Source organism: Toxotes jaculatrix, chromosome 12 (assembly GCF_017976425.1).
Source record: "Toxotes jaculatrix isolate fToxJac2 chromosome 12, fToxJac2.pri, whole genome shotgun sequence".
Lineage (NCBI taxonomy): Eukaryota > Metazoa > Chordata > Actinopteri > Toxotidae > Toxotes > Toxotes jaculatrix.
The window spans coordinates 3,524,155-3,668,333 of NC_054405.1; the positions used below are offsets into that span (position 1 = coordinate 3,524,155).

The 144,179-nt window shown below is 40.2% G+C and overlaps 1 protein-coding gene across 1 annotated transcript; it reads left to right on the forward strand.

Moving 5' to 3' along the window:
- The first annotated feature begins 22,852 nt into the window (after positions 1–22,852).
- On the forward strand, positions 22,853–116,685 carry ntm (neurotrimin). The gene is made up of 7 exons (XM_041051619.1): positions 22,853–23,025; positions 84,072–84,304; positions 97,463–97,588; positions 110,386–110,514; positions 111,686–111,806; positions 112,083–112,234; positions 116,510–116,685. The coding sequence occupies exons 1-7, from the start codon at positions 22,853–22,855 to the stop codon at positions 116,596–116,598; spliced, it is 1,023 nt and encodes a 340-aa protein (XP_040907553.1). The 3' UTR covers positions 116,599–116,685.
- Positions 116,686–144,179: the final 27,494 nt, after the last annotated feature.

Below are 144,179 nucleotides of genomic sequence, written 5' to 3' on the forward strand. Positions count from 1 at the left end.
GCGTCGAATGCTTTCATAATCAGCTAGAAGCCATTTCGCTATTCAGTGAAAACGCCCAGCCTTGACCCGAGCTTTACAATAAGCACAACTCCACAACTCAGCGCATCAGCATTTACCTTGTGTTCTGCAAAACCAAGGTTAGCATCTCATTGGGAAGCTCTGCGATTTATCAGCATATAGTGGGATCCAGCGGGAGGTCAGCTGGGACTCAGATGCTGTGTTTGAACTTTAAAACACAGAGATGTGCATTAAGGTTTACCTGCGCTTGCTGCTTTGTGAGGGATCTAAAGATGTTCTCTTGAGATGCCACTTTGGTACAAAACCATGAAAAGGCATTTTTAATCAAGATTGATTCGGTTCACTCTCGTATCCAGCGCTTTGCTTTCCCTTTATGAGGCTAAAACTATGCATCCTGGCAAGTCCTTGTTATTTACCGTTTAAGTAAGATGCCTGTCTGTGTTTGTCTAGTCAATTCTCATTTGCTGAGTTAATTAATATGAAGGAGGAGGGTGAGAATGAGGCGAGCACGGGGATTATTTGGGATCCATTTTGCATTGTTAAACAGAGAGAAAATATATGAAGACCACAAATATTGGATAAATACATAGCATATGCTATATATTTTTAAATGATTTATTCAGCTGCATTCAGCAACAGCCTGCTGCAGCACCGTGGATGTGTCTTATATTGTCTTGCGACACAAATGATATGTTATGATACGGGTTCTGTGTGGAACCTGAAACACAGAGTCCTCTCTGCAGGTCAAAGTAAGTTTGAGACAATTCCTTCCCTAATTTGTAATTCATGTTTAAGGTGGCCTAATTCATCCCAATGATAGCAACCTCATTTTCCAGCTCCATCTCCACATGTATATTTGACAGAAATATCCCAGGGGAACGTTGCACCTTCAAACCTTCGTACCAAGGTCTTTTATAGGGGGCTGCAGTGATATTTGACTAACCCTCATTAGCTTGGCCTTATTTCTAAGACTAATGCCCCTTTACCGCTTTTAGCTCTTTCCCTTCCACACCTGAATAGGACTGTTTCTTGAGGGAAATTGTCACAATCTGCTCTTAATAACTGAGTATGTGAATGGTGACAAAGTGTCTTTTCTCTCTTCTGTCTCAAACGTTAGACCCATTTAAATGAGTGTCAGGACAGACCACAAGTCTCCGGCTACAGCTCTTTGTCTGCTATTCAGCTGGCCTAAACCGACTTTACTTATATTTGAGTGAGCACTTGTTTGTCTTCGTTGCTTTGTGTGGGCAGCTTTGGAAAGAAGCCAGCTTTGCCCCTTTGACACTGATCTTAGAAACCCCGCCCTAACCCTTACATAGTCAAACTTCTGGTCAGGAAATGATGTTGTTGACTAGTTTGCAGTCAGCATAAACAGCTACAGCAAAGAGTTTGCTTGAATTCATTCTTCTTAAAAGCTTTGCGATAGTTTTTGGAAGAACACTTCTCTCTTCATGAATACGCTACACATTCGTCTCTATCGGTTTTGCTGGGTAGTCGTGAAATGTAAGCACAAATGCTGCCACAACACAACTGCTCATTTCTAGCAAACCAGCCACAGAACATTAATACCCTGGGTTGCTGAAGCAACCTCTCCTTTGTCTTTGCTGTATAGTTATCATCAAATCGAAGAGAAAAAGGAACATTATGTCCTATTTAGCCCAACGCGCAGTGAGCTTAACAGATGGTTTTCAAAGACAAACTGTGACATAATGAATAGCATCCAAGCTCTAAACCCCAAAGTGGCGCATCTCTGAAAGAGACAGCTCTGTTTTCATTTGCTCAGTGATGTGATTGAAATATTGATGATTGATGAATACAGAACAGGATGCTGAGACCCGTCTAGTACAGTAGATGTGGTGTTGTTCATTAAGCCGTATAAAGGAGGGTTTTTTGAGCTCATCAGACTCTGCAAAACAGCAGTCCTGATTCCAGAGAGAACCGCTTCTTGTGAGCAAAGCTTTTCTACGCTGAAGCTGATGAAAACTTGTCTGTGGTCCACCATAACCGATGAGAGACTGAGCAATCTGGGTGGGTGTTCTAAGTATTGAGTCCAGGAGGGCACAGTTTTTGCATCTTGACTCATTTGTTGATCAGTTTGCCAAAAAGAAAAAAAAAAAAATTCACAAAAGCCAAAGAATACAGTTGCTGTAATGTGAAATTCTACATGGGAAAAGACAGACTGGGATGCAGAGACCATCTAGTGCTGTAGAGCTTAGTGGTCACAGAGCCTTATAATGAAGTTACTGAGACAAATACTAATAGCAGTATTCTATGTTGTTGTTGTTTTTTTTTTTATTACTTTATAAAATGAACTTTTATCCCGGGTTCATGATCGACGCACCTCCTTACTGAATGAGCTGATTCAAAATGGAAGCTTTAATTAGTCTGACTGCTTTTCTATCAGGGCAGTGACTGTAAAATCAATTGTCTAGTTAACTCCCACCATGATATCCAGCTGTTAGGAGGATAAGAATATATAAGGTTTTCACCACTTTCTGATACGGTTTATAAGCTGTAACTTATGACTTCATTGATGGTTAAAAATAATTTACTAATGCTGTGTATGGATGATTTAATGGGCATCCATTCCTAAGAATAACATGCTTATAAACCCTTTATAAATGATGCCTCATCAGAAAGGTTTATTGGTTCTCAGCAAGAGTCAGTATTTTCTGTGAGAGGGTAATGCTTAGCTCCATCCACCTAAACTGATGTCTGAGAGTTTACTTCATTACTCATGTCAATGCCAAGCTTCTAATTATGCAACATCTGCTTCCTTTAGTCAAAGCACTCACTTTAAAAGAAGGTTAGATTGCTCTGTAATGCAGCCTTTGCTAAGCAATAATCTAGTTTTTTTTTTAATGTGTAAATGTCTTCAGATATGAGAGGTGACAGGCAAACAGCTGACAGCTCTGTGGTTCATGTCCACTCAGGACTAAGCTCATGTTCAGCTAGAGAACCCTGGATCAATGAAGTAATGACAGGAAATTGGTAGCAGCTCTGTGGATGTACCAGTAACTATGTGTTCAACTGCAGGAACCTGCAGCACTTTGTAGTTTGAAAATGATGAGAGGTGTATTTTGCCTTTTGTTTCATGTCTGCTGAAAAGTAAACACCTTTAAGTCTTAACCTTTTACGTGCTTTAACCAATGTGGACAAAAAAACTAGTTATGATGTAATAATGTCACTGATAACTGTATATTAGTTAAAACAGCCACTGACGTGACATTTTCAAAAGCACTAAAATGCTGTTCATATGGCGTCTGTAAGCAAACCTGATGATTGCTCTGATTGCATCTCTCTCAACACTTTGCTTTCTTTTAGGATAAAGGATCAGAGATTAAATATGAAACAGGATATGAAACATATCTTAAAATAAGCACATTTGGCTTCCTTTAAATAAGACAGGGTGTCCAGCTACCAGAGAAAAGATCAAACAAATCTAATTTAAAGGAATTCTTCTTTAACGCACCTTTAACATATATTTAATTTGCCCACAGTACAATGTTAAAGCTAATGATTATCATGAGACTGTATAGTTTAGTTCAATATAGTATTCACCATCAGAATCACTGAATAGATAAAAATCGAACTTGTGCAAAACAAATTAAGTTTCAAGCTTGAAATGAGACGCATTTGTACAAGTTGGTATCAAAGGAAAAATTGGTAACATACTCTCATGCAAAGTAAAAGACCAAAAAAAAAATGCTTTTGTTGAAAATTCAGAGCTTGAAATATGTGTTAAAGCATACTGGAGGATCATGAGCATGTCTTCTCCTGTGCCTGGAAAAAAATAACCACAAGCTAGATAAAAATTTCTAATTAAGACAAGTGACATTTACTTAAATTTTGTTGTTTATAGTCCGCTCTACATGATCCAGCCCACAGTGAAAACAAGTCAGACAAGCTTTTATAGCTTTTGTTTACATAGTATATATATAGTATATATAAGATACTGACTTGAAAATACATTTTTTTTCTCTTTAGTTTCCCGTTGTCAGTACTCAAAGTTGCCAATTGCAGCTTTTAATTAGTTGATTTTTATTCCATGATTTCATGATGATTAAAAAAATATATATTTTTAGTTTAGTTATAGTTTCTTTCTCATCTGAAATTCGTTTAGGCAAGACGTCATCTCAGAAGGCATGTGGCCCTTTGTTGAGATCTCCTGAATCAAGGGTATTTGATTGGAATATAATTGTAATGAGCATATGCATATGAATTATGCATTCTGTGAATTATAATGAATCCCATAGTCAATGACAGTGACAACAATCTGTCATTGTTTTGTTGATTACTGCTGCTGCTGCTTCCTCTGGATCAACCTCCGAGAATCTTTGATGAAAAGGCTCACACTCGTTTAAGCATTCAGTTTGCTTACAAACTGAGGCAACACATATTTTAATCATTGTCATGAATTATACACTGCAGGATGATTCCTGGATGTTTTGTGATTGAATTATTATGACCTTTTTTTTTTTTTTTTTTTAACGATCATATTTTTATGATTTTGGAACCCATCAAGGTAGCAAAGTTTTGAGATCAGTGGTTTTCATCCAATCAGGTAGTTGTGACGTGTAGAGCAGATTATCCAGAATGTATCTCCCTGCTAAATTTTAGGTGCAGGGTCTCCTCCTCTGTACAGATACGTTAGATACTCTTAATCCACAGACTCTGCCTTTTTAAACGAACACAGTACATGTGTGCATCAATATAATGTAGATCAAGGTGATGGACTGACTGCAACATGAGCTGAGAGACGGTTAAATATTTAATATAGTGTCTTTATAGTTTGTCTCAGAATTCCCAAAGTGGAGTGAAGACACTTTTATTGTAAAATCGACTGCGCAGCTATATTTGACCTCCACATGTTATTGCTTAGGGACCAAGAGACGCCAGTGGTCTTAGATGTTCATATTCAGATTGTATCTATTGGACCAACAGAGAAATCAATGTTCTTACAAGTCTTGTGATGTGCACTTATGAATACAGTGTGGAATAATTCTATTGTGAGCGGCTAATAGATCAAAGGCCAAGGACAGCTCAGCACAGCGATTCAACAAACTGATGAAAAGAAGAAGAGATCCCTGAATCACAGCCGCAGCAAAACACTGTCACCCATGCATGCTTCCAGGACGAAGGGTGAGGAGTAAGGGGGTTGGTGAGGTGTGTGTGTGTGTGGGGTGGGGGTGGGGATGCAGGTAAATCAAAAGAGGCTGGTGTGTGGATTTCCTAAACCAAACAAGTTGTTCCAAGCTGTGTGTAATTCACCCCACAGATGATGGGTTTTACAGCCTTTTTGCCTGTATTCTATCCAGTGGGGATCTGTAAATCTGTCAAGGAGAGAGTCAATTCCATTCCCCCTGCTGTAATCTCATTTGCCTCTGGTGCCAATGGTGCATCAAATGTCGTCACTGGCTCCCGTGGTTGGGTGCAGTGCCTGCCTGCCTGCCTGCCACGCTCCCGAGTCAAGCCTGGGAGTAAATCCCACCTGTCCCACATGAGGTGCTCCATCAACCACAAAAATCCATTATCCCAGAATGTTTTAAGGGGCTAATGGAATCCTTATCTTTATTTTGCACTGGAAGAATTTAATTACATGCTGTAGTAGAAGTTACCCCCAATCTATCAGCCCTACATGCATATCTGTCCTTTTTAAGGTCCCAGACTGTTTGTAAGGATGTTCCTGGGCTGATGTCTGTGTTTTACAGTACTGCCAATCACAGCTAATCATATTACTATTCCATCATGGCTTAGCCCTTTTACTATATATAGCCAATAGTAATGGGCTGTATATATATCTGTATGTAGGCGCTGGAAATGTGGCAGTATGTCTGGCAGGAATGTCCTCATCCTCTTACACACTGTCAGTGAATAACATTTGGCATTTCCCTGCAAATCTCTGGTGTGTTATTAGAAGTAAAAAAAAGGAGCCACTGCTGCACATACATCACTATAATATATATACAGTGGAAATTTGATCAAACCGGTTGATTTTGCTTTGTTTTTCCTTCAATGGCAATTTTATAACAAGCTTTCCAACATTTTCAAACACAATAGTAAACACATTAATGCACTCTGCCTATCATATACACAAAGGAAGACTGTTGAAGTCATTTTCTAATGTGCAAGTAGTTCCCACAAGCATCTGCACCTGTGTACACACAGATCACTGGAAGCTGAGTGGAGGGCAGCTTGACTAGCACACTTGTCTGTAGCTAGCTATAGCTAGTCACCCGTCAAATATCCAAGGATTATTCACAATGCACATGTGCAAACGTCCAAATAAAACAAAAAAAAACAAAAAAAAAACCGCTGCCCCCCCCCCCCCCCCCCCCCCCCCCCCCCCCAATGGGACACGGCCATGAAAATGACAGAAGTGATAGATGGAAGCGGCTGGAGGTCAACCGAGCTTCCATAGACAAAAGGCTAGTGCAGCCACAAGAGGGCAGTAAATTACAAAATGAATGCAAATCACTTCCACTGTGGTATCATTGTAATTCATGTCTGTTTTTAGCTTTGACTGGTCAAGCACCACTTGCTTTGCTTGTCCTGACAGCACGGCCCTGGATTGAATGTGTGTATGTATGTGTGAGTGTGTGTGCATGTCACAAGCTCTCCGTAAATAGTAAAAAGAAAGCCAGAGAGGCGATGCAAATGAAAGAGAATAATTACTGCCGTCACATTTTGTTTAGCGAGCGATGATGCTGAGGTATGTTTTGTTTCCAAATTGTCTGGGAGAATATCTTTGATGATGAAGCTCCTTTAAGTGGAGGCTGCAAATGTTACAGTTGGAGCTTGTTAAAGCCGAGCATTTCTATGCTCCGCTGTCTGTCAGAGCTAAAGAGGAGGCGTTGCTGTGGCCTTTTGCTGCAGAACATTTCCTACCACATAATTTAATGCCGCCAAGTCGCCTTCAAATCCACAGAAAGTTACTGCAAGGTAATAATCATGGTTAATTTCACCAAATTAAAAGTCTAAATAAAATAAATAAAAGCCTGTAAGTGTCAAGGGTTGTGTGGGTTATTAGGAAAATTGAGCACAGTTTGCTTCTTGCTGCTTCTTTTTCCAAGTTGAAATGAGTCAGACTATACATAGACATGTACGTGTGTATGAACATCATAGTTACACAATAACCACATCACAAAATGACTACATGAAAATCAGCTGTGCTACATGTTTATTCTCTGCCCTGACTTTCATGGCCTTAATGTCATGCTGTGCAAAATAATGGCTTCATTCACTGTCTCTGAACACTGACTTTGGATCATGTGCTGCAGAACATGAATGTAAGTCTTTGGTAAAACAGGGATTACATTATTTCTATTTTCTTATAACCATCATGCCTTCAAACAACTTACAGTACTTTCTCTCTCTCAATACACGTTTTCATCATTCTGCCTTAGACTTCTCTCATGATTCTACAGCTGCTGTAGAGAAATCTTACAATTACCACCACTGATTCTTTACAACATGCTGGTATTTTTGCAGATCATAACATTAAACCCAGGCAAGCATCATGGGAGGCTCCACAGGAGAGGACAGATATAATTTGCTACTAAAAAGAAAAAGCATGTTTTTTTTGTTTGTTTGTTTTTTCTACTCACAATGTCCAGGGTCAGTTTGACCCAGCACGTTCTTTTAATGGGTTCAAAAAGTACACATGGGTTAATTGTCATTTTTCAATGTTTGGAGCACCACAAACAAAGCCATTAATTTTGGGTAATGTTGGTGAGGACTGCTATGTTTGAAAACTCTGTTGTTTCTAAAAAAAGAAATTTAAAATAGTTGCAGTAAGTCAGATTTAAGACAGATGCAATTACGGCTTCAGCAGCTCCATTATTTACCGTCTCCATCTGAGAACTGACATTACCTCCACTGAGCCAGAAAATGTGTTCTTTTGAATCCTTCCAAGGATAAAACACATTAACAAAGACAGCACTGATGAGCTTACACAAGCTACATGCAATGGAATTTCAGTTCGGTCACAACTTAACTCTTCGTGTGCACGAATACAATAACCAGGACAGACACAGAGATGTATGTGGAAACCAGAGCAGTAGTGTGGGTGAAGGTATCAATAGAATTTTAAACAGTGTAGTCCTGGTTTGTACTTCAGGCTAAATATGATGGAGCTTGGGAAATGTCTCCTTGTACAGCCATGTATCCTGCTGAAGAGCCAATCCAATTTTCTCATAATATTCTTGTGTAAATGTATTTGTCCTTACATATTTAACACACTAATATTCAATTCTCAAATTTGACAAATTTGCCCCAAACAGGACTGCATGGTTTTCAGGGTGTGGCATGTTTACAGTTGCCTTGTTCAAGAAATAAATTTAAGTGGTGAAGTTAAACAGTTGGATAAGCCCGTGCTGATTTCACATCTTTTTTTTTTTTTTTTTCTTTATTGAGATGTCATTTGAAGCAGACAGTGTTATTTCACACAGATGGTGTGTGAACACCCAAGGACACCGTGCAGCACAGGTACATTTAGACCCTATTAAAGATAACTAAAGGGAAAACATTTAGAGTGAGCTGAACACATTGAGATAGCTGCCACAGCCAACCATTAACCACTATAGTGTATCAGAAAGGGAGAAGTCAATCAGCGGCGGCAGTGAATCAGGTAATTACTGCAGTATATTCTATTGTTCCTCTTTCCTGCTGTCTTTGCGTCCTGGTATTTCTGAGTGTGTGAGATACACAGGAGCATTGTCTGGATTTCTGTGGGTGGTTGTGGTTCTCACCCTTGACCTCTTCACTAGTTGTTTATAAAATAGTTTATCCAGAAACAGAAGATTTTCTGATGGAGTTTTGTACATTCACCAGCTGAAAGCCTAAAATCTGTCTGCCTAATATGCAAAGCCTCATCTTTGGTAAATGTCTAAAAAAAAAAAAAAAAAAAAGCCACAAAGTAAAATCACAAAGTGTGCGAGTATGAACTATTATTGTAAATAAACATAAAGTACATTAGTTTTCTCTGTGTCACTTCACTAACACAGAGCATATATCTCACATGTTTTTAACCACAGTGCCATCAGCAGGAGCTGGTCGCTTCTTTAATCAACTTTGGCTAGTTTGAAAGAAAATGTCACCAGTCCAGGCGCTGCCCTTTCTCTTGTTTCGGCTCCAATGACAACATCTGATAGCAATAAAACTGCACTTTCAGTTTTGGAATCTAAATGTCATCGAAGCTGTGGAGTCACATATTAAAGTGTAGGTTTTCATTTGAAGGTTATTGTTTTAAATTGAAACACTAATCTTCTTCGTATTGAACGTTCTGGTGATGGACCAACAGATGGAAAAAAAAAAAAAAAGTTAGTTTGCAATATGGTTTAAAACATGTGCATCCAGTGTTCAGTCTTATATATGAATACAGCGCTAAAGTGGGCATTGTTCCTGTCCATGCATGCGTACACGTTTCAGGACGGACAGATTAAAGTAGCAACTGATTGAATGAAATGATGAAATTGCTGTTGCACGCACAGAAAACGAAACCTACCTCAGGCAACTGATTGTGTAATGGATGTCATTGTTGGTCTGTGCACCACTTTAGTCCAGACTGAAATATCTCAACAACTAATGGATACATTTTCAGGAAATTCTGTTTTTTGTGCGGACATGCATCGTCTCTAGAGAATGCTCTTTTGTGGTCTCCTGGCTTTTAATCAGGCGTCACCATCAGGTCAAGATTTTCATTTGCCCAGTGGTTAATGACGATACTTGCAAAGCTAATCACAGTCCCATCTGTCTCAGCTGAGCTTCCTTCATTTAGAAAATGAACTTCTCCAGGGCAGGGAAGGTAAAGGCACATTTCTCTGCACACACACACAGTAAAATAATGCACTGCATACTGTATGTGCATCCCTGCCTAGGAGGTGTCTGTGTGCCCTTCACTACTTGACTGAGCAAGAGAATTATTTCTGGGGGTGTTTGGGGGGAATTATATGTTGACAGGTGGCTGACACAGCAAAACTGAGGGGGGGGGGGGTTGGTGGAGAGGGGGCAGTGACATAATATGTCCATTGCAGCCTACCTTACCCTGTGCTTTAGACCTGAGTGGTCCCACTGAAAAGTTAGATTAATTTATACAGAACCGAACGCCCTCTTTCACTCACTATACTTTATGTACTACTTTGTGCACTCAGTCAGTTTAACCTAAAACTTAACCATCAAAACTGAGCCAAACCTTAACTCGGTGTAAGGCAGCACTTTGTTATTTATTACAATAAAAAAGGAAGAAGAATTGAAAACACACTGGCTGTGAGAGTAATGCACCGATAGGAACTGATTAAAGGTTCTTGTTGATTTAAAGCCCCCTAACCTCAAGAGTCCTGTTTTAATTAGCCACTTAATCCTGTGGGGCACCTACGTCCAGAGCTGCTCAAGAGCCTAATGTGCTGAAGGAGCATCTGCCCTGACTCCACTCTGCAGAGCCCATGGTCTCTGCTGGGAGGCTGAGGGGATCTGACACATTTGTGCTCCTATTTCTGCACAATCCCTCACTCTCCCACTGCTCTGACAGGCCTCATCAACTAAAAGGCAGGTCTGAGGTTGGCATTTAATCTCGGTGACCCCTCTGCCATGGCATAAGATGCAAGCAACACAGCAGCTGTATCATCTTTAGATAAGAGAGAAGAATTGATGGGTAGCCTAGAAGTGTCCAGGTTTTGTGTGTGTGTATGTGTGTGTGTGGTCTAGCCCTGCTGCCACTCTCCTGCTATCATCCCATTCTCTGTCTCTTACTTGGCATTTCTTTTGTTTCTAACACCCAGTGTACACACGCAGAGAGTTGTGGGGTTTGTCGCTGCTGTCTGGGCCCATATATTTATGTTTTGTCCACTTGTCACTCGTCTACCAAAAATATCTTTGCAACTGTTTAAGCTGGATCAGCATAGAGAATTCACAGTGCTGAGGCAAGCCAAGGTGGGGTGGGGGGGGTGGGGGTGGGCGGCTGAATCCACGACCTTGACCTCGCGATGTGTAAGCGTTGTAGCACTCAGGCTGCCACTTATTTATTTATTTATTTATTTTATTGTGCTTGCGCCCACCTTTACCTGTAAAGTCAAAAAGGCTATGACAGATTGAGACAGATCAGGCAGGTCGTGTCACTGCCTTTAGTTAAAGTGAAAAATGGCATAAATGTGAAACTGCAACAACAAAATGATCTGAACATGGTCGAAAGCTCAGCACCCTCCATACAGCTGCAATTTGAGATTATGAGACTCCCCCCGTTGACGTTACATCATCTAACAGCAAACTGGGCAGCTGTTTACTGTGAGGTGTTACACAGTCAGTATCGGATCAAGAGGCAGTTTAGGTCCATTTATCTTGCTTTGTTTTGATGCTGTACTGCATTTGGAGTTCATAATTTTTACTGCAGCTGGGCATCAAGTGCCAGGGACACCCACCCCCCCGTCCTGAGTGTGTTGCCGCAGAAGATAAACAATCAAATATATCATGTGGGAGGAAGGCATTAATAGCACACAGTGTGTTATGTGAACTGTAGTCAAGGTCAAAGACCAGCCAAAAGCCACGCGCTGCACGAGCATCACGGCGGTGTTTTATCAATCTCGGCTCAGATTCAACAGTTCAGGTGTTGTTTAGCCAATATGGACAACAAACGCTCTTCATGCTAACAGAGTACTGAGACCTAGGCTAATGTTGCAGTGTTTCTGAGGCACATCTCCTACAGTAATTCTCACACACTTTTCAATGACATTTTCCTCTTGAATATGCATGAAAATCCTCTGCCTAAAAGTTTTTTTTGGGAGGAGGGGCCACGAGGCTTTGCATATTTCTTTGGTTAATGTATTATTAGTCACAGTAAGCTCCTCTCTCCGTTCCCGTAGGAAAGCTCGTAGAGGCTTGATTTTGTCAACAAAAAGAATATAACCACATAATAATTAGACGTGTGCACCTTCCCGCCTTAAGCTGACATGTTATAAAGCTTTACTGAAAAAAAAAAAAAAAACTCCATAGAGCAGCAGAAAATGTGTTTATTAAAGTGCCTTTACTCAAGGGAAGCAAAGTGTGTGTGTGTGTGTGTGTGTGTGTGTGTGTGTGTGTGTGTGTGTGTGTGTGTGTGTGTGTGTGTGTGTGTGTTGGGGGGGCTCTTTTAAAACAGCTGTTATATCAGCGTGTGTCTCCCCCTTGAAAAAACTGCTGAGATGAATAAACAAACAAGCCCACACCACTGCCATTAATAATTACTGAGCTGCTCCCCAGCTCTCCAGATTATTAAGACGTGGAAGATAAAGCGCTGTCTTCATATTGTGCATTTACGCCTAATATTGTTTTGACCCGTATGAATTAGGGAGTCCATCGCCTGGAGCCTGACTTTTTTTTTTTAAACATTGCTCTGGGTGACCATATCTAGTTGTTTCCATGGATATGTTGCTGTATGATATATGGCCTCAAATCCATTTCCCTTCCCCACACAGCTCTCGTATGGAAGCTAAGGACAAAATGAGATGTTTGTGAAAATGCTGCTGCTGCCTCCGTGGCGAGGCGGAGGTGAATGGAATGTGTTTTTTCATCTTCCTAAGGCGGGCGGGGGGTGGGGTGGGGTGGGGTGGGGTTGCAGGGACTGATAGCTGAGGACATGACACTGCAAAAGTGCACTTAACATGCCTTGCAGTCAGGAAGCTATTGCTAAGAGGTGATGAAGACGACTTCACAAGCATCAATCTCTTTATTAGAAAGTAATGGTCACTTCCACCCGGGGATGTCGAACACCTAAGGGCCACTTTGGTATTGATTGCTTGAGCCCACCGTGATTAAGATCTTGGCAAATGCTTGCTCTCGGTGAGTGTTGGGGCTGAGGGGTGGAGCAGAGCGCGAGCCTCCAGGCGCGATTGTCCTCTGATTCGGTGCCAATTGGAAACCTGTCCCAGACCACAACCAGCCGTCTTCACAGCCACTCACCCGCAGTGCCTCTCTCACAGCTGTTATCACTACTGTTTGTTGACTCTTAATTATTGTTTTTCTCTAAGAGCCCAAACCCCCAAGTCAAGTGCTTCCTGTCCACACATCTGCAAGTGCTCCAGCACAATTACTCAGACGTGCAATCACTTGCGTACAATGGGGGAATCTTGCAAAAACACATTCATGTCGTTTTTTTTAATTTTTTTTTTTTTTTCTCAGGCTCTCTGGAGATCCAATTATACTGTGAGCTTAATTCCACACTGAGAAATATGCGTGATTAATGTGTGAACAATTTATCAGGCATTTTAAATCATGGCGATTAGGTGTTATCCTTGCTTTTTGATCACATGCAGTAGGTTGAGGTGTCCAGCTGACTTCCTCGCTGAGATCCTCCCTCCAGTTTGCAAAGTGATATTTCATTAATGCCAGTGACTAAGACCTCATTACCTGAGCTTCCCTTGTGGACAAAGAGAGATGGCGGATGACCATCTGGAAGTCATCAGGAGGGATCACAGTGCAGAGCAGCAGAGATAACCGTTTAACTTGCTGTCCAGAACACCAGCGTGATCCATTTCATGCACATCTGGCCTGCGGTTCCCAACTGCAGTGTGAATTATACTGTGAAGAGCATTGCCTCCCGCAGCTGATCCGGGGCTGCTGTGTGTTGTCGTGTGATGCTGTATTGAATTTGTACCTGACATTTCCTCAGCATCATCCGTGTGTGGATTTCTTTCTAGACAATCTAAAAACTTCTCTCCCATTTCGCTTTCATTTGTTGCCAAGACAACCAACGACGGTATCATCTACGGGGCGTTCGGCTCGTTTAGCTCTCTGTGATAATATGGTATTTGAAAAGATTGCGAAGCACCTGTCATATAAATACAGTCGCTAGGTCTGTGAATCATTGTTATGATGCCAGACTGGCGCTGAAAATGAAGAGGACATTTGTTATATAATATCCTAATTGATAGGTTTGCAGGAAAAAAGGGTTAGGATATTAAAAAAGAAAGCATCCTGCGGTCTGAAGCATCACACAGTAATTAAAGCCAGCATTTATAGACAATATGTTTTCTCACAAGGAACCACATCTGAATGTAGACAGGAGATGGATGAAAAGACAGCCAGGACCTAATTATTAGTTTGCCTTCCATAAAGGCAGACTATACATGACTGTTCATCTCCTTGAAACTTTGTGTTTTATATACGACTAAGTTGCTACAGCAAATACAGTTTTGCGAGACACATAACGCTGTGCAGAAATATGTACTTTCTTATATAATGAGGAAACATTAATGAATCTCTTATATCTGCAACGCTGCAAAATTTTCACATCTACAAAATGTCCAGTGGCAAATTATTCAATCTGAAAAAGTCAACAGTGACTGGAAGCATGTGAGAACATGTTTACTGCTTTAACACTAAACCGCCTCCTCGGATTTTGAACCTTCGTCTCTGGTGTCAAAGTCTTGTGTTTTTACATGCTGTCATATCCCCAGACTGCACCCTGTGACAGACATGTAGCACTTTGTGTCCACTTATGTTTCCCAACAGAATGTCAGTGTTATGTCAGTGTTATTTCTTGAGTAATTATCTTAACTGGTACGTTAGCGTACTAGTTTGACAGTGACAGAGGTTGCTCAGTTGTCGTGGAGATGGCTCTGCTGTCTGTGAATACTCACCAAAGTATCATAACAGTGTCACAGCACTGTCGTGAATTTCACAACTTTCAATGAGGGCATTCACGTCTGACATAAAAACATGTTCATGTGATAACAACTGAGATATCTCCATGGCAACTGAAAAAAAAAAAAAAAAAACGTCCATGTGCTTATGAAGACTATGAGATGCTTTTGAAAGCACCATCAGCTGAGACTAATTGTTGAAACTACAGTGTCCATTTTGCGTCAGAGTGGGTTTTTGGTTTTTGGATAGCCACCACAACACTGAGCTACACAGGCAAAGCTGCGTGCTCAGCATTTTTTTATGCGTGTTTTCTTTTTTTTTTTTTTTTCATGTAGCTGATGCTTTGGCTTGCTGTTTGCAGTGCGTTTCAGCTGCAAATCAGGTCATTGTGTTGTCTGCTGTACTGTCTGTTCAATCAGCACATCAGCACAGCTCCAACATTAATGCCTTGTGTCATGTAAAGCACAATCTTATTTGAAATAAATCTCTTCACATCCACTCATGCACATAAACCTTGGAATCTGTCTCTCCCTTACTGGCATAGATTGGCAGCCATTTTGCTGATTTGATAGCGTTCTATAAATGTGATCACCTGTGCATACCTGCAGCGGATGATCTGTACAGATAAACACCGTTGAATGTGGAGACGCGACCTGCACTTGTGGTCAACCTGACCAGTTTTCAGGATTTGCAGTAATGGGTTTGACTGCTGAACCCATCGCCTGCTGAAACTGCGCTGTAATATCTTCGTTCATATTCCACAGTTTGATTGACATGTGTGGAGGATTGCTTAATGGTGGTCATTACACTGATATCGGTGATTAGCTAGCCAGTCCTATGGAGAGCCGATGAGCAGTGACACATTAAACGTCGACGACATTTGTCTGTCAGTCTTTCTCACGGACGCTCCTCATGTCAGTCTTCTTTCATTCTGTCATTCATTCCACTTAACAACAACAGATAGAAGGGTCCTCTGTGACCTTCAGGCACACTGGAAATCTAGTGTTTTCCAAAGATGTCGAATCTGTCAGTCCACCTCGTGGTAAAGATGTGAGGCTGTGCTGAGTAAACCGCCACACACTAAGTCATGACAGGAAGCTGTCCTGTCTGCTCCGGTGGAGTCGTTGGAGGTGAAGCACTTTGCTCAATGACATCTTGAAAGTGTTTGAAGGAGAGTGTCATTTACTGCCTTCACCCAGCTTTGTCCCTGTGGTCCTCTGATTCAAACCATCCAATTAGACCTGTGTAATTACCATTAGTTTAGCTAAACATCGCCATCATCAAGTAGATGGGGGTGTTGTTTTCAGTCTTGTTGTCTTTGTTTACTTCATTACTTTTCAGCCCAGCTACCATAGACACACTTCCCACAGTATCTCTGTTTATTAATCATTGTCTTTAAATTGGGCTGAGGCCTGTCTGTGTGGAGTTTGGATGTTCTCCCTGTGCCTGAGTGGGTTTTCCTCCGAGTGCTCTGGCTTCCTCCCACAGTCCAAAGACACGCAGGTTAACTGGACATTCTAAATTGCCCATAGGTGTGAATGTGCTTGTGGTTGTTTGTCTCTAAGTGTCAGCCATGTGATGAGACTGGGAATCGGGTGTAACCCACCTCTCACGCGATGTCAGCTGAGATCCAGACCCTGTGATCCTCATAAAAGATAAGCGGTGCAGCTCAAGGATGGATGGATGTCTTTAAAATCTGAATAACTGATGACAGTAACACTCTGTGCTTACAGAAAGTTGCCAGCAGACACAGAGCAACATTAATTGCATTCATTTGGAGTTGTGCGTCTGGCCACCTGACAAATGTAGGTTTGTTTTTTAGCTCTGTTTTTGGTCTCCATCTCAATCCTGAAAAGAAATATATGCATCTTCAGCTGCTAAATGCTCAACTATGTTCACCAGCTGGTCTCTAACTGTGTCTGTCTGCTGTTTGCTGTTGGGCAGAGGACAGTTGGTTTAACAGATTTCTTTCTTCTTTTTTTTTTTAATATCTCCCTGCTGCAGCTGGAATTTGGCTTGATGAGGACGAGTTTGATAGAGAAGGCCTCAAAACCAAGCAATAAGCTAAAAGAGGATAAAACTCTCTGTAGAGCTGAGGGCAACATTACACACAGCAATTCAGTTCATTGTTAATATAAAAATATTGATTGGTGATTGATTTTCATTCATGAATTTAGGTTTAATTTATTGAATTAACATGCACTGATCCAAACGTGCTAGTGAATGACTAAATAGGCATTTCAGATGGGGAACATTGGATGTCACCACAGGAGGGTTTATCGCTCATTCATTTACTTGATAAGTTCATTCAGAGGGCCGCAGAGCAGCGGCGTTTATAGTCTGTGTGGAGGTGGAGCCTGGAGTGGGAGCTGCAGCGCTCTTGGCAACTTAAGTGATGCGACTGTACGGCTTCCTGGGAATGGGCTGCCTGGAGGTTCATTGTTCTGGATGGTGACATCTCATTCTCTCCTTTTCAAGATCTGGACCATAAAATAGCTCAGATGCTGTCAAGCCTGAAGCGCACCCACTTCCTCTGGCCTCATAACACACACTGCTCAGAGGCCCGGAGGGGGAGGAATATCATTCAGTATGGTATCCATATTATCCACACAAAATCACTGCAAAGCAAAACATGACACGTTTTCACATTTGGAGTCTGCAGTTAAGAGCGCGCATGAAAGCCTTGTGCTAAATGATGCTCTTGCAGATCGGAGAGAGAAGCTGTCAAAAAAGCTTTGAATTCCATACAGTAATGAAGGCAGGTCGTCACATTCAGATCTGCACTGCAGGTTGATGCTTATATGACAGACAGAGAGCTTCATGGCACAGACGCAAGTGACTAACTAAATTAAAACTTATTATAATTACCAACCCAAAGATTAGAAAACCTGGATGTACAGCAGATTATTTAAGACTTTAATGACAGTCAAACTGATCAAAGTGTGTGAATCATTCGAATGGAATGGCATAAGAAAAAGTCAGATTCACCACTGATATGTTTACCGTTGCGGCTCTTGTGGTTCACATTCGTATGAATTCATTACCTGCACTCCACAGTGTGACAAGTTGAAGTAAAAGTGCTGAGAGGTAATATATTGAGTATTGAAAGGCAGTGGTGAATGCTGGGATTAAATGAGTGAAAGCAGAAGCAGTTGTGAGCATGGGACTGAATCATCTGAGGACCTTTTTTTCCAGGGGGGTAGTCATGTGTCATGTTATGAACGGAACCAGGCAGAGGAGAGTGCTGTGAGGCTGCTGAAAGCCAGAGAGCCTACAGTAATTAGACTAAACCGAGCAGGCATGCTTTTTTTTTTTTTTTTTTTTTTTTTTTGGCGTTAGCAGTCTCTCTTCCCTTCCAACATTTTATTCCTTCAGGCATTATGAATACGGATCCACAATAGAAACATCACCTCTTTGACAATGCAGTGCATGTTTTACCAATCCAATTATAAAAGAGGCAACTTTTGGTGTTAAAGGTATGAAATGATGTGCTCCCTATGCAGTTTGCTTTAAATACGACTCTTAAATTCTGCTCATAGAGAGATTAAGACAAGGTAGCTGAGGTACGGTAAATACATGTTTCTTCCTGCTAACAGCACTGGGTACTGTGATGCTGAATGTAGTGACTCACTGGCCATATTGTTTATACCTGACGAGTGGATTGGTGCCATAATTCTCTCTTTGCGTCCGCAGGACAGCTGTGTCCAGTGTGTGTGCATGTGCTTTAACACAGTGGCAACAAACAAAGACTGAAGACAAAATTTCAGTCTTCTGAACGTCATTATGACTCAGCAGTGCAATCAGTCTGTCTGGTTAACGACACTCAATTCCCCTGTCAATGAAAAAAAAAAAAGATGGAGTAATGAAAAAAAAAAAGGAACAGCTCTAAATACTACAAGTACAAAGATCTTTTGTTGTTGAAACTGCATGGACGTTGTAAGATTCTGATGGCTATAAAACCACTCATCTAAATCTTGTCATTACTGTACAACACACTTAACATTATGTTAATGTAACATGTTACAGCCTATTTTCTCAAACAGCTCCTCACCATGAGCAGTGAGGTCTCCCACAAACCCACCGTCCCCCTGCCGACTTTACAGCAGTTTGACTTATTTCATGACAAGATGTCCGTGCTTGTGTTTTTGTTCTTTTCTCTCTAAAATTGCCGGACTCCTCAGGCACCAACCAATCAGAGATTTCTGCCATTTGAATGAGAATTTGATGAGGTTCAAGGTCCAAGGTCTTCATCTGTAACAAATGCACAGCAATTACAGGGATGGTAGTCATTGCTGGCAATTCACTGCTTTGGCTTCAAATTCTCCCAGCAATGCAAAAAAAAAAAAAAAAAGTAGTATCTAAGGACATGATTTGATTCAGAAGTTTGTGGGGGCTTTAACATTTACTGTAAGAATAATTTTTGTAATAATAATATATGCTTTGAACAGTATTTTTTTCTGTGTTTAAAAAAAAAAAAAGCAGAGCCAGAGGAGACAGGAAAAAAAACTTTCTTTGACTACCTTAACTTTCAGTCAGAGTATAACGGCATCGAGATCAGTCAACTGGCTAAACTGCTCAGAAAGTCTGTGTATTTTGTTACACTACACCCAAATGTTTTACAATTTGTATGACAGTTAATTGTCAGACATCATTTGTGTTTCCAGGCTTGATCAAATATTAGTCATGGCTCCAGTGTAATCCTTCAGGCTGGTGCAGTTGCTTGTGGATTAAAGTGGCATTGTGGCACAGTATGGGTATGATGATAACTAACCTATATATGGAATGTGACTCATTTGCTTAGAAATAGTCCGTTCAGTTCACCTGAACATGCTTATGAACCCATACAGAGTAGTAGGTTTCTCTTTCATACGTTCAGCACCTTGTACTTCACAATACACTGGGGGCTGGTTACTTTGTTGAAGTAATGTATAATAAAGCACATCCCCTCAATTCTTTTATGCAATTTCCAAGCGCTGCCATGGCAACCATTTTGTCTCTTTATCCTAACATCATCTTGATGAGCAGCATACACCTGTTCAGAGTTGTTTACAGTGGTATATGTATATGTATGTGCTTTTACTTTTCGAGAGAACTTGGTGAGTTGGTGCTGCCTGGTGCATGTTGCTGTGAGTAGGCAACACACATTTGTATCCTTACATTGTACGTTACTGTAGAATGAACACAGGTCACAGGGGGTCACGAGTAGGAACCTATATAAAAATGTTTTTCTGGGTCTTACCTCCTTCCCCGTCGACAATTTTTAAATTGGGACACTATCATTATCCTGTTCTTTCGAGAAAAAAGTTCTCAGTTTCTTTAGCCCTTTTTAACCAACTATTTTTATTGCTTACCTCACGATCTTTAGATGACACAGTTCTCTGAGGTTGTTAAACTGAAATCCGAGTAATCAAGCATTGATTAGGACAGAGCCAGAGAGGCCCTGATGTATGGGCTCAAATTCACAAATAATTCCAAAGTTTGTCGGTGTAAATAAACCTCTGTAAACCTGTGAAATAAATCTGCCTGCAGTATCAGTACGCTGAAGTTCATAAAGGCACTTTTTATTTCACTGTCTTTGTGTAACCTCACCGCTGATTTCATTTGTTCAGAGATTTTATTTTATTCACACAGTCTCTCTCCCTTTTTTTAACACATGTACAGACTTGAATTTCTCATGCAGATTTGTTACAGGTTCACAAGGGTTGATTTAAAACTACAAACTCTGGAATTATTCGTGGGCATCACTTCACAAACTCCAAATCTTTTTGACCCTAGTTGGAGCCTGTACTGATGCACCCATGCACACAGCAACACAGCAAATGCCCAACACATATGAAAGGAGATGTATCACAACATGAATGCGTAAGTGTTAAAAGCACAGGATTACAAACGCTGAATACTTAGCTAACGTTTGTGCATATTCATCTCAGGCTAGCAGCTGCTTCTGTTACAAACAGCATGGCTTCAGACTGGAAATGAACTGAGCAGGAAGTGGAAATGAATAGTAATATATGCACTGTGTGTGTGTGTGTGTGTGTGTGTGTGTGTGTGTGTGTGTGTGTGTGTGTGTGTGTGTGTGTGTGTGTGTGTGTGAGACAAAGGCAGAGAACTGCAGCCACTCAGTGTTTGAGTTTGTCTCTGTATGCACCTTTTCTTTTCCCGCCATCATTTGTTGCTCAATAATGAAATAGAGATGTGATTTAACAACATGGATATTTATATGGCAGAGTCATCTGCAGCAATGCATTTTGGGTTATTTCTGACAGAGCTCTTTGACTTGAACGGCTGCTTTGATTTAACTACCACTCATCTTAAAGCAGCTAATAAACACTTACTTTTATGTTTTATCTAAGGAATACATGAATGCAGTGATGACATAAAGTGGTCTATCTATGCCATACATTACTCACACTATTTTAAACACACACACGATTTTAATACTTTAGTCATTTTCAGTGCCACTACATTTAGAAACCCAAAGCGATGCCTTCAAGGGAGCTTGTTTGGTGACATGATCCCCCGTCTTTGTCTGCAAAGGATCAATGACAGGCGTTTTTCACAGCAGACTTTGACCCAGAGTACGCAAAGCACAGTGCTACTAACAACATTAACAGTGTTTCTGTTTTATTCAAGTGTTCCAGGTGGCCATGACAGTGCACGCTAAATGGGATTCAGACCTCACTGATTTTATTATTTAGCCTTGTGCTTTTCCTGCTGTCGCATGTCAGAATACCTTCTGTGTATCTCTTCCAAAGCGTATTCCTTTCTCTCATGTACGCTGGTGAAGGCCATTAAAACCACAGACCTTGTAGTGAGACAATGTAACGTTTGCTAAAAAGCAACCACTTTGACCAGTGGAGGAAATTGTAGTGATGATAGTAAATGCTGAATTGTAGTGTAAGTAGAGTCAGAAAAAAATAACTCGGCCTGTCTCTGATTTACCACAGAAAACCACAGTATTCAGCCCCAGTTTATTGTATACAACACTTGGTATTTGCACACGTGGACGTGTTCCACACAGCAGCAGTTTGCATGCTTGTATATCCAGCTAATGCAGTCTGGGTGATGAATGGACTTGAGCACAGCCTTGCACCTACGTGGATGTGGAAAGTATGATTTGGGCTTCACTTGCCACCATACTGGTCATACCAGACCAAGTAAGGCTGTAGTGGCATATGATGGCACTAACTTGACAAAGGTGGCTGTGTATTCAACTTTTGATTTGGATGAGAAGGAATGTGTCATTTCACCTGTTGGTCAGACAAAGCAGTTTGAATTCGTCAACTTGGAACTTGGCAACTTTTGGAAAGTATCTTTTATTTTTTTTTCTCTTATGTACTGAGAAAATAAACGATCAACAAATAGATAAGTAATTAGAATAATTCGTAGCGGCCAAATTCTCAGTGTTTCTACTTTATTTTACTGTTGTTGTTTTTTTAATGATATATATATATATTATAAAATACCGGGGGAGGGTTGTGTTTGCAGCATCCTTGATTGTGCTGTATAGAAATATAACCGCTGTACCATGAAATAAAAGTGACCAATAGGAGCAGTAAAGCTCAGATCATTTCTAATAATCCATATAAACGGCACCAACTCCCTTTAGAGTCGCAGAGACGGCGCCTGCAAAATGAATATGAGACATTATTGTTTTCTGTACAGTCGGTGCGGGTCCACTCTGCTCCCACCGCTACCCCAGCTGTGCGCGCCTGACGTAGTCACAGGGACAGTGCTCCTAACGCAGAGCACCGACAGAGAAAACCACTGACAACCGATGCAAATCGCAAACTTGCCACCTCTCTCTTTCCTTTTGAACATGACTCTCGTGTTTTTTTAGTTGATCGCCTGGTATTTAGGCTCATTTATGCAGTTGATTAACAGTTTTGATACATATGTTTATATCTGTGCTTGGTTATGACTTAAAAAAAAAAAAAAACTTGGTAAAGGAATAGGGACAGCATCAGCCTCCGGAGCGACAGTGAGAATGATTATCATTATGTTTTTCCCTTTCCTTTATTAAACAGTAGAGAGTGGATGTGTTACAGTGCAGGCAGATAGGGTCGAGTGTCTCTCCTCCCCGGCGCACCGCGGCTACCTGGCGAGAAGATCTGGATTAAGACTAATGAACTGGGGGGTAAAATAATCTCCACGGGAGCGAAAACCGACTCATTGTCTCGCTGTGGGATTTGTTTGGTGCACCTCTGAAGGCTTGAAGACGATGTCTGTCCGGGGATACTTTGTCGCTTTCTACAAATGCACAGTTCTTCTCTCTCTGAGGATTTTGCTTCTTGTGCCTGCAGGGTTGCCAGTCCGCAGCCAAGGGGATTCTCAATCCGACAACAAAGTGATGGACAATATCACCGTCCGACAAGGAGAGACGGTCTTTCTCAGGTGAGTCAACATATTTCTTTCTCTGTTTCTCTCCCTCTCTCTCTCTCTCTTTTTTTTGTTTTTTAATATTTTCTTCCTCCCGCTGCTGGTGCTTTTTGGATTCTATTCCCAAAGTTGAGCGATGCCCCGCAGGTTTAAGAAACTGAGGTATTTAGTGTGGAGAGAACCAGAAACATGAGTGAAGTGTTTTTCTGTTTTATCATGTTCCCGCCGTTGGAAAAAAAAAAAAAAAGGACGGGGGGGGGGTGTGAGGATTTTAGAGGATTAGTCTCTGGAAAACACTCAATTCAGAAGCGATACTCTGCTAATCTTTAACAGCTGTTAACGAGAGACTTAGCGCTTTTAATTGTTGTGTGGTGATGCAGAACTAAAGGTGCAGGGACAAGGTGGGTTTCTGGAAGGAGAACATGGGGACAGTCATCAGAGTCTGTGCTGAGGACTGAGGGAGGGTGGTGCAGGTGGAAGAAGAGAAGAAAATAAATAAATAAAAACACATACAGTAAATAGTGCAGTGGTAGAAATGGATTGACTTGCAATTCCTCAAAATGGGAGATTGTCTGCGGTGACCTTTCCCCTCCTCTGCGCCCTCAGAGGCTTACTGGGCATAGAGGGATTTATGTTGCCTTCAAGGGCCGTCGGGAATGTCCAGTGTAACAGGGGACAATAATCACAATGGCTAAAGGGATGGATTTGCTTTGATACCAGAGTTGGCAACATGCAATGCGTGGGAGGTGGAAGGGGCATGGGAGCAGGGTCAACAGTTGGTGTTGTTGTGTATTCTCTTCCTATGGATGCACCTGTACAGGGACGAGTTGAAGAAGAAGTGGCAGGGAGCCCTGTTTGAGGCTGTCTAGACACCATGATTGACATTTTGTTCACACCGCTCTTGTTGACAGTATTTTTTTTTTTTAGGTTTTTCAGTTGATGGACTTGAGGTCACTAAAAAAAAAAAAAGATCTGGTCAGCTGTAAAAATGCCCGTATGATGAATAGTCTGAGGTTGTTATGCTCAGCAGCCACTAGCCTTCAAAGACATGTGGTTACAAAATTATAAAAAATAAATAATAATAATAATAAAAATCCTATATTCTAACGATTTTCTTAAAGAAAAATAATGCCTCAAGTTCTTCAGTTGACTTCATCCCCACTGGGACAAAATAAATATATTTTAATCTAATAGTAAAAACCTGCAAAGGAAGCAATGAGCTGAAGCAGTAGTAGTTCAGCCTTCACTGCTGAGCCCCTTCAGCACCACAGACAGTATACTACCATGTCTGTAATTACAGGCTGCAAGTACTAACAATGATGAGACCGAGTCAGTGAAAATCCTGTGTTTCTCCTGTATGTTACACTGTAAAAGCTCATTAATATATTGCTGTACCTAAGCCTGGACGACAGTTAGTACTGTAAATTAAAAAAAAATCACATTTCAGTTTTGCTCTTATCGCTCTTGAAATTGGCACACGATGCCATTATTCCTCCACAGTTCAGCCCTGCACACGTCAATGGCGCTGGCAAGTCTGGACTTGCTGTGACGTACATCAGTCCTGCAGGCTGAGCAGTAATAGCTGTTTCAGTCTTAAATTGATTTACACATTCTGCTGCTGCGCTGTACTTTTATGTTGTTGCTGAGTGCCCTGCTCGTACTGTCACATGGGTTGATAAAGGCATTTGAATCTAAACCACGTGCTTTTTTTGAGGCTGGATGCTTAACTCACGCCACTGTCCAGCTGTCTATAATGGCTGCTCCTGAATGAATTCAATTTCTAAAGCTTATGATTTGCCCATGAGGTCAAGCTCCTTTATTTTCAAAGATGGACAGGATCTAGACCAGGGGTGTCAAACTGTTCCACAAAGGGCCGGTGTGGCTGCAGGTTTTTGTTCCAACCAATGAAGAGCACACAGTTTGACCAATCAACTGTCTGAAGACTGAGATCAGTTGATTAAATGAGTCAAGTCTGGTGTGCTGCTGCTTGGTTGGAACAAAAACCTGCAGCCACACCGGCCCTTTGTGGAACAGGTTTGACACCTCTGATCTAGACAATGGATGACGACTGCAGCTGCTGAACAAGCAGGCGATTGTAATGCCTGAGCTGTGTCCTTATTTTAGGCCTGCGCCTAATTTTGATGTCAATAATAGAACAAATCATTTGTGCATAGCTTTTGGCTGCAGGGTGCATCACTGATAGGCTGAGAATTTCAAAGTTTCATAAAAAAAAAAGACATTATGGTCAAAGATTTGTTTTCCTTTTTTTTCCTGTATTGTTCCACGTACCCCTGAGACAGGTTGAAGCCAGTTTTTTAAGTGGGACAGGGGACTATTCAGTCGATGTGATCAGGCTGCCTGCCAGCCCGACAGCACTGGCTTCTCTTCCAGCTCCCACCCAGACAGCTTCTAATAAGCTTTACTTCAACACTGACTGCTAACTCCTTCTCACTCTGTAAATATGCAGTCAGCTGACATCCTGAGTGACACAATGACCTGCTGTATTTATATAGTGCTTTAAAACACAACACTGCATTTACTGAAGTTTTCTGGAAGGTGGAGGGATTTAAAAAAAACTGCAAAGAAATGAGACAACGTGGAAATTAAAGAATGTCGCAGATGTGCACGTCCCATATAACAATAAACAGGTGCTGCACCAGCGGAACAACATGAAAATTCAACAGCACATTTGAGGCGCATAAGAAATAAGGTACTGTTAGAAGCCCAAAGTAGCAGCAGTAGCATAAATGAAGCAGGTAGGCCACCCTCCATCAGCCACCTGAGCCAGTTTGTATTACCTTTATAGTTCCTAGGAAATTTGGATGTATTGCTTTCCTTTGGCACAAATGATGTTAGAGTCGTCGGACTCGCCACCCCCGCGGTGCTCTGCGCTAACACACACACACACCGTTGCCCGTTTTGACAACTGCCAGAACTGAGGGTGATGTCACATTTTAAATTAAAGGAAGTTAGAGCTGCCATTTCCCTTTGTATGGTGTTGTTTTCGGCACTGTGGCCTGATTTGTGGAGATTAGGTATAAATAACACTAATTATCAGTTTATCTCAACTGTGATCTGAGCTCTCACTTCCCAGTTGAGCTGCTGCTGGAACCTCCTGGGGAGGGAGAAGAGCAAAACTACAGAAAAAGGCACGCACTCTACATAAAAACCAATACTTCTACTATGTATAAGTCTTCTACGAAGTATTTTAAGTATTTTAAATATTGCAAAGAAAAAAAGACTGCAACTCTATCACCTGTTGTTGATTAGTTAGGAGCAGATCTTGTCTGCAGAAGATGATTTTTAGCATTCACTGATGCACTTTGATTGCACCCAGGACCAGATGAGGGACGTGTTTCTGTCTGATTGACTGAGCTGAGCTTGCTCCACAAAGACCTCATCACCACTGCAAAAGCAAACTAGAAACTATTTTCAATTAGTGTCTCCAAATCGGTCTACTGTAAATGTGCTTTGTGAAATGTAGTACAACAAGTTACACCGCCTTACGATGTGGAAAACATTTAGCTTCAGTAAACTGCAAATAGATAAAATAGCCTTTAATTACTGAATAATAAAAACAGGTACACATAGCACTTTTTTTATTTAAGGTAATATATACAGTATATCCCATAAAAATGATATACCATGGCTTGGTTTATATAGCCCTGTGGAATAAAACCATTCAAAGCATAACAATAAAGGGAAATGTGAAAAGGCATATGGATGAGGCTTAAACTGCTGTCTGTGTTGTCACTTTGTTGAATGGCTACATTTTTCTTCCTTCTCCTTTCTTGGCTCTCTGTCGATTGGCCGCTCTCGGCTCAAGGGATTTTCTGTTTTTCCTTATGTGCAATAAGCTGTCCTCTCCATGAAATGCAAGTATGGCAGTTAAATGCACAGATACTGAGAGCGTGAAGAAAGTTTTCCTTACAAGCAAGACAGCTCAGTATTTACAGTCCTAGCATGACACTAAATTCTGAGCAGCGGAAGGTTGAGCTTACTGAATGTTGGCGTGTAGGTAGCACTGTGCTTTGCATAAAACAGACTATAACTGGACTAAATAAGAAGCACATTAATTTCCCAAGGCTCTGCCCACTCAAATGGACTTAAAAAGAGACAAGCTGCCTCCTGAGACTGTGATTAATGAATGTCACCACAGTGGCCGAGGTGGGCCGACAACCTCCTGAGACGCTTATCTACCTGCGCAGACCATTCTGGGCTCAGAATCATACCGTGTTAACATTTATTCCTTTCTCTCCGAGCTACCTGACGAACACAACTGTGACTCAGGTTAAAATATTTCAGGGATGAGTCTCTGTTCCAAACAGGGGGGCTTTTAATTGCTTTGATATTTAGTTTGCATTTAGAAATGCTGTACTCAACACATGTATGAATTTGTTTTCGTACGTGGAGCTTGCAGCTTGTTTAGTGTACTGATGTAATGAATGGGCAAAGCTTTGCTGTCATCCTTGAAGATTTTTCTATCCAGTCCATGTTAGGAGTTAAAGCAGCTCTGTTGTTAAGAGGACATTCATTTTATCCCTCATATGCCATGGGCCAAGATTGGAAAGCTGATAATTTGATTTCACAGAGGGAAGCTAACGATTCCCTCTGTAATTCCATTTTCTTTCACCTTGCATCGTCTAGCTGGGCTGCCATCCATCAGTCCCGCATTTTCACTTATTGTCTTCAGTGTTATTGTCCCAGAAAAGAGTTTTCACCGTCAAAATAAAATGGCAGCAGAATAGGATTGCTATACAATTTCATCCGTTAACAAGATTTTATAGAGTCCTTTCTGATAGAGTTGTAATACAGCTGAAAGCATTTTTCTCATTTAATTAAGCTCTAGGAGATGGATTTTTTTCCTTTTTCTCTTAGTGTTTATCACTTAGCCTAAGTGGCAAAGAGAGACTGAAGTCAGTCTGTGTAGTCAGTGAAATGTGCATGCTGTAAACATGCACAGTCCATAAATCATAGATTCCTTCTGTCTGTTATTTCAGTCGTTCAGTATGAGGGGATAATAGCAGAGTGCAGTATGGCTCCTCTGCTTGTTTGTGTGTAGCATGTGGATTTTGTGATGACTTAGGCACGGTGCAGTTTTGAAATCTTCCTGAGATATTTGGATTACGTTCAATAGGACTACTTCTCCTTGCTTATGTTATCAGCAAAATGGCACAAATCTATTTTGACGCTCAGAATGTACAGGTACAGGTGGGTGACAGGTAAGCTTTATTTACTCTGGTTTCATTGAGATCTCTTTTACAACAGAGAACAAGTTGTATCTGTTCACAAACAGAATTAAAACGTCAGTGAAGAGAACACTGCTTCAACAGATTTTTTTTGGCCCCTTGGGGGCAGCAGAAACAAATTGTCAATGCAACATTTACTCCCTTTAAGTTGATATGGCAAACCTGTAATCAAACAGTTGCTTATTTACATCCATCAGTTACAGAGCAACTTTATCACTGGAGTTGTGTTTGTTTGTGTCTTCCCTCTCTTTTAGCTCTGTTTTTGGTCTCTACCAGCTCCTGTGAGGGAAATATCTGGGCCTTTAGCTACTAAATGCTCCACTGTTCATCAGCTAGTTACTTTGGTTCTCATTAGATAATGTACAATAGGTTTTAGAGCTCTTTTTTTGCCTTAAACACCTGCTGCTGCTGATAAATGACACTGAGTGGTAAGAGCGAACCAAAACAGTAAAGTTGTGGGGTGAACAGCTAAACAATGAGCTGACACTCAATTTATAGCCCTGTTATTTCAAGGAGACCTGCAGATTCAGGTGATAAATCTCTGTAGATTAATCAGCATGAGTAACTCATTTCACATTCCATTAGATTTCCACTGAGGGTTTACAGTAGATCAAAGTAGGAACATTAAAGCCTTGTGCTTTTGTGAAATTCATACATTTAGTCTTTTAAGAGTTTAGAGTTTAGATTAAGCTTTAAATGAATGAAAGAGGTATGAAGCAGACTGGAACCCGAGTAGGGCCTGGTATGTGGTGTTTTTGGAAGGTAGAGGGAGTGGTGGAGTTAATGGCATAAAATATGGCATTGTCAGCATAAATGTGGACGTTGTAATGCTCAGTTGGAAAATAAATAAGACTTATGTTTAGCATAAATAGCAGAGGGCCTGATATTGATTCTTGTGGGATACCTTTATCAAACATCTGTGGACTTGATTTGAAAACATTACACTAATATTGATTTTCACGCTGCCTTTATATGAAGTCATATGTAGTAAATGATAAGAAGATAAAAGTATTAACTCTAGTGGATGATTAGTTGGCAAGTAGGCCATGTATAGCCATTTATATTGGACATTTATATAACTCTTTCCTGTCAAACCCAATGAAATGACATTTTTATCTCATCTTGCTTCTTAATTTGATCAATTTCTGGTTGAAACAAGATTTTGATGATAACAGTATTCATTTGAAACCTATGGGTTATTGGTCAGTGAGAGAAATGAGTTTTGTGTGACGAGGGTTAATGCAAACCTGTGACCTGAAGCTGGTTTATAATGCAGCCATTAAAGATACAGTTTCCTAACTTAAGCAAGCTGAAGAAATTTGAAGTAAGTTGAAAAGGTCATTATCATTTCTGTGTCAACTGACGTACCGTATTTGACTTGAGGCAGCCAAAGATTAAAGACAGCAGTAAACTGTAGCTGGAAACTGTAGATGAAAGCCAGGTTTCCTCAACAAATTTAAATGGAGAAGACTGAGAAGTAGGTGTCTCGAGTTGGATTTCATGACATTAACCAGTGCAGACGCTCTGGGAAACGGCTTGGCCTACATTTAATCCAGTGGATTATAGTGAGGACTTGCTGAACTGTAGAACAACTGTGGTTCATCGTCAGTAATTTCTGGAAGGTATCTTTTTTTTTTTTCTCAGTCTCCCCTCTCACACTTGTCTTCTTTTGAAGTGATTTAATTCCGCCTTGAATGCTGTCCAGGAAATTACAAAGCCACTGTAATGAAGTGTGGCTGATTGGACAAGTGCCCTTGTGTGAACATTCATTTTCCGGCTATCCAAGAATTTTGAAATGAGTACTGGGCAGGTTGGATAGAGCAGATTGATTTTTATAGCCTTAACCTCCAGCAATTCCAAACTTTCAATTCTGTAGAGTTGATCATCTTATGAAAGGGCTGTTGGGCTGATGTTTCAGTCGATTCAAACAGCTTAAGCTGGCAGTTCTACTGCAAATAAACTGTTCTGCGTAAAAAAGTGCTGTCATCTTCAAGCTATTCCAAACATTCTGAGACAAATCATGTCCCTACATACCGTACACGAGCTCTGTTGCCAGCCTGAAGGGACCCCAATGAGCCCCCAAAAGGTTTTTATGTCATGACACTTTTATTTCATGTTACATTTCAAACCTATACTTAATGCTTAATGTCGCTTACTATTTCGTTATATTATTTTACATGACAGCGGTGTCACCGGTGTGTACCTCATCTCCATTCAGCCAATCACATTTGCCCCGCAGACTCACAGCAGGCTTACTAAAAATTTTAGCTATCTCCTGTCAGGTACAGCAACAACAGGTCAATTAACCAGCTAGAAGCTTAAGCTGTATATAAACTCACTGCAGAGACAACAACAGAGTAACTACTGTCTCTTTTTTATCATACTTAATGAGGCTGTACATGCTACCTACTGAGCCAGCTACTAGTGCTATGCAGTGTATGCTGCAGCACCTAGCTGGTTAATTTACCAGCCTTTATTAAATAATGATGTTTTGGGTGAGAATGCAACTATGATATAAAAACTATATCTATAATCTGCATATTGGGATGGAACTAATCCCAGCCGACTTTTGGCGAGAGGTGGGGTACAACCTGGACAGGCCAGCAGTCTTTCACAGGGCTGACATATAGAAACAAACAACCATTTACCCTCACATTCACACCTATGGGCAAATTAGAGTCTCCAGCTAACCTAATCTACTTGTCTTTGCACTGTGGGAGGAAGCCGGAAGCTAACTCCACACAGGGAATTCGAACCCAGAACCTTCTTGCTGTGAGGTGACAGTGCTACAAACAACAACAAAATCCTGTTATTATAAAAATAAGACAGACAAGCTTAACGTTTCATAATAATGTAATAGTCTAAATGTAACAAATGTGTGGCCATTTGTTTTATGTTATGTTTTCATATCAGCATTCATTTCAAAATATATTTACTTATTTCATGTTGAACACTTTGGGGCTCTGTGTGCTTGTGCCACCGATATGGTTTAAACCACTGCTCACTTTGGTGTGTGATTGCAGTAAACAGTGTGAGAGTCTGAGTGACCCATGGGCAGCACGAGTGGAGCTTTGCTGCAGCGTCTCTTCGACTTAAGCAGGGCTCCAGTACTGCCTGGTTATTAGAAGGGGAGATGGGTGGGAGAGAGGTGGAGTGCTCAGGATTATGTGCTTAAAAGATTCTCAGCTCCACCTCCCCTTTAGCGCCAAGATATCAATACTGCAGGGCATCATGCTCACGCGCACACACACAGGCACACACGCGCACTGTTTACCAACACAAGGATTAGTTATGGATATACCTCACAATTGCTTTGGCAGACCAGACACAGGCTCGGTGCGATAGACAGAGCTCCCACACAGGTCATGAAAACTGCGAAGGTATGAAGCATAATTGGAAAAAGAATCCATCTTTTTTTTAAAGCGATGACAAACAAACAGTTCTTTTGTGTAAAGGTAGAACAGAGTTTGAGCAACAATCTGAAAACAGACTGGAACATGGTCCACATTAATTACTCCAGACACATGCGGATAAGTAATCCTATCAGCTTTAAACATGTGGGACAGTTAGGTCTTAAAGTATGGAATTCAACAAAGGAACTGAATTAACAGTTAATAGTACAGGTATTTGAAAGCAACACCTTTGGCTTTAGGGAGCTGTAACAGCTGTTTCCTCTATTTTGTGGATATTCTGTGGCTTTATTGAGTAATCAGGAAAATGAGTCTCAGATAAATTAATGATGAAAAAATAATTAGTAGTTAGTAAATAGTTGCAGGTTATGTTTTTATATACATGTGCAGTTTATATACTGGACACGGGTGATTGATAGGTTTTTGAGTGAAGTAAGACACATTGGCCTCTGTGCAGTCACCTGCTACCTTTGACACCAAGGAGGTCCTTGGTTATGACATCGTTGCTTCTGTGGACCACTGTCTGCTTCCTGGAGGTCCAAGATGAATGCACCGTGACTGCTGGACTAAGTGTGTCTGGTATTTAATGCCTGGTCATGTTCTTGATCTTGTTTACATATTCACACTCTATTATTTTAAATCTATATTTTATTTTGGCAAAGTTTTGTTTCAGAACAAACTGACACAGCTGAAAAGTTTGGAGGATTTTGAAAAAAAAAACCGCCAAAAACATTGAAATTCCTCAGTCAGTACTGAAACTTCAGCATTATGTTGTCACCAGTTCTTTTCACAATATTACTTGCTTATTCTTACTGATACCTAATGCTTGTTGATATACTTTAGTCTGGACCCAAGCGGACATACTAACACTGTCATCCCTAGTGCATGGTTCAAGGTTACATATGCCAGAGTATGATGCACACTGAAAAATAGAAAAAAAGCTCTCTCTTTCTCTCTATCTCTTTTTGATATCTTTTTATAGCGCTCTCCCTCTCCCCCTCTCCCCTACTTGTGTTTGTGAGGGTTTCCATAAAAGGTGTGATTGGATGATAAACTCCATCAGTAGTAAACATACACTGTAGCTGCAGCATCTTCCTGCCATGAATGATTAGTGAGAACAAACGAGTGGTTGAATGAAAGCACCTGATCGATGTGAATACTTTACCTCTGCTTTCACTCAAGAGCCAGCCGGCATTCAGGAGGAAAACAAAACAGCTTTATTTATTTTATTTTTTTTTTCAGCTGTAATTGTGCCCAACAAACTTCTCCTCTGGCTAAAATAAGTTTTCACTGACTTTACACTTCAAAGTGGAGAGACAGGGAGAGTGGAGTTAGAACAGGCAGGGCTCCGGGCTGAAGCTCCAGCATACCCTTCATGGCTGATCAGAAACTATCTGCCTGCCTGAGTGTGTGTGTTTGTCTGCTTGTGTGTGTGTGTGCTGGTAGTTATATATCCATATCTACATAGAAATATATATATATATCCTTGAAAGGTTACACAAGTGAGGAAATTCAGCTGAGTTGCAGCATTTTGCTTGTCTACAACCGCTTAGTTTAGGTTTGGGATTAAGATTTGGTTGAGTGAAGGTAAATAAGGTTATGCTTAGAATTAGGGAAAGGATGAACAGACAGAGCTCAAACATTCTGGCATCAGGACTGGTGTTTAAAGGTACAGGAATTAAGAATCAGCTAGAATATATATAGTGTGAGTGTCCTTTCTGTGAGCACTTCCTGTCTCAGTTTACCACAGTTGTCAGGGGGGTTAGTGGATTGGATGTGATGACGTCACTGCACTGAGGGTTTTGGGTGATTGGAAGAGTGGATAGGAGTGCCTGTGTTGGGGAGGGGCCAAGGTCAACATCAGGTACTGGGTGTAATATACCATAAAACAGTTAGATTTATTTGACAGGCAATTTAACTATGGCTGCATAAACATGTTATACACTCAGTGTAGTAAATCACGCTCATCAAGTGTGGGAGGAAGGGAAAACTAGGTTATAGGGTTTTAACCTCAGTCTGTTTTTGCTCACTAGTTTGGTTTGCTGGTGGTGGGATCACAAGATCGGGACATCAGAAAGTCTGTCTTTCCTATGAACTTCATTGGTAGAGAGAAGTATGTATACAGCATGTATATTGGTGTGAGTTGCTTAGTGCTCAGTGAAAAATAAACTCAAATATCAGCTGTCCATCATTTCTTTCTTAAACCGATTTTTCCTAAATGCCAAAACTTGTTCCACATGCACACATACCAGTTATGTACAATGCCCCTTGGGGCCTAATTATATTTAGGGCAGTTGATAAGTCAGCAATTTGTTTCCAAGCTGCGAGTCAGTCTGCAACAAGAATGCATTCTGTTCCTCCTGGGCATCACTGCTCCATTAGCCAAATAGAGATGCACTGCACTGGAGTCTTCCTGAGGATAAAGTGAAATCAGGTGGTATTCAAAGCAGATTATCTTCCCTTGAGCAGCGGTTCACCTCACTTACCTAAAGCACTCAGAAGTCTGATTCTATAGTGGGAACCCGAGATCCACTGTACTGGAGATTAGGGAATTCTTCACCGTTAATGCACCAGGGAGCTTTAAAGAGGAGGTGAGGCAGGGATGTTCCTGCTCACGACTACTTTTGTTCATAGACTCTTCATTCATGTCTGCGAGCGCCTGCATCACGGTGTAACACAATATGCCATTGCAGTTGCAGCAGCAGCTTTCTGTTCATTCAGAGGGAAGTACACTACTGGTGTTTTTATTCATCCCTGTAATACAATATACAGTCCTAGAGTTCAACATTTAGTTCAACTTGCTTCCTTGAAAAGTATCTTCATTTTCTGGTTGGAAAATAGCCAAAGTGAAAATATGGCAGCCATGAACAGGTTACAGCAGCAGGATAAAGAATGCTATGAGTTCTCTGACTGGAGTTTTTGGGAAGCACATGATTTAAAATGGATTATCTTCATTGTTGCTTATTCTGATTATTATCTCAATGAATTGTTAGGTTGGTAAAACATCAAAAATTGCAAAAATGATGCTGAGTTTACAGTAAAATGCAACAGAAGCCAGATGAACATATAGTCAGTAAGCCTGTCAGTTTTTATTTGATATTCGAACATAGGTTCGAACGAGGGGTGAAAAGTTCGTATTCGAACTGTAATTTCCCATTCGACTGTAGGCTGTCATCTCCCTCAACCCGTCAGACCATTTGAAGTAGTTTTCATTGTATTCCAGCAGAGGGCGCTACTATATTATTGACCTATCACTGGGCCCCTCTTGACCTGCAGCCTCTCAGCGGTAAAGGTTAGGAACATTAAGCTAACTTGATATTTGCTAAATGGATTGTAACGAGGAAAGCCGCCCTGGGCGGACAATCACGACGCCAACACACATGAGAAGCGGCGTGTGGAGGTATTTTGGTTTTTACACAATGGATGGTAAAGTCACGGACAAAAATACGGCTGTTTGTTGGCTGTGCAAAAAGAAGCTATCGTACCATTCGGCAACAACAAATTTACGGGCTCACCTGCTAGCTCACCATCCCACCGAGGCAGCGGAGGCAGACACGCCAAAGACAAGCAAAGCAGCGATAAATGTACAGCCTCGATTGACAACATACTATTCTGCATTCTCGACCACAACGGGCCCATTGCCAGAGGCTCATAAACAGGCCATCACCGATAAGATAACAAGGTTTATTTGCAAGGATATGCGCCCCATAAATGTTGTTAAACTCGTGTTTCTTGCAAAATAATATGAGAAAGTGATTTGGTTAGTAAAGTTTGACTATTGTTCTGTTTAACCTTGCTACAAAGCTGTCGAAGTGCCTCCCATTATCTGAGATATAGGCACTGGTTATACTGTGACACTTTGAGACTCACGGTGACAGGCAAGGAATAAGTTCATAAAAATGTTTTTAAAAAATACTGATTATATGCATTTAGTTGCCGTGTGAATGTTTTACAGGCTTTGCAAGGAATAAAACACATGAACAAAAGCAATTACTGTGTTGTAGTGTATTGAGGTGAGGTTTGAGTGTGTATGTGGCGGGGTGTTAGGTGGGGAGGGGGGGGGGGGGGGGGGGGGGATTCGATTATGTTCGAACAATGACGGATTTTTTTTAGATTCGTTCGAACATAATTTCTTTTTAAAGTGACAGCACTAATAGTCAGTCTGAACAGGCTGCAGCAGCTGGAGAAGGTGTAGATGAAAATAAGCCTGAAAGCTCTCTAGGCTGTCTTTTATGTCCTTTTGAGACTGTTCCTAACAGTTTTCTATGTACTGTCCAGTCACCAAGGCTTCAAAATCTGATCAAGAGGTAAAACTAAGGCCTGTAGAACACCTCTATAGCTAATACTATAGTCTAATTGGAGGGAATAAGTGTTTTGGTTTACAAATTCCTGCTTCCTGCATGATCCAGAACTTTACCCCCGACTGTGGCAGGCAGTTCCTCATACTTGATATAAGTCATATATTAATAACTGACATATTGTCCACAAATCAGAGACCGTCTCAGTGTCTCTGTCAATGTTGTCTCCCATAATGCATTCTGATTCACCACTTTTGCATGCTGGGCTGATTGCAAGGTGTGTCCTCTCAGACCCGGTCCACAGTTTGACAAGCTGTCGATGTCAATGGAGTGGAAGCTTGTCTCTGATGGCTGTACCTGTCTGTCAGTGTGTGTGTGTGTGTGTGAAAGAGAGAGAAATGGAGAGAGCCTGAGAAAATGTGGTTTTTGTCAGCGCTTCCCTTGAATGCCATTTGTGAGGGCTATTTGAATCTGTTTTAGGGGCGTTTGTACCCTGTACTCGTCATAAAAGCTGTTTTTTTTTAATTATATCTAGTAAATATAATATAAATTCTGTTTTTTTTTTCACTCATGGCAACTTATAGTTTATTGTAACTTACTAACCAGTTAATTGTGACATGACAGCCTCCGGCTACCTCCAACGGTTGACAGGGGCTGCAGTGTCCGTGTTTGTTTGCCAATGTTCGGATAGGTTTTTGTGACAGTATGGCTTGTTGTAGAGTGTACTAACTGACCGTCGAAGGAGTCTGTGTTGCAGTTTTTTAAGTAAATTTCTCACTATTTTACCTGGATATTTGCACTAATTAGCATGTACCGGCATATTTTGCCGCTGGCTTATGACTTATTTGCCGATTTATGGTCGCTGCTGATACAGATAGAGGACCGGAGCAGCTAATGTTAGGAACGCTGCTGAGGTGTGTTCTGTGTTCTCAGAGTCCATTTATTGCGGGAGGCTACAATTTTATTTCGTCTTATTTTTCTGTTTAAAAACTAACTTTATAATATATTTTATCAATATGAAATAATAATGATTTTTTCCACAGTTAAATAACAGGCTAGAAATAAATTTCCCCCCACAACTCCACCAAATCCTGCAGCTCCATCTAAATCCTCTCTATCTGAAACAGTCATGTTTAGAACACAGCAGCAACGTTATGGTCTCTGTTGTATGCTCTGTGTAGCGGTCGTACGGGGTCAAGCTAGTCGGGTCGGACTCGGGGACTGTCGTGTGGTGGATGTAGCTGCGTGTAGCTGCCGCTTAGCTTGTTAGCCTAGCTGATTAGCCTTAGGCTAGCTCTGTTGCTCCGAGCTAAGTGGCCGGGTTCTCGGCTGAACCCGGCTGACCCGTAGAGTAACCGCCTCTTCGCCAAATATGGAAAGTACACTCCCACTAAAATCCAAGATGGCGCAGCTCAAATGCCCATGGTTTGGTCACAAAACACAACTCAAAAATTCATACGCAGATTATGACAAAATTTCATACAAATGTCTAATAGCATGCAATGATGAAGTGATGACATTTTATACCAAAGAGGTCAAAGGTCAGCTTCTCTTTGACATTGTAACATTCTGCACAAACACTTTTCGGCCGTCGTTCAACACTGTAACTCAGGACCGTATCTCATGGATTCTGAAGAGTCTGACAGGAAATCATACACTGGAATCACACGTGACTGTACAGTGGTGAATTTAATTTAGCCAGAAGACACAATTAATGCCATCTTTAAAATTACTTAGAAGTCTTCACTACAAATGTTATGTGAATCTGGACAGACATGGATTTAAACTGTAACTTGACTGGCTGGCAGAGGAAAACAGCTGAAAGGCAGCAATACTAATTGAGTTGAGATTCTTTCAAGAAAGTGGCAGTAAAAAGGGAGAATTCACAAGTTAAAAAAAATCAATCTAGGCATTTCCACATCACAGAGGCTCTTGAGACTGCAAATAAACACACTGAGTGCCTGATGCAGATGATGATGAAGGCCCAGAAGCCCCAGCAGAGTGCTTCTAATCATTGATGCCCTCACTGGTGAAGCATTCTGTCCTCCTCCTTATGACCTTGCGATAAAAGGCCATCTTTGCTTTCTCTTCATCGTCAGAGAATCTCGTGTCTGCAAACTCTGCACTCTTTCTCATTTGCTGCATTAACTGTTCATTACATGCTTTTTCCCCATGCACACACTCTACTGGGGAAATTCTCCAAAAACAAACAAACTGCTGAGCTTGCTGCATTTCTCTTTTGAGTCTAACATCATAGGGATTTAATAGGAAAATTCACAAAGAAACCATAAAACATATGGTGTCTTGAAAGAGCTTCAGTAGGTAAAGTGGCTGAAGCTGATCTGGTCCACTTGTTATTGTAGGGAGGGACAGGACCAGCACATGAGAGCAGACTAAAGAATACAGCTCACAGGTCCTCGGGAGACAGTTACCACTAATCTGAGACCAGATCTTGTGTTGTGGTCAGAAACACAGTGTGTTGTGTGTGTTGGGAGGATGCAGTAGAAATGGCCTATTAGAGTAAAAAGCTTATATATACAGGGGGGACAGCAGAGGCAGAGGAGCCACCCAGTGGAGGTTGACTGTGGGGGTTTTGTTGGCAGATCAGTTTTGTCTCTGTTAAGTGAACAGAGAAAAACATGGCCGATTCTGTAGCCAGTTTCAGTGAGTGGCCGTGAGATGGAAGAAAGGTGTGGAACTGCAGCCTAAACAGTTGTATAAGTTGTTTGTCCCTGCCCTCAGGTATGACCTATCGGAGTGTACCAGCGGCAAGTGTATGTATGTTAGTTAGTTAATTTAACTAAGCTAGGCTAATTAGCTTGGATATATTAGTTTGCTTTGTCATAGGCAGCACGGTGGTAGTGCTGCCTCACAGCAAGAGGGCTCCAGGTTCGAACCCCGGTCTGGGCTCTTCTGTGTGGAGTTTGCATGTTCTCCCTGTACCTGAGTGGGATTTCTCTGGGTACTCCGGCTTCCTCCCACAATCCCAAAAACATGCGCATTAAGTTAATTGGCTACTCTAAATTGTGCCTGGGTGTGAGTGTGTGCCTGAGCGGTTGTCTGTCTTTGTGTGTTGGCCCTGCGATTAACTGGCGACCAGTCCAGGGTGTAGCCCGCCTCTCGCCTGTAGTCAGCCGGAATAGGCCCCAGCTCCCCGTGACCTTGACGGATAAAGCGGTATAGAAAATGCATGGATGGATGCTTTGTCATGACCATAAAGCCTGGTCCCTGTCTGACATGTGCTTGGTTTGATTGTATGGGTGCTATGTAAGCACAAGTGGCATGCTTCTCATATTCCATACTAGTTCCATACTATATACAGATTGTATATTCTTAATCTATACACTATACTGTTGAAGCAGTTGGCATACTACGTGTCAGTATGTGCCGTGGTATCCTGCTGAGGAATGCCATCTATTGGTTTCTCTGTTACTGCTCTGTAATGGCTCCCCCAGTCCTCTGCATGTTTCATTATCTAAATATTTTCCAAACAACAAGCCTTATATTAGCTGATATAATTCGGAATCCACCAGAGGGCTATCTCTAACCTCTCGTTCCCCTTGTTCTACCTGTATTTAAATATGTATAAGGCATCTGTCTCCCTCTGCTTCACCAAGGTGCAGTTTGCAGTTCTTCACTTTGGACCTATTTATCAATTGGAAAGTGTAATTCAGGCAGGCGAGCTCCAAGTGTACATCTGGAAACCCAGTGGGAATTATTTATTGTCTGCAGGACTGTGGTTTGCGGGCAACAATGTCAAGCATGTCTGTGTTTTCATATGAATGATACCCCAACTCATCCTCAAGGTCAGGTGCTAGCTTCATGCCAAACAGGCACAGGAAGACAGAGCTGGTTGGTCAGAGCTTCATCCTACAGCAGGATGATGACCCCAAACCAGACGGTGGTTTCACATGATGCTCAGTCTGCAGCAGTGGTGGGACAAACTGTCCAAACATGAGTGTGTTCCACTGCTGGATGAGTCAAAAAATGAAGATGACATTTAGGATTTAAGATTCCATGATTCGGTCTTCAGTAGTTTATTTGTTCTGTGCTTTAATTTCAGAAACTCCAAGACACTGAATTATATAAATTTAAATAACAGCTGGAAAAATGTGCTGTTCTGAAACTTTTGACTGGTAGTGTTTCTTTACATATTTGAATTTTTAACTTTAATTTAGCATCTTTCAAGATTAGCCATTAAAGCTAAAAAGACTTTGTAACTCAACACAAATGAATGAAAATCAAATTTGTTTACTAACCAGCATGTTCCATAATTTGATGATAGAAATATGTAAATATTATAACGCAATAGCACAGCTCATCTACCACACTCTAGTGTAGTAAAATGTGGAAGAACACATGAGCCTCTGATAATTTAGACTCAAATATTTCCCGTGACGTGTGTGTCAGTAGCCCAGAAACTGCTTTGACACAGCAAATGTTTCTCCTCTCAGTTCTGCCCTGAGTTGAATTCAGTAACAGATCCATCAGTGTTCACTGACAGCGCGTCTCCATGGATGTGTATGGCAGCTGTGCTGTTGAGCTAATTTGAAGCGCTGTATCCAGATGTCATTTTCTTATGAATTTAGTAAAACTGGGAAACATCAGTGAAAAAGATGTCATTTGACCACTTGGCTGCTCATCAGGACATTTTGAGCCTCCAAAGTCCCCGGCATATCTGCATCTAGCTGAGCCTTCACAGCCGCAACAGTGTGCTCTGTCTCTGTAAATCTTTTTTTTCACAGACTTTAGTTTTGCTGTAGGAAGTTTTTATCTTGCAAACAACCTTCATCCTCCCTAATACATTTTTCGAGTGGAACAATGTCACCCTAATTCCACGTCTTCTGACGTCCTTGCTCCGTCTGTGCCACTCAGCTCCGGCACCACCGGTTCCTACTGAAGATGTACATCTTTAGAAACCATTCACAAATACATAAAAAATCGTTTTCGGGAAAAAAAAGGGCTCAGTAATTTCATCAAACACTTTTTACCAATTGTTCCTCAGACAACAGTGCATCTTTTGGGGACTGTTTCCAGCAGTGGATTATTACACATTTGGAGCTCCGGTGGGTATTTCAGGCAGTAGGATGATGTATGTGGGAATGACTCAAACTAAACTACAGTGGCTGGGTGCATGGAAATGAACCTGCCAGTGTTTATAGTTACATTTTGGGTCGTTTTAAGATTTTCGTTACATATTTCACACACACTTTTTGTGTGAAATGTGTGTGACTAATAAATTTGTGTTGAGTCTGCATCACCAGGCTCAGCTGCATCTTTTTCAAACAGCCATCATCCAGCTGAACTCTGCCCCTGCATACACATACATGGACACATGCTTATCACACACACACACACGAAAAGTTACACATTTATAATCACCACACACACTCCACTCCACATCACGTTCCCATGAGCATCATATTGCTCCTACATATCTGTAATATATTCTGTTCCTTGTGCTGTGTATACAGATTTACTACTAAGAGTATTTATATGCTGCTGTCTTATATATTCTGTACTACGCACTACTTGCACTGAATTACTGCGCATTGGCTCAGGTTATTTTTTCAAGGTTTAACTCAAGGTTTAACTTAAATTTTAATCTTTTATTTATTTATTTTTGAACTTGTAAAATGCAGGATTTTTTTTTAGGAAATAATGTGCAAAAGAGTTGAGTAAGAATAATAAACAACCTGCGTGACGTGCAAGGGTATCATTGTTATGCATTCCCAAAAAAGACAGGTTATCCCATATGGCTATGGACTGTCAGTACCACCGGCTTCATGGACAGTTTAATAATCAGTTTCAGCACAGATAGAACAGTATTGTCTGCATACTAATTCAGCTCCTCCTGCTGTTTGTGTTTCACGACAAGACATCAGTCTGTTGTCTGCGAACAGCTGAGTAGCTGGCGTTAGCTGCCGGCAGGTAGGGACAGAGCCAGCGCACCGCTCAGTCGACTCCCGGGGCTTCACCTTTCCTAACCAGAGATAATAAGTGGTCAACAAACACAAACCCAAAGAACAGATCAGTGTGCAGAGTTATTTTTCAGTCTGTCCATCTCATAGATGTGACTGTTAAATTCAGTGTGAGACGGCCAGAGGCAACGAGCCACCTAGAGATGAGAGATGCTTGCACAGGGCAACAGGAAACTGGAAACAGGACTGGCTTAACTCTCCAACACTAATGAAGCAGCTGTCATCTAAAGTGCTTTTGGACTAAAAGTAACATTGTACTCACTAGTCACTGTCACTTGGTGTGATTAAGTCAAAGATCTGAAGCCTCAGATTAGCCTCAGATATGGAATTATTGCATACAAAAATGTGAACCTAGCCTTCAACCTAAGGACATAATACTGTCTGATGGCTGGTAGCTGTATGAACATTTACAGGAGAACACTGAAAACGTGCATGTTTTCCTTCCAGCTATTAAATAGCTGATTTGACTGATCAACTAAAGACAGGGAGCAACTAGTGTTCAGTGAGACTGGCCTGGAGCAAAACATGTATTCTGAGTGAATGCAAATCGTTATGTTGGAAATGATTATACATCTAAGTCTGTGTGCTGTACATACATAAGTCAAAGTAAATATTGTGCATCCACAGTGCTACTGAACATCACAGACTGTTGAGTAAAGATCACATAAATGATTATTATTAGGTGCTAAATGACGGACGCATTTATTTTTGCCTTTTGTTTGTTACAGTGGCTTCTTAGTGTGGCAGGGGCATTGGTTTGCATTCTAAACACAAGAATAAATGTATCTCATCTGATGGTAATGTCTTTTAGATGGCTACTGACAATAATGTGTGTTTGATGGCTGCAGTTACATACCAATTCACATTTGACTGTGTTTAACAGACCTTTTTTCACTAGGTCAAAATGGATTTAGAGCTAGGATCGAGGATAGAATTCTCTTCTGCTTTAGAAGTGAGCAGGGAAATAAGCAAGTACGGTACTGGCCCCGAGCTCATAATGGACCTAATGTGTCTAGAGGGGTTTCATATGGTTATTGGTCAATAGCGGTAAATCAGTGATAATTTCGCCAGGAGCTGAGGGGTCTGGGTTACTGAAGTCACCACACAGAGGGGCATACGGGTGGCGCAGGGGTAAAAGTTACCCAAGAAAACAATGTTTTCTGTCACACTGGAGAATATCTATCTGCATTGTAAACGTTGCTGCCCGACTTTGCTGTTTCAGCAGGGGGCAGCAGACCACAGTTTAGGACTTAGTGTTTAAAACATTCTATGATTATTTATTTTTTTCACCAATTCAATCTTGAGTCACTTTCTCTATTATCTGTCATGACACCTTTTTGTTGCTGATGGAAATCTCATCACTGGCTTGAGGATTGAGTATTGAGCTCGCAGTGAAATGGATGGCATGGCCACTCCACGCTGCAGTACATTGTGCCGAGGCTAAAACAATGATGATGAGAGAGAGAAGCTCACCATCGTGTCTGAAAACAACCACTGAAATGATCAAGACTTTTTGCACAGTTGGATTTAGTTATTTTCTTTTCAAAAACTGCCCTAAATCTTATTCTAAACCTTCCTCCCTCTGGTTTCCATGTTTGTGTTTGACAAACGTGTATTGTCAGATTGTCAGGGAGCCGCACGCTCAAGGTCATAGGTGAATTGGCATTTGAGGCATAGATGTGAAGAAAGACAAATCATTTGTTTGACATATTCATGGACAATTATCTTTGAATAAGAGTCTACAAATTAAGACTGCCGGCTCAGACTGTTAGTTCTTCTTCTTCTTTTTATTTTCTTTCTTTGGTAAGTAATTTCAGGTGACATGTTGAAATAGTGAGTGTTTTATTGCTGTTGATGTCTCATGAGAGCTTTTGTTAGTTGGAGCAGATGTTGACTAAATGAGGAATTAACTTAATTAACTTTCCATCACCGTTATGTATTTCTCTTCTCTTTGAAGTTTTTTTAGGACCTCAGCATGTAAGCTGACATCAGGTTCAGGGATTTTCCAGACACCCCATTGTCTCCTTTGTAGAATTTCTCTATAAGGATCCTATGGATTATTCTTCTTTCCTGAGCTTTTCGTTTTTTGGAGGTGGCCAACCTGTTACAAAAATAGGTAATATTTTAATCATTTTAGAAAATTGTTATTCAGAAATGTCAAAATCGGAATAAATAACATAGGGTGAGAAATTAATGTGGAATCTTTAGATGCTTGTTACTATAATTCAGGCTGAGGTTCATTGAAGTCTTTATTTATTATAGAAGTTTCTGTGGAAAAGTGAGAGAAGTCCTTATCCTTTGTAAAAAGAATCCCAACCAGGACATTTTGCATCAGAAATATGGAAATCATGAACAGAATGCTAAGGTTGTTTGTTATTAACTTGAGTCTACAAGAAAGCTTAATTTGACATTGTTGGAGCTTGTGTTTCTGCTGTTAGGAACTAGAGATTGGCAGCCTCAATGTGCAGCTGACAGATCTGCAGAAAGGATGTGATGCAATCATGTCAACATGAACCAGAATCTCAAAGGAAGGTTTCCAACATCAGAATACTGGGTACTTCCTCCAATCCTGGGAGGAAGTACCCAGTATTAGTATGGTGTTCCTAATAAAGTGCTTGGAGAGTGTTGGTCACTCATCCCTACCTCTAGATACAACCCAGGGGAGCATATGTACAGCAGACATCTCAGACCTCGCTGCCATGGTAATAATAACAAATGCACATAGGTGCCTCTCTTCCTTAAAGTGGTTAAATGATTTCATAGTGTCACCTTCATAGAAAAGCTGCAACTTGGGATGGTATATTTATTTGAATAACAGGTATCTGTCCAATCAGTCCAATGTCACTTGTTTAAGCATCTTAGCCAAATTTTTCAACTGGTTGGTGATATAGATTCCCAGATATTTAAAGCTAAAATGAATGGAGATGTTATGCTAGTTTCTAGATCTGAGCTACTTTGCAAATTCATTGATCATTTTTAGCACAGCTAGAATTGACTGTTAAGGGTTTCAGAGAAATGACAGTACATCATCTGCATACAAGGAAATATGATGTTCTTTTCCCACTGTTAATGCCATTGACATGTGGGTATGTGTAAACAAATCATGTCTGATCAAGCCCAGTGATGGTGGGTTGGATAGGACCTAATCTCTATTTTATTTTGCAACTGCAAACTAGTTGGTCTACATGATGAAGATTCCTCTGTGTTTTTACCTTCTCATTATTTTGGTAATGGCATCTATGTGGGTTTATTCAGGCGGTTTTTGATTTAGGGAAGCAATGTTTATAGATTTTGCTTAAGAGTGGAGTGAAAATGTCTCTAAATACTTTGTATAACTGGGGGGGGAAAGCATCAGGTCCAGCAGTTTTCCCAGAGAGGATGTCATCAATAGCTTTCTTTATGTCTGGAAATTTATTTGGCTTTTTAAAGCTTGTCGTTGTTGCTTGCTTATTTGTGGCGTTCCAAAAAGGCATTTATTTGAGGGTCGCTTTTATGTATTTCTGATGTATCTAATAATATATAATACCTGGTAGATTTTTAAATGTAAAACAACATTTTTGATGTGAATCTTTGAGACATGCAACTGAATAATGATTAGTGTGGCTACTTAAAAAGTTTTGAAAATAAATTAGCGGGTTTATTCCCTTATCCATATAACCTCTCTGCTTTTTGGAATATCAAAGTATTAAGAGCAGCCCTAACAACAGTCAGTTTCTCAGTTTTCTTGGATATTGTTTGTGCATCTGTTCACGTTTCATTAATTCTGCCTCTGGGTTTTTCTGTTCAGTTATTATTTCCTTCTTTGCACTACAAAATGAAATAATTAGCCGTCTTAAATTCCACAGTGTAGAGGAATTCACAGAGCCATAGTCATTAATTTCCAAAAACACTGATAGCTTTTTTTTTCCTGATTTAGCTGCAGAATTCTGGGTCCGATAGAACAGCTTTGTTGTATCGCCATCTACGGGTGTGCTCTGGACACAGTCTGATATGTGAAAGCGCCAATCCTAGGAGAGAAGGTGCTCTTTATTAAATCATATTTCATGTGATTTACATAACTGTGTGACTCACTAAGCACTTTTAATGGGGCAACTTGAAATTTCTGTCCGTATCCCAAACTGCAAAATAAAATTATACCACAAAAGTTACACTACAAAACAAATGCTCCTAAAACTACAAAACTTTTGAGAAAGAGAAAATATGAAATGTAACACCTTTAATGTGACAGTCAATTATTTTTTAACATGCACACAAAAACAGCACAACAAAAAACACATTTTTACTGCACAGAAATGGAGTTAAACCTCTGGTAGTAGACTAAGTCTGATACAAAAAAGTCCTCAGTCCTGAGGTGTCCTCATAAGTTCAGTAAGCTTATTGAATAGGTCAGCATGACTGCATTTGTTGACCTGAGAAATATAAAAGTCAAACCACATGTTGCTCTTCTTTATGTTCCCCTGTCTGGACTATTGCAGAGCTCTGTTAAAAGGACAGTACAAATCAGTGAGCAGGCTTTAATTCGTACAAAATGCAGCTGTCAGATTTTTAACAAAAACAAATGACAGACACATTATATCTATTATAGCATCTTTACAGCAGCTTCCTGTGTCTGTTAGCACTCATTTTAAAATCCTGAATGATTTACCACCTTCGTAGTTAGCAGATTTACTCTCTCTCTTTACTCTTATAATGAACTCTGGATCAACCTGCCCACAAATATATTATACAGTATATATAAAATAATATTATATGTTTAAGAAACATAAGACTCACCTTTTTAATCTGTCCTTTAAGTGTGTATCTCAGTCTTACCGAAGTTTATTTTTATTTCATTATATTAATTTAGATGTTTGTGATTATTATTTTATTTATTGTTATTGTTTTGAGGATACCTTTGAAATATAATGAATGAATGAATAGTTTTGATTTATCCATTAACTTGCACCTGCAGACAGTTTAGCATGGTAGGTTGTTCCATCATCTCGGAGAACTTGCCACAGTTCTTCTGTGGTTTTAATCTGTCTCAGTGTCCTCTGTCTCTTCATGTGATGGCAGACTGACTCCATGGTGCTGAGATGAGGGCTTTGTGGGGACCAGACCATCTGCAAAGTGCTGTATAAACAATTTGATGTAAAGCACTTGAGATATATGAGTGCCACACAAATAAAGTTTTATTTTCATAAATTTATTATTACACTAAACCAGGCCAACAAGCTGACAGGAAACTGTCAGTGTCAAATAACACAAACAGCCCTTTCAGACAAGACATCACAGAGACTACTAATACCCTTCAGATGGTGTTATAATGCAGTGATGCCAATATAGCGCCTTCAAGTATTTCAGCTGCCAACATATTACTTTATCTGTATTTGACAGAACACTTAAAGTGAAACTTAATAAAATGAGCTATTCAGAGTAGTTGTCCTTCTTAGTGGGACAGGCTGCTACAGCAAACAAGCCACTGCTGCAGACTCTGGATCCTTCCAGCACACTTTCAGCCTGTGCTTTTACACACTTCTTGTTTGTTCTTCACCAGTAGACTGAATGCATTTGAAGTGTACTGTACCCTAAAAGGATTGACACTTATTTTGAAGTGCAGCATTCTGAAGTGCAGTTTGACAACAGCTGCTTTTCTGCTCCCTTCACTGACTCAGCCTCAAAGCCAATTTTAGAACCACATTCTGTGTGTGACATTTCAGATACTAATAGACAATGTGATGAAAGTATATTTCTCCGCAACACAAACAATTAAAATAAATTGCTATTGATATTGTTATCGAACCTTTGGTGTCTGGTTAAGTCTCTTGAATCACAATATTTTTAGAACGTTATCATTAATGGGACATTAGTTTTCCTCCACCTATCTGAAATCCAGCCTTTTCTGCCGATGCGGCTGTGTAAAACCCCAACGGTGCATAACACTGATGAAGCAGCCAGAGAGATAATCAAATAATTATAAATGAGAAACGTTATGCTTCGTTATGCTTCCCTTTGATAAATGCACTGCCTCATTTTTCCATGACAAATGTAGATTACATTCTATCAGAGGGGCTACAGGTTGTTTCATGTATATTTAGCTGTGCTTAACTCTGTGGTGGAAACGGTACATGAGTTTACAATTTAATTTCCTGCATCGACATGAGCCACTGTTTTGCTTTTGTGTAGAGACACTTATTATGTGGGGGACAAAAAAAAAAGAAGAGTATTTCTTAATAGGGTACCCACATTTGCCATTTACCACTGATGCTGAAAAGAACACTGAGAACAGATGAGTATCTCAGAGCTTTACTTGCCAACTGACGATCTGAACTTGGCTGAAAAGAAGAAATGAGAAGCTTCGTGTTATAGCAGCTCTACAAACGCAATACCAGTGTAATCCTAATCCTAGTGTAATGCTATTTGGGTAATGTCACTTTCTCTTTAAAATAATATGGCATGCTTTAGACATGTAGAGACTCTGACAGAATAAATAATAAGGATTAATGACATTAATAATAACTTTATTTGTGTAAACTTTTTCAATATCAAAAACTAGTAAAGGCAAATAATCATAGTTTAGTTTTTATTTCTGTGTCATGCCAAACATTTGGCCCATCCCCCGTGAGACTGCAAGATCCAGCTATTTTACAAACCATTTATCTTCCACTAATACAACAGCAACAGTATACAAATAAACAAAAGGACTTTCTTCCCTTCTCCCAGTCTTTTTTTCAAATAAGTGGCTAATTTAACTGTCAGTCTTTGTGCATCATCCATATTTATGGAATAAATATCTTACTAAACAAAGTATCATACAGTTCCCAGGAAATAAGAACAATAGATAACAAAATATAACTTCTATATAATTCAGATATATAAAGCACATTGGACAAACCTGCTTTTCCTTTTCTACACTGACAATCTGTCCAGTTTCTGCAGTAAGTGGTCAAATGCTATATGTCAGCTGGGCACGTAAGTGTCCTTGTTCCTTAGATAAATCATGTAGACGGGATTATTAGCTATGCTGCTAACGGACAGATGAATATGCCGGTAGAACCTTGTACCTAGCAAAAATAAAAACAAACAGTGATCAGTGTAATGAAGCTAGCATTGGGAAAGTGTTTTATTCATCAGATTGTCTTGACTTTTACAAATCAAATAAGCACTTCTTTCACAGGGACACAGCCTGGTGTTGCTAGATGTGAGACCTGTAAGTCAGATGAGTCAGATTATCGTAAGTCTGATGGCATCTTGAGGTCAAGAGGTGACGACGGCCTGGTGAAATATGAAGGATGACGTACAAGGAGTATTACCATTTGAATTTCTCTGGAGTTCATGACAATAGAACACAGTGGAGCCCGGGGTGGGTCACATATTTCTCAGGCAGTGACAGTGTGCTGCTGACAGCCTCTGCAGAAAGGCCAATAAATGTACAGGGCTGAGCTGCTCCTTCTGGTGCACCAATGTTGTAACCCTAACCACAGCGAAATGATAAAAAACAGAGTGGCAAGAGGGTCATGTGGGACTCATCTGCATGTCTGGGTCTCCATTATCAGACTTTATTGAAAGTGATACCTCCTGCTCTTTCAATTAAATAGGGAAAAGATTAGGACTTTTTCATTAACCTCCTGTCTCTCTTACATAAAAGAAGCTTTGGAGTGGTCACACAAAATTATAGAAAATTATGCCTGATAGCTGCACTGCACAGTGTTTACTGGGAGCCGATCCATCCTGATTTATAAACCACTGCTCTCGTGAATATTGTGGCCTGTAGTGTTTTATATTTGCTGCTTAATGAAAACACACTGATGTGCTGCTTTATACTTGAGGGGCCATGCATGAAACATACACCCACCCATTACAAATAATTTTGTTTGCAGCTTCATGAGCAACTTGTCACTTTGTGTTTGCTTTTTTTTTTTTTTTTTTTTTGCCCCTTAGTAATTTTCCTGTAACACGTCTTTGGCAGAGCGCTGGAGGCATGAATTTTCAGCTTACTGTAATTGATAAATTACAGTTTGTTTATCAGGCTCAGTCTCAGTTATACTGCTGCTATATTTAAAATAAATGTCACAGCACTAGATAATTGATCACTCATGTTAATATACAGTACATTGAATTATTGATTGAAACACCACTTAAGGTCGCCGAAGCTAATAAGCCTTTTTGGTGGTGTTGATATTTTATCATATGAGCAAAATTTCAAGGTTTGTCTGGGCTCTTTCAACAACACATTTTCACCCTGGCATATTTATATCCACTGAATAACAATAGCCTTACAACAGTATCCATTATCATCTTATTTCATGGTTGTAATGATAGGCCATTATCCTGCCATTATCACCACTTCACTGGATGACAGCGTTTTAATAAGGGTCCACACACAGACCCTGATAGCCTGTGGACAGTGACTATACATGGAAACCGCAACAGGAGTGGAAACAGCTTTACAATGATATCGAATGGTTTTATCACCGTTATCAGAATTTGCAGAGTTCTGTGGTCAAACTCATTTTTCAGAGCAGCCTCCAACTGAATATCAAGTTGGCCACAGTCGAGATTTGTTAAAAGAAATGAAAAAAAAAAAAAAAAAAAACTTTGTAAAACTTAAACTAAATTGGAGCACGGCACAAAAAAAAGAAAATCCAAACAGCCTCTGAAAATGAGGCTATCAAATTACTGTTGAGTATTATCACTGTTTACACAGGACCCTCAAGTCAGACAGAATTATCTGTAACGGAACGACGGAACAAGCGTTTTTAGAACGTCAAGCTACAGAAAATGATAAATATAATAGGAACCAAATGAGCCGTGTTTTTGTATAAATGATAAGAAAAAAACATTCTTGCTTGTGACTTTGCAAAGAAGAAGTAATATTGAACGTCAAGTGGGATGTTTAACATCCATAATCCATTCAAAATATATGTTTTCCATGTTAATATCCATCTCACAGTCTAGATATTCTATGGAACGCTGTTGTATATGATACAAAATATAATGCAAATGCTTTTCCATGCTACGAATGCTACGAACTAGCAGCGTTGTTACAATATGTGCGTTGGTGCACTAACCTTTGACTTGTTACATTTACTCAACAACTGAATCAGAAAATCAGACAGAGTTCATCCAGATGTTCACTTTTGATGTAAACAGGAAGCAGCTGTATCACAATGTGTCCCCCTTGTATCGATAACGCAGATGTTAGACCTAATCTAATACTAGAACTAGAACTAGACATTTCTTTTTTGTACAACTAAACTACACCAGCAAATATGTTTTGAAATATAATTGAGGCTGGATTATGCTCAGATGCAACATTGTTTTCAAATGACTGAAGCTCTACAACGGCAGTGGAGTCAACAGGAGGTCGTTGGGGTGGACGACTGTCACACCAGAGACCAGGGTTCACATCCACAGTCTCGACTGTGGTTTAGGCAACAAAAGCACTTAGATTAAGTTTAATGAAAGATGGTGGTTTTGGCGAAATATGAAGAAACACAATGAATCTAAAGTCGTTGTATTAACCCGGACCAGGATCTTTCCCTGACCTGAACTAACACCCCTGAGAGTCTAAACAGAACCATAAAACAGTTTAGTAATGCTGGAGTCTCTACAAGTGGATATTGTACTACAAAATCAGATATTTTGGAGGAAAACAAATACTTTGTATTTGCAACTTGCCAAATAAAATAAATGAACATTTCCTCATCACTTCTATAGAATCATAATCTAGTTACAATTATATTTCCTACAAAACCTATTTGTTGTTGCAGCTCAGCTGAATAGACATGTAATGTTTAGGAGACAGGGTTGGTTATTGATGCTGTGAGAAGTGCAGACAGAGACAGTCTCCCTTGTCTCATGTCTTCATTGGCTACTCGGGCAGTGACTCATTATTCCCAGTGTTTCTTGTATTCAGGGGAAATTCTTCTGTTTCCTTTTGACTCCCAATTATTTGCATTAGATGGAGGCGCCCATCAAGAAGGAGACTCATTTTTATGGTTATTTTAATTTGAACAAATACGAAAGCGATTAAAAAAAAAAACAGTTTATTTGCTAATTTCAAATACCCCATAATAGTTAACCGGTGGGGCGCTGCATGTGCGCCTGTATTGAACTGCAGAGTACGTTGGTTCACTCTACAAAAAGAGCTGTAGCCACAGTTAAACAAAAATGTAATGAAACTGTTATTTAGAGCGGGGAGTGATGGAATCAGCATCTAGTTAACCTCTGGATCAGTTCTCACACCCACAGAATGTGCCTTTGTACCTCCTGCTTTGATATTGCTGTTGTTTGATGTAACCCCCTGACTCATTTCTCTTCGCATTGTTGGGCCTTATCGTTCCTCCTGTAAAAAATGGGCCAGCATGTGCTGCCGTTGTAATTTCAAGCTTATTAAAAAGAGGGATGAAACTGAGGCAGAAGTATTAAAGGGTAGAATTAGCATGTGGAGACAATCCTCTGTGAAATTACTGCAGATGAGGGCAGCTGAAGTTACCTTCAAACGTGCACCGTGTCAATCAGATGCACTGTGTTTACCTGTTTCCCCGGAGCCTTAATTAACCCATCACTCACTTCTGAACCTCCTGTAATCATTGCAAAAATCAGACAAGCCATCATTCCTCATGTGTAATTGTGAAAAATCTTTTAATTCGGGATAGATGATTATTTTCAAAGGAGTCGCAAGGGCAACACAAGCACTAAATCTACCATATAATATTTCTAAATAACATGATTTGTATATATTTGAAATGGAGGGAAATCTATTTCTTTTTCAAGCTCACAGGCAGAAAACATCACACTTCCAGCTGTTCTTGCTAATGCACTTGGCAAACTGCTTCCAGAAGAGCCTGTGCTTTAGTGTATGGGCTCTACTTTCAGGATGGTGAATGGGGACGGGGGGCCGGGGACTTTGTGCCAGCCTGGGGCTTGCATCTTGTACACACCACACACACACACACACTTTTTATTATTCTTGTGCATGTTCGATGCTTTAATGACTGTTTAAATTTCACTTTGCTCAAATGACTCATTAGGTGATACACACGTGAGATATGAACATATTCCAGTGTTTGCCAGCCTGATGATATGTTGCCAATTACTCTGATATGAGTCCTTAAGCAAGAAAAATGATGGCTTTTTTTATTTCTAACTAGAACACAGTGGCAGACTGATTGTCTCCCAACATAGAACCTACCTTCAGTATGAGCTGTGGAGCATGAAGTGAACTAGTTTAAGTCTGGACTGGCTGCTGGTCACTCCCCTACACTCTGCTACCGGTCCTGGGTCTGGTCTCTGTCTTTTTGCATATTAGACTGTGGTTCACACAGGACCACGGCTGGTATTTGTAACCAGAACTAGAACCAGAAGTAGCACTTATTTCACATGATGTGTCAAAAAAAAGTCTTAGCATGGACGTCTGATGGTCTGTGAGCGTCAGATACTGTACTGTGTCATACACACATACAGTACTACAGATACTGTATGTTTACATCATCCCAGGTTTGATTCCAGTCAGAAACCTTTTGGTTCATGTCATCCCCCTCTCCGTCTTCCTCTCTCTCTCAATCTATTTCCTGTCTGAATATTCTCAAATAAAGGTAAGATGCCAAAAATATATTTATATATAGAAAAAAAAGATGTGCCTTGGAGGCTGTGAATGAGGTAGCAAAGTCTAGAAGTGGTTTTTTTCACCGCTGACTTCAGTGACTCATGTGTGTAGTAAAACAAAGACTCCAGTGATGTGTACTCACAGTGTCCGCCCTCAGGCAGTAAATCAGCCAGCAGCAGGCCTCCGAAGGTGATATGTTCGGGGCTGCATCGCATCAGTCACCACAGCTTCATGTACAGCTCGTCATGTGTAAGACCATGTGTCCTTCATCAGATCCAATGTGATTTCCCTATTTCATTTAAACCAAAGAAAAAAGATGAGGGGACATTTGTGTCAAATTTAAAGAAGTTAAAGGATTAAAGGATTTATTAACCATGTAAAGTCAGGACCATCTGTGGAGGTCATGTCATATGTCTGCATTTACCACAACTACTTTTTACACACTGCGCTGAAGTATGTGTGTAGATGATTAACAAGACTAGAAACATCTTCTACACAAAGTTGACGTATGTCTTTCAACAAAGGTGGAGTCTGCATATGATTATATTTGCTACAGTGCTGTGATTGTTGGCTTGTTGGAGACGCACCGATCCAGTCTTTACCCGACCTTATTACAGTACTTACATGAATATAGGAGAACCCCGATTATAAGACAAACCCCATCCAGCAAACGACGGGCACACAAACACAGCATCCAACACACAATGGACTGTTTCAGATTGTGTGAACAAAACTGCAGTGACAGAAGAGAGAACCATAGGTTTGTAGCTAAACGAACAAGGAAGGGAACGTTACCTGGTGTGGCATTTCAAATTATGCATCAATCCAAATAATCTCACTCTGCTAACAAATTTGTGTTTTTACATCTTGGAGGTTTTAAAACCCTTCACACATTGTACGGATAAATATGATGACATAGAGCAAACAACAGGATCGTACTTCCATCTTCAGAGAGATAAAAAGCCCATCTTGACATTTACAATAAAAATGGTTCAGGTTATGCTCGGTTGAATTGTCTCTGTATAGTAGATGTTGATGTTGATATTGATTTTGGTCTGGTTTGATGTCGGCACATGATGCCTACAGTCCTGCAATTATTGATGTGAAGTTACTAAGTTGTGGGAAAAAAAATCCCATAGAGTTGAATAAATCAGAAAGTGTATACTGATCTTCATCCTTTGTGAGGCAAGCTTAACCTTAAAGTTTAAGTTAAAGTTAAAGTTAGTGCCTTGATCTGTATGATATTTATTGATAACACAGTAGACACACACACCAAGGTCACTGGCAGGTTCAGTATGTTGCTATTAAATCTCAACCGTTGCTTGAGTGGGAAATCTGTATTAATTTAAGGCCTGTGCTGAACTCAGAGTCAGAAAGTTCAAAGCTTTATAATCACCTTAGAAATCCCTCATCTGAAAAAAAAACAAAAGAAAATGGTGTGAGGCATCACAATGCAACACTGTCTTATTTCACACTGTAGATGTGCATCAAGAAAACAGTGTTGGATCAAGTTAATTACATTTCTGTTGTATGGGTACTCTCTGATGTGTGTCTGGTATGTGGCACACATCACATCTCATTGCAGTGTTTTATGTACGGCGTTTAATGGTGGTCGCACACACAGGACGCGTCACACCGGCAGAAAATTAACATCATAAGAAATTCATTATGTGACATTATCTCGTCCTTCTCCCTTATTGAAAAATTCAGAATCTGTGAACATGCAAATAAATACATACATACTGAAAAGGTCATCCTTACTGTATGTCCGCTGGAAGCTTCATGTTTACAAATCACACTCAGAATTAAAAAAAAGAAAAAATTGCAATCAACTGGAACACAGCTCAAAAATATTTACATTGGTTTATATATTACCAGTATGTATATCAGTAATTAAACATTAGACTGGAAATCTGCCGTCGACTTTTGCTGCTGTCACTTCAGTGGATATGCAGCCCACAGTTAACATGCAAGATTGCTTGTGTGGGATTTGGAGAAATCAAAACGCTATTCAGGACCTCTCACGAAGCTTTAATTTGACAGTATGAGCTTTTGATTGCTGCCAAGAATTTGTCTGCTGTAGGAGTCTGACATGATTTTTTTTATTTATTTATTTTTTTTCTTGCTGTTGAGCTGAGTTAAATCATGTCCTCTCAATCAAACTGTCAATATTTTGATGTCATATTTTCCGAACCTCATTTGAAGTCGGTCAGTGACTCGGGGAGGGGTTATAGCATCGGTGAGAAGGGGAACTGATGAATCTGTTCATGTGAGATCAGGAGGGGATGGAAACCCCAGCTTTAGGCATCTTGCCAATCAAACCGTGAGCTTTATGAAATGTTAGCTGTGCTGGACCGAACTGGACATGCTGGGACACAGAGCGCTGCACTGTGGAGTCCAGCCAGCTCGTGCTGTAAAAGACTACGTAAATCACAAGCTGTGAATTGCACCATAATATCTACAGCCCAAACTAACCTCGGATACTGACTGAATACAGATAACCTTCCACGTAATTCCACTTTTTAAATGCTTCGAGAGAGGAAAACAAAAAAAGTCTTAATTGCAGACAAGTGAAACCACTCAACAGTGCTATCTTTGTTGTGTGTCTGCATGGGCATGTTTCACTGAGGTGTGTGAGTTTGGTACACCGGCAATCACAATTTAATTATGTCTTAATTTAATCCCACAATCAGGCAATGGCAAGGGGGATGCAACAAAATGGATGTCAGAGCTGTGTTTCCCCACAGGCAGATAAAGCATACACACGACAAAAGGGTAGCAATTCAATTATGACCATAGTAGGGTGGTGGTGGGAGGTGGGGGGGGGGGGGGGGGGGGGATGATAAAAGCTATTCAGGAACTCATAAACATGACAGTTTGGGAGCATCAGTTCCATCTTCCTTAATGTTAAGCATTGCCAGGGAAACGGAAAAGCCTGCACGGTTCATGCATCACTTTTGACAACAGTTTTGTTTCGCATCACACTTTGTTTGAAAGCAGTTAGACAGCTACATGCACTGAGGAGCAGGAGCCGGTGTCGTAGCTAGTAAAAATGTGCCGTTATAGCACACAGTCAGACGATGGTTCAAGGGGATAAATGCGTGGGTCAAGGAGAGGAAGAGTTAACACACTCTGTGCCGTTACGGCGCTCAGCGCCACGGCTCCTGGATGAGAGAACGTGGGAGGAACAGTGTTGCATATCAATGAGGGGGCATCCGTAACGCAGTATTTTAAGCGCAGGTTGTAAAATGTCTTTCTTTGGCGTTCTCTTCCCACAAGTTCTCCTCTCCCTGTCTTTATCTTCCTTTACAGCTGCTGTCAGCTCTCTTGCTGTAGTTACACAACCACCTCATAAAAAAATAAAGCAGGCTTTTCTCATACAACCAGACTAGCATTGAAATATCAGTGTCGACTGAGTTCACTTTGGCATCTGAGCTGAGCGCTCTGTTTTCCCTCACACTGAGCGCGCTGCACTTTACCTGACGTCTCACTGAGGCAGCAGATCAGAGGATTCCTGCATTTTTAATCATTTTCCTGTAATTTTGAAAGAGGTCTAAGTGAACTGTTTGTGAGATTGTGTACAGTTGAACGTAGTGTTGCAGTTTGTGCAGAGCTTTGTACAGTGTGTTGTCATTGGTTCTGTTTAGGCTTTCTTTTTTTTTTTTTTTTTTTTTTCATTTTTAATTTTTAGCGACAGGTATGTCTTGCTTGGTTGACTCCTCTCGGTGGTTGCCTTGAACCACCAACACTTGACTATTCAGTATGGCCAAGATATTTTACTGCTGCTACCAGCAGAAAACACGACCTCAAGCTACCAGGATCTCAGGCCCTCTGTGGGTTCCAGAAAGTTCTCCGACCTCTCGGGGTTATAAAAGCCTTCAAAAACCCAGTGGATTGACTGAAAAATTCATGGTTGTCAAGCTGTCAGGACTGCTTTTTGCCAGTTCTTGAAAAATTGTCATCTTGCGGAGATATGAGGATTTCATCCTGCAGCAGTGAATGTAAATTTGTTGGTGCCTTTGCCTGAGAGGATTTAATAACAGTAATTTCAGTGACGGGGCGGTGGTGTATTATGTTGACATTCAGGATTTTTTAAAGAGCCTCCTCCAGATAGCATAAACACTTTGATCAGTATGATGTGGATTGATATAAAATCATGAAAATAAAGCATCGCCCCCCTGCGTTTTGACCTCTATTTTAATGCATTCAGATGGGCCCAGCTGCTCTAACACCTTGCCAGGAGAGTCCTGGTTCAGTGATCAAATCTGACATCTTTATGTTTATATCACTGATAAATGGAAACACTGAAACAACAGCATTTAGTAGCAGTTCTAAATCGGGGAGGCTGTGTACTCCGTAGATTCTCACTAGGTGAAAGTTTCCCCACCCCACCATGATGTGGAAACCACTGCAGAGACCATTCCCTTTCTAATTTATGCCGAGGCACATTCAGATTCTGCTCTGTGAAAAAGGTGAAGAAGGAAAAGTAGCAACACCTTTGTAAAATTTCTTACCTTTTAAGAGAAGATGTTCCTAATATTGTCAGGTGTCTGCTAATTTATTGTACTTCAATTTCAAATGTTTTATAAAAGATGTAATCTATTTTAAGATCTACATCAAATTACCCTCAATCGGTAACAATGAGAAGGATCAGTGATGTTCTGTCTTGAAATGAATGATTCATCTGCACCAAATGAACAAATATCGTTTACAATCTTTTTTTTCTTTCTTTTTTTTTTTTTTTTTAAATAAGCTGACGTTCCTTCACTCTCTTGTCTCTTTGTTACTGTGTTATGTAGAAGAAGAAGAGTGAAACTGACAGCTGGAAAAAAAAAAAAAAAAGATAAATCCGGGAATATAAGTAGTGATTTGCAGCACAAGCTTATTTCAGTCGGTAATGCGAAGAGTTTGATAAACCACACACTGGTGTGTTTTTGAAAAATAAGTGACGGCAGCGTGTCACAAAGCACAGCATCCTTCGCTGGCGAAACGCACACTTAGTCATTTTCTGAGGCGTCGTCTGCCTCACAGGAAGTCATTTTTCTCCACGCTCTGCATTTAAGCAAAGGTAGCTGTCACACGAAGACAAACTTTTTAAGCGTCTCTTGTCAGCTGCTTTGCGGTCAGCCGTTGTTCCGCCTGAAAATGGAGCAGAGTGAGGAGCAATTTATCAACTGCCGCAGGATGTGGCTGATAATTCAACTAAAGCTCGGGAAAACAAATCAAGAGGAGAGTTTAGGATGAGGGTGTGTATGAGGAGCACGAGTGAATTATATTCACAATCATGGTTTTAGTCATAATGAAGCAAGGTTTTAGTCTTCTGTGGATTAAATCTGTCTCAGCGTCTCTTCATGTGATCCCAGACTGACTCCATGATGCTGAGATCAGGTCTCTGTATGGGCCAGAATATCTGCTGCAGGGCTCCTTGGCTTTTCTTGTCTGTGAAGATAGTTCTTCATGACTCTGGCTGTGTGTTTGGGCTCGTTCTCATGCTGCAGATCGATGGTTGGACCATGGTTGGGGCAAAGTGGTAGCAAATGTTTGCTGAAAGCAACATTGACTCTCTAACCAGCCTGGTTTTAGGTGTCAGGTGTTTTCGGTCTAATATTGTTGTAGTTACGTGAAAATAGAACTATAACAACAGCTCAGCTTTTGTGTGGCTTCGCTCCCAACAGAAATGAACGTCGGCAATGTTTGGCAGCTTTTATGCTGTAAATAATGAACCATTAGTGGTTTTGAAATTTCTTTAAGCCGGACAGAGAAAGGACATAAAATGTTGTAGACTTCGATTCTTTCTAGGCAGTTTGCCATTGGGTATTATACAAGCAACACTGTGTTAGGATACTATAAATACTGAAATCCGTTACCCTTCTGAGAGGTATATCATTCTGACTTCTGACTCCTGTCTTCGATATTGTACAATATATATCATTTATTCGTCAGCCCATCAGTGTTTTGTCTGTTATTTCAGGAGTGCTGAGTGTTTTACAAGCAATTTCCACCACAGGTTAACCCCAGAGTCATAGGTGCAAACACAGGCAGAAACTGTAAAAAAAAGTCTACTCTGTGCTTCCTCACCACAGTCTGAGGGCAGAAGCAGGAACAGGAAACAGAGCGTCATAGCTGCAGCCATCTATTCCACAAGAGTCTACAGTCACAACACTCTTTAAAGCATCCCACAGACGGAATTAACAGAAGCTGTAAGGTGTTATTGGGAACATGACTTATTTGGATTGTCAAGAGATGGAAAAGAAAAACTGTTTCTACTAAAAAGGCTCTTAACTACTGTATATGTTATAATAAAGGTTACTCTGAGTTATTGTTCAGTACAGGGAAATATTAAGAGGTCCTCATACCAAAATGACAACTTTATGCAGGGACAGTGTAGGTGTTATGATGTCCTTTTTAGAGAATAATAAATCATTAGCACATAACTTTGAGACAGGACTGTAATTACCATAAATAAACCGGAGCATCACTCAGAGGATTGGCGGGCTTCATGTGGACTTTGTACTGTGAGCCATGAGGTCAGATTTGGCAGGACATCAGCTGGATTGGTTCACGGCACATCAACAATAGCACAAACAGAGATTAAGATGACAGAGCTTCATCGCACGCAGGCTTCTGATAGTACACAACAAGGTTTATTGGAAGTGTAGTCCTGTTTTTGAGACGCGTTACTTATAGTTATGGATTTTTTTTTTTTTTTTTTAATGCAACAAGTAGAATCAGTTCATTGATGACTTTATTTCTTCTCATCTCGATCTGCTGCACATTATCAGCTCTCTGCACACTTTGGCCCTCTACACCGTCCCCCTGTCTCCAATCTCAATGGCCAGAACAACAGCTCTCTCTTCATGGGTGGATCCAATGACCCTGAGGCACCGAGTGGAACTTGCCGCCATATCATAATCAATCCTTCACTGTGATAGCGGTGCCCCAGGACACATGGGATGTGGAGTTCAGATAAATGTTGGCTTTTACTTAGCAGAAAGAAAAAAAAAAAAACAACGCACACACACAATAACAAATTGTTCACCTCTCAAAGGGCAAAGCTTTAGCAAATTGAAAACAGATCAAGAAATTAGTCATGTTTACAATATAAATGGTACTGCCAATTGTCAAGCCTCTTCCTGCCAGAGTGATTCATGAAGGAACAGCTGCTACTCTGTTGCACTGGTTAAATGAGTAACACCAGCAGTTAGCAATCAGACAACCTCTAGCTCTGTCAGGGTTGTGTTTACTCAATGTTGCAGTGGGGTTTGCATCAAATTGTAGACTTGGTGTAAACTGCAGCACTGCATTTCTTCTGCACAATCTGGGTTAACAACTGGGCATGGGAGGCCAACTAATTAATTAATTGTTTTCCACATCTGCATGTCTGTGGGTTTGTGTGGTGTAGATTTCATCATCATCATCATCATCATCATCATCATCATCACTTTCATGTCGGTGAGGTTCTGGAGCAGTTTGCTCTTCATTTGTTTGTCCCGTTGACACAAACACTCAGTCTTTCATGTATCTGACTTGTAAAAGTATGTCTGATTTGATTTGCATAAAAACCAATTTCTCTCTTACCTCTAGGGCAGTGTCTCCCGATACAAATGATCTCATAAATACAAACCTTTGTTACTTCTGTTCAGTCCCTGTGGAGGACCTGCACTCTCTCCTCTCCTTCTCTTCAAACTGCCTCTCTGGTGGCTCCCCTAGCTCTTCCTCTCCGCCCCCTTCTCCTCTCCCTCTGTCCTCCCTAGCCTCTCTGGTGTTTGACTCTGCAAATGGAGAAAAAAACAAAAAAAAAACAAAACTGTTGGACCCCACTGTGTATATCCTGCTAACAGAGGATATATAAACGTGATGAAAAAGCTAACTGTCACATTGGCACGCCCGCCCTCAGCTCTGTGGTGTAGCATCATTGACAGTCAGCTGTTAATCTACAGCCATGATAAGCTTTACTCATGGCATTACTTACCCTCCTTGTGTGTCACTCATTTCATTCTGGCTTTCACCACTGACATGCACCAGTTGTCACCGCATTTGTATCCATCTTTGCCCATTAAGGTAACAAATAAATAGAATTTCTAAAAACACTAAACAAAGCCACCCACTTCTTTTGTGTGTCTGCCGTGGCCTAGAAAGCTGCCTTGCTGCCCATCCCTGCAGCTGCCTGCTCTCCTTTGATTCCCGTAATAATGGAACACGCTGGTGTAAGACAGATAAATACGCAGACTCTTCCCCATCCCGCCATGTTTATTCTCTGGGAGTTTTGTTTACCCGCCCCAGATACCGTTGCTCTTCTCCCTGGGCTTTTAGGTCCACTTAAGTCTGAATCGATGTTCATCAGCTGAGGCCAGGGGTGACTGTAAAGGCCTGACAATTGTGCACTATTGATTTGCATCCACCCAGACTAATTTAAACTGCACATGGCATTATCAATACCTGGTGCTGACCCAGATTCAGTATTACTATTCAGTAAGCGTTCATCAGGGCAGCGGATAGGCGGAGCTGTGTGTGAGAGCCAGCTGAATGCTTGGTAATTACAACAGAGACTTGTGGAATCCCTGACGATACGATTTGCCAGCAACTCTTTTGTTTGCCCGCTTGCTTGTTTATTTGAACTCTTCCTCCATAATGGACTGCTGGGTAATGAGGTCATGATGTAAAACATAAGGACGAATGTAGACCAGCAGCATTTATTTCTCTTCGTGTCATTGCTTAGTCACCCTCAGGCCTCAGAGAGTGAGGTCGTCGGTATTTGGACTTTCTGAGAGTTGGAAACACTTTTGGACATTTGTATTTTGGATGGGTTTTTTTTTGTTTGTTTGTCTGTTACTCAAAACGTCTTGGTAAATTGGGTGGAGGAGTTTATGACATTTGGTTTATTGAATTGTTGTTTTTCTTTGAGAGAGAAGAACAAAACTCTCGAGTGGATTTGAGAGCGACTGCAGGACCACAATTCCTCTCCTGAATGTGAAGTGTTAGAGCAGAATGCTTGATGGCAATTATCAGACTGAATAAGGCTGCAATTTCAGATCTAAAGGCTCTGCATTGCTCATAATCCTCTTTAAATGTTCTACTACCACTTATATATTGGCCCACTGCGTTACCTTTAATGCTGCTCTCATCTTTTTTCTTCTTTTTTTTTTTTCCTGCCAAGTTTCTGGCTGATTTAAAGTTGGAGAGATGAAAGAATTTTTTATGAAGTCACAGAAGTGAAAACTGAATGATAATGACTTCTTAAGAGATGCCACTAATTAAACCCTATTCTACCAAAACCCTGTATTCTACTCCACTCACTTGATTCTGCATATTCCTGTAATTTTCATAAATCATCATGTGACAGCATGAATGGTTTGCATTTATTAATTGCAAGCTGTTGTATTATCATTATTATATTATTATAATTCTATTATAATAATATTTTTTGCAGTAGTTAGTAAACTGTACAACTGTTTCAGATCAACTGTTTCAGCGTTGGTTTTAATGTCACTTGTCCTTTACGCTTGTTTAATATGCAGACAAGCAAAGCTCACACAACTCAGGAAGCTAAGGTTATTACATTGTAAAAGATCTTTGTGTTCTTTGTACACAGACATTATCTGAGTCCAAGCAGCAATATTCCATCCACCGCGCTCGCTAAATCCCGGTTCTTTCACTCCACAGTTTTGAGGGGGACAGAAGATCTGAATGTGGATCGCGTGTCATTTATTTATGAATGGCTGACTTATTCAGCATTCAGCGACCAATGACAGGCTCTGCCGCACTAGGTTTGTTTCCTCTTTGCGCAGCTGGAGATGAAAAGCCTTTAGCTTTGTTCAGATGTGTTTTTCATATTTGTAAAAACCAGAGACTTGCAGATGGAGAGTTCATATACCTGAAGGTTTTTTTTTTTTTTTTTTTTTAAGATTATATCTCAGTATATAGCTGCAGTGATTAACCCTTTAACACCCAGGTTTCTTCTTTGATTTCCTCTTTAGTAGTTATAAGGTTCTTCAGGTTCTGAGGCTGAACACGAAGGGGATGAAATTTCAGTAGAGGGACATTTAACACACTCTGACACACACATGCACAGAGTAATATAGAGATACTTACTCAGACAGATCCACAGATTATTGGTTTGATTTTATTGATTATTGATAGCAAATTTTGGAATCTGTGGTTCTGTAGAGGTACAGCTCTAATATAAATTTCTCTATCAGTTTCCCTGTGTGTGTTGGATTATTATACTCCCTTCAGTTAAATTTGGTATGAACTAGTTTAACTTCCACTCATAAGAAGACTCTCAGTAACTCACAGTACTTTGAACAGTCATTGCTGCACAACACAATGTCAGTAGTTAGAAAGAAGAGGGAGGGAGGGAAACATGCAGCAATTAAGTAACTGAAATAAACAAATCTGTATCCTCAAACAGAAGAATCAGAAGAAGAATGTCAGAAGAATTTCGCTGGACGACCTCAAAAAAAAAAGAAAAGAAAAAAAATCAGAGCCCCCCAAAAATATTTAATATTTTAAAGTCTAATTTTTCCTTCCTCTGTGAAGTGTGACGCAGATAAGCGGATAAATCATATTAATATTCTACTTTCTTTCAGTGTGAAATCTTCCCCACAGTCATGCCCTGCTGCGTTCTCTCCACTGTGAAGGACACACACTGTGGTACTTCAGATGACTGTGCGGCCTTTGCCCTTCTGTCTCCTCAACCCCGGCGATTTTTCAAAATGGAAATCAGAAGACTTCCGATAGATTTGTGCGAGGGCTTGTGACCCTGACACCTGTCCTGTGTGAGCACATTAAGATGTCAGATCTTCAAAAAACACTAAAGGTACCTTTGATGAACAAATCATCCAGCCAGTTATAATGACAGTCATTCAGTAATGATCTAAAGGGCCTTTTTTTTTTTTTTTTTGTTTCTCCAGACGCACTGAGCCTGAACTTTGTTCACACATTATAGTCTTTTTTTTTTTAAGCCAAGAAACTTTTCAAGGCTAGAGATTTAGCAGTGGAGTTAGTTAACCTTGTCCAGAGTCAGTCCTTCCCCCACTTCCACGCTAGCCTTAAGTGATGGGCCTCTCATAGCAGCCAATTAGGCTGTGTCATTTCTCGAAGTGTACAGGCCCCCAGTTTGATAGATCATGCACCAGGAGCATGTGGAGGGAAAGGCAGCCAAGCATGCTCTTAGGTCAGCTCCATTCAACATACACCAACCCCCCCCCCCCCATTTTCAGTCAGCCAAGGCTCTGTGATCAATGGGGAGGAAACTGTGTAGCTATTATTTATAGGATCACCAGGCCATTAGACCCAACTATCCACTTAGCCTTTGCCACTGACTGTTTCTGTGTGCCAGACTAGAGAAAATTGGAGATTGAGGATGGCTGGCCAGCCCATATTGTAGGAATTATTCTTTTCATTTATCTCCATCCACACTAAATTTACTCTGGGCCTCGGTTGTCTATGATACAGCAAACCCAGCTGACGTTCGAGGTGGGGCAGTTTCACACCATTTACAAACCGCACTCAGTGATGTAGAACCAACAGTTCTTAAACAACTAAGACGATGCAGCGAAGTTGGCCGTGCTTACTTTTTGTTTTGTTTTGTTAAAAAAAAGTTTGTGGAGGCATAGACATAAAAAGTTGGCAGAGCTGAGATGAGATATGTCAGTATTTGGTTGTTACTATACTGTAATAATAAATTATTAAAAACACCTGCAACTAAACAGGTATAGACAGCTGAGACAGCTTTAGTCAGTTATAGGCAGACCTGATGGTACAGCTTAAATTCCAACAACATTTCTCCTGGTCCTCAGGCCCTACACCCTTTTCTATAATAATATTAATAATAATGTGGAAAAAAAAAAATATGGCAAGATCAGTCCTCAGATCAGCACTATATACAGTAGATGGTCATACACCCCCATGGAAACATGTAAACACTCACACATAAACTGATAATATGAGGATCAAACTATCGTTAAAATTGTGTTTTCTTTTATTTTACACTTCAGAGGTCGTGTAGAGCAGCTGTTGTTCTACTGCCACATAAGCTATAAAAGTAATGTAAAATAATTTGAATTAATGCCATTTTTGGGGGGGGGGGGGGGGGGGGGTGTCATTACATGCACTTATGTGTTCAAAATCAAATTTTATTTATGGTGAATAATCCCAGGAAAACCAGGATTCCTGAGGAGTAAAATAATAAATAAATAAATATAATCCTTCAGTCCTAGTACAGATCTGCTAGAAGCAGTGTTTCAAAAGTAAACGCACACTTCTGTGTTTGTTTCCTAATAACACATAGAATTGGATTACGGTATAATGTCCCCTGGAGGGTTGGTGTAGCAAACACGCTGCAGAGTGTACGCAATGCGAGCACAATGGAAGAGACTACATGACCTCTAAAAGGGGCAGATTTAGGCTTTAGACGAGCCAAACCTTCCCCTTACATCCTCGAGAAAGATTGTTTATTGTGAGCAGATGCATCATATCCCCTCTGTGCTTCTAATGGCCCCTTTTAATTATTCATGATTGAATCCAAGCTGCGCTCTCAAACAGAGCTCATACCCAGCTATTTCTCGGTTAGATCTCTGCTGCGGAAGACCCCCAGAGAGGATCTATATGTCTCTCCTGGAATGAAGTTTGGTTTGGTCCACATCTGTGTAGTTCTGATTGTGTGGGGAGAGAGGGTTTTCACCCAGGTCTGGGAAGTCCATCAAGTTTGGAAAAATACTTTGATAATATCCGGGTTTTGAGAACTTTTGGTAAATGCACGTAGAGCTGAGGACAAAGGTGCTGTGTGTAGTCTAGTTATCAACTGAGCTGAGAGATGATTCGGTCCATGAGGAAACTTTGAAGGTCTGAAATACCCCAGCATGACAAGAGAGCTGCGTTTTTAAGCTTCATTTTGGGGTTTTTTTCCAGCCCCACAACCATCTTTGAACTCCATGACTTAATAAGTTAATGAAAGGCCAGTGGGTATTATTTGCAAACGGCACTTTGTATGCGTCTGTGCAGCTGTCCTGAGTGTGATGATTTGAAGCTTCAGTCTGACACTGGTTTTCCTCTGGTGAAGTAGAACTGTGTTCAGATTCAGACCACAGCAGTTTCAGTTTATTCAATTATTTACAGTTTCCAGACCAGCTTGTTCTGAGCTCTTTCAAGGTTTTGGGTTTTTTTTTGTTGTTGAATATGGCCAAATATCATTAAATATGTATGTTTGGCTGGTAGCAACTGATGTGCTGACATTTGTCCAAGTAGGAAAAAAGAAAGACAAGACTTTCTTTTGACAAGAGATGATAGAAGTAATGCTGCTGAGAGTAGTTTTAGGATGGAATGAATACATCTCAAAGTGCTTTGCACTGAATGTGTGAACTTACTCTCCTGCAAAATACTGTGTGTCTTATTAGTTGTCAATATGGCAGATGTCTAATTTGCTTTGTACAAAGTACATATGGGCAAGACTTCAGAGAGAGAAAGTAACAGTGAATTGGCAGGATGAAAAGAGAGATCAGTACATGGACTGAGGCGTCCCCGCATTTAAAATAACTCAATGCAAATTCCCCACTAAAATTAAAACTAACACAAAGTTTCCTCTAATTAAGTGAGTTTCCACTGATGAACATGAAAAAATACAAAATAAAATAAAAATTAAAACCAGGACCATGTTCTCCTGCCCTGCAGTAACCCCAGCTTTCCCGCTTTTCAGCCACCAGACTCTTCCACTGACCTGTTTGCTATTCCCTAATCAGCTCTTAGTATTTATACCAACCCAGTTCCATTCCCTGCCATTGTGTGTTGTGCTTTCCATGTCGTAGCTTTGCAACCTGCCTGCCTTTTGGACTTTGCCTTTGCCTGTACACCTGCAAACAGATATACAAGAAACATAACTCTAAACCAAGTTTTCTATAACTGTAAAAAGATCCATATAAAGACTTCAGACTCTGAGATTGAATTTAGAAAAGACACATCTGATCAGAGTTTCTGCTCGCCATAAAACAAAGAAAAATAAGTATTCATGTTCTGTGTGCTTTTCCTCTGATCATAGTGTAGGCTGTTCAGTCGGTATATGTGATCATGAATTTGTTTCCCACAGCAATAAACCAAAGAACAAAGCCCTGTGTTTCTGTGATATTATCAAAAGTCAAAAAGTTTCTCTGTTCAGAGTCAGACATGTGAACGCAAAGAGCACATGAACGCTCTCTCAGAAGTTAACAAATCCTATTGGGCATCGTCTCCTGTAAATTCTATTAACTGCCTTTGCAGCACGATGATGTTTTTTTTCTTGATGACATTGTGAGACTTTTCTCTCACGTCTCACATTTTTTGAGAGTTTTGTTCGTTTTCATCAGATAAGACTAAACTCTCCTCGAGATGAGCATCGCGGCCTTTAATGAATTTTGGCCAGTGTGGGCTGATAAATGAACCGAATGATTTCTGCAAATAGGCCGGCAAACTCGCGGACTCTCCGGAGGCTGAAAAATGTCTGACACGTTCTAGCCATTAGCAAACTTAATACTTTAAATTAGCCTCTTTAATTTTTGATCGTTTTATTGCAGGGGGGAACATAAGGACTCCTCTGGTCTGTGGCATCTGATTTATTGCAATTACTGTATGCTGTGCAAAGAAAAAAAAAAAAAAACGTTTTTACAAGACAACTGAAAGTGAGTGCTCCAGAAAAATTTGGCCTGATGTGTAGAGCTGTGAGAGCATTAGTATTATTCACAGGGGTACTTTTATCCCTGGCTTAGCTTTGTGTCCAGCGCAATTAAGCAAAGCTCACACACTTTCTCAGACACTGAGTCTCGATTATCATCAGAGGAGCTGTAGCCCAGCTTGTGTCCTCACTCTCTCTCTCTCTCTTAGCTTTGTCAAAACAGAGGGTGGGAGGGTGGTGGCGGCGGGGTTCTCTTTTTCCTATTTTCATGAGTCAGTTCGGGACACACTGGATGCCTGCGTGTGGATATTTCTTGGCCATGTCAATTGCTCTGGGCCTGCTAAGACTTCTTCTGGGACAAATCGTATTCTCCCCAAACAAGTGTTTCCTCCTCTTTTTATTTAAGAGTCCACTCCAGGACAAGAACGAGCAAAGCCTGACTCTGCCATGTGGCCCTTGTGTTGACCCCTCCGAGCTAGGGGGAGATAAACTGGAGCAGTGATCTGCTCATAGATGAATTATGAGATGATGGGCCTCTGAGCATGAATGGATGGCTAAATCCTAACCCCTGCTCATGAACAGCACTACTCCGCCTGTAGAGAAAAGTTGTATTGAACTCCTGGTGCACCTGTAGTCGTACAGTAGCTCCTTCTCCTGTCAAAAGCTCTTAATGTACAACTGAGCTGAACTGAAGTTCACAGAGATATTTCAGTGTGGTGCTGAACTGCCAGATCCATAGTGCCCCCATAGTTAGGTGACCTCTAGCAGCTGTAGAAATTATGATGGGCTTAAAGGAGGAAGTCAGGTGACGTAGTATATAGAGCAGCAAAGTCTTTGCTAGGGTGAGGGAGGGGTGGATGGGTGAGACGACAAAACACAGGACTTTCACTCATGTTGACTGCTGTTTGTTTCCTGTTTCAAACTGAATGTTGTCTCTCTTATCCATGACTGTTCCACAACTTCAGCCTTCCCACAGCAACCCAAGTTGTGTCCAAGGGCAGGGGCAGGCGACCTATGTTATCATTTATGTTGGAGGACTCGCTGACTGTGGCTAAAACAGAACATCATGCAAATTGCATCTTAATAAGGAGGCGTGTTGTCTCTTCTAGTTTATTCATTTCTATAGCACAAGGTCAGACACAAAGACTACAAATGCAAGGGTGGTTCAAAAAAACCACAACAAACAGTGAAAGAACAAAAAGTCGCCATGACGACTGTACTGCCACCTTATCCTCCTCCGACACAGTCAGACGTCCTGTCAATCAGCACTTTAATACCTGCACAGTGGAGGCCACAATAAACAATGCAAAATTGAACTCGTTCAGCACAATAGTCCCTTTTCACATTGTTCCTCTCTGCTCAGTCAGTGCTTTGACCTGAGCTGACACATCTAACTAACTGCAAATCTGTGGTAAGTGGAGACACAGGGCAGCGCCGCAGTTGTACAAGCAGCTCAGCAGTAACACTATGGATGCAAAAAAAGAGAGAGAAGAAAGAGAGAGAGTGATGCTTCCTGGAAGATGTCCAGGCTCATATGTTATAACTATTTATTACTCTCAGTTAGCCGCTGCTGCTTTTAAAGTGGAATTACCACTCAGTTTAAGAGTTCACATATGCTATTCCTGTCGGCCAGGACAGTTACGTTAATGCTTTCTGACACATTAAGATGCCATTATATCAGAGAAATGCGGAGTCAGAAGCTGCTCTCGGATATGAGGAGGAGGCTGCTTGGCTTTGGATCTTGAAACAGCCAGTAGAGTCTGTTAAAGTAGTTATATATCTGTATTTTTTTCTGTCATTACTGTGGTGTTTGTGGACTCTACCGCTCAGATTCATTTATAAATCAAAGTGTGTCCAGTTCTGCATCTTCCCTTTTCTTACTTTTGTAAAAGTCTGCGTTTCTAAAAGTGACACTCTTTTTCATACATACAGCCACGGTGGCTGTGTTTGCTTTTACTGTCAGGATCCTTTTATGGTTTTTCAGAACAAAACCAATTGTGCTGCTGCAATAATTTTATTTTTTTTTTCATGAACTTGCAGAAGGTTGAATTGTTTCTGTGTTAAATCAATCAGAATTCATGCGCGTGACAATGGAAGTGATCAATTCTTAAGGAGAAAGATGTTGTGATACAAAAGCTGCTGAAGTAGACTCATCTCCCTGACTCTGGGAAGTGTTCTGTTTAAGTTACAAACATCTGACAACAGCATTTACTACCAGTAAATATTCTAATCATCCTTACAGCACGTATGACTTTAAAATTTCCTTTGTTCATAAATTTCAGTGATTTTGTATTGGCATAAGAAATTACATAACAAGCCTCCATCTTTTCAGTCAGTGCTACAGTCTGCTTTGAAATTGATTCATTCTTTTGCAGCTGTTTGAGCTCTTTGCTGCACTCATGGTCTCTCTCTCTCTCTCTTTTTTTTTTTAATTATTTAAATAAACCCAAAGACTGAAATATATATCAAGAAGACAAAGAACAGGTGGTCTGTACAGACAAAGTGTCAGAATACTAATTATGAAATAGCAGCAAAGCAGAACAGTATGTATACCTGGCTGACTGGAAGATTGCCATTGATTGTCAATTTTCATTCCCTCCGTCTCAGCCGTGACTTAGCAGCTCGGCCGTTTGGAAGGTTCAGGTGCCCGCAGTCTGAAAAGCATGAACCGGTGCTGAGGAAAAAAAAAAAAAAAAGACTGGACATAATCCAGGGGCAATTTACACAATCTTTTCAATGGCTCTCACACTGCATGACCTTCACACACATCGCTATAATACAATTTATTTAGCCCAGCTGCTTTATACCGTAACAATATATGACATTATCTTATTACTGTAAGTGATGCTTCAGAACTGCAGGTTGAATGGAAAGTGATTGGAAAACTTTATCTACTGTTCTTTTAACTTAATTTTTAATTTGGCACATGCTCATGTGCAGTGGAATAGAATCAGATATAAATTAAAAGATAAACAATTAGAGCTGAAACAAGGCTGAGGACAGAGGTCAGAGGACAGAGGACAGAGGTCACAATCCTGATGGTGAGGGAAGAAGTTTTTTTTTTTTTTCCCTCCTCTGTGGAGAAGCATTTACCTGAGTGCACAAGCTGTAGTCTTCTCCGTACTCCAGCTCTGATTCTGCACCCTCTGCTGTATAAGTCCTGCAGAACGTGTAGTGAAGCTCCAGTGGTTCACCACTCTCTGTTGGGCAGTTCCCAGACCAGCTGGTGATGCTCCCTACTAGGAAGCTTTCCACAGTACCACAGTAGCAGGTCTGTGTAGACCCCCCCCCCCCCCCCCCAGGGAGACTCTGGGGCGGTAAAGGCACTGCATCACCTTTCATCACTAACATATCTGTGAATGTGAACCATGTTAGATTCTCAGTGATGTGGACTCCCAGGTACCTGAAGGTGATCACCTTCTCCACAAGTGTTCTGTCAAATAACCCGGGAGTGTGTAGTTCCTCTGCTGCTTCCCCCCACAATCCACAACCAGTTCCTTGCTTTTACCAATGTTCAAAAAGAGGTTGTTGTTGCCATAGTGACAACAACAAGCCCGACATCTTCCAGGCAGGCATTCTCATAATTGTCAGCGATCCTGCCTTAGCAGCGTTCTTCTGAAAGCATGACTTTCATTTGATCGTCCTCAACAGAGAGCCTTGTGTCATAGAAATTATATTTATATACCATTAATTCATGTTGCCGGTGACATGGTGAGAAACAATAATTGCTGCCCAGATGACATTCACAGGCAGCATTTTCTGTGCTGAGACTCTAAACATAAAAAAAAAAATAATAATTTAGTCAGATTGTTTTGCAACAGTTTTGCAACTTATACTTTAAAAAACTTACAAACTTACAAAGCCTACAAAAAAAGAGCAAAATATAGTAAATTTCTTACTAATAATCTGCCCGCTCACTGTCTTACACCCCATGATGCTTATCATTCTATCATGGAAACATTTCTGTCCGTCCATCGTAATTTGAACGCTACGTATTAGAGCCCAGTGAAAATACCACAGCTGGGCTTTAAGATGCAGCATGCAGATTTATTCCACCCACATGTTGGTGGAGACGAGTATGTTGACACAGAAATGTTTCCTAATGAATGCATGAATTGGGTTAATTAATGGTCCCATCAGCATAACTGGTGAGGCTCAATACATCATTGTGATTATGGCGGAACTTCAGGCAGCTCAAGTGGCTCTTTCTCCATCAGGTCATGACAGTGCTTGTTTATCTACTTTGTTCAACATGGAGATGGAAAACACTTAGTCACAGCCCAGGCACACACACCTGCAGCTACCACAACATAGCTGTTTGATTAAACACAAAGACTAAACAGGTTGTTTCTGTGTCAGCCACAATGAGCAGAACCATTACTTGATTACTCTCTGATCTAAATGTTGTCATGACCTCTTTATGGTTATATCTGCACTTATTATATTGTAAAATGAGTTTGACTCAGAGCAGTTTCATTAACTCGCCCATGGACAGCAGAGCTGAAGAAATTAAAAACGCTCTAAATGTCACAATCTGCCCCTGGACTTTTTGTGTAGCATTTCCTGTTTTATTTTGAAATCACTTGTTCACTTCCCACCTGTTTTTCCTGCTGTTTTTCCATGTCTTATTAGTTAATTAGTCTTTAGTGTATCTACAGCCTGGTCTTCCTGTCTTTCAGTTGTCAGAATGTTGTGTTAGTTTAGCTGCTGCTTGCTTCTTGCCCTGGTTCCTCATGTTTTGCCCAACTTACCTGAATTTTGACCCTCTGTTTACTGGATTCTGGATTCTTGCCTCTGCCTTACTGGACTTGTTTGCTTGTTTGGACTGCTGTCTCTGGTTTTGACCTTTTCCTGTCTCACTGCCCCGTAAACCTTTTGTTGGCTCTGACTTTGAGTGTGCATTTGGATCCTGTCCTCCATGTTTTTTTGTTACCCTGTTTGCACTGCTCGTGACACTAGAATATTCTCAGCCAGTAACGCGTTAGTGAAATTTACCTGGCAAAGTACCAGTTGCTGCTTCGCGTGATTATATGTCAGGTGTCTTTAATGGAGGCTAAAAAAGGTGTGTTGTGTCATGAATACAACAGTTGGTCATTCGCTTAAGAGGAGCTATGTTATTGTGGGCTAAGGACGTAAGGACATAGATTTAGATAGACGAGCCTTTTACTGACCTTCATGAGGAAAATCATGAGACGCTGCATTAAAAATAATAAATGATGGGACTCAGCCTGTCACAAGTGGATCTTAGTTGGTGTAAAAACAAAGAAATTCATGAAAAAAGAAAGCAGAGGGTTACTTCATCTTGTATTTAGTTAGTAAAGCATCACGTCTGAGTGTTCTCCAGAACATGAACAGTTCTCTTCTGTCTTATATGATGGAAATACAGAGGTATATTTCTGATATATACCTATATCTACGTATATCAATAGATTGATAGACAGATCAATCGAGCGATAAGTCGATTGAGCAGTAGGCCAATCAGTTGATTGATCAGTCGGTTGATTCATTGATAGAAAATAGTTAAGGTGTCTCAGTATCAGATTCACAGATTAGTTGCAGATTTTAGTTGCAGTTATTTTAGTTGCTGTTGATTAATCCAGGTTAAATCCTTGAGTGGATATATTTCATTTAGGATTTCAGTGCATTTTATAATTTAGATGATTGATAATTGCCAGAAGTTCAATTATAATTAGTGCAGTGGGAAAGGTTTTCATGTTCTTATTATATGCTGTGAATGAACAATTAAGATTGTGTTTATTTGATTAATTAATTTATTTACTGTGTTTATTACTAAATTCCTCATATCTTAATATCTCTCCATCCATTTCTGATAAATGGAGAATTAACCACGGACATTTTATTTTTTTCTTGCCATTCTGACACCCAAATAGTTTTTCTTCTCTTGAAAAGGTTCATTTTCAACTGTATTTTTAAAAATGATTTATTCGTCCTTCTCATGAACATTGCTGCACTCATGAATATGATGTGGAACTTTTTAATTACTCTGTGATCAATGCAAGACAGAACCAATACCCGATCTTAAATATGATAAGCAGGACTCACTTATTCTAACATTTATTTAAAGGTTAGATCTTTCACATTTTTGAAATAAAATACAGTCATGTTTTTTCATTTTCTTTTTTTTTTTGCTTTCTTGTACAGCACGGCAACATTTACCCACCAGATATTTATCATTTCTTCTGACTGCACTGCAGGAAACAGTGCGCTTAAGCTTAGTCCTGCATAAAATAGCTAAATCATTCCTGGCCACTGCCAGAATCATTTAGAGACAGTATTTCATATTTACATAATATCCTGGATAAAGTTCATAAAAGCCAGTAAGCCAGTAAACACAAACATGTACCATTCCATCACCTTTCATTCTTCAGTGCCAAACCACTTCAAGACTTTGCATCCAGAAGCCCAGAGCAGTGTCTGACATGCCCTGACAGGTCATTCGAATGGAAACAGACTATGATGCGTTTGACATTTTCATGACTCCAAACACCAAAGTTTTGGCTTGAGTTGAAGGCAGTAACTTCACAACCCAGACTACAGGTTGTGAGGAACCTACCACTGCTGTAATTATATCATAGTATATAAAACACTTCCTGATCAGATGATTACAATAAAACCTGCATGACTCTCAGTCACAGTGGTTGGGAATGAGTACTGCTTGTCTCAAGTGCTGTTTTGTGTAGTTTTCAGTGTAGAAAGTACCCGGGCATGTCTTAACTGAGGCATTGCTCCTCACTAAGAATTGTCCATACACACATGCAAATGTTTTGTTACTATTTTCTATTGTGAGTTTAACTTAGGAATATTTACATCACTCAATTACAATTACATCACACAAACATGTTTTATTTTATCTCTGCTGACTTTTGTATTCTCACAAAAGCTGATGATTTCATAGCTGTGAACAAACAAATACTGTGGTTTCCAGTGTTCCTGTTCTATACTGAGCATTTGTAATATTTGCTATTATGACTCCTGTCTTTTTCTTTTCCTCTTCTGCTTTCAATTGATCTGATTCATTAATGGCACAAAAGCAAATTTCATCATCAGTAGCCTCAAATGCATCTTCATTAGCAGAGCTAACGTCATCAGAACCGCATAATATCATAGAAAATCTTGCTCTGCAGTAAACCTGTAACCCAGGTGCTGCACCGTTGTGTTACTATGACAATTAGCCATTAAAAAAAAACCCCCCAAAAAAACCCAGCCTTCTTCATCTCTGTGTCTGTATTTATTCATAGTAACAGTGAGATAACAGGTCACCTGCATTTTGGAAGTCTTATACACTATCACTGCGGTTAAACTCAGAAAATAGATCTGAAGCATAAAACTACACTTCAGGTCACTATAAGCGTGTAGCGTGAGTAAAACGCGAGGCGCTCTGCAGCCTGTGTAGACAGCTGGGTTGATTTAAATCTGTCAGATGTGTGCACGACGAACGACTGAAAAACACGGCACAAATGTTCTATTTAGACACATCATTAGGACTCACCTCCAGCTCCATCCCTGTCTACTTGAAGTTATGTTAATCTACAACTAAACTGCAACAGCAAATATGTTTCATTGGTAATCTGTCGCTGGATTATGTTCAGAGACATTTTTTTATTTTTAATGACTTTGTTAACAGCAGAGCTTTGGCTGGGGCAAACTGCATACGTACAAAGTGACCGACTGTCACACCAGAGACTGTCTTCCTGTGTTCTAATTGAAGAACACTCATTAATACTTAATTATGAATAACACTTATTTACCATCTTAATAAATCTACACCCCCCCAAAATAATTCTGGATTTACAAATATCTCTGTTAATCACTTAACGGACTTATCCTTAAGTTACTGTTTTAGGAGGTACTAAAATGAAATGTCTAAAAAAATAGTTTTGTCATAATTTTGCGTCTATTATTTAAATGTATTTCATGTAAAAAAAAATCACAGCAACTTAAGCTGTGCACATTTGTGGCTTCATCAAACGGGGACACTGCTCAAGCATTATCGAGTGAAGAATGGTACTTTTGGTCGTGGACATTCAATGCTCTGTCATTATTTCAACTGTCCATGCTCATTTAAGACGTGTGGCCTACGCACACGCTTGTATAGATCCCACAATTCACAGGAAACTGAAGTGTGTGTGAAGTTGTGCTGTTTTTCACATGTTAGATTTGTGTTTCATTTTACCCTAATACAACACAGTATTTTCAACATATTAATTTCTATTTGAAAAGATATTAAACCATAGAATGTGTATTTGAATGATGTAGTTTCCAGCATAGGGACTCTTAGGACACACAGAAGCAGAAAACGAACATCCCATTCAGATAAAGACTAATCCACTTTCCAGCGTGGGACCACATGGTGATGTGGACATTGACACCACGTTAGAGTTGGGCTGTGAAAGAGATATGTCAAAGTGAAAGAGTGAAAAATACTGGTTTTCTTTTGTTAAAATTGGAAAGCATCTATAACATCTCTGGCACATCATCAACTCAGGATATTCCAAAGATAGTTTGTGATATTTGTGTGTCAGTTTTACAAGGGGGAAATGTTCCAAGGAAAACTCATTGTAATCCAGTTAGTAGAACATATTCTGAATCCAGAGGAGAAGTGGAGCTATCAGTATATTCCTGTTCTTCAACTCCTACAGGAATACTGTTGACTAATGAAGACACTGTAAACAATGTGTTGAGTAAACATTCAAACACTTCACAGTTGGCATCCTTCCATGATGGTAAATATTTCAAGCTAAATGAATTTCATGCTAATTAAGAGTTCAGCATTTCGCTCTTTCCAAGATGATTTTGAAATCTACTTGGAACATCGTGGAAAAAAAAAAAAAAAAAAGCAAAACACAAAGTCACAGCACTGTGCTGGGTACCTGCGGATGTTCCATCTCAACAGAGATCACAGCTAACATCAGTTTATTTGGCTCTCCTTTGTAAAGCAAATCATTTTCTGGAGCCTCTTTTGAAAGATCTCACAGCATTTGAGAAGGAAGGAATATGTTTTGCCTCAGGTTGGTACAGATACCAGAGTATCTGTACTGTTTTTCGTGCTTCAGAAGACAAGTTTGGTGCTTTGGAGCTGCTCTGGACATTATATCTGCAGGTTTTTGGGTTGGGGTTCATTTTGACCATGAGCAGAGAAAGGTGCTTTCAGGAGCTTTTCCACCAAAAATCCAAAGAGACTTGTGATTTACATGTTGAGTCTGTAAAGGGAAATCCTGCTCTGTTACACTGTTGTGGTATATATGTTCCACACAATCTTTTTGAAGGCATAATTCCATTGTAATTGGCTCAGTGTCTCATTATGTTCATCTGCAAGCAGCATTTCACCTTAACAAGTCCAAAAAGTCATGATGGGACAAACCTCTGTGACCAATGTGCTGATCCACCATGGAACTAAATATGCTGCTGGGATGGTTTTGCCTTATGAATCAACTGGTTCTCTCGCTAACCACACTGGGAATAAGACCCTGCTGCAGCATATTTAGTGGGAGGCAAACACATGGTGGCATTGAAACGTTACATTGACTCTTAAACACCTGCCTTCATTCCACTTGTTGATTTTCCTGCTTCTGTCCAGATGGATTCGGTTGCCTTGAAAGTTTTAGCTGCATTACTTGGACGACGACTCTGGTGATTACTTCACACTCCATTCTACCAGCGATTAAACACGAGGGGACAATCACAGATAATTCCATCAATAGTGCTCACACTGACTACTCAGACTGAAAACCAGACACGTTAGCAATCTGAATGACAAGTTCAAGCTCTGCTACTGATCCAAGGGCAGATTAACAGATGGATGGTACATCAGTGTCCTCACAAGACACTGGTCTACTGTCCCCTCTGGGAAACTCTCATGGGACATTATGACCAGACGAAATTATCATTCCACTTTTCTCTGTGGCAACAGAGGCAGTACTGAGGGATGAGAATGAAGAATGTGTCAAAGATGTTACTGTGCTGGACAATACTCCTGTCTGAGATCATGGAAAGATTAGCAGACCACACGTCCAGCTACACAGCCGACCCCACAGGCCTTTCAGTCAAATAGCACCCATGTCTGACAGAACCAGGCACTGGATTTTTGTATAATCTTAATTAAAGATGGGAAATTTTAGGTCGGAGCTCAGAAGTCTTTGATTTCCTGCAGCTACCTGCAGTTCACTGAAGAACAAGCTCCAGTGCCAGAGTTGCTGTTGTGTGTTGTGTGGTGACTTAAACTGATTGAAGGATCCATTGTTCTTGGAGCATTTCAGCCATGTTTGAAAGACCTCTTACTAATGTGCATTTCAGTTCAGCTCACTCTTTTTATAACTTGGAGGTTGTTACATGTCATTTGCAAAGTAAACCACTTTGAATTTAAACTTAATGTCATGTGTTTTACTGTCAGAATAAATATTTAATTAAAATATTAATGTGTATATAGTTGCTTTTTATTTAAATGTGTTTTCAGATATATTTACCTCCTGGATTAAAGGGAAAACAGAAAAATTAACTAAATGTAACTTGTATCTTGTTAATATCTTATTAAGATATGGACTTTTTTTTTGTCTTTTCTGTTTTTGTTGTACTTAAGTTCAGTTGCATGTGAATCATTAGGAGGTGATGTTAATCTTTTTAGTGACTGAACGTCAGAAGAGATGAGGGTTGTGTTCCTGGAAGCAAAGCCACTGATGACACAGCATTAAACATTAACTGATCTGCAGTGCAAACAAAGTCTGCAGGTGACATCTAATTGCTACAAGTGCCATGTATTTTTAATGATCTGCACATTCCTGTCAGAAAACGTGAGGAGAGAAGCTGTTTCCTTACGGCTACAGTTTCACCTCAATCTCTCCTTCCCTTCCTCCTGTTAGGAGGATTGGAAATGTGTGTGTGTGTGTGTGTGTGTGTGTGTGTGTGTGTGTGTGTGTATATATATATATATATATATGTATATGTATATGTATATACATACATACACATATACATATATATGGTATGTTGGTATGTAAAATATTTTTACCTTCGTGTTTCTTCTTGTTCTTTTCATACTTTAGGAATATCAACCACAGTCAAACTTGACAAGTTTGACTTGACAAATTTTCTTTTCAATAAACTTCTAAAATTACACATCAGCAAGCATCATTCCAATTAGTTGCTGAACATTTTCACTTCTAATGTGGTGTTGTGAATGTTAACACCACATGGATTAAGTATGGAGCTGAAGAAAAAGTACTGAAGTTCATGCCGAGCTGTGAATGAGAGTGGAGACAAAGAATCTTGACCAATGTGCCACAAAACTCAACAGAAGAGGCACTGGAGCTTTACTCTTTCTTTACTCTCTCTTTTCTCCTCATTTAATGACTATCGAGAGACCAGCGACTGCAATTTTATATTTTAGGACTTGTTTTGTACTCTTTCATCGCACTCAAAGAGGCAGCGCTCCCACTCACTCAACATGACTGCACAGAGTTTCTCATGAATTTGAAATTGGAAGACAGCACACGGTGCTGAGATACCCTTAACTGTGTCAGTGACCCTCTCAAATTAAACGAAAACCCCTGAAGGCGGCATTTCTGTAGGAGGCACTGACCGTGACTTTGACCTTAAAGACTGATAAGTAAACAGGAAGATTACTGAGCACTTTAAAATTCATGTAATCATGATTTTTTTTTCTTTTGTTAAACATAGTACACCAATTTAGCCCTAGATTCTGTTGCACTGTAGCCTGTGTCAGAAGTCCACCTATCGTAGTGGCTGATAATAATACACGGTAACTTCAGGAGACATTTTACCACAAGTCTTTTTAATTTTATTTATTTTATTTACAGAATAAAGATGGTGTTAGCTTACCTTTAGTATGTTGTACTGTTGCCATGGTAAAACTCAGCACAACACTGATGTGGGAGAAGAAGGAGGAAGCTAGAAAAATTAGTAAGAAAATAAACCGTATAAATCATCTGTAACTTTGATTATCAGTGTGATGTGAGTATCAAAATGCACAAGCTAAATCAAAAGAATGGGTGAACTACAAGTCCATATACCTGTAGTAGTAGTAGAAAGATATGAATACACATCCTTCTTTATAAGTGTCTCAAAAGCACAATCTTTTCTGTCTGAGCTGTTTTATTTCAGAACATGGAAACATAATCTGACATTGCCCATATTTAAACCTGCTGAAACACAGTAGTTTCCCATTGACTGTCATCGAGAGACCAGTGTTGTGAGAGTTAGTGACAGTGTGCCTCCTTTACAAGATCTTGTTGATCAAAATCTAAAGGAAGGACAACCCTCAATAGCCATATTAGGATAGCCTTACTTGTATACAGTAGTGCCCAGAATGAATAAAGAGTGTATACTGTAACTTGGCCGGTGGAGGATGTGGACAGACATAGCTATGATCCGTCATCAGCCTCCTACCCATGAAAACTGCACTGAGTTTGTGTTTTAGGGTTGAAAACACTATTGCCTCAGATTGAAGCCAGGTCCCTGTGGGTGGTGGTGGTGGTGGTGAACAAGTACTTCTGTCTTTATACTGCAGCAATTTGGTATAGCACTTCCATAAAGATGTGGGGTTTAAAAGAAGACAGAAAGAAAAGGTCAGTATCGAACGAGCAGAGGCAGAGATATTCAGACCTTTAGACACTAATACGGGTCAAGCTACAGAAACTGTGGATGCTGCGTTTCACTTAATGCACCTCAGTAGCCTCTTACAGGACACCTCCATTTGTCTGAGAAGTCTGTCTGAACCTGAACCCAAATGATGTCATTGGGATCATTTTTTTTTTATCAAACTTGTGAACCCCCCCCACCCCACCCCACAGAAGACTTTATATAACTGTTTTTGTTCTTCATGTGAATCTGCAGACTCGATGGAGTGCCCCCCTCCGCTTAAACAGCAGTATTTTCAAATGTGCACCAACTTGTGTCTACTTTGTACCTTTGTTGTAGATCGAATGGTGCGCATCTGGGGCTCATTATATTCATGCTATGGTCCATCTGAGAAAAATGTTCCCTTTAGTACAACAGTGGACTTGTCTTCTATTTTCGAGCATGTCTAGGATACCGAGGCAATGGTTTCTCATGGAAGCTTGTTGGTTTAAGTTACCATGGGACTTTATATATCAAAGTGGAAAGTATTCATTTCATTTCGTATTAAGACAGTACATCTAGGTGTGGAAGCACGATGAAGTCTGCAATAAATTAAAGATATTGTATTTTGAAATATAATACCCATACTGTACATCATGAAACATGACCATTAAGATACTAAACCTCATGGCCTACACTGGTCTGTTAAAACATTAAATTATTCACACTCTGCTGCTCAGCTGCAGAGAAGCTGCTTAGATTTGTAGGTTTGTAGCATTATGTCTAACCGAGTTTAAAGAGTCATTTCAAACCATAATGAAAACCAGTATTTCACTGACCTTTCTGCTTGAAAGTTTGTCTGTCGTACCTCTGACCACGCCCAGCTGTGATGTCACTGTGTACTAAAATCTCACGGTACACTTCCACATCACCGCACATGATAAACCACTAGAGGGAAGCAAAAGCAAGATTTACAGCTGCTGTTCAAGTTCTCTTAAAAAAAATGAAACCATCAGTCATGTGATTTAACCAATTTTTTAAAATGTTATTTTTGTGCCTTCCTTCTTTGTTTGAAATAGAGAAAGCTTGAGTTCTTGTGCTTTTCCTGCCTTTTAGCAGAGGGGTAGGAAGCTGTCATGTTGCTACATCAAAAATCACAAAACAGGTTTCCTCTTCTGTATTGATGAAAACCTGTCTCTTTAGGTAATGGCCTAACAAGGACATTGAGGCTGACAGAGTACATTTGCCACTCACCAAAGAAGCTGTGTGCTGGATCTCTTCCAAGAAATGTTTCATCCTTCAGTTTTTACACTTGAGTGAGCACCTATGTATATGCAAGCATGTGTCCTTGTAAGTCTGTGGCTGACCTTAACATCTCTAAGTTCTTGTTTTCAGCCATACCAGAGGTATGCCTTTAAAGGAAAGTTACAGTGAAAGTACAGTTCAAGCCTTGCTGTTATTGGTTATATCTATAAAGATTAACATTTAGCAGTGCGTCTGCACCGTGCAATACTTTTACAGCTCAGAAATTAATTTACCATAACCATTAGAAATAAAAACTGTACTTTGAATGTACTTCATCATAGTAAATTGATAACCTCACCATCTCACATACACTGTGATCCATTATTTTTGAAGGCCAGTGCTCCTGGGTATTGATTGCACACACACATACACACACCAGTTTTTTTTTTTTGTCCTCTTTCCCCACCATAGCACCACAAAATGCCCCAAGGATGCCATTGACCCTACTGCAGCCACTGAAGTGGAAGAGACTGATGCTGTAACAAAAGCTGTGACAGTGTAAATGGAGCTGAGAGTCTTTGAGCCGTAAAGTGTTGAGCTTCTGTTACATTGTCACCACTGTAAACTGTTTGAATGTTTGAAATCTCTTGCTCTTCTGTACATTGGAAAATTAGCCTACTGAAAGATAAATAAACCCAGATGACAAACAGACATTTGGCAGCCAAAAGCACTGTTTGTACACAGTATGATTTTCTTCTGCCATTGGCTCGCTCTCTTGTTAGTTATACTTTTTTTCTTTTCTTTTTTTTTTAAATGCTTGTGTGTTACTTTTCTCAGCAGCCTCTAAAGATTGTGTCTGAAAATACAGCAGATGTGTTGCTCCGTGGAAACAGTCAAAGATTATTGACCTAGCTCCGGTATCAAAGCTGCGTTTTGTGACTGGTGAAACCAATCTGTTCTAATTGCAACAGAGCACAGCGGTGCAGTTTCAGCTCATTGTCTCAATCAGTTTTTGAATGTCACAAACCAAGTGTGTGGGCAATAACAAAAGAAACCTGATGACTGTTTGAGAGCTGCGTTTGCATATGTACAATGCATCTAGTTACTGAGTGTTTGGGGGAAAAAAAACAAAACTCAATATTTCAAGCAAGCTGTTAAGATTGACTAAATTTGAGTGAAGGTGATTCTGTAGCGAAGTAAAGGACACATGGTGGTGTACCTAATAATGCCCCCCAGGCAATAGGAAACTGATTTTTTTTTTTTTAAAAAGCATTTATTTCAGTTATCACAAACCAACTGATAGTTACTGTACATGTTTTATGCTGTGAGTACGCTTTCTCAGAATAAGCCTGTAAAATTCAGCTGGACCTGTTGACTGTGCTGTCCTGTGGTACAGGTTCAGTATCGGTGAGGTTTTACAGCAGCGGGCCCTGAAAGCCCTTTGCAATGGAGAACCCAACACTACACCAACTGCTTTCACTGATCACTTCCTCCTCTCTGGTTGAAGGTTTGCTCATCAGTGGGATGAGTGTCCACCACAGCCAGACAGAAAAAAACTAAACAAAAAATAAACCAGAACAGGAATTTGCAATGAATAATGAAGAGTCCTCATGTATACTCAGTTGTCAGTTTAATAGGAACACCTAGCTAATTATTTATGCCAATTTAAATAACTTTGCTTCGCTCATTGCAGCACAGTCCAACAGCGCCTCAAACTGCAGCCTCCAAAAGGACCATAAAGCTGGATCAGCACCTCTCTGAAACAATTTCAGCACTAACTGAGCATTATGACCTTCATGAAGGGGAGGATTTATTGCAAGACTGCTGAATTAGATTGCATTAGTTTTAGCAAGGTGTACCTCATAAACTGCCAATTGAGTGTATGTACAAGGGGGGAGAGGAGTAATTATTGTGTTTGACAAACGTGTCAAGCAAGAATATTGGATATAAATTTCACACGTGTCACTTCTTTGAGTACCACAGATAATTTTAAAATAAATAGATAAATAAATAAAGCGCTACTTTCAGCATTGTTTTTATTCCTTTACAGGTGTGCACAGGGGGACATTGTCACACACACAGCATGGCTTAACCGGTCAAGTATACTGTATGCTGGAGAAGACAAATGGTCGGTGGATCCCAGGGTGAGTCTGGTGACCCTTAATCAAGAGGAGTTTACCATCAAGATTGAAAACGTGGACATGACAGATGAGGGGCAGTATGTGTGCGCGGTCCAGACGAGCAGTCGACCAAGAACCACTTCGGTGCACATCCTCGTCCAAGGTAACATGCATGTAATACTGCTGCTGCTAGAGCTACGTTTACTCCTACTAACCTGCTAAATAACAGTATTAATAATGTGAATTTATATAAAACTGCAATTTCTTTTTAACCTGCATCCAGATCTGAGTGTTGGATTTTCTCAGCTTGGAAGGTGTCTAATGTAACATTGACATCTATTGACATTCAGGCGCATTCAGATCCTCCAATCAACATGTCAGTTTGCTGATGCACAATTACCCACATCACACCGAGGCAGGCGTCTATTTGCATCATGCGGAATAAACAGTGTAGTTTTATGTTGTGCTGATCTTCTCTGTATGATTGATGGTTGTGTTATTCCTGAGCACCAGCACATGAGGGCATAAGTGAACAAACCAGAGAGTGAAAACAGGCATGTGCTCTCCTTCTTGAATCTCATTTCCTTATTCATTGCTCCACTGGAGCAATTAGGGGCTAAATGCCTTGCTCAAGGAGAGGGAGGGGAGAGTGTTCTTCATTCACTACGTCGGGTGAGGTTAATGGGGAATGCCAGATGTTAAGACGCTTTGGCTAAAATGGTGTGTGGCGTGGTAATGGTTGTCCTCATAGAGATGCAGGGCACAATGAGGTGCACTGTGCTGTATACACATAGCATAATGAGAACGTTTAATGCTGCCAGTTTAATATGCAGATGATCCGTGTAGCATAAACTGCTGCTCATAAGATGATGCCAGCCCCACTGTTAAAAAATGCAGCCCTCTTGATTTGACAGTTTATCCAGAATCTCTATTCTTCTTTTTTTAAGGTTGTAGCTAAAATGGTCTCAGACTTTTGGACGATTAATGATACGAAATTAATTGCGTCTTAATTCCACTGCAGTGTCCAATTAATTACTGTGACTCTTCCTACAAGTCACACATACATATGCAATGTAGCTAAGAGGTCAGGTCACAGGGGCAGGAGTGAGCAGATGCACATGCCTGCAGGCTTTGAATATCTTGCTGAAGAGCAGTTTGACTGGTGTGGACACCGGGGTCAGTCCAGTTCAAAACTAAGACATCTTTAACCCCCAGCTCAACCTCCCTCTTCATTAGGGAGACTGACTTACATTACGCTGAGGCTAAGCACAGTCTTTTTCTCCTCCTGAGAACTCTTTCTCACCGAGCCCCAAAAGAAACTGACAAAATGAATTGGCATCTACTGTTCTCTATTCCACATTCAATAGAACAGACACGTTGCTTTTGATTTTTGATGTAACACATGTGGCATGGACAAAAAATATTGGGACCCTTAGCCTAATATTTTGTAGCACACCCTTTTGAGGCAATCACTGCAATCAAGCACTTTTTGTAGCCCTTAATGAGACGTCTGCTCCTCTCAGCTGGTAGTTTGGTCCATTCTTCCTGAGCAAACTGCTGCACTTCTCTCTGTGTATGATGGCTTCCTACTCCCAACTGCAACTTTCAGCTCTGTCCATAGATGTTCAGTTGAACTAAGATCAGGACTCACAGCAGGCCGCTTCAGAACAGTCAAATGTTTTCCTCTCATCCATTCTTGGTGCTTTTAGATGGATGTTTTGGGTCATTGTCCTTTTGTGGGAGCCTTGACCTGCAACTGATACAGAACTATCCGACAGCGGGCAGTATGGTTCACTCCAGACTGCCTTGATAATCTTCTAATTTCACTGTCGCTTGCACATATTCAAGGTACTCTGTGCCAGACGCAGCATCGCAACCCCATAACCTTACTGAACCTCCACCATATTTCACAGCGGGGATATGTGTTCTTTGCTTTGAAAACTTCATTTGTTCTGTGAACACAGAGCTGATGGGACTTACCACAAAGCTCTAATTTATTTGATCTAATGTTTCATCTGTCTGCAGGACTTTCTCCCAGAAGCATTGTGGCTTGTCAGTCTCCAGTCAGGGTGTTTCATGATTGTCTATAAAAAGTGTGGTTTTCCTGGATCTTCTTCCATGGAGCCCATTTTCATTCAGACGGCAGTGTGCAGTTTGGTGCACACCGCTGTAGCTTGATCTTGGAGGTCAGGCTTTGTCTGCTTTTTTGAAAATTTCCTCAGTTCCTATCCCACCATGTTCACACTATGTTCAGTGTGAGGCCCACAAAACAACACAAAACAACACAATGAGCACTTCTCTCTGTTCAAAAAGGCTGAATGACTGATTGTAAGATTGAAGACATCTGTGAGACTAATTGTAGACAACAGTCTGCTTGAAATGTCACTACAATCCACTTAGTTATCACCGCTTCTAAGGGCTTGCAATTATTTTGTCCGGGCCATTTTAGAAGATCTTTGTAGAATAATTAAGACGCCTGCTCTTTTCCCAGCTTCTTTGTTTTATTCTCAAAGACATGCAGGTATGCATGACAAAAGGGTTTTTAATTTCAACCCTGTTCAGGAATAACAGAGCTTTGTTTAAATGAGGTGTAAAGGTTCCAGCACCTTTTGCCATGTTTCTATGTATCAGGACTTTTAGGGCTTTATTTTAACTCTGCTGCTGAAGCTCAGATTTTTAAGAAAGCTAAATCTGGAAACTGAGGAATCCAAGGTCTTCATCAATATGTGCCACACTATGAACGAAAACCTTCCTGAATGGGAGTCTGTCTCAGTGGATGATGGTATATGAAGTGCTTCTCCTTATATTCAACCTGAAAATCTGACTGAAATGCCATTAGTCTCAATGATTGATCAGACACTGTTGGTGTGGCATTAATCATTCAACTGGCATTCTATCCAATAAAGCCAACAATGAGGGAATGCATTCAAGTTTTCTGCATGGCAGTATTATTTGAAGGGTTAATTATACGAGGGGTGATTGATAAGTTGGTGGCCTAAGGTGGAAGAAGTCGATTTTAGAAAGCCTAGCACATTCATCTGTCAGCGTAGTCCCCTCCTACATTTATGCACTCAGTGCAGCGGCCGTGGAGTGTACGGATCTGTTCTCTGTAGAAGTCAGCGTCTTGGACCTCCAGGAAGTGGTCCACAGCAATGATGGCATTTTATTTTCCTTCTCTCACTATGAATAACCCAGTGGACTAAAGAATTTAAAAGCACACCTTTTTTGCAGCCACTCTATCAGCACGGCTCTAGGGACAGGATTGTTGAGCGGTCAATCTGTTTGTCACTTTGGTCGGGACAGAAATTGCTCAGCGAACGTTGGATGGACTCCCATGAAACTTGGTGCATATAACCACAGAGTCCAGAGGACAAATCCCTGTGACTTTTACAGTCCCCCTGATTTTTATCGTGTAATCCCACCACAGGGTCAAAGTACTAATGCAAGTGAGTTGTTCATTACGTTGTGACATTATCACTGTTTTTGCCTCTGAGACAAGACAATATTAAGGTCATTTTCATTTTCAGGCTCTGTTACTCTCATTGCAGATCATCTCCTCAGATTACCCTGACTCTAAATACTGATTCCTGCAGGTTTGCTATCTGTAAAATCAAATATGTTTTGGTGGTATCCACACATAATCTTATATTGCTTACTGCCATGCGACCAACCAAGTGAATACCTAAGCACTATTGGAAACGTGATTGTAAAAGCTTGAGTGTTTTCAGTCAAAAGTTTGCATAGTCTCTTAAATCATGTGTACTAATTACATTCTGGACAATTACTGTACATTACACCCACCCATCCGCTCTCTTTTTAACCCGACTCAAGCAAAATTCTTATTAATGTTTACTTTAACTGATATATTTTTCCCATGTTTAATGCAAACTCTCTTGACAGTTTCATGCAAATAAATAGTGACATAAACGTTGCTTTGTGAGATTGTTGTGAGCCAGCCGTTGCTGAAAGTGGCTCAACAAAATAAATGGTTTCTCTGTGTCCGTTTCGAAGATTCTGCATTAGGTGTCGTGTGAAATTACGAGAAAGATGTTTGTCCAGCGCATTGATGAATCCTCCTTTCATCCCAGCCACAGTATGCTCATTAATCCTGCTGCCAAAAAAAAAAATCACAGCAAAATGTCCATGCTGTGCTGTTTGGACAAAAACTCTGATCCATGAGCACAATGTAGGCTTCATCCCTACTGTTAATATGTGATGCTCAATCAGTCCCTGTAGGGAAATTCACTTTTAGTTCACCCCCTGTGGGAGGCCCGAGGTCCGGGTCAGCCACAGAGCAGCGGCAGCTGACAGAGATTTAGTTCTTGCATGAGCACACCACAGCAAGGTGGTGTCTGGTGATACAGGGATTTGAACTCTGGTTATCCAGCTGAAGGATAAGTGGCTGCTACACAAGTGATACAACTCTGATACCTCTGATCACCTAATAACTCCTATCAAAGACAGTGACAGAGGGCAGCTGTCGTCTAAAATACAGCAGCTGTTTTGCCTCACGGGATAATGAAAATGTGTTCTTATGTTCCATGAATATTTGAGAACACATGGGATTGGGGACAAGCACTTTAGTGCCTAATGTATAACAATACATAGACAATGTGTTTCTCTGACAAATCCTCACAGTGGCTGGATGAAGCACAATATGAAGGAGAGCTCTCTGTTTGAACTGTTGTTTCTATCTTTGTCCCCCTGCAGATTTTGTGGGACCGTAACTCATTTGCTAACAGTGTGAAGTCCTTTAAAATATATAGTTTAGTTGTGGTAATGGTCTAGTATAGGTAATGTTTGCAAACAGCTGCCTACCTATACACTGAGCAGACAAGGAGACACCTTGACAAACCTGAACTTGGTGTCATGTTTCTGGTCCCTGTCAGGTGTAAATCCAGTATTCAGTCTTTCTTTAGGCTCAGCTCTGGTCTGGACCCACTCCTGAAAAAAACTCAACTACCAGCCGCTAGATACATTTGGTTGTCTCCCATTTGGTGGTAGTCAGATAGCATGCAGTTGCTTTAGTGATTACTGTTTTTCACACAGAATATCTACAATGGGGTAATGCAGTCAAGATAACCGTATCAAACTCTACACGTAGACATGATATACATCCTTTTACACACAGTGTGACTCACAGTTCATTGTACATAAGGTTCATTATGAACAAACTGGCTGAGAATCATCATGTTTTTAAGTTTTCTTCAATGTCGCAGTCATGTATATGTGTGTGCACTGAACTGTTAATTCAGCATCTTTTTAATTGTACCAGTTTGCCAAAATGTAAATGGGCTCAGGTTGTATCCGTCAGTGTAGCTCTTTTTTTTCCCCCAGCATTTACAATTTTCACATTTAAATAAATAAATAAATAAATAACATCGAAATGTCACAAAATAAGTTTTCAGGCTTGACTGAGGTGGAAAATTTGGTGCTTTAAAACAGAAACAGATTTATCGAATAAAGCATGAAGCATGTGACTTAAACATCTTCTTCCACTCCACTGTAGACATGAAAAATGTAGAGATGGAAATGATGCATCTATTTCTCATTTTCTTTTGCTGATTCTTCTCCAGTCTCGGCTATAACCTGGTGTGGATTCAGATGGAAACTCCCCTAATGACTCCACTGAAACATTACAGTGTACTTCCTGTTGACATCACCCCAAATATTATGGGAACATTAGTCCCTAAACTTGCACATACACACAATTGCCCTGTGTTGAAACACAATTGTACATTCACCTTGTTTTTTTCATTGTTTTCATAAAAAAATATTTCATTTTATTTAATCATATAATTTATTTCATTATAATATGAGTGCATCAAAACTGCTTTTGACAAATGGTATAAGATTCTACCACCTGCATGGTGGATAAAATATATTTTTACAATAGACCGCTAGTTGACTCAGGGCAGTCTGAAGCACTGCAGTACCCTCTGAGAGATGATGTGAGGTTACACCTCTATTAAAAGGAAATTTGACATGCTTTATATGAAATTGAGGCCACACTAAACCAATCTGATGGCTCGACACACACATTCACACAAACAGCTTTTATGTGCACAGACATTTTATTAACTGTTTTTTTAAAAAAAATAAAAATACACCTGTACAGAGTGGGTATGACATGCATGCAGACATCAGCACATATGCATTTCTAATTTAGTCCTTTTTAGTTAAAATTGTATTGATTTGATTGTTTCTAACGGTAGATAAGAGCAGTGCACCAGATACGTTTTCTTTTCCACTCTAGCATGGAAGCCACTGTTATATGTGTCATGTCGTGACTGATTTTGTTTGTATGGTACTGACACATGTCTTACTGCAAAAATAAGCTGTTTTATTTTATTTTTTATAGATTTTTATTTTTTATTTTTTATTGCACAAACAGAGGTTCTGCCTTGGCCTCTTGCACCACAGTTAAACAGAAGCAGCGCTGACATATTTGCTGTATGCTTTTGTCATTCAGGAAGGGTAAATGGGGATTAAGCTGACATCCAATAAATTATTCACAGAGATTTTGACTTACAAACAAATGCGTTGAGACTAAAACGAGTTAAAGCACTGGTGACACTCTGTTCATACACTTTGAGTTGATCACATTGGAATATTAAAATAGAGATGTGTCCTTGTTACTTTGAAATGGAAATGACAAAAAGAGAGCTTGGGCAGATCTGTCAAGGATAATAATAAAGTAAACTAAAATAAATAAATAAAAATATTTATGCAGGAAAACTTCATAAGTACAAGGCATCCAGGAAAAAAAAAAGACAATGCCATTATAAACAGCCATCACCTAAATCTTCAGATGTTTTATGTGCTGAGACATTCAGAGACATCTTCAGATGTGGTTTTATAACATGAGCAGTGTGTGAAAGTGAATATTAGCACACCACACAAGACATCTACCATTTATATGTCCCCATAAAGACAGTTACATCAGATGCTAACAGCTATGGAAGACTTACTGTGTGTGGTCATTAATAAATTTATTGATTCATGAATAAGTTAATCAAGCAGTTTAATAAAATAACCCCCCCCCCCCAAAAAAAAAAGATGTAAATCTGTAAAATAGGAAATATCATTGTTCATTTTCTTTCCTTTTGATAAATGCTACATCCAAATACTGACATGTTGTGTTTGGGTCATTATGGGTCATTTATTTAGGGAAATACAGAGTAAATCAATAGTCAATAACAATAGTCTTCAAAATTCTGTAATAATATTAAAATTATGTTTGATGCCAAGAAAACGTATTTCCTTGAAATCAGTCACCCACCACACACACACACACACACACACACACACACACACACACACACACACACACACACATACACATATCCTGTGCCCCAGCTGTACAGCAGTGGATGGGGCTTTTTCGCGCTTTATTTCCCACATCTCACCTCAAACATGGCACACACACACACAGTCTGCCAGAAATGACACTTGTTCGTAAGTCCTGTTGTGCGATTGACCAAAATAAAGTGTTGTTTTTATGGAAATTAAATTTTCCATTGGAAAGTATGTGCTGTCAGTTTTGACCCATAACACAGCAGATGTAACTGTAATTGTTCATTTTAACATATCCAAAGTTATTTTGGGAATTATTTTGATTAACCTTTCATGGATTTACAATATACTTACTTGTTCTGTTAATAAAAGCAATAAAATAAACAGTAGCTCAAGTTTTACTCATGGTGTAAATCCTTTAAGACCACAATAACAGGGTTAAAAAAAAATGTTCAGAGTTTTTCAAGTTTACCTTAATTCAATGTTCACATGCCCATGCGTAAATGAAAGTGTTATTGGTTATTACTTTCGTATTCAGCCCCTCTTTCCACACTAGCCATGAAGTGATCCCTTTCTAATGCATCTCAATGTCTCAACTCTGTGTTCACACAGAATGCAAAGCTAATTTTAGAGGCAGCACAACAGCATGTGAAAGTCAATGGAAAGACCAAATTAGATGAAAATTCCCTTGGAGCGGCACAAATTGACGAGAGCACGTTAAAAAAAAAATGCTTGGACATGATCAAAAAGTCAGCCTTTATCCCGTAGCTTCATGAATGTGCTTCAGAAATGCACAGAGACAAAAAGAAAAAGGAGGGACTGAAGGGAAACGAGCTGGAGGTTTTTGGTGAATTCTAAGATCAGTCAGAGGCTGAGATGAAGACAAAGACGCACGCAGACACACTCCCACGGACACAGCGACCATTGCTGCCTAGACATTATCTGTTGAGCTAACATCTGAACAGTTGGTATATTGGCTGCTTGGGGCGAATAAATACAAATGGTGCAATGGTCAAATTCATGCAAATGACTCAAGACAAAAATTCACTCTGCTTTGTAAACATTTTGAAAATACTGTACATATTGGAGGATGCTGACATTCAGTGTTAACAGTCTGTGCCAATGTGTATCCTATCTGAATTTCATGCACAAGACCACCATCTCTTACATTGCTGTTAGTCAATGATCCCTGGGATCTCTTCTCTGCCAGTTCAGAGGAATGGTTTCAGAAACCAATAACTCAGTGTACATCCAGTGTGGGGATTTTGTCTTTTCTTTTCCTGGGCATAATGTTCTTTAGTGGTGTGGCACAGTTTTTAGTTTAGCCTCAAAATGCAAATGAGGTCATGATATGATGTATATTTCATTCAGCATTTAAAATTTTGTTTCGGGTCTCGGGATTGGCTGAAGCTGTGAGACACTGTCTGCAGTGATATCATTGAAAGTCATGGAGGTAAAATACTCCATGTGCCGTGTGTCCACAATTAAAATTCATATTATCACAAGAGAAGGAGATCTGGTCTGGTTTTGAAACAGTCAGGTTAAGACTGGAGCTGAGGGAAAGATGTATTTGACTCAAACAACATTAACATATTGATGAGAACGTAAATGAGGACATTTTGTCATTTACATAATGAAGTTAAAATATAGTCAAGGAATTATTTATGGAGCCACACTGTTAATATCTGAGCCTTGATTTGAGTTAGGTATGCAGGGCTTATTTTGGTTTCTTATCTTGAAAAATGCATGGGGATTTATCAGTGAAGAATCAACAATAACTCACATTAAATCAAAAACATAAATATCTGTATGATAATCAAATGTCAATACACCACTGACAGAACTAACACTCATTTAACCTTTAAAAATATATACATTTATTTGGTTACTTTGGGGAACTCCCACATGTGTGTGTGTGTGTGTGTGTTTTGTGTAGTTGAATATTCTGAGCTGTACACAAGAAGACTTTATTTGTGTTAACTGTAAAAATGTAGTATGTTCTTGCACACAGGAATCACATGAAATCATTGATTAGTGGGGACGTAATATTCATGTGACCTTATAGGACTTGTTGTAACTATCCCTTACAATAATCAGCACTCCTGATTTCTTGAGTATAGGTAGGGGTAATCACTTCACTGGGGTCATCGGGTGAGCACCCTCCTTTCTGTTCTGCTGTTTATCTGATTAGCCCACAGCGTCTGGATTCCCAGGTATATCCCCCCTCCACGTTTATCGCTTCCCCTTACCTGTAAGTCAATCAATTATTCAGTTACCCTGGAAAAAAACCCACTCTACATGAAAATTAAAGGGTTTTTCAGTTTTCGGTGACACAAACTTTACCTCAAGCAGTTTACCACTTACCTTTGCACCATTTTAAGGTTGTTCACAACATCTCCAGAGGGCTCCATCTGTGACAGCTGGCATTCCAAGAGTGCCCCCCTCCCCTCTCTGCTTCAACCCCATCAAAGAGGTTGATGGGCACCTTGCAGCCCAGATCGTGTCCTTTCTCTTCAGCCAAAAACAGTTGCTACTTCACTCTGCAGCCTCTGACAATGACCTGGTGACTTGGTGTAGAGGAAGCTGCTTCAGCTGCTATACACACATATTTCAACCTTCTCCATTCACATGCTTCACCCACTGCAGCCTCTCAAGTCACAGGCTCCTGCAATGCATAGGGACCTTTGCGAAGTACACCACAAGACCAGGTCTGGTCTGAGATTTATTGTTGTGATCTTTTGCCAGAAAGACTATTGTGGTCCACCCTGCATCTTCTAGTCAGGGGCTGTGTCCAGCAGGCCCAGTTCCCTCCTTGTGTTTGGATATTTTTCCTGCTGGTACAAAGGCAGTGGCGTTAAAGAAGCAAGTTGTTTGGGAGGATTCTAAGGAGATAATTCTGCCTCCTTCCATCTCTGATAGATCCTTCCAGGGTAGTTTGCAGTGCTCTGGGATGTTCCTTTGTCCTAAGGTATCTGAAGAATTGCACCAACACCACCACCTTCCTCGTTAGACCTGGAACAGTATGGAAAGGAAAGATTAGGTGGTGAATCTTCAATCAGTTCTTTGCTACCAGTTTCATCAGACCAAATCTCAGTAAGGAGAATACAATCTGAGATCTTATAATATCATTAACAATGAAACTTTTATTAGTGAGGGACCTCACATTGACTTCCAGCTTTAAAGAGCTTGCAGAATAAGTAGAATCATTAACTACAGTCAGACCTGTGGGATGGCCTGAGTTTTTTTTGGAGAATGTGTTTGGGAGTCAGAGCTCACAGTAGCAGGACCCACACTGTTAGGGCTGGATACAAGTGGGAGGCTTAAAGGCCTGGATCAGGTCTTGCTGTGGTGCATGTCAGAACGAGTTAAAAGCTATAAACTAGTTAAAATTAGCAGTCAACTGCTTTGCTCCCTTCCTATTAGGATGCACACCATCTGCTCTGTAAAGGCTTGAATTAGTCCAGAAGTAATCTAAATTTCATTGAGTCTTCTGAGTGATCTATAAAGATAGAAAGGCCATAACAAAGGCTGCAATCCACGTAAGCTGGTTTACACTCCTGATTGTAACCATCTGTCTTCACCTTGGATCAGTAGTCTCAGAGGAATTGGTAATATCTGTCCTGAACAAAGTGATCTGTATTATAGATCTATCATTTTCATGTTCAGGGGAAATTTGCTTTGAGCTCCTTTAAAGTTGCTGTATAAAGTTGAGCCTCTTTTTTTTTTTTTTTTTTTTTTTGGAGAAGAGTTTGAAGTCATATACATTAGTTGAAATAACTCTCATTATTTATTTCCTTACAACTGGCTTTTATGTATGTGCAGTACTTTGGAAAATGGGTCTCTTTTCCCTCAGTTAGCGCTGGTGCAGTGCAGGTCAACGTTACAAAGTTAGAAATGAAACTCCTTTTCTTTTTTTTTCTTTTTTTTTTTTCCAGCGATACATCTCTCAGACCTTGGTTACCGTGAGATTGTGTCTTTTAAGCACTTCTTTTCATGTATTGTGAATACTTAAGGTGGTTTCCACAGCGGACCTTTGTCCAATAGTTCATGTAGAAGACAGCTTGATTAAGGAGTCTGCCTTGAGAAAAAGGACTGGTAGCCATAAAATTGTCCGGCTGCTAAAGAAATCAGTTCATTTGTTGCAATTGTGCTTTGTACACCAGGAAGTTCAAATACAATAAACTCTTAAGGAACTTTAAGAATTTATTTTGAATCAATTTACTAGCAGCACAATAATATGTGAAGTAAAGTCAGCCCCTTTCAAAGATCCTTTGTAACTGTTCAATGGAAAACAATTACACGAAGCCTCTCTCTGTGCAACATTTCTGACCTCTTAGTCGCATATGATTCAGCACATAGGCTGAGATACTTGGTCTCAGGCTATGTGAAAGTCTTTTTCTTTTTTAGAGATGTACTTATTACATTTGACAGTGTTTGACCTTTACTGCTTCACATATTCTAAGAGTAAAGTCATGTAGACAATAGTACACCTTTAGTAGCCAAAGCCAACATTTGCAAATGAAAATAAAATTACTTTTACAGTTTTCTACTCTTACATTCAGAATATATAAGAACCTCTTTGTTTGTCTGTGAGCTGCTGAAGTTTGTTATGTCACATTTCTTTATCTTCATGGATCTTGATGGAGTCTCAACTAAAGTTTAAAAACTTTTTTGGTTGTTGAATTATGATTGAATGACTCTTTGGTAATAATCTTGCCTTGTCTGTTTACCACTTAGCTGTGTTACTGTAGGTAACTCTGTGGTGTATACTCAGCTCTGGGTGTCTCCTCCATTCTCCTGTGACATAATCCACATAACTCTGCATGTGCTAGGCGTTACCCTTTTTTCACCCCTGCTCCCTAGAAAGTCTGCGCAAACCCGCTGAGCTTCATGGTAGGCAGTCATGAATGACAAGTAGTGTTGGTTAACCATTCATAGACTTCATCTTCACTGAAGGCAGGGAGAGAACACATCTCACTCTCTCTGCTCGTTGCAGTCAGAGCTCAGTAACACATCTTTACTTGTCCAAAAAGAAGTAAAACCTTCTGTCATAAAGCAGAGAGAATTAAACCCAACAAGCGAATCCATTTCCAAATAAACACAAGTTCCCTTTATTGATCTGTGTGCTGCAAAAGAGGATATTAAGTTTGTGATCTGAAGAAATCTGTTTTGTTCTAGGTTATAATTCATGTCTTTATATTCAAAAACAACTGCTCTGGTGAAGTCCTTGCATTATTCATCAGAAACTGTTCTGCGTTTGTCAGTGGGGGTAAGAATAGAGATTTTCAAATACATGAATGCGACTGACACTTTTTCCTCGTTGTGCCAAGTTGGAGCCACACCACCAAAGAGTGAATCATTCCACTCCTCTCATCACATACACACACACACCTATTAACTCTCCAAAGAGTTTGTTCTACAGCAGCCAGCAGATTTTGGACAATTTTATTAAATAATCTGGAACAAAAACAATCTATTTTTTAACATATATGTCAGAGAAAAGCATTTTGTTATTTATTATTCTTGGAATTGTTAGAATGTATTGATAATGTGAGGTGAATCAGTTTATTCAACCATGGCTGAAAACAGATGTGGCATCAGTTGTAATTATAAATGAATACAAATTCACTGAAATCCCCAAATATTACTAGTAGCAGATGACTCTCAGAGACAGTAGGTCAATTGTAAGAGAGGTGCCACGCTGACAGTACGTTACACTGCACTTCATAAAAATGCACAATTGTCCTTGAAAGTATAAACAAATAATACAGCTGTGATATGCATGTGTTTGTCAGTACTAATATTAATTATTGTTCATCTTGGTAAAACTATTTGCATAGCAATGAATAACATTTCTTCCTTACCACCATAACGTTGAGGGATTTTGGATAGAAAAGAAACAAAAAGAAAAACCCCAAATGCAGATACAGACTGATTCTTTGTTACACTTCCCTGCCTGCTAAATGCTCGTGTCTGTCAAACTCCACATTAAATTTACACTTTTTTTCCTCTTTTTTTTTCACAGTACCACCAAAAATCATCAACCTGTCAAGAGACATTGTGGTAAACGAAGGCTCCAACGTCACCCTGATGTGCCAAGCCAGCGGTAAACCAGATCCTTCCATCAGCTGGAAACTCATCTCCTCTTCAGGTAGCTTGTTTGTCTGTAAATAAGAACGTTACCTACAGAGCAGGTTACTGCTATATTCATTGCTTTCTCTTACATGTATCACATTTCCTGTCCTGCCTACTTTATCTTCCTTTTCTCTGCCTCTCTCTTTCTCTCTCTCTTGCCATCACCCCTCTGTGTTTATCGCCCCATCTTTGACTTTGTTTGACCCCTGGTGGATTTCTCGCTTCACTTATTACCCATCATTACCTGTTTCCAGATCATCATTACAACGTAATTGTTCACAGGAAAATAAACTGGCCCGGTTGTAATTGGACTAATTAATTAGGATAATTGGATGGATGTAAATGTTGTGGAGGCACTTTGAATGACGGGATTAATGCAGAGAACACAGTGTGGAGCATTATCCATCGACAAGCGAGTCCACGGGCAAGTGTGTCCAAAATCAGCTTAGTTGCATTGTATAAGCTCAGTGGCATTAATTCCATTATTCATTCCTGAAGACGGAGGGAAAACGGGTGTTTGTTGCTATTTATGTGCCCCTGTGTGTCCACGCTTCACTTAATCGGGCGAGATGCTTGCATTCGTAATAAACTACATTTAAAAGCCAGAGCTTTGGCGCTTTCATCTGCACTGCCCTTTGTGTCGGAGCAGGAATCTGGGAATTGCAGTGTTAGTATAACATGAGTGTGACCGACCTATCTGTAAGGAGATAAACACTGAGAGGGGACACAGATTGGCTCACATTGTGAAATACTACATTCTTGTGCATACATTAGTGTGCATGCCTTGTAGCAGAGACTGGAGAAGCTATCATCATTGTTGTGGGACGTCTTTGTTTTCTTTCCTTTGTTTGGAGCAGAGAAGGCAGTCGCCTGCTACCAGTCCGACTCTGTGGGTCAAGGAGTCAAAAGTCTGGGGACTGTGATATCTACAGTAACTGTGACACCAGCGAGGCAGCTGTTGTCCAGGCTGGTGTATCTTCTTGTTCACTCGTGTTGTTGTTGTTCTGTGATTTGGGTCCCAGGAGCTTCTCTGTCATCTGTGCTGAATTTATTAGTAACAGAACTCCACTGAGTCAGTCTGCCGTCCTGCTGTAGACTGCTTAAGGCTGGATTCAAAGCTTAGTCCACAAGCTGAACATCAATATTTATGTTGCTCGTGTTGTTGTACATCGTGGTGTTCAACAAGTTAATGACAATGCCCGTTCAGCACTGAGTGTGAGCATGAGGGACATACTGTATCCACCGTTCTCTTCTTCTGGTTTATTACCTCTAGGCTTCCAAATATGGCAGTGATAGGTGAAGATATTACATATATTTGACAGTGAATCCATCGAAACATTCCTAGAGTTGATGACAGGCACTCAGGAAAGCATATCTGAAAAAAATGTACATGGCTAGTCAATGGATCATAGTTGGAGATGGACTTCTGATCCATCACACAGAATATCTCCCATTACTCAGTCACTCGTCAGTGAGCTTGTTGAAGAATTACTCCTCATACGGTTCCTGGCCCTGGGAGGAACCAGCTGATCTCTGTAAAGTTCAGTTTTAAGCAGGGATAATGACATTACAGCCGAAACTGGATCTGCCCAAGGTGTCTACAGTATAAGTTGAATAATCAGCAGAGGTACAATTGTTTTTAATTGTTGAGAACTGTTGCAAGCTATTGTAAATGAACTGGTTTAGGACTGACTTCCTTTGAGATGAGACAACGCTGTCAGGAGTTGCCAAGTCATTTTCATGTTGCTGAAGATTAGAAAACAAGACTCAGAGTCTACAGACACCCTACAGCATGTCTGTGAGACTGTAAGCCTCTTTGTGAATGACTACCTCACACCTAGACACGTGTGAAAGTTCCATTGGGTAACTAACATAAACACTAACTCACATTTTACCTAACTCATGTTGTATATCCCAATTACCTCTGTCTCACTAAGAGAGACCTTGTATAACTAACTGACTTCCTCCACTGGAGGATCTGGCTCCTGTCTCTACTACTACATGTGTAGAATTCATACTACAACACTGAGCCAGCTGAATTCTATCAGACAGCTATGCCAGAGACAGAGTGTGAACTGCTGTTTTTAAGGGCAACTTATACAGCTTATAAGTTTAATGCTTACTAAAAAGGTAGAGAAAAAGTCAGGGCATCACCAAGGTCATCAGGATTCATCCTCTGGGCACCATGACTGTTTGTACAAATTTCATGCCAACCCATCATATAGTTCATTAAGCAGCACTAACTTCATTATTGGGAATCTTACTAACTTACAGACCTATCTTGTGACCTTGTAACCAAGTCATATAAGTGTACTCCATCCAAATACATGCAGACTCCAGGCCTCCATCTGCTCTTAAAGTCCAAAGTGAACATTTAGTCCCAGCAATGTATGGCATCTGTTCTTTTGGCTCTTAGTAACCTAGATCCTCTGTGCTGTTTCATATTACACGTCTCTCTGTCCCAAAAAGAAACATCCTGCAACAACCAGCTATTTCTGTGCTTTGTTATCTCAGCCGTGGATAGACCGCTAACCGCTGCTTCTCCCACAAGACTGTAGATCCAAAAAGATGTTGAAGACACCTGCTCATTGTCCTGTCACATCATGAAAACATAGCAATATTTCATGGCTTATCCATGAAAATGTCCTGGGGGGATGAAGTAGTATAACCTAGTTTCTCCCACAGTACTTGTGATGATTTTAAATTCCCATACGTGTGCACTATTTTGAAGGGCAAGCTTCAAAAGGAAAGGCTAATTAGTAACCGTGTTTCCTCGAGTGTGTGACAACAGCCCCAGATGAGTTCAGTGACAACAATATATCACCAATTCCAATCTACACACTCTGCACTCATTATGAACAAATGTGACTGCAGTGGCCTCAGCTGATTCCAGTAGATTCTCTGGAGGACGTAGAGCCAAGAGATCATGTCAGTCCTTACCATAATCAATAGCTGACTTTTCCGCAGCTCCAAATACTGGAATTTCTTTTGTTTTGTCCAGCCATGTCAAAGCCAGGAGCATGATGGGAACTGCTGGAACAAGAACCCACAAATTTGAGGCAATCATGCTTTGACTTAGAGAGATTGTCAGCTCAACACTGCTGTCTTTACCGGCCTTCAACAGAGCAACAAGCACAACTCACACTGGGAAATGTCATAATATAAAGGTGGTGGTGACCAGGCCATTTGGGCCTGTAGTGATTTATAGTAGTAACTTCAATTGTTAATCACTATGCCAGCAGCTGGGTGGCATGCATGTTCTCCCCGTGCCTGCGTGGGTTCTCACCGGTTTCCTCCCGCAGTCCAAAGACATGCAGATTGGGTTAATTGGTGACTCTGAGTTGTCTATAGGTATGGATGTGAGCGTGAATGGTTATTTGTCTTTTTATGTCAGCCCTGTCATAGACCGGCAGCCTGTTCAGGGTGTACCCTGCCTCTCGCCCCATGTTGGCTGGGATAGCCCCCTCCCCCCGTGACCCTTAAGAGGATAAGTGGTATAGATAATGGATGGACATGTGCAAACATGCTAGACAGTATTGCCACGTGCAGGTGCTGACGGTTGCTATGAAAGGGCATTGCTGGCTGTGTGACACTAAACAACCCGATTAACTACTGCTGTGCTTTGGCGTAAGGGTGCAATAAGTTATTGATTCTTTCTGTGATGCTATTGTCACATGTTGATTTGACATTCATCTCATTATCCCATTCTGTTGTGTACTCATACAGCAGCTGTAAGAGTGACTTGATGAGTAGATGAGGAGATGGAGTGTTTAGCAGCAGGGTGTCAGAGGAGTCAGGACCGCTGACTCACAGAAAGGCGGTGATGCATTGTGTCTCAGGAGGATTTTGGCTTGCTGCTTTATGTGGGTAAACATAACATTAGTTATGCATAAGTTAGTGATGTGCATTAGAAACCATCAGCTCTCACTGGAGCTGCTATGGCTTACCTTGCACTTTCACTCTCTGCTTTCAACATCAGTACATTAATATTGCATAAAATATGTCATTATTCTTCATCTGTCCTTTTGCTTTGATATCACACATGAAATAATCATTAATCAGACAGCTGGGACATGTTGGGTTCGATGTAAGTTTTTCGAGCTGGTGTCAACCACAAAACACGTTCTGATACTGTGCACAAGCTTGCCCAAAGATCTTTGCGTCATTCACTTCTGGTGCAATGACCAAATGATGGTGTAGGGCAGAAGATGGAGCATACTGACTGACCGAGCAGCTTGACCAGCACCCGTCCTGTTCTGCGGGAGGCTGCAATCTGTCAACATGCCCTATAGTTCATGGTGGTTTGCTTGTCTTTTTGGAGTGTACCCCCTGAACATTCATCTACTGCCATCATCCACTGGTCATACAACCATTGCTTAGCAAATCCCAGATACTGTACTCATGGGATGAGCCTGGCTGCTGTCTCTAAGGACCCCTGCTAATATCTAAAGGCCTCAGTGTGCTCCAACAGAAGTACTTATCAGATGGTTGAACAGTGTCTGAATGCCCATCTCCCTGAACCTTGCCTTCCCGGAAAGACTGGTTCATGGACAGAAAGACACAGATCATGTTATCCTTTGTCTCTCAAAATGTCCTTGGACGAAGCCGAAAAAGATGACGGCTTCGTGATCAACACCCCATGCTTGTTTTGTCATAAATAGGGTACAGTTTTTTTCAACTATCTGTCCATTATCTGGTACCAGTGCACTTCATCTGTCTACTACTCTGCAAACATACACATCACACACATTAATATCTAATGAAGGTGACTGAACTTTGACTGAACTTATTTCTTGAGGACCTAATCAATGATCTGAGAAGTGGCTCACTGGTTTCAGGGACCTGCTGATCGACTGTATCTACTTTCTGTTTCACTGCTGTCAGTAGGATTTTGACAGTTTTTCAAACTAACAGTGCCTTACTCCAGAAATGTAATGGCTGTACCAAATGAACAGTGAGAGCTAAATATGAGTGGCAACATTAAATGGCCTTGCGAAGCGACAGAATTTACACACAGTACGTTGAAATGAATATCTGTTGGATGGCTTCACGTCTGGCGAACGTGACACATAAATTACAATTTGACGACTATATGAAGAGCATGAGAAAGCAGAAATAATGCCCTAATTAGGAAAAGCTGCCTCATTAGCTTTTCCTTCCCCAACAGCCAATCAATAGGCTTGTAATTTTTATTCTTAATTAGGCAAATAGTGAATTAGTGAGTTAGACAGAGGTGAGAAAGGTCTGACAGAATTGATTGCTGGGCCAGAGGGGTGACGCGTGTTTCTGAGGCGTGGGACTGAACCGCTCAGCTATCTCTGGGAACTATTGCTGTGAAATCTCATTAACTGGATCCAACAGCTGGTTTCATTGCTGCCTTAACGTCCTGCTCTGATATGAACAACAGAGCTGTTTTCTCCTCAGACCACCTAAAGGTGCAGTCTATTATAATTGCCTATAAATACATTTTGATGTGGGACTGAGGAAGCTGAGTCATCCATGGTCCAAATTATACAGTTTTATTTCAGTACAGCACAATGGGCTGAAAAGTAGACTTTTAGCACATCTTTTTTATGTTAACTGTGTATTGCATAGATCTATTTACACAACATTCATTTATTGAATGTATTGTCATCAAAAAACAAGAAAATAAAAATAAACATCAAACACGTATAGGCTATAGATGGTTGTTCTGGTTTATGTGAGAGAAGAGTCAATTTGGCAACTGTTTGATAAATGTGAACCACAAACAACAATTACAGACGGTGCCATGGTGACTCACCACCCCAGGCTGCCTATCATGTATTTTTCATGCATCTTTCATGTTTTTCATGGTGTATTTTCCAATAAAGCAAAGGCCTTAAAACTAATCGTTTACACAGACAGCTCAGATCACAAGCTCTGATCTCTGCTGTGCACTGTGAGATAGCTGTGGAAGGGCGTGTTTTGTGCGGCGTGCCACTACACCTCCACCAAAGTCTTTTCGTTTTTTCGTGCAACAGCGAACTGATTGAGAATCTTTATGTAAAACAAGCCGTTTTTTCCGAGCGCCAGCTCCATTCAGAGGCATTCTCTATTCTGTGCTCATCTCAGCGCTCCTCATGATCAAAATGGAAGCAGTGACTGGTTGCTTATGTTTATTTATCTGTTTAAAATCCATATCCGAGAAAATACATTGAAATTCATAGTGAAGTGTTTTTTTTTTTATTTTCTTTTGCAGGCACCAACAAAACTGTGATTCAGGGATGTCTATTGGCTTTCAGTTTAGAGTGGGATGAAAATGTAAATAGACTAGCGTTAGCTTGAGAAGCTGTCGTTTTGATTTTCCTCTCGCAAGATAAAAGACAGTGATTCAGGTTTTTTTGTTTTTCTTATTTCTGTTTTTTTTTTTTTTTTTGCTTGTTTTTCTCTCAAACGATTCACTTTCAATATGTTGTATTCCAGCTGATATTTTTTTAGTCACCTTTTTCTTGTCAGTGTCATCTCCAGGATTCAGCAGAAGGCTTGATAAGGAATCTTGGGTAAGAATACACAGAGTCACACTGCACAGCTGTCACCTTGACTCAGACAGAGAGCAGCAGAGCAGAAAATGTCCCAGTACTTCCTGAAGTCCAAACTTATGTTCCAGTATCTCCCAGCTGCAGAGCAACTCCACGGCAGCCCAGGGCCATTCAGTGTGGGCCCAGCTATTGCAGGCACTCTGGGATGTTAAAAAGACTGAATTAAATAAATAAAGACGCTATGTGTGTGAGTGTGTGTGTGGCTGCATAAAGATTGATGATTTCAGGCTGAGGCTGGGGCTCACACACAGCCGTGACCCAGCTCCCCCTCACCTTTGATAGATAGATGGCTTTAGGGGCTTGTGGCGGATCAGAAGTGATCCTCGGTATCTTCCACAGACCGCACGACCTGACTGCAAAGTTTGTCAGCCCAGGTGGCCGGCTGACGCCCCGGTGCATTAAGGCAGCCGAAATGAACATGCGCATGATTGAATTTGGCCTAGGAGCAATAAAAAGTTTTCCAGATTTGCACAGGTCTGGTTGCTGGGAAAGATTAATTTGAAGTTGGAGTTGATGGAGTTGGTAGTCGTAGTAGATTTAAATCTTTTTGACTGGGGAAAGAAAGAAGTTGCAGTGCAGCTTTAAAATTTATTTCTCTTTCGAGGCTCCTTGATGTGTATGGTCACCATGGTTACAGGTATTGTTCTTGTCTATTGCAACGTTAGCAGAAAAGGCATCTTTATGTACAGCAGGTTTATAACAGACTGTAATGCTTCTGTCACACAGCGTCCATGTGGCTCTGCTCTGCAGTAACACAAGAGACTGACTGTCCTCTCTGGTTACTGTTCCTAAACTCTGCTGTTTAAACAGAGCCGCTCACTCTCTGTTCTTCTTGCTCACTTGTTGTTTTTGCAGCTCCCTGTGCTCTCTGCTGCAGAACTGCCTGATCATCCAGATGCAGCATCCAGTCACTTTTTCTGTAAAATGCTCTTCACAGCCGACATTTACACATTAAAACTAGAAAACACTGATTTCTACTGAGAGCCTGTAATCACAGCCTCTGATAATTTTCTTGATATTCCAGATAACTTTTTATTTACTTGTAGTGTTGTTTTCTTCGGTTTTTCATGATAGTGTTTGTTGACAGAAACTCTTTGCATTTGTGGTTCCCAAAGGATGATTCCTGATGATTTCACTAACCCTCTGACCTCCAATAACTGGTCAGTCTTTCCTTTCCTTACTACTGCACCACAGTCTACCTCACAGACTAATGGCTATATTACTGTGATCCCTATAATCTTTTCTCTAGTGTTGCTTTTAGACCAAAAAACATTGTGCATTGGAACTATCCAGTTATAATTAGCCTAATGCCATGAAACGTATTGACCACATGGTCCTTAGAGGATACACCATTTTATACACTCCACTCCCTTAAGGCAAAAATTTGCAGTTTCATCCAGACTAACAGTGAGACTTGAAAAATAGCAAATGAATTAATGTATTGTTAATTCTTATTCAATACTTTTAACCTGTTAAGAGAAAGTAAGTAAATAAATAAATCAACTTTTTATTTTTTTTTTGATCACTTAAAAGCATCAGCAGCAAACACATGAGACTCCCCTGTGAACTCAGTGCAGATCAGTGACAGTTGGAGCTAAAACCAAATCCACTCAGGTTCTTCTGAAGGCTGCTGAAAAGCCCAAATTACTACTTTAATCTTTCCTGAGTAAACAACCTCGTCAACCTCTTGGCCGACCACTTGTACTGGTGGAGCATGAACACCAGGAGCCCGTACATGTTGCAACAGATGGCAGCTGCTTTGTATGTACTTTATTTTTGCTCTCTCCTCTGCAGCTGTAGGGTCACAGGTAAAGAGCATCCGAGACAGGTAGTTATTTACGCTATTCCTTTACTGAAAAGATCTGACACAAGATGTTGTGTATGTTTTTTGAAGATAGTGTAAAAAGGCTTTGGATCACGGAGTATAAGTTTCTTGTAAATGTGCATTCATTCTTTTTTTTATTTATTTTTTGCTTCATGTCACTGCTCTACGGTCAAAAGCAAGCCCTCAGTTTTGACGCATCTGTACTTAATCCTCAGGACAGCAGCACATGGTCAGACATTTGAATAAACATCAATAAACACCAATTTACAGCAAAGCTTCTCCATAAACATTAGCTTTACAGACAGGCCACCTGTGGTCGTCACAGAGCTTAAAAATCTCAGCCTCTCCCTACATCTGTTCCTCTGCTTTATGATACAACCTACAATACGTCATGTATTTTACAAAGTGGGCTGAATAACGGCAGCAGTACTAATATTAATGATACTGTGACTATAAAGATTGGTCATTATTATCTCTTCCGATAAGTCATATGCATACTATTATACATGGATTATTAAACACTGCACTCTGCGTTTGAAAAATGGGATTTTTTTTTTTTTTTTTTTTAAATTCTTGTTGAAAATCCTTTGGTTCTTTGTGACACATTTAAGTACCAGCTACTCTCCCGCCATCCCTATTAACCATTAATGCAAATACAAATTTGTAGCTGTAGTTGTTTTTATAACAGACTCATCAGTGATTTATTGACCAATCTTACTCTATTTTACTGAATCAACTAATGGAATTGGGTTGTCAACACTTCTTTTCATTGGAGTGGAAATGAAAATGCTCAGTGCTCGTGTGGAGTGTATTCCTCAGTAGGTGTCCTTTCAAATTTAATTACATACTGTACATTCTTCATAGCTTTAGCTCAAATACTGCATCCTTCCCTCACACAGCTGCTTCTCCTTTTGTATAACTGAGATACAAAAGGACTTTTGGCCTGAGAGATTAGTAGCAGCCATGGTTTTCCATATTTCTTTTGTGTGCTCAAAAATATGCATGCTATTGACGGGTCAAATCTAAACCGTACTGTCACAACAGATTCTCTTCGCCGGCAAACCTCTTCAATAGGAGTAAAGCTGCCTTATTGCATCCCGGTAATTTGTAGAACCCGCAGCTACTTTATTTCTGTGATTCTCTTTCTGCTCACCCCTTTCATGTTTGTTTCCTTCAAAGAGGATGATGCATCAGAGAGGGGGGAGGGTGGCCTGGCACATTAAGAAATTCCATATGCCGAAGGCTAATAATCGGCGGTAAACTAACTATCTTTGTATTTACCTCACGCAGCGACAGCAGCAGCAGCAGCAGAGGCATCAGTTTGAAGAAATCAGTTGCTCTCCTTCATTGTCTTCCTGGACATCTTTTAAAGAAGCGTTCTTTCTTAGTGTGTGTCTGAGTAACAAAAGCTGTGTCACTTCTTCTTTAACACATTTCACTCCCGACTATCTTTCCCTCCTGACAACAGCGGTAACAGCATCTCCGCTCCCACTCTCTCTCTTTGTGTGGTTATGTGTGCTTCTCTGTCTGTTAACAGCTCCTATCTGCTACTCTGCTTCTATTTCTTTCTCTCCCCCGTGTTTGGATTCATCAATTTAAATCCAACCTCACCACATCCCCTTGCTCCCTCTCCTTAAATGCCTATATCCCTCAAGCATCTGCTCTCCAGTCTTTTTTTTTTTTCTCCCCTCCGAAGTCGTTCCCCTCGCCCTGCACACAAATATCTTTCTCTCTTTCCTATTTTCTACCCCATTTTCTTCTTTGCCCTTGAGTTTGAGGATGGAATTTCAGGGACAGAGAAACGGGTACATATTCTTCTGCTGGCCTCCTCTCCCGAGACGTCCCAGCTCTCTTTGCATTCTTCTCCTGATCACCTTCTCCTGTGTGGTCTCCCCGATGTCCTGCCATGTCACTTTGATGGCAGTGCAGGACACACTACTATCTCACTAATGACTTGCTCCCGAACCTCAGCAGCTGTCTTCAGTAGCAACGACCCAAGCAAAGAATTAAAAGGGCAGCTCAGTTGTAAAGTTAAGAAATATACTTTGTCCCCAAGGTGGAAACCTGAAGAAAAAAAAAAAAAAAAAAAAAAAAAAAATATCAGCAGTCATGCTGTTGGGGATTTTGTTGCTCTTTGTGAACACATACCCATTAAAATGGAAGAACACTATATCGAGGAGTTCTTTGTGTGTTTTTCAGAGCCGGGGAGGTGCTGTGCAGTGGTTACTAAAGTGTCCTGTGAACCCTTTGTTTCTGCTGAGACAACATTTGTTCTCGCTCTGTTACACAGAAAGAGAAACTTCATTCTTTGGCACACCGTACACGCTGCTTTCGCTGGCTTCAGTCGCTCAGTTGGGGGACCGGCGGTCAAAACTGAGAGCAGCAGCACATGAAGAGGCTCAGCGGTGCGACCGCAAGAGGACAGACCGACAACATAACAATGACTTATCACTTTATTTTTAACGCAGTATGATTTGGCAAAAACCCTGGCACTGCCTCAAACACTTTACTTTAATTAAAGGGCAGTGGCCTCTGATCCTTAGCCAGATGGGATTGTGGATGCTGGTGGAGGTGGAGGAACATTACACAACAGTATGGAGATGATTGGGTGTAGGTTTGACAGAGGAAAACTGGATAAACTGCTAAAGCCTTAAAATCTCTGGGAGCAGTGAGTGTCTTTAGTGGGGGGGAGGGGGGTGTAGGGTGTAGAAACTTGTTGGAGGACTAACAAATCAGAGTTAAGGGACCTTTGTTGTCGTGGTTGCACTGTTCAGTGTCGACTGCAGGAAAACGGGTAACGAACAGTGACCTCCTTGGCTTTCCACTCAGTTTGTGTTGACAGTGAGTTAATTTCTCAAGGCTTCAAATTAATGCTAAGGTTGCCTTCTCATCACAGAACTCTCCAAGAGTAATCTCCATAAGATAGTGTACCGATGTGCGTGGTGGGTGTGCAGGCAGAGGCCTTATTAATAAATTCTTCCAAGCTTTGTATTATGTTATGTTATGCTACACTGAGAAAACCGTGGCATGATATAAAACGAGGCTTCGAACATCAGCATGATTAATACAAGCATCAACCCACATCAGACACAACATTACAAGACATGAGTGAGGAGTCTTATAGCTTTGCTCCAGCTTTTGTCAAGTTTTCCTTTTTTTTTTTTTGGTTCTTTTTTTCTCCATTAATTACGGAGAAACACTGATTTCACGTGTCAGGCTGGAGGACAGCTGCTTACGCCGCTACCTGCCATAAACACCGAGTTTTGATGTGCGTGCTTTGAGAACGTGCGTTCAGCTGGCACCTTCGTCTTGATTAACTCTCCTCGGAGGATTCCAGCGAGGCTTTAACTGACACTGTGGTCTCTATTGGTGAACACGGAGCTTCTTTGGAGAGAAAACCGAGCAGGAAAAAAAAGGGAACAGGAAGCACACGGATGGAACTGAGTGGAACCTGCACACCTATATGAGTCCTCCTGATACTCCTCGTCAGGTGATCAGCGTGTCAGTGAGGACTTCTCTCCATAACAGCCTTCCCAGGTGCAATTCAGTAATGTGCTGAAACCCAGCAAAGTGAATCCATTTGCAATTTATTACTGTCACCTACCAACATCTTGGGAGGAGGCTTGAAGTCAATTATGTCCTTTGTTCTTTATGTTGAGTGCTGTATTAAGTGTCTCTGTCAAGCGTGTCAGATTGATACAAGAAAAAGTAGCGGGGGCTGGCATCCCCCCCCCCCTGTTTATATTCTCATATCTCAGTAGCAGTCCTGTTGTGCTTGCAGGCTTGAGAGACACACAAGAAAGAGGAGAGTATGAAAGTTCTGACAGACGAGTGATAATGAGTGGGGGCTGAACAAAGCACTAATCACCAAGTGTTGTAACATCCTCCGAAAAATGTCAGTAAGCTCAAGAGCCGGTCTTTGTAAGTGTTGAAAGAAACAAGAGAGGAGCATCAGAGGAAGAGACGGAATTGGGCACATGTCATGATATTTACTAGTGTGCGTTTTGACACACATGTAGCTGTGTGAATTTTGCCTGTCACACCAGATCAGGCTGCTACAAGACTTTACAGGATCTGTCGCCGATGTTGTTGCTGTACTTAGATCTTTGATTTCTGTGTTGCAGCTGGAGCTGAACTTTTTTTTTTTTTTTTTTTCAAATGCCAGAATAATTTTTGCTGCAGAGCATCACAGCTCAAAAACAAACACAAAAAAGTAACTCGATGAATTCTAATCGTAACAAATGTCCATAATCAACACCTTCTCCTCCTTCTTCTCCGTGCAGCAGTGTGACAGCGACTTTCCCAGAGGCCATGCAGGGACACGGAGTGTGAAAATATCAGTATCGAGGCCACAGCTGTTGACTCATCGCATTAACTCTGAATGACCATCTCCGCTTTCTCCCACTTTGTGCTTGTGATCTTTCATAGGGGACCTGGCATCAGACGATGAGTACCTGGAAATCCCATCTATCTCCAGACAGAGAGCGGGGACATATGAATGCACAGCTGTCAACGATATTGACACAGATGTTCAGACTGTGGACATCACCGTCAACTGTGAGTCTGTGGCTGAATATAAGAAATACATTGTGGAATATTAGTTTGTTTATGAGTTAGTCGGTTAACATGCGGGACATCAGCTATTTTTCATTTCATATATTTCCATTTCAATCATTTATCATGTGAAAGTTTGAACATGTTTGCAGATATCAGTTATAAGCCTTTTGTTGTAAACTTGCTCAGACAAAAACAGGTGATTTGAAGATGTCATGTTGGGCTGTGGGAAATTGTTATGGGCAGCTTGCAGCATTCAAGATTTCACAGTGCAATTTTTTGCTAGCTTCTTTATCAGAAAAATGAAATTTAAAACTAGTTGTAACCCGTCTAAAAAGTGTTATTCAAATGTTAAACTCCAGACAGTTTGAACAGTTTTCTAATTCACAGTGAAATAAAATAGCTGTAAGAAGACATAGAATTTTGCTTGTATGCAGTTATATTTTCAATTGGGCAATACATATGTTTGTATGTGTAAGTTCAAACACCTTTTTATCAAGGAGAGCGGAGGAATCATTTCAGATTTGAGCTCCTTTCATTCACAATGCCTGTTGATTTAAACAGTCGGCACCAGGTTCATATCTAATTCTAGTAATAAGCAGAGGCAAAACTGTCACTCCATTGCTTAATAGGTTGATAGTTTGATAACTGAGTTTGAGAACATTAGCCAGTTAAAGCTCTTTTGGCTGTTGGTTGGATTTTAAAAAATTACATTTTGACATTGCATTGGACTTGAGGGAAATGTGAAAGGCTTTTCCATTATTTTCTGTTTTTATGTACGTTTTATTGTCCAAATGTTTAATTGACTAATCCAGAAAAGTTCAGCCTGAACATGCAAGGCTGTGCCGTTACAAGTTTGTTCCTGAACCAAATGTGAATTTGCTGTTTAATAAGTTGTAGTGTCTTTGCTGGAGGAGATGGAGAATGGATTGTATCACATTAAAACCCTGAACAGTTAATTCCCTCTCATTATACCCTGACACCACGCTGTTTCACCAGCATCACAACTATTGTAATTTGAACTCGTAATTCCTGTTCAGTTGTGGCCACGGTGCAGATCCCAGCTATGAATCAGCTCAGCTGTGGCTCAGGAGGACGGAAGGCTGTGACCCCTCTCCTGATACCCTTGACTTGTGCTGCCTTGTAGTCCTGATCACAGTGCTCCTGTGTGTAGATGCTCCAACTGTGTCAGAGGGCAGAGATGTTGGAGTGACTCTGGGCCAAAGAGGAGTGCTGGAGTGTGAGGCTGATGCGGTGCCTGAGGCAGATTTTGAGTGGTATAAAGATGACAGAAGGTAATGGCTTTTACATTTGCATTTTAAGTAGACAAATGGAAGAAGTGTGCATGTGTGTGTGTATACATATACACTATATTTATGCATGTGTGTATGCTTACTGATTGGTTTTCACAGTTACCAATGGTTATTGATCAGCTGCCAGTCACACAGACACGAAGATTATAAGATTACTGTGAAATCACCCTAATTAAATTATAGTTATTGTGCTCAAGTCTCAAAGTGATTAACATAATTAACATGGTTAGCTGCTTTCACTGTTTTCCTCCTACCTAGGATCTTCAATGGCTTTGACGGCATGGAGATTGTGAATACTGGATCACTGTCCAAGCTGACTTTTTTTAATGTGTCCGACGGAGATTACGGCAACTACACCTGTGTTGCCATCAACAAACTCGGGAGCTCAAACACAAGCTTCCTTCTTTATGGTGAGTACAGGAATCTGTTACATTTATAATGCTATAATACGTAAGATTGAATGGAGTGAATCTGTATTTCAGTGAAAGTAAAATTCTGCAACTTTTTCAGTCACTTTCTATGCTGTTTGTGTAGATTAAATAAATCAATTAAAATGAATCATTATGGTAAATTAAAGAAGCACAGATGAAAGAAACGTAAAGGGCCACAGCTTTGCTGTGATGTGACTTTATTATTACACCTAATCTGCACCTACAGTTCACTGAGTTTAAATGAGAATTTGATACTGTTCCAAGATGGCACCTTATTCATTCTGATTTGTCTAAAACATTTTCCAGGCCTCCTTGCTGTTTGGCCTATAAAGCATGAGACTTTTCCATTTTTAATGTACCTCATGGCTCAAATTTTACTATATATAAAAGAGAGCCTGTGCATTTTCTGCACACACACAAAAAAAAGCTACGTTGCTAGGCAACGCAACGGTTGTTGACATTCTGCTCTGAACAGTGTGTTGCAACAATCAGTGATTTGTAGTTGCACTTTTTCATTATATGAATGTCCTTCTGTGAGTCTTGAAGTCCACAGTGTCTGCTCTGGTGTCCACACGACGCATCAGTAAACCTGGAAGGTGCCACCTTTTCTGGCTCATGCGCATGAGAATGGGCGCCATCTTTGAGTCCAGTATCCAGAGGTAGAAGTTCCTAAGTGAACATAGAAGTCACAGGTGGAGGGGCCACATCCGAATTAAAATACTGTAGGGTTACAGCTTTGAAATGGACTTTTGACACCACCTGTAATCTGATGAGTGGCTGTTGGCAGTATTATCACTGTGAACTCTTCAGTCTGTAACTGTGCAGCCATGATGTAAAAGTCCATTCAGCTGCTTACTTTTCATGCTTTTCACAAGTGCTGTCAATGATGTGTTGCTGTTCTGGTTCCGATATGTTGCTCTGTTTCATTTGTTCCCCTGGTGTAGTGGTAATTGAACCCACTAGCTCAACGCTATTGCAAGGTTAGTATTCTGCGCCAGCATGCACTTCAGCTGTTGTGGATCAAACGCATTAACTGCATGCTGGGACATGACAAACATTGCCATTTTCACAAACTGGAAGTTAGGCTGCAGTGCCACTTTTTGATTTGTGTTTCTTCTGTACTTTAGGAGAAGAGACAAATCATGTCTCGAGTGTTTGAACCTATCAAAATTCTACTCTTTTAATGACTCTTTGTTCCATTTATGAACTGATATGTTAGTGTGTTAGTGTTGTTGTGAAAATGGTCAATGCAGCCCTTTGCACTAACCGTGTTTCATCTTTGTCCTTTGCAAACCTAACCGCCTCTCTGTATGACACTGGCTTCATTTTGATTTTTGCATGCCCTTTGTTCCCAATGTAAGTATTCCTCATCTTTCGCTATCATCATTTGTGCCTGTGTGACTGTCTGTACTTGTTGTTATTGAATTTCGACTTCACATCCTACACAGAAAACAAAAATAGTGAAAGCAAAAACCCACTGAAGGCCGAAACGATTCCTCTATCTGCAAATCGTGACTGCAGATTGAAGATTTCTGGTGTTGATTATTCCTGTAAATGTTTTTTGTAACTTGCTTTTAAACATGTGGAACTCAGGTGATAGTGCAAAGATAAACACCTCACCCATCTTGTCATTTAATGTGTCCTTGTGAGTCCCTGGTTGCAGCAAACTCACTCCATTAACAACACAGAACTGTATTAATGGCTTTGATTTTGACTATGAGTGAACGTCATTATTCTAATTAGCCATATGCAGGATTAGGGATAATCCACTGTGGCAGGGTAATTGGATAGATGCCCCATAGGAAACTGTGGTGAACTCATGGAAATCCAAGGGAAATGAGTAGTCATTGTGTGACAAGCTTCAAAGTAAAAAGTTAAAATTTGTCCTCAATCCTCACACAATGCATTCATTTAGATGGAACTTGCCTCATCCCTGAAAAGAGTATGATGAAAATATTATGTTTTCACTGTTGCATCACTAAATTGTTTTGTGTTTCAGTAGTAGATTCTTATGAATTTCATGCAGTGTTCTTAAAAACTGCACAAACACTGTCACACAGTAATATTAGAACACTACAGCTGCATTCAAAAGTAAAGCTTAAATTTTAATATAAGGTGCTGAGACTCTGGCTTGCATTTTTGTTAAATCTAAGAAGACGAATAATAAGCATGTTTATCCAATATGTATTTAAAAAATACTGAGGTTGTGCTTGGTTTGTTGAATAAGAATCAGTTTGATTGGACACATAAAACTTTAATTCATTTTATCCACATTTCCTGAGGGATTCTTAAGGATAGGAATGGTAACGTGCAGAAAAACTTATTTTTCCAGTAAAGTATACATAGTACATCCCTCCCTGTGTGTACTGCACATACTTTATTTTACATTATATGGACTATATTTAGTATATGTACTAACACCTGGGCAAAACACCAAAACATCGATAGTAGCATTAAATTTGCTGACAGACCCCCAGTTACAACTGACCAAAGCATCACGTTAAGAAAGACCAGTTCTCGGTACTAAGAATGTCCTTGTTAAAAACTACATTGCCTTCCTGAAGCAATAAATGCTGAACAGCACCCAGTTTCAGTCCTTTTACACTTTTTTTTTTTACCTCATTTGAGGCTGCAGACTGCATCATTTTGAGGCACTAAATGTAGTTTACCTCCTGCCTCTTAATGGAAGCTTTTACTGTATATGTCATTTTAAATGCTGTTTTTTCTTTAGGGGCCCTATAACGTTTGCTTCCTGGCTCTAGTTTACCTGCTTCCTTCTTCCATTATCATTCAGAAAGTACAAATAAATCCACATTGAGCCATATGTGCAAAAATAAGAATTCACAGCATGATTCCTGTCAATGACATACTGTTTGTGTCAGAAATATCTTCATGTTAGCAACAATGAATCTGCAAGAATAAATTAGAGTTAGAAAACCAGGCGAGTGATTCACTTAGGAAATCTGTATCTGAGATAAACTGTTTTACAGATTCAAGCAGATTTGGTTGCATATTTGAAGCACTGCAAGCAAATAATGTCAACATTATATGTTAGGGGCAGATTGAAAATAAAGGAGGACCTGGGGTAGAACCCTGAGTTACTCCATATCAGAAATGAAGTCTTAGGATTTGGCATTAGGATTAGGATTAGTTTAACTTCAACAAACATTTCACATATTTAATTATGTGAAATGTCCTAGGAGTTACATAATACTACTCATTCACTCTATGAATTACATTTTGTGGGGAAATATAATTGCCTCCTGGATTATGTTTACTGACAATGTTTTCTCCAGTGAAGGAAGTGCCAGATTTTTGCTGGGGTTGTGGTGGATGGTGTTCATATAAAGACACCACAAACTCAGGTTCTCATCCTGACTCCAGTCTGTGGTTAGATTTCTACAGCAAAAGCACTATGATGGAGGTTCAGGGAAACATTGTGGTTTTAATTCAATGTAAATAAAGTTCAAGTTGGTCTTGATTTCATCATTAAATCAATACCACAATGTTTGCCTACCCTCAACCAATCCATAAACATTAAAAATTTCAGGATGCTTTTGTTGCAGTGAGCACATAAAATTCCTATATGTGTAGATAAAAAGTAATTAAGATGTCATTATGGTTCCCTCAGAAAATATTTGGTGTTGCAAATGAGTTGTATTTAAATGTGATTTTTAGGAGAGAGGTTCGCTTAATCTACAGATTCAGTAATTAATGAGTTATAGTTCTATTTATTTCACTCTAAGTCTTTATGAAGGTGAAGGTGTGTATTGAACTTTGTGAGAGCAGAGAGTTTGGCATCACAGCTGCAAAGCAGGAGAGAAAGTAAGGAAAACAGCTAATAATTCAGTCTGTTCTCAAGCTGATGCCATGTCGCTAATAAAACCTTGTAATCCATACCTCCTAATCCCCAATAATTCTAAACAATGAACTGTAATCAGTGACGCAGCTAATTATTTACACTGGCTTGTGTGTAGAAAACACAGTGTGAAGCAGTCGCCACACGTTGTCATACAAACAAGACCACATCCTTCATCCTCTGCACTGTTCAAGTCACAGTAATCACAAGTGCTTAAAGGGTATTAAGCCAATGAATTGTTATCAGCAGATAGAGGAAGTTAATTTAATAATTTGTCCCCCAGTAGTGCTAACACACAGGAAAAAAATAAATAAATAAACCGTAGCCAATGGTGAAACTTACCCAGGTGTTCTTTGTTCTCCCTTCTTCTTCCCTCCGGTCAGGGCCGAGAGCAGTTCAGGATGGTAGCGGCGGCGCAATGGGAGTCCACTCACACACCTGTCTCCTCTTCATAGTGCTTCTGCCGCTCCTGCTCAGATTTTGAAGAGGAATGGATATGATCGTAATTATTTTGTGTATGAGTGTGTGTATGTGTGTGCGTGTGTGTGGGTGTGTGTGGGTGTGTGTTTTATTTTTTTCAACCCAGAACCATAAACTGATGCACAATGAGTGCATGAAGTACCAAGCTACGTAATGATGTTGACACACTAGATAAGTACATAACAAACATTTGTTTTCTTTCTTTTCTTTTTTTTAGTTTTAGTTTTTTCAGGATTTAACAGATGTTAAACACATCTCAGCTGAATTGCGTTGGATATTTTTTTCTCTCTAAATTATATTATTCCGGATTGTCTCTTTTTACGTACAGTATATATGTCTCGGAAAAAAAAAAAAAAGACAGGATTTTTTAAAATGAGGTGTCTCTTATTCAAATGGATTTGTCTTAATTTTTAACTGCATTGCATATTCATCTCAACTCCAGGAAAAGGCAAATTTACAGCAAGTATGAGAGGTGAATGTTAAATACCTCAAAGTCAAACCGAGACATGTGAAGCAGAAGGAATTTAGGTTACCCTGAGGCTGAAAGCCTGGTATTATCATATTTTAATGTATAATAATTATCATTCAGTCTGGTTGTTGAAAGCAGAATTGTTTTTGACCTTCAAGTACTTTTGTTCTCAGCATTATAGTGATATACTTGCAGTTGTGAAATGCTAATCTTTTAATTTAATTTTTCAGTTATGTTTAGTTTTAAAATTTTGAGAAGGGAAAATATGAAGTTGTAATTATTTAGGACAAATATCCTTGTTTAATGTCTTTGTTGTTTTTTGGTTTTTTTTTCTGTTTTTTTTTTCTTTACCAGTACTGTTGTACACAATAATGGTGTCAAGAATAATTATGTTATAATTAAGTAGTTAAAATGGAGGGAGAGTTCACTCCACTGGTGTGGAGTCAGTGTCTGACTTAAGTAATGCAAATTTATTAATGCTGTTGCTACTTGTTTGAACATCATGCAATTTCTACACCAGTTATTTGAGAAAATGTTCCTGTTCATGTTCCAGTCCAGCAGTGGAAGGTCAGAGACCACTCAGTAAGACCATGTTAACAGAAAATAAACACTTTTTGCATGTATTTAGACACCAATAACCCAAAGACTTTAGAAGTTTATACAGCACCATACATCATAGATTTCTGTTTTATAGTCTCACCACAAAAGAACAAACACTTTTCTCCATTGTAAGTAAGTTATAGTTAACACGTCGTGTTTTCATATGGGTTTAACATGGAGGTAATTTGGAAAACAAAAATCTCAAAATCGATACATTAAAACCAAAATGTACAGCGTGTGATTGGTGACTGAGAAACGTCCATCTGAATATGACATTTCCAGCTTTTATCAAAAAAAGAAAAAAAGAATTGCAGGCTTACTATACAGTATGTGAGCTGCAATAACCACGATTGATCAGAGGTCCGAGCGAAAAGGCTACAACTGCTCTTATCACTTGATATATGGCTTGCATTATCAGGAAAGACAGGATATATGAGAAAACAAGAAAATCATATCTGTGTGTTTTATTATGGAGAGAGATCCAGACGGGGAATCACAGGCATTTTTGAGAGGCAGTAAACAAGCAGCAGACCTCTGTTACCTTATTTTGTTGTGAGCGTGAGGATTTTATGCAATAATCAGTAACCTCTCACAACACAGCAGCAAGAATTAAAGCCAGTGTCTTGTGTGTCTTGTGTTGGCAAATGATTCACACCAATTGCCAGACTGCACTCAGGTTCAGGCCTCCACCCCCCCCCCCCCCCCCTTCCCTCCCTCCAGCTGGTTTTTGGTCTTTGCTGAGTGACAACAACAGAGAAGTACAGAAAAGTGAGACTTGGTGTTAGGCTACTGGTTTTGTGCAGGTTTTTTTTTTTTTTTTTATAAATATCATGAATCTCTTGCAAAATCTGTCGCTCTTTGTGTTGGTCATTGTACCTCAAACACAGCCACGTTCTGACTGTTGGTTTCTGTGAGAGCTGTACCCCACATCATGGGACATCATTTAGTGTGTGCAGCACTGAAACGTTTGTAGGATTCCATTAACACAACGTTAAAGTAAAACAGATTATTGTGTGTCTCTTTAGTTTGTCAGGGGGGAATGATGCCCTTCTGATTGAGCGCACATATTCACATATTTTTAAATGAATACAAGCTAAGCAGAGAGCGACAGAACCAGTGATCTCTGGTCTGTTGACATTCACCTTTTCCTCTTTTAAAAGAAAATTCAGATGTTTTTTGTTACCTCAGCTCGGTTGAAGTCTTAGTCCATCATCTAAGAGCACGTCAATATTTCCTTTATAGCTGTTGGGGATAACAAGGTTTGTGCTCCTTGATGTGAAAAAAAAAAAAAAATCCAAATCAAAAAGGCATGAAACAGATAGGGGCCATTATTGAAATTGATCAGGGTAATCATCAGCTGAATCTGACAGGCTAATCACGGTTTGTTTTCACACACGAGACAAAGAGAGGGAGAGAGAGAAACAGCCACTGCAGACTATTATTCATCTTCAGCACAGTGATGTTTGGAAATGACATGGTAATTATTCCATCCTGGCTTGAAGGATGGCGCGACTGATCTCACGTCTATTTCGCACAGTCATTTTGCCACAGGATTAACCACGTTTAAGATGAGCTGAAGTCAGATCACCTCCCGAGGAGGTCTGTGCTTGGATCTGTTCAGATGGGTTCGTGTGGAGTAGTCGCTGTCACTAGCCAACAAACAAACACAGCCTCATCATGGTTTGAATTCACTTGAAAGTTTGAAAGGGAATTGAATGTGAAAACACCTCGCTTTAATAGTTTGCCTGGAAATGTCAATTAACAAACACACACGCCTCACTTCTTTTTTTTTTTTTTTTTCCTCACTTACAAACACACATGCCACAAATCCTGTTCTACCAAGGTAAGGCAGTTTATTCGACATTTCTGCCTACATTTTTTAGTTTACCTTTTTTTTTTTGTAGAAATTCCAAGCACAGATTGTAAAAACTGGGTCATTTATTTTTCTTTCTTTCTTTCTTTTTTTTTTTTTTTTACTACCTCTGAACAGTTGTTCAGCAATGTGTCCAATTATTTAATGGCTCAGCAATTACCACCTTAAAGTAATATTTAGATCCGGTGATGGATGAGCACTCGTGTGCCACTGTAATGACAGTGTAAGCGATGCTCGTTCTCAGAAACCCACGCTGTCCACACAGGTGCATTAGTTAGTACGTGTATCACAGCACTCCACAGGTTTCTGAGAAGACAGCTGAATGTTTATGCAGTTTATTGCTTTGTCCTTGATAATTGTGATTATTCTTTTCTTTTTTTTTTATGTCATTTCAAATGCAATAAAATATAATTTCTCAAGCCAAGCACACTATTACTGAGGACAAACCCATGTCAGCGCTTACCTTTAAAACAAGGACGGATTTGTACAAACCAGCATGACTGCTGGTGAAATATAACACGTTATGCATTTGTAGATGAAATGAAAATGAAAGGTGTTTTTTTTTTTCATATATAACCAGAGGTGTGGAGTTGGTTGTATACCTGACTTAACCTAATAACCCACTGAATAACAGCAGTGCCATCACCATGGCAGCGATTCAGAGTTGAGACTGCTCTGATCAGCACAGACTTCAAACCAAAACAGTTGCATCATTAAGAAAGAACCCCGCTAATTGTCGATGCCAAACAACAAAACTGTTTATTAACTGTGGTGAGATCTGTGGTCATAGACAAAACGTTGCAGTCTGCAAAGCACTGAGCTGAAGAAGCAGTCTGATCTGCGATCTGAGGATGAGGTATTCTCGCCTTTTCAGTGGAGATGGAAAGCAGTCAGCACCTGGCAAATCGCTGCTGGAAATCCCACCTGATCACCATTTCACCAAAGTCTCGGCCTTGCTCTGAGCTGCGTGCAGCCGAATGAAAAGTATCATCTTCGTTTCCTTGTTCCAAAATCCCTGCTGTTCCCAACGTGTAAAAAAAAAAAAAAAGAAGACATGGAGAAATCCTACGCAGGCTTCTTCTTTAAAGGTTTCATTTGGATTTTATTTTTTCTGACCTGGAGTCTTTAATATTACATAGCACCAGTGTTTTGGATGCATGGTGGGCTCTGGTAGCCTCAAGGTTAGACAAGCTGGCTTGCAGAGCAGTTAAATAAACACAATCACATTACATTTAGTGAGACAGCGTTTTGTGTTGCTCTGTTTGCTACAGTATGGCTCATTTAGTTGAGAAAACTTTAATAAGCTCTCAGCTGGTCCGTATGTTGTCCCGTTGTTAACTGAACTCATCCTCCAAAGTAAAAGTTAAGCTAAATACAGTGAAGTTCCTCTTTGTGCAGCCAAACACTGTTAAACGCTGAACACTGATTGGTTCTCCCCATGCTGCACGCTTCCAACAGCGGCATATAACATGCATCATGGTCAGGAAAAGCGAACACAGCAGCTGATAATATATCTATTTCAAGGGGAAATAAGCAACTTCCATAATTGAAAATCGTTAATCAACTCTCATACAAACAGTGAGCAGTTGTAGTTGTACTACAGATTCTTTCTGCATGGCATTAAAAAGTCATCCTCTGTGCTGACTTATTAGAGCAAATGCAAATGCTCCAAATTCCCACCAAGCTTGACTTTTAAAAAGGATATGCAAGACTCATTCAAGGCAAACTTATAATGATAAAACCTAGCAACCCGGGGAGAGGATTTCGGAAATACACAAGATTTCTGATCCACCCCCCCCACCCCCCAAAAGTTCAGCTTGGAAACTGCACTGAAAAGGCCTGAATACACATAAATTTTCCTGTTTCTGTCTGACTCCAGTCAGCCAATTCTGAATCACAGCCCATGAAGGCTTATATTTTGGCAGTAGCGCTGCATATTTATGTTGATATGACCAATTCCACTGTCTGTTTGAAGACTGCACAGGGATTGCAGGGCTCATTCTTTCTATCAGCCCAAGCAAACATGGGTCCAGTTGGAACATGGGCTGATTTTGAAAAAAAAAAAACAAAAAACAAAAAAAGAAAAAGAAGAAGAAGAAGAAGCTATGGGTATATTTCTTTTCTTTGTCTCCATATGTGCAAGGCAAGAGAGCAGTCTTTGACGAAAATTTGATACCATTTAAGAAAAACGACTGAGCTTGTGTTGCACCTACCAGATAGTACTATTAATTTTAGGTGTTGTGACATTTGTGTGATTTGCATTGCAGTTTGGAAGAGATCATTTTTGGATGTGAACTTTTGGTTAGACACGAGAAATCAAACCTTTGTCTGAGCTGCCAGGGGATCATCATAGCAGAAGCATGAAGTAATCTCATGATCTGATGGGATTTATTTTGGGTGATTCACATAAATTAAAATCTGCCCTTTGCCTGGCTACAAGTTCACAGAGCTCTCTTCGACGGGCTTGTTCACAAGTGGAGGGAGACATCATTCTATTTGACTCCCTGCATTGTAAAGGATTGTTGGTTCATATGTATTTTCTTGATGAAAAGTGTGTGCTCATATTTAAGACTGATAATAATAAAATGTGGTATCTTAAGATCATGTGTTTTGAATTTATTTTGGATGTTTGTTTCCGGCGTCAGCGTGCTGAATATCCATAGGAAGGCATCGGATGTTTCGCCACACTGCACTGCCGACATACTCTTCCACGGTGCACAAACAGCTGAGCTCTCTATAGCGGCACCTATCCAGTAACAAGGCAAACCTATTGATTACTGTATCCCTCAGAAGTCCTGACCTTGGACTTAGCTCGTTGTGGTCTGTCTGCTACATTACCAGCAACAGCTAACTGCAGCTCTCTGAATGACACCAGTGTGTTTGAGCCTGAACACAGTGTATTTTAAAGATTCTGGTACATCAATTATGTACAGGCACAGCAGGAGGTCTGCTATAATGCACTGAATCGTTTCCCTTCCTCCACCATGAATGTTAATTGCCTACAGTAGCTGCATGCAAAAGCAATCTCCTATTCTCATTCATTTGCTGAATAGATGACACATGTAGCACGAATCTGTGGTTTCTGCTGTGAGTTGTCACCGGCATTGATGCTTGTGACCTGAAGCGATGCTTTACAGTGTGATAAATAATGTAAAGCATGTCCATGATATGTGCAGTGTTTCAGGTTTGTGCTTTTTATAGCATTTTTTAAGCAGTGATGAGGGATAAAGAAAAAAAAAGGGCTTTGCAGTTGATACCCTACTTCAGCCTCAACAAATATTTAATTCATGCAAACATCTGCTCTCTGCAGCTGAGAGTTGCCGTGTACACCAGAGACCAGAGATGCTGTAGTGACGCTGTTAGAAAGATAAAAGATTCTTCTTTGCCTTATGTTAAAGGCCAGTGTCGCTAAAATAAGAGCTAACACAGAAATACAGAAAATGTCCTCCTGTAAAAAAAAAATAACAAAAAAAAAACAAAAACACCAAACAAAAACCCAAAGGTCGTCTGTGCAGCAGCTTATTACGACCCATAGTTAGGTTTTATTGTTAGGTGACCTCTAGCTGCCATAGTAATTATGACGGGAGCAAAGGTTCAGTTACACTGTCACTTTAAATCAATTAAACTGATGAGGCATTGAAAGGAGACAGTTATACACAGAACACTTCAACCAGCATAACCATCAGATCAGTCTGGGCTGGTGATGCAGCAAGAAGGACTATGTTCACATAGGGCTGGGAAATATGGCCGAAAATATAACTGATATATTCATTTAATACCATTAATGAGGAAGGAAACACAGTGAGCTTCTTTGTTAGACCTCAGACCCCTAGGATTTACACAGTGTGTTATGGTGATGAAAACTGAACATTGGTTACAAGGAAACTCCACAGGCTAAATCTGAATTCAATCACTCTAGGACTGAATCCTACGTGAATCGCAAGTTTTGTTATAGATAATCATTTATAACTAATCATTTTATTATTGAATAAATAACTTTATACTCTCTGCAACCAGTATGGAATAACATTTAGTCTAATTAGGTTCATATAAGGCTCTGATGTACTGACTACATGTCAGTATTGGAGGGAAAGTGTGTAAATGCTTTGCTGCTTCTTATCATTTGGGGCACTGATAAAAAAGGCGGACATGAGCAACTGTTGCTAAAGTTCGAGCTAACGCTGCCACAGGAGGTTTGTTTGCAAGCTTGGCTTCTAACGTTAGTACTAACACTTTGAGAAGGCAGACTCTGGCTTTCTGTATACCAGGACAGCGAAGCGGTAATGTTCCCTTTGTGAATGGCAGCACAGGTCTCATCATCGGCACAGCTCACCTGAATGTTTTGCAACAGATATCATTCCACTATTCATCCAGCCTTAGAACTCTCAACCTCTCCTTGCCACAGTTTCATCATCCTGTGCGGCCGTCTGACTCACCTCACAGTTGCTCATTCCTGTACTTCCCACAATGTGTGTGTGTTAGTTTGACCTCACACAGATAAGAAAGCTGTAGCCTAATGGAGTGACTGTGCAGAGGGTTGACCCAAATGGAGAACTGATGCAGGGCATTTGATCAAAAACTACTCATCAGTTGATCACCCTTGTTGTGGGAATTTTATTTTCATGTTAATTATAAAGCTTGTTTTATCAGCCTGCCCTGTGCTCAGACCAATTAAGTATTTGGATGCTGCAGACTTTGTGCCTGATCACACCTGAAAGTGGCAGAGCGAAATCCAGCCAGTTTTATTTAGGGTTGCGCACAATCAGATGTTTTCACAGCTACTTTGACAGCTTCCTCCATTTTACAATACTAAAGTTTACTATTCATCCTGAGGGGAACATGAATGTGTGTGGGAGGTTTCATAGTAATCTATCCAGTAGGCCTAATTGTTGAGTTATTTCACTCATAAGAGAATAAGTCAGGGGGTCACAGTCATGAGGCTTCATCCTCTGGGGAACATTAATGTCTGTGCAATTTGTCATAGCAACCCATCCACTTGTTATGCTAACATGACTAAAACACGTGTGCTGAAACATCCATCATGCTTAAGTTAAGTTCCAAGAAAAAGGTGAGTAATTAAACTTTTTTAAACTTTACTCTCTTGCCACAGTTTTATCTGCTACTTCTGAATCCCTGCAAGTAAACTTTTTACCCACAGTTCAGACCAAAGTCAAAAAGCAGTAGGTATGATCTAACTCAGCACCCTGTATACCTTCTTGAGTTTTGACATCATAAAATATTCTATTTTTATTTAAAACTTTTCTGTGTACCTTTGCGATCTGATTCTCAGCCCCTGAACTGTGGGTATTGTGAGGAAGCAGTAAAAATCCAGGGGTCAGCTGTGTGAGAAAAGGCACGCTGCTCACTGAAGGGTGAACTAGCCAGAGGACGCCTTGGTTAGGTGGCCTTTCACAGGCCTCAGAGCCTCTGTTTCTTTATTTTTCCGCTCATCGTTCTGTCGTTAAAGTTTTCCTCGACTTGTTCAGCTGGACTCACGATATTACATTATTATGTTAGTTTTATTGAACTCTATCAGTCATCAGTTGTAGGAAGACTGACCTGGCTTATCAGTCTCTGCAAAGTGCGTGGTGGTCTGAACCAAAGCCCGAGGCTGTGGGTCTGCTGGTGAAGCAGTCTTTTGAGACATGGAGATATATGAGAGTCATATGGTGGCCCTGAGAACTCACAAGATAACAAAGAAAACATCCCGAATTTGACAACACATATGTGGCATGTAGAAAAAGTGCTGCAAAAGATAAAACACCACCAAATACAGAAATATGCAGCAAACACAGAAAACACCAACAGAAGAAACATAAAACTGAATCCTGTGATTTCTGAGTGTAGCCTCAAAGCTGCTAGCATAGCTGTAAAGTCCCAATAAATAAAGTTAACTGAGGTATGGGAATAAGACCTGAGTTTGGCCAGTGGTTTTTAGTATCATCCAGTGGAGACTCAGAATATCCAGTCAATCAACTCTTGTTGTCCCCCAAAAATATGTTCAAATACAAATAATTAACAGTATTACACTATGTAAGAAATGTAATGCCCAGATTGCATTCGATTTTTTTAAAAATAAAAATAGTGAGAAACTGTATCTGTCTCTGTATTTTATTGGTTTAATAAATGTCTCCTTAGTTAAGGATAGGGAAAGCTCCTCTGTCATTCATTACCAGGCTTAGATACCTACAGAGGTACCACAACCAGACTCACTGTGCCAGCAGATTTACTTTAAATATTAATTGTCAAACAGAAGGTACGGTGTTCGTGTTGCAGAGCGCCCACTTAGAGGCCCATGATGGACATTTAAGCACTGGAGAAATGTCTTGCCGTCTACCTCATAACTCCCACTTGGAGCCATCTCTTCCCTCGTGCTCTCCTCAACTATATTTCAACCTAATTAATGTCAAAATGGAGTAAAAACAATTAAGGATCTGTCTCCAAAAGTTGTTGATTTTTCTTTCGGCTCTCCTCATTTCCTCTCTCATTGAGGCGAGCAGACGATCTTAATGGCTGGTAAACATCTTTTGATTGGCCTGATTGTCTCACAGGACTGCGAGTGTACTGTAGCTGAGCAGAGAGGAGAAGAACTGAGGAGGAATAGCACAGTGCTTATCAAAACCAAAGAGAATAACATCTGTGCTGTAAGCAGCCAGACTGCAGCTTCCTCCATGCAAATTCAGATGAAACAGCATTTTCCAGCTTCACAATTAGATGTTGTTACATTGCCACAGTTCTCTCTCTGAGAAAGCTCTGCTTACAGTGTAGTCAAGAACTAATGATGATTTACACAAATGCCGACAATGTTGTGTTACACAATTTAAGGTTGTGAGGAAACAATTTATATTTTGGGTTTCAATTATAAGACTATAAATAACTTTCTATGGAGAAGTTCGTCAAGTGATTGGACAAAGTCAAAGAGGGTTTAGCTAATTGGTGCCCCCTGGGTTTTTCAGCATTGACTGAGGTAACTCAGTCACTTTCAAAGACCCTTTACATCTTTCAGTGTGTGACAGTGTTCATCCCAAAATCATTTCTTTTTTGAAATCTCCAGACCTCACGATAGCATGATATACTTTATTTATTTATTTGGCAAATAACAAACAGAAACAACTGGATTTTTGTGACATAATTCGTGAAAAACTGCGAAAAATTTCCCAAAGAGCAAAACATCAGCATACAAGAAAACAAGAGAATTCCAGGATTCCAGTGTCTTGACATGGTCCAGGCACATTAGATCCATTCACAGGATCAGACAAATTATTACTGTGATTAGCAGTGATAACAGTAGTCATACCAATTGCAGTAAAAGTCATATATAAAATAGAAAGTAGTAACAGTAGCAAATTTAGTGGTCAGCAATCGCAATTGCAGCAAGTGCAATAAAAGGGAAAAATGTAAACATGTTATTGTTTCTGAACAAAAACCTATAAATCTGTGGCTCTAAACATGGGGACAGGGCCCAAAAGGGGACCTTAGCCAAAGGTCGTGAATGACAGCCAATAGTAGTTTTTGCTTTTGTTTAGTTATTTGCATTTTTTTAAATTTGCATTATAGATTTTAGTTTTTCACAAACAATTGCTTGTAATGCAAGCAAATTTTGCAGTGTGGCGCACCTCTATTGGTTTCTATGTTTTGTTTCGTAATACATGAACTGCCATATTGTGGTCTGGCTCAATTATCACTGGCCAATCATTAGCCAATCAGAGATGCGGACCCACCTGGTTGTGGGGTGGGACTTAAAAGGGGCAGGTAGAGGCCGCGACGACCCTAAGAACAGGTGAATACGGAGACGCTGGTTGTGAGTTCATTCAAACCTGTGAAATACTGTTGTTTATCAGGTGTAGACCCGGGACTTTGAGTCAGTGTGTAACCCGATAAAACCGGACGCTGAGCCGTGTGTTGGAGCTGGTTTCAGCTCCTAGTTCAGCTAAACCACGGTACTACTGTGACCACCACGCGGCGAACCGAGTCCGCCATTACCGCACCGGTTTGGAGGAGAGGAGAGCGCGTGTGCGCGGAACACAGACTTCCACCGACTTTCTGAGTGAGTATGGAGACGGTGTGAGCACAGTGAGGGAAACAGACCAGGTGTATCAGCCTGTGAATCTCTGTTCTTCAGATGCTGCAACAGAGGCCTTTCAATCGCTTGAACCTCAGACGCCACTTTCTGCTCACGCTCGCGCACACAGCCTCAGTGAGCGTGTCTCCATCGCACCGTTCACCTGGACAGACGGGTTGGAAACGCTTTCTGGACTTTCTACAAAACGTGAGTACACACAACATTTCAGTCGACGAAATGGTCAGGTATGCGTCCTCAGAGTTGGACAGAGACACAGTTTTTACCCACATAAACCTTTATTAGTTATATGAGAGTCCAGAGCTGCAGATCACATGCGAGCGGACTGTAAGCTGTCTGGAGCGCACCTGCTGCTTTGGCTCACAGGTGCAGCAGCGGCCTGGGTAAAGGTGAACCTGAGGGCGGTGGTTCGCTCTGGGTGAAGCTCGGACGGTAAAATACCATCATCAGTTTGACCAGTGTTGATTTTCCGTTTTACACGTTGAGCAGAATTTAATCAATAATCAATATTTAAAGATTGTGAAACGCTGCTCAGTGAAGAGAACATGCTGCTGATCTCTAAACCACCTGCAGTCAGTCTGAAAATCTTCATCTTTCAGCTTCACCATAGTCATCCTCACTCAATCATCACAGTCTCCAATACAATCAATAACTATGACAGGAAATGATTTTTCCCTGATCAGTGTGACCTGTGTGTGTATATAAAGCTAATTCAGTGAACTGATGTCCACAGAGTGTGAGTGTTGGACAGTATCAGTCCACCCTGTGTCTTTACAGGTGAACTGGCTCTGACCTGCAGACTCAGACTGAGCTGTTTCTTCTTCTTCTTCTTTCAGGTCCACAAAGAGATCAGCATGAGAATAAATCAACGAAGAGTAAGTGAAGTTTTTATACCCTGCTACTGGGGTGTCTTTGATTGTCCGCCTTGCCACCTGTTTCTCTCTGCAACATACACACACAGACACACTTTTTTTTTCTGTCTCGCACATGGCCGCTGTGCCATGATTATTTCTACCCCCCTCGCGCGCTCCCTTGCGCTCTCTCGCGCGCTCCCTTGCGCTCTCTATGCTTTTGTCTATTTTGACCACCTTGGATCATCAGGAGAGGCTACAGAAAGTATGAAACTTTTTTCTTTGATGCTTGCTTTGCCTGGCCGCCGTGCCATAACTTTTCTTCTTACAGATTTTGTTCCTGTTAATCCAAAATGGCTACCATGGGTTGTCTGTCTTTCTTTCTGTTAGTTGGATGGTTGTTTGTTACTCGATTTCGACCAGCTGGAAACATCTTTTATTTTAATATTCTTTATAGGGGGCCTGTTGGGGCTGTCTGTTTAGGAGCCTGTTTTGATTTGTCTCTCTCTAATATGCCAGTTGTGGGCTGATGAGGGGCCCTGTGTTGGGTCTGAATTTGGGGCCTGTCCTCTGTTGTTTCTCTTTAATATGCCAGTTGTGGGCTGATGAGGGGCCCCTGTGTTGGGTCTGATTTTGTCATATATCTCCCCTCCCCTATTAGCTTTATTGGCAGAACAGAAACCTAAACACCAAATTTCCAAGGCAGACTGGTAATATATGAAATGTACAGAAATATATAAGTATTAGCAGCTATATCACATAATAAACTACTGCAAATAAAACAAATTAACTTAAATTTCTCAGCATAAAGTATAGAAGGACAGAATAACATGCGCAGCTGTAAAATAATATTTAGGGGGGGGGTTAAGGTCACATACATACACAGCCTTAAAAAAAAAAATCCAATCAGGCATTTTGATAACTCAGACCCTCCTTTCAATTTTCAGTCTGGATAGTTAAGTTATAGTAAGAGGCTAGGCTGTGCAATACATTTTATTGTGTCCTCACAACTAAAGTAAGACAATATTGTGAGTGTTGTAGCTCTGCTGTATATAGAACTGATTACTGTTCAGAAAGGTAGAGTGTGAGCAAGGAGGCATCTACAGCCGCCATGTTGGTGTGCTGGCCGTCTTTTAGGCTCTGATGAGCACTGACGCTGTTTCCTCCAAGTAGGTGCTGTATGTTAGTTTAAACAAAATCTAAATGTTGGATTGGACCTTTTAATTTTTATTTATTTATTTATTTATTTATTTTGTCTCCACATGCTTCTCTGTAAATTCTTTTAATCTGTTGATTAACCTTGTTATCCTCTGGCGATAAATTCTCTAAGATCATCATAGCTGATTATAAGAATCAAAACTTTCATAATGACTTGCATGTATTTTGACTGGCGATTTGATGATTGGTTTAAATGGAATTATTTATAGAATATTGCTGTTCTGATCTGATGAATTGGTTGTAAACGCGTTTCTGATGTTGGCTTTCTCAAGCAGTTATTCAGCCCATGGATGATGTTTTACGAAAACATTTAAAATCTGTTTTGGCATCTGAGATATATTTGTGATCGCATTTCTTCATATTGAGTAAAATCATTATGTCAGTAAGTTTTCCATCATTAAATGTTAGAGGTACACGGGCAGGTCTGACATAGATCGAGTGGGGATCCTCCAAAGTAAGAGTTGTTATTTAATAGTATTCAACCTGTGTCCTGAGCGTAGTTGCATTGTTGTTTATCATCACCAGCCCAATTTTGATAGAAGCTTTATTGTACAGGGAGGGTGAGTTAGACTTTGAGGTCAAACACTGGCTTGTCTCACTCTGCCAAGTTTGGTTCCAAGGGGAGACTGGAGTAGGACCTTTCTGGGTTAAAGTAGATCTGATGAGGAAAAGTTTTGCTTTTCTTACGTGTTTTGGCATTGGCACATAGGATTATACATATGATAGATTTTTTCCCGACCATGTAAAGTGCTATGTATGGTCAATCACGGACAAGATTCACTGCAGTATAAAGTGATGTGGAGTTATTTGGGTCAAGTTTAAGTGTTGGTGGGTTCGTACAATTTTATTTTTTATTTTTTTATTGCGTGGTGGACATGGTAAGGGAAGGAAGCCTGGCAGAGAGATGACTCAGACAGCTCAGACGATTGTAAAGACGCACCCAGTTTGGGTATATTTGCTTCATTTTCCATCTAGTAATGATGAACGCAGTGACCACTGTGAAAACCTAATAGATCTGTCAAGTTTACCAGTTGAACAATAATGATGAATTTGCTCCCACTGAGCTACGTGCCATTGACATACTTGAAATGAGGTTAGTATTAGCTGTTATTGTGCTGTCTCCTGATTTTTAGCTGATGCTCTGTGTCATTTCCAGTCTCTGGTCAGTCTGCGTTGAACTGTGATAAGTATGTTCATGATATAACAGAATGCGATGTAATTAGAAACCCAAAATAATTTGTTCATGTTTTGTAGAATTTTATTTAAATATTTTAAGTTCGTCTGAGTTGAACTTGACTTTGAAAGACATGTTGTTGTGAATCCAGAAATGACATTTTGTTCTCTTTGGACTCAAACCAGTGCGATGTTGTCGGGACTGTGCATCAAACTGCAATAACATGAGAGAATGACAGACCAGTGATGTGCATAATGATATGGAAAAGGATATTTTCATTTGTGGTTTCAACAGGCTGTGAAATTAACTCTTTAGCACCAAAGACAAACCTGTGAACATGTGGTCAGACAGAATGGAGTCTGGCAAACCAGAGAAAATATAAAATATAGAGAAAACACACATCTGACAGTTGAGCTGCTTTAATTTTCAAAGTGAAGCTTTACCTGGTCAAGTTTGAATAAAACTCTATTTAAGGGGCAGAAAATTAAACCAGAAAATAAAGAAAACTGTCCAACTTTACTTTTTCACTTGTTAAATTGGTCTCCCGTGGCGTAGCACTGCACATTGTTTTTATTCTCGTTTTTCTTTCACCTAGAATTTCCTAGAATTATATATCAAAACGTGCGGCTCAATCTGACTTGGTGTGCTTGTATTTTTTTCTCCAGAATTCATGTTTCGCTGCGCAATTTCCAAAAAAATTCAAAAAGTTTCCCATATAGAATGAATGTGATGAGGTTAAAAAAAAAAAAAGCCACAAATTTTCAATGTTTTTTAAACATCCATCTCTGGCATACTTTCACGTAGACACACCATTCAAACTTTAAAATGTAGACACAAGTTCTGTGTATTCAAGGTGTATTCAGCTTTTTTCCTAATCTGTGTAATTTTTAAACAGTGAGGCTTTAATGATCATGAGTGATTTTGGAAAAATTCAGAGTGTGTATTGCGGAATGTTCGAGCATAGAGTGTAGAGGCTTTAAAAAACTCTGAAATTTTCTCTTTACACAACGATTACAGCCACAAATTTTACTCTACAATAGTGATATTTTCCAACTTTGTAGCTATACTTGTCTTCTTTCTCACACTGTGCTTACTTTATCTGTAGGATTTACAGTTTTTAAATAGTCTGCCTTTTACCGACATGAGTCGCTCTCAACTGCTGCATTGACTCCAATGTAAATCGAGAAGAGGATTTTTGGAGAAAATACCTATTTTTAAACTCGCCGTATTTTCCACATTTTTGACACTAGGATAAAAAAAAAAAACATCATTGTGTTCCTTAAGGCCTTGTGGCTTTGTTTAGCGATATCATGTTTGGTATTTGAATAAATAGCAGTAGTTTGGCAGGCCCGAATCGGCCGAAAATGAGACCGTTAGCGCTCCAGAAAGCCCGTTACCGTGGCAACCGTGAGTGCAAGAGCAGGCATAGCTGTGTCTCTCTCTATGTAATAACTCTCTCTCTCTCTCTGTCTTTGTAATTAGAACTATAGCAAAGCTATAGTTATAGTTGACAGACACCGGCACACACTCACACTCACATGGACTCACACAGATGCACTCACACAGATGCACACAGACACAGACTCACGCACTCACACAGACGCACTCACACAGACGCACACAATAGCACACTGCACCACTCTCACGATATCCCGCAGGGGAATTGCCTAGTTACCAATGCTGTTAATTTAGGGCAGCTGTGGCATAAACCTTACATTGGGTGGTGGTCTAATAAATTTGATAAGTGCTGTATGTCTATTGTTGTCTTGCTTCAGCCTAGATTTCCAGTTTGGGTCAATAAGGAGCACTCCTGTTGACTTCAATCCAGTTGTGAGAAACTATTTTAAAGATCTCATTGTTGGTAACGCCTTTGCATCTTTTTTGCATCAGTTAGTTGGATATCTACAGGTGAATCAGTGTAAACAGGGCTTCAAACCCTGTGATCCGCCAATCCCACCTCCACATGATGCAAACACATTGAAGAAATGTGCTGTTTCCACACTGTATGACATTATATCAAGATCTGAGCAGCCTTCCATGAATTTTATTAAATCTGACTCGGAGCAAGACGTTGGTGTGTGTTTGATGAAAGAAACCTTCAACACTGTGCTTCGATATGTACATCTAGCTTCTTCCATGTGTGCACGGTACTAATCAGTACAGTTTAAAGTAGTTAACTAGATCTACTGGTCACAGGTGAAACTCTGAAAAAATTCCCTGAAATCAAGAAAGAATGCAGGAATGAAATAAGCAATCCAAGTTTAACTATCAGACTACTGTTTTTTTTTTTTTTTTTTTTTTTTTCTAACTGTGCTCTATGATGGCAATAGTTCGACACAGTCTCCTTCTATATTTGGATACAGCTACTTTGTATGTAGTTTTGTTAGAAACATAATTGCAACCAGATTACCAACCTAAGGAGGATATGCTGTTCATTTCCGTGTTTGGTCACAAGTCACAAATCTGGTCTGGTTTAATACCAAAAGATCTTTTGTGGCCTAAACCACACACAAGACTGTGGATGTGACCCCCCCAGTGGTTTCTGGGGTGACAGCTGTGGGCTCCTTCCACCATCCACACCGACCACTTCCCGGTGACTCCACTGCTGCTAATAAATGTAGCGCTGCATTCATTAGCAAAAATAAATAATTAAATAATGTTGCCTCTGAACATAATCCAGTGAGAGGGTACGACCGTCACAGTGTATAGGAAAGCAGTTTAGATATATATGAATAAAATTTCTTGTAGCAGTCATTTCTTCTTCTTTTTTTTTTAATTCTCTGTTTCATTGTCGCAGTGAGTGACGCTGATAAATCATAACTATTGTTTTGCTGCTGTCACTGATTTTATTCCGTTTATGGAGTATGGGAATATCTGGTGGGTCCAAGAAATTTAGATGTAGGTGTTTTTGATATTTTATCTGTACAGAGTTTTGCACTGCACAGCATTCACTGCCATATCTGTTATTTAAAAGCATGATTTCACACATTTCTCTTTTTTTTTTATTTAATTAAAGAAGTATTAAGCCGGCGATAAGCTTTTACAGCCTGAAAGAACATAAACGAACTGACTTCTTTGGTCTTTCTTAGGGCGAGATTCTTTTTTCGTGGAATGTTCTGTGTCTGTGAAAGTTTGATATTAATAGTTTTCAAGAGCAACCGTGGGTGGCTAATTAAGAAGGAATAATGAATGTCACTGATTAGGCTAAATGACACCTTCTACAGAAATTGAAATTACTAATGAGTGAGAGTCGTAACAGTGTGAAGCACGTTTTTCAGTTGGAATTATTAGAAGAATGAGATTACATGATTATAAGAGAATATCCATTGCCTATGATGGCCTTTAGCTTAGATTTCAGGTTATATATATATACTTTCTAAACAGTGTTTGATTTTCTCTTGTATAAAGGACATTACAAGTGTGTTTGGCTCCTGGATGAGTAAAAAATTTAGATCAAATGGTAGTTTTGCAGGATTTAAGAATCTCAGAATTTCAGGGTACACCCAAAGCCCATCTAGTCCTGTATCAAACCGATGTATGCCTGTATTTATCAATGATTAGTCAAATATCAAAATAAGTGAATTATTTCAAAATTAAGGACATTACTTTTTACTGATGAGCATAAGTTATTAGTTGTGCTGCACGATTTGATGAAAATGTGCGATTGCGATTACGATATTATAAATGAATGGTGTCACGAGTCCACTTGCTTGAATATCAGGGACAATACAGAATAATGATAGTTTGTGTATTTCTCAACTCAAAACATACACGACACAAACACACAAAAAAATACAAAACCTGAAGATTACAGACTCCAAATAACTTATCAAAAATTAGAAAAGTTCTAAAATAAGTATTTTCAAAATGTATCCGTGATTGTACGTTGTGGTTCTTTCAGGCGGTTTTCAGTTTTATCTTTCACGTTACTTGGTTGGGCTTTTATTTGCATGCACTCGTCAAATTTTTCTCTGTTGTCTCAAATGTTGATAGAGATTGGTCGTATTACCTCGGGACGTAGCGACTTTAGCTTTGCAGGTTTTACACTGCACGTCTTGCTGTTCAAGGTCGTCATACCTGAATCCAAAGTATCGCCATGCAACAGAAGTAGCATTTTTTTTCGCCACCAACTCTGCTTGTCCCTCGTGTTCCTCCTCAGCGTCCACGTCGGTTACTGCTGTTTGCTGAAACCCGGGTAGTCACGTGACCATACCTGCGGCTGCCCACAGCGTGTGGATGTGCCGTCAATTACTCCACATTGGTTTACATTAAATCGCAAATCGCAGTCTTTTATGCGGTTATGTAATCGCACAGCGTGACATCGCGATTGCGATTAGATTAATCGTGCAGCACTAGTTATTAGTCACATCACTTTCTGTTGAGCTCTTGTACTCTGAGTCAGTGATCAGCTCACCAGTACAGCAGGTGAGCTGATCTGTGTTTGCAGTCCTCCAGATTTGCAAAGAAACACAGATTACAGATCACTGTGTCTAGGCCTTTACCTGAAAGCATCCTCCTTTTTTGGTGGAAGCAAGCTGTTTTCTTTCAACCTCAAGCCCAGGCAAACATGTATAAGATCAATATATTTACTGAACATACTGAGACAACACTGGCCAACCTTCCTATCCAGCCCCTGGTAAGACAGGAATTCCCAACAGGAATTCCCAAAAGGTCACTGTAACAGAGCATTACTGAGATTAGCAATTGTCATGGTATTTTTGAATTTCACTATAATTATAATTATAATACCTTATCTGCTACTGAAAAAAGTAATTACATTATTGTGAGATCATTCAGTAAACGTGCCCAACACTGATAGAAAATAGCAAAATACCTTCAATCTGTGTAACATGGGGGTAGAAATTTGATTTTTGCCTTTAGTACTGAGGCCAAATTAGCCTTTTAGCCTGCTGAGCAGCACAGGCACCAGCAGTCACTTTCACTGTTTCAAACCACCAGAGACAGTAGGTTAAGAAAAAAAAAAAAAATCTGAATTGATTTATTGAGATTTGTTCAGCGTGTACACAATCTGAGGCAATGCATTTGCTTGGTGGGCGAGACATGCAAGAACAGTGAAGCATCTTCCAACAGGACTCTCCCCCTGAAAATATGATTAATGAGCTGACAGCCATCAACCTTCACAGCCCTCACTGCTTTCATCCAAGGCCAATAAATGTGCTTTGAGCAACAAAATGCAGAGTCCTAGAAATGGTGACACTTCCCAGTGTAAATCCAAAAAAGAAATTCCAACAGCTGTCTTCTGTGTGTGCATGTATTTTTATAATATCAAAGGGAGCTACCCTCTGGGCCAAATATGCCGCAGTGACACAATTACATAGCAAAGCACATGTATACAGGACTACACAAATGCAAACAAAACTATTAGAGGGGTTTTAATTGAACAGGGCTGAGATTTATTTGGTTGAGTGTGAGAAACAACAATGACATAAGCGTAATTATGTTAAGATTTACTATTTTAAACCATCTGAATGCATGGAGCTGAGATCCAGAGCTGCTTCATAGGTGATACATTATTCAATGAGTTGTTAAAGAAAATTGGATTTTATTTAACTGAGTGGAGTTTGGCTTTAACTATTACTTTCGGAGCTTAGCTGACCTTTTCTGGTATTTATGTTCTGAGATTGGAGCTAAATGCTTTAAAGGGAGTTCTTAAAATGGGGTGGACCCTTAAGAAGTCCAACCAAAAGAAAGAAATCATTTGATGGACAATGCAAGGTTACTCACTGAAGTGAAAAAAAAAAAAAAAAATTTACTCCTGACATGGGCTGGAATTTAACTGGAAGAACATTCTGTTTTTCTTATGGCAAATATGCAGATTGAGTTCTCAGCCACAGTGGCTGTATTTTATCAGTCCATAATTTAACACTGCTCACATATAATGCAAGACTGCTCCACATCCAGAGAGCAGTGTGCATACTTTCACCAGTCATCTGTGTCATGGCTGACAGTGTACCTGGAAGAAACACTTCACAGTGAAACCAGCTGAGGTCTCACTGGGAGCAAATTGACTTGGACTTTACATTACACACACATTAAACACAATGAGCTGGCATAAGTACATATCGTATGCGTTTCACGTGTCAATTCATAAGTTCACGCCCTTTAGCTTACGTTGCCCAATATGTCGTCCAACCACTGTTGAGTAGGTGTAGACAGAGGATGTGTTATCATCACAGGAGTGGAGCACTGGGACCACAACGCCTGTGCTCGGGGAAGAGTGTTAGCTTCACAAGCAGTGCAGATCTGTGAAAAATCACAGTATGGATGCTGCTCAGACTTCAAATATGCAAGAAGCAAAAACAGTTTATGGTACTGATCACACTGAAAACAAAACATCTGCAACACTCATAAGGCGAATATTCATTAGAACAGAGGTGAGCAATTAAACAAGTAAGTTTATGATATATTTGATTGATCAGATTTTAAAGGGTCAGTTTACTTAAATGATAAAAGACATTATTTCCTCCTTACTGCAGTGGAGGTGAATGGAAATCCCACTGCTCTACTGATTACGCTGAAAAACTTTTGTTTTTTCTTTGCTTCTGACCTTATTAAAACCCAATTTGTAGCAGTTGTAGAAACGTATTGATGTGGTAACCCTTCCCTACGCCACAAAATGAGCTGCCATATTCAGTGAAAGTGACAAGATGCAGAAGTGACCCGGAAGCTTTGTTATTACACAGAATAAGGAAAGATTTTATTCTTGTTTTATATATTATTTCAATTTCATGTAGACCCCAGAGAGGTCTCCCTGTTAGACCTCCTGTGAGCCAACTGCTGTAAAACTTCAGAAACAGGAATCCAAATAAACTCATTTAGTATTTGGCATGAGTGTTTTTGTTTGAAATGTGCTGTCAGCACCAATCACAGATAGAGAGCTGATGCAGATCTATAGTATTTAACCATGGTTGACAGATGTGGTCTCAGTGTGGAACCATGTCATCACTTCAAAATCACATTTATAACCAATTACCATAAAATTGGGAAAGTAAGAAAAATATCTTTCTGTCTTTTTTTTGTTTATTTAGTTTTATTTCTTTGTAATTTGAGTCTACTTGTTGCTTCACAGCTTTAGGTCTTGGCCAATTTGAACCTGATTTGACCAATAAGATCTAACATGCGATCAGATACATGTACAGGCGGCTCGGTCACAAATTACACACTCAAATTAATGATTTGCGATCAAGAGCAATGCTTAGTTACAGCAGGCCTTCAGTGTCGGTTCCAGTAAAACCTTCTTTTGCCAGTCACCTGCTGGAATTTTCTGCACATTGATTAAAAAAAAACCTTTCACCAATCACTGTGCTGTCCTCCAATCACTGTCCTCTTCCTGAAGTATCTAATCTGCTCCATGTGTGCCTTCTGTGTATCAGCTCCTTCTCTTTCATGGCTCATGCTCCTCGTCCCTGTGTGGCTGCTGTAAAGCCTCCAAAAGTGCCCCACCATTGGTGTCTGCTGCCGGGGCGACTGCGGCTCCTCGGCAGATCCCTGCTCCAAAGAGTGTCCATTCCCCATAATCTCTCACACTGAGCCCGGATGTCAGTTTGGCTCTTGCCCTGCTCTCCCTGCCACACACACACACACACTCACACACTCTCCTCCCCTGCTCTCACCCCCCTCGGAGGCACACATGAAGGCTCTCCTATGCCTTTTTGGCTTTCTCTCTCCTCCTCCTCTGTCTGTTCTTCACAGCCTGTTTATTCAGAGCTCTTTGGCAACACATTCACAACTTCACAGCTCTCTAGTTCCAGCATTCTCTTTTGGACAAGCAGTCCATCCCTGCTGCCCACCTCTGCATGAGACAAGTTTCTGATGCACACAGCCTCACCACCTTATCAGTACCTAACCTCCCACTACCTCTTTTTTTCCCTCTTCAGCCACCCCCCCCCAACCACCCTCCCCTGCACTGGCAAACATCATTTACATCCAAGTAAGTACAGCTACAAATGTATAGTTCAGGCTCAGTGTGAAATAAAATAATGGGCACTACATTAAAGTGCCACATCTCAGCTTTAAGTTGAGGATGTTTACATCGGTGTTGGAAGAACTGTGTGGGAGATATAACCCCTTTAACACATAGGGCCCAAACTGTTAAAGTTTCAAAACTAACTGGACAATTGGCAACTAAATGTTTTCCTTGCAGCTGTGTGTTGTTTCAACTTTAGTTCACACGTGACTCCGAGTTGACTTGAGAGTTGACAGTTGAGGTGGAGTTGCCTGTCAATATAAGGAGTATACAGGAGACCATGCAAGTGAAGGAGATGATGATTGTAAATAAGCAGAAAATCATTTTCATGGTTTGTGACTGTGCTGTGAGGCAGGAATGGTCTCCAAGTTGTAGGAGTGCATGTTTACCTGTCAAAGATCAAGAGAAGACTTTATGGCCTCAGAGGATTCATCATAAGATGCAAACCTCTGTTAAACCTGAGAAACAGAAAGCCCAGGCTGCAGTTCAGTAAAACACACAAAAAGAAACTGGTAAAGCTGTGGAACAAAGATCTGTGGACTGATGAAACAAAACTCAACCTCAGGATGATGGAAAGAGGTCAGTGTGGAGGGAAAAACAAGAAAAGTTCATGACCTTAAGCTGAAACCTCATCTGTCAAACATGGTGCAGGTTCTGTTATGTCTTGGACATGTATGGCTCCAAAGGAACTACACTGGAAACAGCAGCTGATGGAAACAGCAGGATGAACTCAGAGGTCTGCAGGAGCTTTCTGTGATCAGAACGGCATTTGTGTAGCACTTTTCTAGTCTTATTGATCTCTCAAAGAACATTAACACTACAAGTCACATTCACCCGTTCACACACATTCATACAGCATGACTACTAAGTATACAGAGCCTTCGACACATGGACTGGAGGAGCTGGGGATTGAACCATAGACCCGTTCTACCTCCTGAGCCACAGTCGAATCAGGCCAAATGAAGCAAAAATCACTGGATGACATTTTATCATTCAGCAGGACAGTGATCCTAAACGTACGGCCAAAGCAGCCAAAGAGCTTCTCAGTGTGAAGAGGTGGAATATCCTCTGCTGGGCTGAGTCAGTCCCCCTGATCCCAGTCCAGCTGAGATGAGACTAGAGGCAAAGAGACCCCGCAACAAACCAGAGCTGAAGGCAGCTGCAGTGAAGGTCTGGGAGAGGATTAACCAGGAAGATACAAAGTGTTTACTGGTGTCTACTGGTGTCAGATGGTTTACATTTTATTTTGATGTAAACCATCTGAAATGAAAACTGAGTATTTAACGCAGCACCCATTATTTTATTTCAAACTGATTGTGCTGAAGCTCAGAGCCTGAAGAAGAAAAAGTGTATAACTGTCCAAATGCTTGTGGTCTGAACTGTAAGGTTGCTAAAGCTACTCGATCAGTGCAGTGAAAAGCATTTAATTCCTCGCTTTCATCTCGAAGCCAAAGCAGGATCACAGAGCGTTGTCAAAGGAGATGTTCACAGAGGATTCATGTAGTTCTCCTGACCCATTACCTCTCTCCGTCAGCAGCAGAGTTTCTGCTTGCTGTGTTTACTTCAGTGGAAAGAAAATGTGGAAAACACTGAATAATAATGCCATTTACAAAACTGCCTAATATACTGGCTGAGGTACAGTTGTGTACAAGTGGAGGAGGAGGAGGGAGATCCTACCTAAATCCTAACAGAGAGATCGTAATAGACATATGTGGTATTTGGCAGGATTAGTGCTGTGTGTAAAATATAACTTCTTGTTTTATTTTAAAAATGCGAGTGAAAGGGTTGCAGAAAATTGTTGGTTGAGTCAAATGTTATCTTGATGAAACGTTGCGTGAACCCCTGTTTCAGTGTGGTTGCTACAGATTTGTTAATTTATTAAACTGCTTAGGTTGTTAAATCTCAATTTAATTAAAATGAGCTGCTGTGCAAAACCTCTGTCTTATTAGTTTTAAGTATGGTAATTTATTGAACTCCTCTGGTAGTTATTTGAACTTAAAACTTCATTTCTTGTTGTGTAAAGTACATCCTAATTTTCAATTTTTTTTTATTGTCAGTCCTTCATTTATCATGAACCGAGGCTGCTCCTGTCACAGCCACTTTGTACCAGAGTCAGTACAAAGACAACATCCAAAGGTGCTCCCAGTGACTGTGTTAATTCATGGATAAAGTGAACCAGCAGTAACGACTGAGTTCAACACTAGCATTCATTGTTGTTAGCACATTAATATGAACAGAAACAACCCTTGCATGCAGACACACCAAATTTCCATCATGTCTGTTTTCTTCAAACAGTAAAAAGTCTCCGGAGAGTTTTGACGCATGCTGGGAAGTCTGTTAATATGCTAGTTTTGTTTCTTTAAAAATTAATTCAAGTCATATTTAAAGTCAGAAGACTTCAGGTCAGAACAACCCATGTTTAGAGGTTCTGAGGTCTGAAAATTAAATTAATTTAATCTGAATTAACTTGAAATGAATAAAACTCACATTAACGTGACGAGAAACAGCTGGTTCCACTAAATTGTATGTATGTAAAAAAAAAACAAACTTGTGTTTCGCCATGTAATGGTCAGAAAGAACTTTGCGTCTGCAGCAGCTGCTCCTTAGAATCACACACTATGAGTACGACAGGAGGTGGAGCTGTAGTGGGTACAGTGGGTTCCCCCCATCAGTGCTTCAGTGGATTATTAAATCCTCTAAAAACTCTCTTTGATCAGACTGTTTGATGACGAGATTGATTTTTGTGTTTGTGTTTCTGGCTTTGGAACACACGTCTTAAACATCGCTTCAAAAGTACTTAGAAAGAAATAAATGTTTACTGTAGAGATATAAATTTCCAGATGTGTTTTTCTTGCTGCATCATCACTCTTTGTTTCCGTGTGGTATGAAACTCAACACACCTCAGCTGGTTCATTATCGTTGCAGGTTAATGCACTGAAGACTTTTTAAATTAATCTGCAATTATACTGCATTAGGTTTCAATAATACGCTGCCAGATTTTCATATTATATGGAAATGTATGATGCTGTAGGAAAAATACATCTGAGAACAAAAGAGCAAAAAAACAAAACAATACAACACTAATGTGAAATCTGTACACAAGTGCCAGAATAAAGGTTGTGTTAGTAGAAGCTGCATGCATTGTCTTTGCAAACTAGTTAGCACAATTTCTTTTTATTTATTTCTTTTTTACATAGATAATTTTCAGTAATTCATCAGAAATTAAGTGTGGCCCTTACATCATCCTGCAATGAGCCATCAAAGGTGTATGTAATATAATACACCTTTGATGTATGTGTATATATATTTATACTCTCTTCAGTTCAGAAACTTCTGGAAAGGTCTGAAATTCTTTTTTTTTTTTTTTTTTTTTTACATTTTGTGGTGTTACAATCTGAATTAAAAACAGAACACTTTTTTTTAAGATTACACTTCACATTTTTCTTCCAGAAATTAATTAAAAATGAAAAGTGCACAGTTCTTTAGTCTGAGAGCACTCAGCCTCTCTGCAGCGTCACTCCTCCTTGTGTCCAAATTCTTTTGAGTGTCCTTGAGATGGCTGACTAACATTCAAATGACTAGACACGAATTAGAAAGAAACAAATGCAGTTAGAGAGAATTGTTGTTGTTGTTGTTGACACACACATACTCTCTCTCTCTCACACACACAAACAAACACACACACACACACACACACACACACAGTCACATGCATCTGGGTGAGGCTGCGAAACAGGACATTGACCCTAAGCCAATATAAAACTGGAAAGGCTTCAGACAATCATGTGGAAGACTTTGAGAGGCCATGGTCAAAGCCCAGACTTCCTACTGAGAATTTGCAGAATGACTTGAAGATAACTGCTCACAAATGCCCCCCCCCCATCTCCCCGACCAGTCCAACTCAATCGAGCTTCAAAGAATCTGAGAGGGAAGAATGGGAGACAATCCCAGATCAGGATGTGCCATGCTGCTGCATATTTCCAAGAAGTCATGAAGCTGAGCTTGCTGCCAAAGATGCTTCTGTAAAGTAAAGAGTCATGGGAGATGTTTCAGGATTTCAATTTCAATAAATTAAAAAAGGAAAAAAAAAACAAAGAAACAAAAAAAAAAAAACAGGAATTTTGTATAGAGTTCTGTCAGCAAATGAATAAATAATAAATAAATAAGTATCTGACACAAATCCATTTTGTATTAAGCGGTGACACCAGAAACTTGCAGGCTGAGGATACCCACAGCTCCCCAGAGGACAGAGCAACATAGATCTGCCCTGCACAAAGTGCAGAGGCATAAATCAATGATCAATCAAAAGCACAGAGCAGCATGACATTGTGGCATTATTAGCAAACTGACGCCAGAGAAGACACTGCCTATTCCATGCATGTTTTGATTCATCATTCAGGGGAAGTCTGGATTTCCATTAACTCTGACACTGACAGTAACCACCACAGAGGACTGAACCTGTCTGGTTGAATAGTGACATAAATGTTCAGCTGATGTTACTTAAATGTAGGAGCTTTGATATCAGAACTGAACCAGACTTTGATCATCATGATGAATAAGAAACTGGTTGGATTTTCTTTGCCTTTTCCACCTGAAGGGATCAGCTGAGGCTGTCCAGACTTGGTGTGTCAAATTCAGTAAGCGGGACCCTGTTCAGGATAACTGAGTTAGCCAGATTTTATCTAAGACGATTTGACACGAGTCTGGATTTTTCGCTGCTTCAGATCTGACATTAAAATGCATCTGCTGCTGTTGTCATAGCAACTAACCCACAAAAGCCTATTTTTTTTTCAGTTAGTTGCATCATAACAATTTTCAGGTACAAATGGCTCCTTTTATTAGACATACCATAATATAGAGAGAGGCAGAAATACCTGCAGCACAAGACGATGGGAGAGAGAAGAAGCCAGATTAGTAATATACATCAATGGGATATGACTGTGTACAGATGAGAGGGAGAGGAGGCATGAGAAGCTCTGTGGATCATCATGGGAAGTCATGGCGAGGGTGTCTGCGTCCCAGAGCCAAACTGGTAGATGGTTCCACAGTAGAGGAGCCTGAGAGCTGAAGGATCTGCCTCCCATTCTGCTTTGGGAGACTCTAGGAACCACAAGTAGGCCTGCACACTGAGAGCACAGCGTTCTAGTGATGTAATAGAGGGGACTATGAGCTCCTTGAGATATGATGGTGTCTGACCTTTGAGGGCTTTGTAGGTGAGGAGCAGGGTTTTAAATTCTGTTCTAGCGTTTACAAGGTGCTACTGCGGAAAATCTAATCTATGTGTAAAATGTATAATTCCTGTTACTACACATGCTGCAGCATTCTGGATCAAC

Coding starts and splice junctions, on each gene's coding strand:
- ntm (XM_041051619.1), top strand. CDS start 22,853: ATGTCTGTCCGGGGATACTTTGTCGCTTTCTACAAATGCACAGTTCTT. Junction 110,515..111,685: donor TGTGGACATCACCGTCAACT/GTGAGTCTGTGG, acceptor TCCTGTGTGTAG/ATGCTCCAACTGTGTCAGAG. Junction 111,807..112,082: donor TGGTATAAAGATGACAGAAG/GTAATGGCTTTT, acceptor CCTCCTACCTAG/GATCTTCAATGGCTTTGACG.